Source organism: Brassica rapa, chromosome A08 (assembly GCF_000309985.2).
Source record: "Brassica rapa cultivar Chiifu-401-42 chromosome A08, CAAS_Brap_v3.01, whole genome shotgun sequence".
In the NCBI taxonomy this organism is placed as follows: domain Eukaryota; kingdom Viridiplantae; phylum Streptophyta; class Magnoliopsida; order Brassicales; family Brassicaceae; genus Brassica; species Brassica rapa.
In genome coordinates, this window is record NC_024802.2 from 272,142 (window position 1) to 406,400 (window position 134,259).

The 134,259-nt window shown below is 33.7% G+C and overlaps 15 protein-coding genes and 3 long non-coding RNA genes across 29 annotated transcripts in view; 11 read left to right on the forward strand and 7 right to left on the reverse strand.

Moving 5' to 3' along the window:
- LOC103832568 (chloride channel protein CLC-f) overlaps positions 1 to 477 on the forward strand; it is a 4,388-nt gene extending 3,911 nt beyond the window's left edge. For both annotated transcript variants that reach the window (XM_009108593.3, XM_009108595.3), the window contains exon 8: positions 96 to 477. In XM_009108593.3, the coding sequence (XP_009106841.1) occupies positions 96 to 177 (82 nt within the window). In that variant the 3' untranslated portion in view covers positions 178 to 477. The remainder of the gene's footprint in view (positions 1 to 95) is intronic.
- Positions 478 to 1,334: 857 nt separating this feature from the next.
- On the forward strand, positions 1,335 to 8,357 carry LOC103832569 (serine/threonine-protein kinase BRI1-like 1). 4 transcript variants are annotated; one of them, XM_033276339.1, is made up of 2 exons: positions 1,335 to 4,386; positions 4,474 to 8,357. In XM_033276339.1, exon 2 carries the CDS (start codon positions 4,596 to 4,598, stop codon positions 8,091 to 8,093), a length of 3,498 nt encoding a protein of 1,165 aa, XP_033132230.1. In that variant the 5' UTR covers positions 1,335 to 4,386; positions 4,474 to 4,595; the 3' UTR covers positions 8,094 to 8,357. The 4 variants fall into 4 exon arrangements, with proteins under 4 accessions (XP_033132230.1, XP_009106845.2, XP_009106844.2 ...); XM_009108597.3 differs by having other exon boundaries at positions 1,335 to 4,376; XM_009108596.3 differs by having other exon boundaries at positions 1,335 to 4,346.
- Positions 8,358 to 13,237: 4,880 nt separating this feature from the next.
- Positions 13,238 to 14,744, reverse strand: LOC117127321. The gene is made up of 2 exons (XR_004450256.1): positions 14,271 to 14,744; positions 13,238 to 13,914 (listed from the first exon to the last, which is right to left on the reverse strand). It is a non-coding gene; the product is annotated as an uncharacterized LOC117127321 (long non-coding RNA).
- An 11,292-nt stretch (positions 14,745 to 26,036) lies between these two features.
- On the reverse strand, positions 26,037 to 30,934 carry LOC117127426 (zinc finger BED domain-containing protein RICESLEEPER 2-like). Of its 2 annotated transcripts, XR_004450437.1 has the most exons (3): positions 26,706 to 30,934; positions 26,324 to 26,628; positions 26,037 to 26,243 (listed from the first exon to the last, which is right to left on the reverse strand). XR_004450437.1 is itself a non-coding variant. In XM_033277756.1 (2 exons), exons 1-2 carry the CDS (start codon positions 28,755 to 28,757, stop codon positions 26,413 to 26,415), a joined length of 2,268 nt encoding a protein of 755 aa, XP_033133647.1. In that variant the 5' UTR covers positions 28,758 to 30,934; the 3' UTR covers positions 26,037 to 26,412. The 2 variants fall into 2 exon arrangements, 1 of the variants encoding a protein (XP_033133647.1); XM_033277756.1 differs by having other exon boundaries at positions 26,037 to 26,628.
- Positions 30,935 to 35,792: 4,858 nt separating this feature from the next.
- On the reverse strand, positions 35,793 to 36,588 carry LOC117127335. The gene is made up of 2 exons (XR_004450284.1): positions 36,413 to 36,588; positions 35,793 to 36,064 (listed from the first exon to the last, which is right to left on the reverse strand). It is a non-coding gene; the product is annotated as an uncharacterized LOC117127335 (long non-coding RNA).
- Positions 36,589 to 38,473: 1,885 nt separating this feature from the next.
- LOC117127425 lies at positions 38,474 to 40,214 on the reverse strand. The gene is made up of 2 exons (XR_004450436.1): positions 39,992 to 40,214; positions 38,474 to 39,656 (listed from the first exon to the last, which is right to left on the reverse strand). It is a non-coding gene; the product is annotated as an uncharacterized LOC117127425 (long non-coding RNA).
- On the forward strand, positions 39,649 to 49,338 carry LOC103832571 (probable WRKY transcription factor 10). Of its 3 annotated transcripts, XM_009108605.2 has the most exons (6): positions 41,366 to 41,405; positions 41,785 to 42,190; positions 42,405 to 42,546; positions 43,310 to 43,562; positions 43,642 to 43,794; positions 43,970 to 49,338. In XM_009108605.2, the coding sequence occupies exons 2-6, from the start codon at positions 41,828 to 41,830 to the stop codon at positions 44,400 to 44,402; spliced, it is 1,344 nt and encodes a 447-aa protein (XP_009106853.1). In that variant the 5' UTR covers positions 41,366 to 41,405; positions 41,785 to 41,827; the 3' UTR covers positions 44,403 to 49,338. The 3 variants fall into 3 exon arrangements, with proteins under 3 accessions (XP_018509197.1, XP_009106850.1, XP_009106853.1); XM_018653681.2 differs by having other exon boundaries at positions 39,649 to 42,190; XM_009108602.2 differs by having other exon boundaries at positions 39,649 to 42,190; positions 42,417 to 42,546.
- Positions 49,339 to 49,635: 297 nt separating this feature from the next.
- Positions 49,636 to 80,153, forward strand: LOC103832572 (probable WRKY transcription factor 10). The gene is made up of 6 exons (XM_009108607.3): positions 49,636 to 54,035; positions 54,131 to 54,215; positions 54,372 to 54,556; positions 54,674 to 54,829; positions 54,958 to 59,809; positions 76,167 to 80,153. Exons 2-5 carry the CDS (start codon positions 54,174 to 54,176, stop codon positions 55,184 to 55,186), a joined length of 612 nt encoding a protein of 203 aa, XP_009106855.1. The 5' UTR covers positions 49,636 to 54,035; positions 54,131 to 54,173; the 3' UTR covers positions 55,187 to 59,809; positions 76,167 to 80,153.
- On the forward strand, positions 59,808 to 64,238 carry LOC117127323. Its single transcript, XM_033277366.1, has 3 exons — positions 59,808 to 62,827; positions 62,901 to 63,872; positions 63,968 to 64,238. Exons 1-3 carry the CDS (start codon positions 61,445 to 61,447, stop codon positions 64,034 to 64,036), a joined length of 2,424 nt encoding a protein of 807 aa, XP_033133257.1. The 5' UTR covers positions 59,808 to 61,444; the 3' UTR covers positions 64,037 to 64,238.
- On the reverse strand, positions 64,356 to 65,186 carry LOC117127324 (uncharacterized protein At1g43920, Chloroplastic-like). Its single transcript, XM_033277368.1, has 2 exons — positions 64,836 to 65,186; positions 64,356 to 64,747 (listed from the first exon to the last, which is right to left on the reverse strand). Exons 1-2 carry the CDS (start codon positions 64,947 to 64,949, stop codon positions 64,514 to 64,516), a joined length of 348 nt encoding a protein of 115 aa, XP_033133259.1. The 5' UTR covers positions 64,950 to 65,186; the 3' UTR covers positions 64,356 to 64,513.
- Positions 65,419 to 76,014, forward strand: LOC103832573 (probable WRKY transcription factor 10). Its single transcript, XM_033277367.1, has 4 exons — positions 65,419 to 73,159; positions 73,323 to 73,510; positions 73,581 to 73,742; positions 73,874 to 76,014. Exons 1-4 carry the CDS (start codon positions 73,118 to 73,120, stop codon positions 74,223 to 74,225), a joined length of 744 nt encoding a protein of 247 aa, XP_033133258.1. The 5' UTR covers positions 65,419 to 73,117; the 3' UTR covers positions 74,226 to 76,014.
- Positions 80,154 to 86,418: 6,265 nt separating the features above from the next.
- On the reverse strand, positions 86,419 to 92,670 carry LOC103832574 (L-ascorbate oxidase homolog). The gene is made up of 3 exons (XM_033276414.1): positions 89,378 to 92,670; positions 87,266 to 88,375; positions 86,419 to 87,161 (listed from the first exon to the last, which is right to left on the reverse strand). The coding sequence occupies exons 1-3, from the start codon at positions 89,629 to 89,631 to the stop codon at positions 86,858 to 86,860; spliced, it is 1,668 nt and encodes a 555-aa protein (XP_033132305.1). The 5' UTR covers positions 89,632 to 92,670; the 3' UTR covers positions 86,419 to 86,857.
- Positions 92,671 to 92,912: 242 nt separating this feature from the next.
- Positions 92,913 to 95,663, forward strand: LOC103832576 (L-ascorbate oxidase homolog). The gene is made up of 3 exons (XM_009108613.3): positions 92,913 to 93,282; positions 93,917 to 95,023; positions 95,227 to 95,663. Exons 1-3 carry the CDS (start codon positions 93,038 to 93,040, stop codon positions 95,522 to 95,524), a joined length of 1,650 nt encoding a protein of 549 aa, XP_009106861.1. The 5' UTR covers positions 92,913 to 93,037; the 3' UTR covers positions 95,525 to 95,663.
- Positions 95,664 to 95,902: 239 nt separating this feature from the next.
- LOC103832577 (kinesin-like protein KIN-14T) lies at positions 95,903 to 103,038 on the reverse strand. The gene is made up of 11 exons (XM_009108614.3): positions 99,612 to 103,038; positions 99,417 to 99,500; positions 99,167 to 99,322; positions 98,880 to 98,986; positions 98,615 to 98,793; positions 98,367 to 98,528; positions 98,069 to 98,284; positions 97,945 to 97,982; positions 97,457 to 97,584; positions 96,253 to 97,366; positions 95,903 to 96,181 (listed from the first exon to the last, which is right to left on the reverse strand). The coding sequence occupies exons 1-11, from the start codon at positions 99,808 to 99,810 to the stop codon at positions 96,063 to 96,065; spliced, it is 2,502 nt and encodes an 833-aa protein (XP_009106862.1). The 5' UTR covers positions 99,811 to 103,038; the 3' UTR covers positions 95,903 to 96,062.
- A 969-nt stretch (positions 103,039 to 104,007) lies between these two features.
- LOC103832578 (nuclear pore complex protein NUP214) lies at positions 104,008 to 112,901 on the forward strand. 2 transcript variants are annotated; one of them, XM_009108615.3, is made up of 18 exons: positions 104,008 to 104,447; positions 104,530 to 104,738; positions 105,232 to 105,400; positions 105,484 to 105,630; positions 105,931 to 106,052; positions 106,135 to 106,247; positions 106,709 to 106,848; positions 106,934 to 107,099; positions 107,185 to 108,148; positions 108,315 to 108,467; positions 108,625 to 108,682; positions 109,212 to 109,345; positions 109,433 to 109,557; positions 109,669 to 110,011; positions 110,118 to 110,301; positions 110,404 to 110,904; positions 111,000 to 112,523; positions 112,602 to 112,901. In XM_009108615.3, exons 1-18 carry the CDS (start codon positions 104,258 to 104,260, stop codon positions 112,724 to 112,726), a joined length of 5,367 nt encoding a protein of 1,788 aa, XP_009106863.2. In that variant the 5' UTR covers positions 104,008 to 104,257; the 3' UTR covers positions 112,727 to 112,901. The 2 variants fall into 2 exon arrangements, with proteins under 2 accessions (XP_009106863.2, XP_009106865.2); XM_009108617.3 differs by having other exon boundaries at positions 104,258 to 104,447; positions 111,006 to 112,523.
- Positions 112,902 to 113,196: 295 nt separating this feature from the next.
- LOC103832579 lies at positions 113,197 to 115,626 on the forward strand. Of its 2 annotated transcripts, none has more exons than XM_009108618.3 (4): positions 113,197 to 113,739; positions 113,804 to 113,999; positions 114,250 to 114,894; positions 115,017 to 115,626. In XM_009108618.3, exons 1-4 carry the CDS (start codon positions 113,576 to 113,578, stop codon positions 115,206 to 115,208), a joined length of 1,197 nt encoding a protein of 398 aa, XP_009106866.2. In that variant the 5' UTR covers positions 113,197 to 113,575; the 3' UTR covers positions 115,209 to 115,626. The 2 variants fall into 2 exon arrangements, with proteins under 2 accessions (XP_009106866.2, XP_009106867.2); XM_009108619.3 differs by having other exon boundaries at positions 113,843 to 113,999.
- A 1,512-nt stretch (positions 115,627 to 117,138) lies between these two features.
- Positions 117,139 to 119,360, forward strand: LOC103832580. Of its 2 annotated transcripts, none has more exons than XM_009108621.3 (5): positions 117,139 to 117,575; positions 117,662 to 117,855; positions 117,923 to 118,271; positions 118,736 to 118,831; positions 118,932 to 119,360. In XM_009108621.3, exons 1-5 carry the CDS (start codon positions 117,480 to 117,482, stop codon positions 118,977 to 118,979), a joined length of 783 nt encoding a protein of 260 aa, XP_009106869.1. In that variant the 5' UTR covers positions 117,139 to 117,479; the 3' UTR covers positions 118,980 to 119,360. The 2 variants fall into 2 exon arrangements, with proteins under 2 accessions (XP_009106869.1, XP_009106870.1); XM_009108622.3 differs by having other exon boundaries at positions 117,923 to 118,262.
- Positions 119,361 to 119,912: 552 nt separating this feature from the next.
- LOC103832581 (E3 ubiquitin-protein ligase SIRP1) lies at positions 119,913 to 121,551 on the forward strand. 2 transcript variants are annotated; one of them, XM_009108623.3, is made up of 2 exons: positions 119,913 to 120,102; positions 120,368 to 121,551. In XM_009108623.3, exon 2 carries the CDS (start codon positions 120,393 to 120,395, stop codon positions 121,329 to 121,331), a length of 939 nt encoding a protein of 312 aa, XP_009106871.1. In that variant the 5' UTR covers positions 119,913 to 120,102; positions 120,368 to 120,392; the 3' UTR covers positions 121,332 to 121,551. The 2 variants fall into 2 exon arrangements, with proteins under 2 accessions (XP_009106871.1, XP_033132307.1); XM_033276416.1 differs by having other exon boundaries at positions 119,913 to 120,100; positions 120,358 to 121,551.
- Positions 121,552 to 134,259: the final 12,708 nt, after the last annotated feature.

A 134,259-nucleotide genomic window follows, 5' to 3' on the forward strand; every position in this document is an offset into this window, starting at 1 on the left:
TTAACCTTCAAACACTCCATTGTCTGTTGGTGTTTGCGTGTGTTGATATATTTAATTCATAATCTTAAGCAAAACTAACTCCTTTTGTTACGCAGAGATGAGATGAGTCGTAGGAGATCGATCAACGAGCGGAGAAAAGATAAGTACGAGGAGGTTGGTGCGGCAAATGTGCATTGATATGGGTTTGTGCCAATCTGGTATAGTTTTTTTTTTTTTTTTTAATTTCTTATGTGCAATTGATTAGAACGGAGGAAAACATGATCGTAAAATAATACCTCTTTATTAGTTTTTTGAAATATTTTTCTCGCAAAAGTAACACTCTCTTATCATATACTCAAATAGAAAGCTAGTGTGTAACATACATACACCATTTGTTGGGTGAGAAAAATGTAATATCATTAGTTCTTAGCAAGCCTTGTGAATTGTGATACTTGGAATCGTAAATTCTATAAGTGACTGACACAATGAATTCTCTTATATGGTTTCTTCGTTTATTAAGGTTTATATAGCATTTATTTGACAAAAAAAGCATTTATTGACCTTTGCATTTCTTTCATAGAATTGCTTTTCTTTTTGCATGTATGTGATGTACAACTGTTAATTTAAGTTGTGAATTTAAAAAGGTTTTTTTTTACCTTGATGGATAAATCATATACAGAAGATCCAGAAAGATAACGCAATGACTGGTAATGGACCCTTGCGTTAATCATTTTCACTAAAAAGAGCTTTAATTTACAGTAAAATTTGGTAATAAAAAGAGACAAGACTAACAAATAGCTGACTAATTTGATTGGGAGTGTGATTGAATTTTCTGGTCATACATATATTGGTAAGTGGGTGACAAATGATTAATTTAAAACGCTTAACTTTTTCTTCACTATTATTAGGTCGGTCCTTAACGTCAAACAAAGAATGAATATGGTTTTTCAACATTCTGGTTGAGACCCACAATTAAAGTGCAAAAATAGTCTTAGCATCTTCCAATCTGTCAATTGAAAACAGCTTAGTATAAAAGTGTAACTAAAAATTCAATTTAATTTAAAATGATTTATTTCTCGAAAAATCATTTTCCATATGTGAACTTCTTTTTGCATTTGAAACTTGAAAGATGTCAAGAGACATGCATGCAACTATTCTTCAGTTTCCATTTAGCTAATCTTGATAATGATATGCTGGACCATTAAAATGTCCTTTTCCACCTTTTTCTATTTCTTCTTTTGCAAGCTATATATGGCCTAATGAGAATAAGAAAATAAATACATACCTAGTATAGTTTCGGCAAATAAGACGAATTTTTATATATCAAACTTGTAAGTGAACATTTTAAATTTTATTTTTAGATATATTTTGAAATTTATTGAGATGAAGATTAACAATTATTCACACAATTTATTTTAAATTATGCTTATTTGAATTAAAAATAAATATTCGTAAAGGTTAAAGTCGTAGATTTTGATGGTTTTCACCTTTTGCTAGAAAAGTAACAGTTTATATTTAATTAACTAAATTATCCGACTGATTTTTTTTCTTTTCAAAATTTTATATTTTATTCTAGTCCTTGAATAATTTAACATTACACTGTATAAAAATAAATATACTTAGTGGGCATGGGAGAATCTTTTAGAGTAGAAAGAGGTCATAAAATATGCGCTCGTGCGGTAGAGTATACTGACAAAATTGGTACACGGCCCAACCCTACGCCCACGCGCGTCGAAACCGTTTCCGACTTTTCATAAAACCCCTTCTTATTTTATTTAACTTACTATCTAACCTACTAATAATAAACTTACTTCCTAGGACCCTTGTCTTTTTCCTGCCCCATTTTTAAAATTAAAAATTCTCGACCCTATTCTCATTTACATCGGACATCACACAAGCTAAGTAGGTTTAAAATGATACTCTAGTTTTCCTATTTTCTATGTGTATAAACTATGTTATATGTTAACACTTCAAGAAATTTGTTTGTCTTTTCTCCGTAATCTCTAGCTCATTTTTACATGTAGATGGATGTCACGGGTTTTTGAAATTAATGTTCCTGTTTGTACATATATATATATATATATATGTATATGTGCTATGGACGAGTAAATAAATCTCATTTAACATAAGCATATATTAGACTTCATTATATAAGTTTGCTGTAAAAATATATATCTTAAACGTTAAATATTATTACACAATTTTTTTGACATCGACAAAACTCAATTATTAAGCAAAAAGAAAAAAACTCAATTTTTGCTAAATTTAATTTTTTTTTAAAGCAGTAAAATTAGATGGATCAAAAGTTTTTCAACTTGTTTTAGTTAATTAAAATAAATGTGTATAACTATAAAAAATATCTGTAAGGTAAGCCTGGGCATTCGGGTCTTCGGGCCGGATTCGGACGCATTCCTTTCAGGTTTGTGTCTTTCGGATCCCAAATATTTAGTTTTAATAGGTATTTAAAAATTTTCGGTTCGGGTTCGTATCGGTTCTTCTCGGGTCCGGATCGGTTCGGATCTATAACTAAAATACCATAAAATATCCGTAATTTTTCGGGTCTATATCAGATCCGGATATTTAGGATGTGAAAAGGACATGACATACCCAATTCCATCAAATTTAGCTGATATTTGTCATATATATCTATAATTTTACAAAATAACTTAAATGAAACTATTAATAATTAAAATAAAATATTTTAAACTCTAAATTTTACATTTTAAGCTTCATATTATTTAAAAAATGTTACGAAATAATAACAAATATTGTTAACAAAAGATATTTCAACTAAACCATAAAGTAATTTATATAAAATATAACACAAAATCATCATAGTATTAGATATACATATTTTTAAGTCGGGTATAAATTAGTTCTTATCGGGTCGGGTCTATTCAAGTCGGTTTTTTTGGGTCCGAGTCTATTCGGATCGGTTCCTTTCGATTCCGGTTCTTTCGAGTAAAAAAAATTTAAACCCAAAAAATACTTATAAATTTTCGATCCAGTTCCAAATCGAATATTTTTTGATTGGTTCCAATTCGGGTTTTTCGGATCCACGTTAAAATGCCTAGGCCTACTGCAAGGAAGTTTCTCTTAGTTATACTCACTGCACTTTGATACTCGAAAGACTAGCTAATACAGCTATATTTCATTATTATTATTATTTTTTGCTACGAACTATTTCATTATTTATAGATGCGGTTTAGGTAGAAACTGGATAAAATGCGACAGTTGCCAAAAGTTAAGCGGCAACTATATAAATAAAGACAATACGCGGGGCCGCTAACTAATATACAAAAGAAAACGAGGACCATAAACAAATTATAATAACCATACTACTTGTTAAATTCATTTGAATTAAAATAAGCTTAGTGCTTGGTGCCGTGTAGGGTTAGAAAGTTGCATAAATGCGTAGAAACATACGAAAAATAAGGGAAAAAGTAGGCCTTTATCGTAACAATCGTCAATCTTTTTAAAAAATCATATTTCTTTCTTTCTTTGAACTATATGTTAGAGCAGAGAGACAGCTATTTACTTACATGGGAACGAGAGACCTTATAATCATCTTTACATACGTGCCGGGTAATTCATCTAACCCCCAAAACAAGCAAGATTTAGACTAATAATACAATAATATTAATCATAAATTTCGCCGTGAAATTCGACCTTAACTAATTTGTGAAACATTATTTTCATGATTAAAGTAATACGAGATAATTGATGATTAGACAGAGATTATAAAGAGAAAATTAATCTTTAGTATCATGATTATGTTTTCTCTTCTTTTCTGGAGGATTATGTCTTCATTTTTTTCTGCTTTTTCTTTTCCTACTTTTTCTTCTTCCTTTATTTACCAATTTTTCTTATTATTATATTTTTGTTTGCAATTTTCCGGCAAAGAGAATATTATTTTTGAATTAATAAAAGAAATCCTTCATTTTTTTACAACAATTAGACCATTGGTATTTCTTTCCAAACAAGGACACCCATTAGCTCTTCATTTACGCAAGATCAAAAAGGAAAATTCTTTCTTCTTTTTTTTTCCTGGGAGAATTCTTGTTTTGTTCCTGAAAAATCACCTTTTTTTCTTTTCTTTCTCTCTTCTTGGTGAACTGGTCTTGCTAAAAAAGGTTTCCTCTCTATGTAAACACTTCTTCTCACTACGGAATCTTAAACCATCTGATTTTGGAAAGAGAGAAAAAAAATATCCAACTTTTGTTGTTTTCAGTCCGACCATCTCTGCAACATCGTACTTGAGAGCAGAAACACTATCTTAAAACAATTTCTCTTGTCTTCTTCACTAGTGATACTCTGTCTCTCTCTATTCTTCCAGTCACAGTCACAATCGTCTCTGTCAAACTTAGGTTATACTCTTTGTTTTCTTCTTGAACAAGGTTCATATATGTATATCAACTCTTTCTTGATTAAAAATTGTTTCTTTGCCGTTTTTTTCTTTCTAAAAGCTCACTTTGTTTTTTATTTTATTTTCAGATTCCAAGCTCTGGAGGAACTGAGTACAGTAAATGAATCAGAACAAGTCAGAAGAAGATCCTTACTCCTTTTGAGTATCATCAATCTCTATAAAGCCTCTGATCGAAACACTTGGTGTGGAAATGAAGCTCTTATCGTTAATCCTCTGTTTCTCCGCAACTCTTCTAGTGATGACCACTCATGGCAAAAGACTAATCAGCGACCAAGACAACTCCTACGAAACTGCTCTGTTAACGGCGTTCAAGCAAACCTCCGTCAAGTCCGATCCTAACAACATCCTCGGTAACTGGAAACACGTGTCGGGCCGTGGCTCGTGCTCCTGGCGAGGCGTTTCTTGCTCTGACTACGGTCGAGTCATCGGGTTGGACCTACGAAACGGCGGACTCACCGGTACCCTAAGCCTAGTTAACCTCACGGCGTTAACTAGTCTCGAGAATCTTTACCTACAAGGAAACGATTTCTCTTCTGGTTCTGTTTCCTCCTCCTCCGGCGACGGCTGTTATCTTCAGAATCTTGATTTGTCTTCGAACTCGTTATCCGATTATTCAATGGTTGACTACGTCTTCTCGACATGTACCAATCTCGTTTCCGTGAATTTCTCGAACAACAAGCTCACCGGAAAACTAGGCTCTCCTCCGTCGTCTAAAACCTTGACGACCGTTGATCTCTCCTACAACATCTTATCCGAAGACATCCCGGAGAGTTTCATCCCCGCGTCGCTGAAATACCTCGACCTAACTCACAACAACTTCTCCGGCGACTTCTCCGATCTCTCCTTCGGGTTCTGCGGCAACCTCACCTTCCTCAGCCTTTCGCAGAACAACATCTCCGGCGATCACTTCCCTCTTTCTCTAACCAACTGCAAACTCCTCGAGACGCTGAACATCTCCCGGAACAACCTCGCCGGAAAAATCCCCGGCGGCGGAGAGTACTGGGGAAGCTTCCAGAATCTGAAACACCTCTCCCTCGCTCACAACCGTTTCTCCGGCGAAATCCTGCCGGAGCTTTCTCGGCTCTGCAGAACGCTGGAGACTCTCGATCTCTCCGGAAACGCTCTCTCCGGCGAGCTTCCTCCGCCGTTCGCGGCCTGCGTCTCGCTACAGAGCCTTAACCTCGGAAACAACTTCCTCTCCGGCGAGTTCTTAACCACCGTCGTGAGTAAAATTCAGGGGATCGCGTATCTGTACGTGGCGTACAACAACATCTCAGGCTCTGTTCCGAGTTCGCTCACCAACTGCACAAACCTCCGTGTTCTTGATCTAAGCTCGAATGGCTTCACAGGGAACCTTCCCTCTGGTTTCTGCAGCTATTCACCGCTTCTTGAAAAGCTTCTCATCGCTAATAACTACCTCTCGGGAACAGTTCCTATGGAGCTCGGCAAGTGCAAGAGCTTGAAGACGATCGATCTCAGCTTCAACGCTCTCACGGGACCGATTCCGAATGAGGTATGGATGTTACCGAACCTCTCTGATTTGGTCATGTGGGCGAATAATCTCACCGGGAGAATCCCGGAAGGTGTTTGCGTCAAAGGAGGGAACTTGGAGACTCTCATCCTCAACAACAATCTCTTAACCGGTTCAATCCCTGACTCAATCTCCAAATGCACCAACATGATATGGATCTCTCTTTCAAGCAACCGGTTGACCGGAACCATCCCTACCGGAATCGGTTATCTCACCAAACTAGCAATCTTGCAGCTCGGGAACAACTCCTTGTCCGGGAGCGTCCCACCTCAGCTCGGGGACTGCAAGAGCCTAATCTGGCTCGATCTCAACAGCAACAATCTAACCGGGCCACTCCCTGGCGAGCTAGCTAGCCAGGCCGGGCTAGTAATGCCAGGGAGTGTTTCAGGTAAACAGTTTGCGTTTGTGAGGAACGAAGGCGGTACTGATTGCAGAGGTGCGGGAGGACTAGTTGAGTTTGAAGACATTCGTGCTGAACGGCTGGAGCGGTTTCCGATGGTTCATTCGTGTCCCGCGACGCGGATATACTCAGGCATGACAATGTATACTTTCTATGCAAACGGAAGCATGATCTACTTCGACGTCTCGTACAACTCTGTGTCCGGTTTTATACCTCCCAGTTATGGTAACATGGGGTACCTCCAGGTCTTGAATTTGGGACATAACCGGTTAACCGGAACCATACCGGACAGTCTTGGAGGACTGAAAGCTATTGGTGTTCTTGATCTCTCTCACAATGATCTTCAAGGGTACATCCCTGGGTCGCTCGGATCGCTTTCTTTCCTAAGCGATCTTGATGTCTCTAACAACAACCTCACCGGTCCGATTCCATTTGGTGGCCAGCTTACAACGTTCCCTGTCACAAGATACGCAAACAACTCCGGCCTCTGCGGCGTTCCTTTGCGTCCCTGCGGGTCTGCTCCTCGGCGGCCCGTTACAGCCCAAGTCCACCCCAAGAAGCAGACCGTTGCAACCGCTGTGATCGCTGGAATCGCGTTTTCCTTCATGTGTCTTGTGATGCTAGTCATGGCACTTTACAGGGCGTGGAAAGTTCAGAAGAAGGAACAGAAGAGGGAGAAGTTCATTGAGAGCCTTCCCACTTCTGGAAGTTGTAGCTGGAAGCTCTCTAGCGTCCCTGAGCCGCTTAGCATCAACGTTGCCACGTTCGAGAAGCCGCTGAGAAAACTCACTTTCGCGCATCTTCTTGAAGCCACAAACGGGTTTAGCGCAGAGACTATGATCGGTTCTGGCGGGTTCGGAGAAGTCTACAAGGCTCAGCTCAAAGACGGGTCAACGGTAGCAATCAAGAAGCTGATCCGAATCACGGGGCAAGGCGATAGAGAGTTCATGGCAGAGATGGAAACAATCGGTAAAATCAAACACAGAAACTTGGTTCCTCTTTTGGGATACTGCAAGATCGGTGAAGAGAGGCTTCTTGTCTATGAGTACATGAAATGGGGAAGCTTAGAAACTGTTCTTCACGAGGTATCAAGAAAAGGCGGCGTGTTTCTAAACTGGGCCGCGAGGAAGAAGATCGCGGTTGGAGCTGCAAGAGGTCTAGCGTTTCTGCATCATAGCTGCATTCCTCACATAATACACAGAGACATGAAGTCTAGCAACGTTCTTCTCGACGAAAACTTGGAAGCACGTGTCTCGGACTTCGGTATGGCGAGGCTGGTTAGCGCGCTAGACACACATCTGAGCGTGAGCACGCTGGCAGGTACGCCAGGGTACGTTCCGCCGGAGTATTACCAGAGTTTCAGGTGTACAGCTAAAGGGGATGTTTACAGCTACGGTGTGATACTTCTTGAGCTTCTCTCTGGTAAGAAACCGATCGATCCAGGGGAGTTTGGAGAAGACAATAACCTTGTCGGGTGGGCGAAACAGCTCTACAGAGAGAAAAGAGGAGTTGAGATTCTCGACCAGGAGCTTGTAACAGAGAAATCAGGAGACGTTGAGCTGTTTCACTACTTGAAGATCGCGTCTCAGTGTTTGGACGATCGACCGTTTAAGCGGCCAACAATGATACAAGTGATGGCCATGTTCAAAGAGCTTAAGGCTGATTCAGCAGAGGAAGATGATAGTCTTGATGAGTTTTCGCTTAAGGAAACTCCGTTGGTGGAAGAGTCACGAGAGATAAGGAGCCTTAAGATATAGAGGAATCAGATGCTATGTTCTAAATTTTGGTGTCAGTGTGTATATAACTGAACAAGCTCCAGCGAGAAGGTTAGATTGAGAAGAAGAAATTTATTCCAGCTGTTAAGCTTGTGATTTTCGCTTGGAGGCCTTTTTTCTGTTGTCATTGGTTAACTTGTTAAGCACGGTAAGAGAAGTACCTCATTATAAACTTTTGTAAGTTTCGATTTTGAAAAACGATTGGTGGATCTGTGGCGTGAAGTAATGGATCATTTTCTCATATAACTCGTTTAATATCGTTTATACCCTGATCTCGGAAAGTGATGAAATAAAAAACATGTAAAAAGAGTTGACTAAACTAACAAAGTGTCATTGTATTTTCCTTTGGATGTGTTTCTTTACACCCATGGTATGAACACACAATCTGAATTAGCAGCCGGAGAAAAACTCCACAGGGATGAAAATTGTATGTTTGATTAAAGCCAAGAAGGGTTCTTTGAGCTGGCGGTTGAGAGAACTCAAGAACGCTATTACTTACAAGGATGTAGAAATTCAATCATTACGACAAAGATTCCCCACGTCAGGTAGAAGTAAAAAATTAACCAGTTGGAACAAGGTCAAGGACAACATGGAAGTGTGAGCATTTCGCCAACTTCTAACTTTTCGTTTGCCACTACGCCGCATCAACAAGGAATATAGACATGAAGAGAACACCTGCAAGAACAAAGTCAAATGAGGTTAGGGCTGAAATTTGCAGACGTTGATGATAATCCGAGAACCAAGATTCCAACTATGGAAGACAAAGTTAGTGCAGATATTGAGGCGGTGTTGGAAGAAAATCTCGAGTTATGGAGAAGATTTTAGCTAGAATGCTGCGACCGTGGGCACAAAGGCCATAAACTTTTAAAGTAGTTTATTCTAAAGTAGTTTAACGAAAATCACTTTAAACTATCCAATTGATTGAAATCATCTAAAAATCTCATCAAAAATCAAATCACCTCAAACTTTAAAACTTTATATTGAATATACCCCCTCCTAAAGAGAGTTTTCCATCGTTAATGAGACTAACAAACAAACATTTGTGGCTTCGTTACTTCAACTCAGCCTCCAGTTTTTCTTCAATTTTGATATGTACATCTATATATCAGACAATGAGAATCATTGTTAGCAACGAGGAAAAACAAAATCATTGGCTTTTTCTTACCTTTATCTTCTCATATTGAGTAACCCTGTACTTGTAAAAACTCCTCAATTACTGCACAAAATCCGATGTAGAAGTTAGTATACATTTATGGTTAAGAAGGGAATGAGACAGAAGAATCTGGATTTTCACTTTCTTTCTAATGGAGACTTGTATCCTGTTATAGTCTCTTTTGGGATAAAGAGATACATTCTCGTTGTGGAAAATGTCAACTCGAGACAGAAAGCTTTATGCAAATTTTCCCCAGCAATCCTCATGTTATTGGATGTCAATTTGATCTAAAATTCAAAGCTTGTACCGGAGATTTCTTTCAAGAACTCCTGCAGAAAAGGGAACAGTTAAAACAAAGATACATTAAAACTACTTATGTGAGTAAAGAAACCATAAATACCTTGATAAAGCCCTTCTTTTCAACATTTCCAGGATTCTCATATACACCCGCATTGTCAAGACCATGACACATACCGTCTCATCATCTGTTTTTTGAACTACAACTTTGGTTTTGTATCTCCCCTTAACAAATTGAAATAACTCACAAGTAACGGTATCTAAGGCCATAGCTCCATTTATTGATGCGTCTACAAATACCTCTCTTACAGCGAGTCCTATTCCAGCTGAGATATGGTTTGCCTTATTCTCGATATATCCGGACAAAGCTCCTGGTCCGGATGGCTTTTCCGCATGCTTATTCCAGTCACATTGGGAAACAGTCGGCCCTGCGATATGTTTGGATATCCAGGCCTTCTTTAGAACCAGATCCCTGTGCTCGATCTCAAACACAACTAACATCTGCCTCATTCCCAAATTGGCCAGCCCCAAGCAAGTATCGGAGTACCAGATAGCTTTATGTAATGTCATTTATGTTACATGGAACCGGAAGCGGGTACGCGGAAGCGTTATAAAGAGGGTACGTGTTGGAATCATATATATATATACCAAAATTAATTTATTTGATAAAATAGTTATATATAATAGCTAGCATTAATATTATATGGTAACTAGATATGTATTATGCATAGTTGAAACTTGAAACTTTGAATGCGTGAGCTCTATAGGAGAAGACAAAAATGAGAACTATATTTGGTTTGATTGAAATCACTCTCTCACTTGGAATCCTTTTAATCTCTCTCTCATTGTATATATCTTTATAAAACCACTTGCCATCATCCTTGGATGAACTACCAATGCAATAGGATGGACTGGTCTTGCTGGTATCCTAGAAATCTATGGATACTCGCAAACTCTAGACTCATATCCATAATATACTTTCAGCCTAATTTCCAAAAAAAAAGTCCATGTAGTAACTTTTTCCAAATATTTGATTCTTTTCAATGTTTACATAATATGCACTCAACATTGTAAGTAAGTTGTTTGGCATAAATATAGTACATATGCATGAGTATGAAAATACACAAATGTTGCATTGAAACGAACAGAATGTACATAATATGTTCACACATGAACTCCTACAATCCCTCAGGCACTCCGAAGCCCGTATAAATTGCTCTATGGTAGTTAAAACTGACATGAACAAAGCTTACGACCGATTAGAATAGAAGTTCATCGAGGACCCAATCTTTGTAACAAGGATCATGACTTGTATAACCTCGGTCTCTTATTCATTCCTCATCTATGACTCAGTCCATGGAAAAGTAATCCCTTCCCCCGGAATTAGACAATGCGACCCTCTCTCACCGTGTATTTTCATACTATGAAGAGAAATCCTTTCCGGTCTTTGGCGGCAATCCCAACAAAATGGACATCTAACGGGTCTAAGAGCGGGGAGACATTCACCACATATCTATTGTTTGCCGATGACACTATGTTTTCTGTAAAAACAGACAGTGATAGTTTCCTAGCTTTTGCGGACATACTCCAAACGTACGAGGCAGCAACGGGCCAAAAACTTAATACAGCTAAATCATCTATCTCATTCTCAGCAAAAACACCACAGAGGACATGCCTTAGTGTTCATTATATCCTCGGTATTGCTAATGAAGGAGGAGTGAGAAAGTATTTGGGCTTGACAGAACACGTTGGAAGACGTAAAAAACTCTTCACAAGCATTGTTGATCGTATCAAACTAAAAGCAAACAGCTGGTCGTCGAAACGGCTCTTGAGTGGGGGTAAACTAGTAATGCTCAAGTCCGTCTGTACTGCTATCCCATCATACACTATGATTTGCTTTCAGCTTCCTATGAGTTTATGTAAGCGAATCCAATCGACTCTTACACGATTTTGGTGGGATACAAAATGAAAACGAAAGGAAGATGTCTTGGGTTTCATGGACCAAAATCATCAATCCTAAGGCGCTCTATTAGGCTTGGGTGTGAGAGACATACAAGCTTTTAACACCACACTCCTCGCTAAACAAGCTTGGAGAGTTGTAACTAAACCCGATTGCCTCCTATCCCGTGTCTTGAGAGGACGATACTGCATCAACGGCTCCTTCCTGAGAACCACTCCCACTGCATCTTCATCGCATGGTTGGAAAGGAGTACTGTTAGGAAGAGACCTTTTCCTCAAAGGTTTGGGAAAAGCCATTAGTAATGGAGAAACTACGAGTGTGTGGCGTGACCCTTGGTTAACTGCACTCAAACATCTTATTTCTATTATATTATTTGAGAAGTCAGTTTTCTACGTGTTGCGCTCACATCAATTATTACAGTAGTTAATTACAGGGTTAACCTTAATGAAATACATATATTATATTGTAATTGCCATTATTATTATTATTAAACTAATTTCCTTTTCTTTTATTTAAATTGGTTGACTAACCACTATAAAACCGTTATTCTCTAGAAAAGCGAAGACCACAAAGGTTCCAAACCTCTTTGACCTTCATCATGTGTTAGTGAAGGATGCAACTTTGCATTAAAATAGAATTTTCATTTTTCCGTAAATTCTCTATATACTGAAGCCTATGATTTTTAGTGTAGTTTTAAAATTTTTAAATATTTTCTACATTTGTATTAATGTATATTAAACTCTCTTTAATGGTACATGTGCATCGTTTAAATATTTTTGTCAATTAATTTAGTAGAACTGCATAATACTCTCTAAATTGGTTGACTAACCACTATAAAATCACTATTTTCTAGAAAAACAAAGACAACAAAAGTTCCAAACCTCTTTGACCTTCATCATATGTTAGTGAAAGATGCAACTATGCATTTAAATAGAATATTTTTTTTTTGAATTTTTCTCAAAATCGATGGGTTAACAAACCCTACGAAAATATTTAATTTTTTGGCAAATGCTCTATATACTGAAGCCTATGATTTTTGGTGTAGTTTTAAAAATTTTAAACACATTCAACATTTGTATTAATGTATATTAAAGTTTCTTTCATGGTACATGAGCATCGTTCAAATTTTATGTCAGTTTATTTAGTAAAACTTCATAATACTCCCTAAATTGGTTGACTAACCACTATAAAATTGCTATTCTATAGAAAAACGGAGACCACAAAGGTTCCAAACCTCTGTGACCTTCATCATATGTTAGTGAATGATTCAAATATGCATTAAAATAGAATTTTCATTTTTTTTTTATTTTTCTCAAAATCTATTTGATAACCCATACAAAAATATTTAATTATTCGGTAAATGCTCTATATACTGAAAGCCTATTATTTTTTTGTGCTGTTTTAAATTTCTAAACACATTATACATTTGTATTAATTTATATTAAACTCACTTTCATGGTACATGGTACATGGGCATCGTTTAATTTTTTTGTTAATTAATTTAGAAAAAGTTCATAATACTCCCTAAATTGGTTGACTAACCACTATAAAATTGCTATTATCTAGAAAAACGGAGACAAAAAAGGTTCCAAACCACTTTGACCTTCATCATATGTTAGTGAAGGATGCAACTATGCATTAAAATAGAATTTTCATTTTTTTTTTGAATTTTTCTGAAAATCTATGGGTTAACCCTACGAAAGTATTTATTTTTTCGGTAAATGCTCTATATACTGAAGCCTATGATCTTTACTGTTGTTTTAAAATTTCTAAACACATTCTACATTTGTATTAATGTATATTAAACTTTCTTTCATGGTACATGAGCATCTTTTAATTTTTTTGTTAATTAATCTATAAAACTTCATAATACTCCCTAAATTGGTTGACTAACCAATATAAAACCGCTATTCTCTAGAATAGCAGAGACCGCAAAGGTTCCAAACCTCTTTGACCTTCATCATATGTCAGTGAAGGATGCAACTATGCATTAAAATATAATTTTTTTTTTTTTTGATTTTTTCTCAAAATCTATTGGTTAACCCCTACAAAAATATTTAATTTTTCGGTAAATGCTCTATATACTGAAGCCTATAACATTTAGTGTTGTTTTAAAATTTCTAAACACATTCTACATTTGTGTTAATGTATATGAAACTCTCTTTCATGTTACATGGGCATCGTTTAATTTTTTTGTCAATTAATTTAGTAAAACTTCATAACACCCCCTAAATTGGTTGACTAACCACTATAAAATCGCTATTTATAGAAACCCGGAGACCACAAAGGTTCCAACCTCTTTGACCTTCATCATATGTCAGTGAATGATGCAACTATGCATTAAAATATAATTTTCGTTTTTTTTTTAATTTTTCTCAAAATCTATGGGTTAACTAACCCCTACGAAAATATTTAACGTTTCGGTAAATGCTCTATATATTGAAACCTATGATCTTTACAATTGTTTTAAAATTTATAAACACATTCTACATTTGTATTAATGTATATTAAACTTTTTTTCATGGTACATGAGAATTGTTTAAATTTTTTGTCAATTAATTTAGTAAAAGTTCATAATACTCTCTAAATTGGTTGACTACCACTATAAAACCGCTATTCTCTAGAAAAGCGGAGACCACAAATGTTCCAAACTTCTTTGACCTTCATCATACATTAGTGAAGGATGCAAATATACATTAAAATATAATTTTCTTTTTTTATGAATTTTTCTCAAAATCTATAGGTTAACCCCCTACGAAAATATTTAATTTTTCGTTAAATGCTCTATATATTTAAGCCTAAGATCTTTACTGTTGTTTTAAAATTTCTAAACACATTCTACATTTCTATTAATGTATATTAAACTTTCTTTCATGGTACATGGGAATCGTTTAAATTTTTTGTCAATTAATTTAGTAAACGTTCATAATACTCCCTAAATTGATTGACTACCACTATAAAACCGCTATTCACTAGAAAAGCGGAGACCACAAATGTTCCAAACCTATTTGACTTTCATCATATGTTAGTGAAGGATGCAACTATGCATTAAAATATAATTTTCATTTTTCTTTATTTTTTCTCAAAATCTATGGGTTAACCCCTACAAAAATATTTAATTTTTCGGTAAATGCTCTATATATTGAAGCCTATGATTTTTGGTGTAGTTTTTAAAATTTTAAACACATTGTACATTTGTATTAATGTATATTAAACTCTATTTAATGGTTCATGGGAATCGTTTAAATTTTTTGACAATTAATTTAGTAAAACTTCATAATACTCCCTAAATTGGTTGATTAACCAATATAAAATCGCTATTCCCTAAAAAAACGGAGACAACAAAGGTTCCAAACCTCTTTGACCTTCATCATATGTTAGTGAATGATGCAACTATGCATTAAAATAGAACTTTCCTTTTTTTGAATTTTTTTCAAAATCTATGGGTTAACAACCCCTACGAAAATATTAATTTTTTGGTAAATGCTCTATATATTGAAGCCTATGATTTTTCGTGCTGTTTTAAAGTTTCTAAGCACATTATACATTTGTATTAATTTATATTAAACTCTTTTTCATGGTACATGGGCGTCGTTTAAATTTTTTGTTAATTAATTTAGAAAAACTTCATAATACTCCCTAAATTAGTTGACTAACCACTATAAAATCGCTATTCCCTAGAAAAACAGAGACAACAAAGGTTCCAAACCTCGTTGACCTTCATAATATCTTAGTGAAGGATGCAACTATGCATTAAAATAGAATTTTCAATTTTTTGAATTTTTTTCAAAATTTATGGGTTAACCCCTACGAAAATGTTTAATTTTTCGGTAAATGCTCTATATACTGAAGCCTATGATTTTCCGTGCTGTTTTAAAATTTCTAAACACATTATACATTTGTATTAATTTATATTAAACTCTCTTTCATGGTGCATGGGCGTCATTTAATTTTTTTTTTAATTAATTTAGTAAAACTTCATAATACTCCCTAAATTGGTTGACTAACCACAATGGAATCGCTATTCTCTAGAAAAACGTCGACAACAAATGTCTCAAACCTCTTTGACCTTCATCATATGTTAGTGAATGATGCAATTATGCAATAAAATAGAATTTTTTTTTCTTTATTTTTTTTTCAAAATCTATGGGTTAACAACGCCTACGAAAATATTTAATTTTTTGGTAAATTCTCTATATACTGAAGCCTATGATCTTTACTGTTGTTTTAAAATTTCTAAACACATTCTACATTTGTATTAATGTAAATTAAACTCTCTTTAATGGTACATGAGCATCGTTTAAATTTTTTGTCAATTAATTTAGTAAAACTTCATAATGCTCCATAAATTGATTGACTAACCACTATAAAATCGTTATTCTAGAGAATAACAGAGACAACAATTCCAAACCTCTTTGACCTTTATCATTTGTTAGTGATGGATGCAACTATACATTAAAATAGAATTTTTATTTTTTTGAATTTTTCTCAAAATCTATAGGTTAACAACCCCTACGAAAATATTTAATTTTTCGGTAAATTCTCTATATACTGAACCCTATGATCTTTACTGTTGTTTTAAAATTTCTAAACACATTCTCCATTTGTATTAATGTAAATTAAACTCTCTTTAATGGTACATGGGCATCGTTTATTTTTTTTTCAATTAATTTAGTAAAACTTCATAATACTCCCTAAATTGGTTGACTAACCACTATAAAACCACTATGCTCTAGAAAAGCGGAGACCACAAAGGTTCCAAACCTCTTCGACCTTCATCATATTTTAGTGAATGATGAAACTATGCATTTTCTTTTTGTCATCAACAAACAGACTCATATAGATTCTGCGAACCAAACCGGTAACTCTGCATCCATGTGAACGACGAAAGACGATTGTTTTCTAGCACATCTTGCTAGACTATCCGCCTTTTGATTTTCCGTCCGGGTTACATGAATGATCTCTGAGCTAGTAAAACGTGTCTTCAGTAGCTTTATGTCATGCAGGTAACTCTCAAACGCCGGTCATTCCTCTGGTTCCGAAACCATCTTCACCAATTGAAAACAATCCGTAGCAAAAGTAACCTGAAACTGATGTAAATTCCTCATACATTCCATTGCCCATATCAAAGCTTCCATCTCTGCATGAAGAGGTGAAAGACATGCCCTAGTATTCCTTGCACCCATCAATCCCTGAAAGCCCTCGAGTATGCTATACCATCCTTGACCTGAATAAGGTTCTTTATCTTTCCAGGAACCATCTATAAAACACCAACGACCAACCCTCGGCTGCCGATTCAAAACCTCATCCTGTGGTGGAGCCTGCGTAGTCTTAATCACCTGGGCTTCAACCCAAAGTGTTGATTCAGTTTCTGCAAGCTTAAGTGTATCTCTTGGGTCAATATCCAAATTACTAAAGACCTTATTATTCCTTCCTTTCCAAATATACCATAGTATCCATGCAAAATGATGATCTTCCATCTTCGGGAGTACCCTCCAGAAAAGATGATCCATATTTGTAAATAGTGAACTTGTGGGAAAGTAGACTGGATTAGACGGTATCTTTGACAAAGCCCAAACTTGACGCGCAGGAGGACACTTAAAAAACACATGGTTTATTGATTCCTCCTCAGCTCCACATCTAATACAACAAATATCTCCCTTCATTCCTCTTGCTTGCAGATTCTTCTTAACAGCTATACATCCGGATACCATTTGCCATAAAAAATGTTTAAGCTTCGGGGGACATCTCACCTCCCAACAGAACGCTTTTAGAGTATCCACTGTGGGACCATAAAAAGCTGGTGGTTTTTCCGTATCCGGATAGACCCGTTCTAGCTGATATCCTGTTTTAACCGAATATTTTCTATTATTTGTGAAATACCATCCATTCCTATCCACCAATTGAGTCTTACTCAACGGAATACTATCAATAATTTGAGCGTCCTGGGGATCCACCAAATTCCGGATTACTTGCGACTTCCAAGTTCGTGAAATTGGATCTATCAAAGAGTCCACTGTGAGGTCCTGATAAGTGTCATGTTGATTTTTGTTTGCTGGTCTCGGGCGAGTGGTTGGGAGCCATGGATCACTCCATACAGAGATAGAGGACCCCGTTCCCACCTTTTTGATTAGTCCTTTGCTAACCAGAGATCTAGCAGATACAATACTCCTCCAACCGTACGACGGAGAGTATGAGCGGATCGGTTCTAGGAGTGAGCCATTCCTATAATACCGTCCTTTAAAAACTCTAGCAAAAAGAGTTGAAGGCTTCTCTATCAGCCTCCACAATTGCTTTCCAAGCATGGCCGTATTGAAATCCGTTATGTCCTTAAAGCCTAGACCTCCTTCGTCCTTGTTTGTACATACTTTGTCCCATGACTTCCAGTGCATACCCCTTGTATTTCCCCCTGGACTCCACCAAAATTTTGATACTGCACTCGTCAATTTCTTCACTGTTGCTTTTGGTAGCCGATAAACAGACATCACATGGTTAGGCAAAGCCGTGACTACTGATTTAATGATAACTTCCTTTCCACCTTTTGAGAAAAACTTAAATGTCCATCCATTCACCCTATTATTCAAACGGTCCAGGACAAAACCAAAAACCTGTATCTTGGATCCCCCAAGACTCTCAGGTAGACCCATATATGATCCCATCCCACCTAAATTATGTATCCCTAGGATGTCTCTCAATTCCTGTCTAGTGGACTCCTCGATCTTATGTCCAAATTGAATCGAAGATTTCTGAAAATTAATCAGTTGGCCCGAGACCACCTCATAATCCTTCAGGATCCTAAGAATAGTATGACATTCTTCCTTCTGTGCCTTGCAGAAAAAAAGACTATCATCTGCGAACAACATATGAGAGATTGAAGGACAAGCTCTTACCACCTTCATTCCTGTGAAATGATTTTCTCTTTTAGCCTTCTTGATCTCCCCCTCGTCTCTATCCTTTTCCCCTGAGCCACTCCTCTCGTGATGCTCCTTAGTCTGTCCTGAAGGGAACCTCAAATGACCTTCTTGTTCCCATGATCTTGATTCCTCTCGCCGGGCTCCTCTAGAACGTGAAGTGCCACCATCTCCTCTGTAATTGATTCCTCCGATCTCCATAAGAAAGGCCAGAACTATGGGTTGACAATCGTCAAAGATATTACCTTCCCTTCTCTGCGATACCATCTTGCGGAGGATCGAAATCGCAAGTAGATCTCCGAGGATCCCATAATTCCTTAACTTCTCCCTTATCCCCTTATCCCTTTTCAATCCAAACCATCTGAGAATTAAAGCGAATCTCCAAACCTCCAAGCCGAAACCCTCCCTATGAGAAAACGCATCACGAACCCCCAGATCACCGGGATCCCACCATCGCGAAACCATGAAATCCTATATCGCCATTTTCATCGCCTATCGCCATTTTTTCTTAGAAAGGAAACGAAGGTGTGAACTGTTGTGATGAAACTATGCATTAAAATAGAATTTTCATTTTTTTGATTTTTTTTCAAAATCTATGGGTTAACAACCCCTACGAAAATATTTATTTTTTTGGTAAATGCTCTATATATTGAAGCCTATGATTTTTCGTGCTGTTTTAAAGTTTCTAAACACATTATACATTTGTATTAATGTAAATTAAACTCTCTTTAATGGTACCTGGGCATCGTTTAAATTTTTTGTCAATTAATTTAGTAAAACTTCATAATACACCCAAAATTGGTTGACAAACCACTATAAAATCGCTATTTCTTGGAAAAAACGGAGACAACAAATGTTCCAAACCTCTTTGACCTTCATCATATGTTAGTGAAGGATGCAACTATGCATTAAAATAGAATTTCAATTTTTTGAATTTTTTTCAAAATCTATGGGTTAACCCCTACGAAAATATTTAACTTTTCGGTAAACTCTATATACTGAAGCCTATGATTTTTCGTGCTGTTTTAAAATTTCTAAACACATTATATTTTTTTATTAATTTATATTAAACTTTCTTTCATGGTACATGAGCATCGTTTAAATTTTTTGTCATTTAATTTAGTAAAACTTCATAATACTCCCTAAATTGGTTGACTAACCACAGTAAAATCGCTATTCTCTAGAAAAACGGAGACAAAAAAGGTTTCAAACGTCTTTCACCTTCATCATACGTTAGTGAAGGATGCAACTATGCATTAAAATATAATTTTCATTTTTTTGAATTTTTTTCAATATCAATGGGTTAACAACCCCTACGAACATATTTAATTTTTCGGTAAATGCTCTATATATTGAAGCCTATGATTTTTCGTGCTGTTTTAAAATTTCTAAAAACATTATACATTTGTATTAATTTATATTAAACTCTCTTTCATGGTACATGAGCGTCGTTTAAATTTTTTGTTAATTAATTTTGTAAAACTTCATAATACTCCCTAAATTAGTTGACTAACCACAATGAAATCGCTATTCTTTAGAAAAACGGAGACAACAAAGGTTCCAAACCTCTTTGACCTTCATCATATGTTAGTGAAGGATGCAACTATGCATTAAAATATAATTTTCATTTTTTTGAATTTTTTTCACAATCTATGGGTTAACAACCCCTACGAAAAAATATTTAATATTTCGGTAAATGCTCTATATACTGAAGCCTATGATTTTTCGTGCTATTTTAAAATTTCTAAACACATTATACACTTGTATTAATTTATATTAAACTCTGGATGGGCGTCGTTTAAATTTTTTGATAATTAATATAGTAAAACTTCATAATACTCCCTAAATTGGTTGACTAACCACAATGGAATCGCTATTCTTTAGAAAAACGGAGACAACAAAGGTCCCAAACCTCTTTGACCTTCATCATATGTTTGTGAAGGATGCAACTATGTAATAAAATATAATTTTCATTTCTTTGATTTTTTTTTCAAAATCTATGGGTTAACAACCCCTACAAAAATATTTATTTTTCGGTAAATCCTCTATATATTGAAGCCTATGATTTTTCGTGCTGTTTTAAAATTTCTAAACACATTATACATTTGTATTAATTTATATTAAACTCTCTTTCATGGTACATGAGCGTTGTTTAAATTTTTTGTTAATTAATTTAGTAAAACTTCATAATACTCCCTAAATTGGTTGACTAACCACAATGAAATCGCTATTCTCTACAAAAGCAGAGACCACAAAGGTTCCAAACTTCTTTGACCTTCATCATATGTTAGTGAAGGATGCACCTCTGCATTAAAATATGATTTTTATTTTTTGAAATTTTCTCAAAATATATGGGTTAACCCCGTATGAAAATATTTAATTTTTCGGTAAATTCTCTATATACTGAAGCATATGATCTTTACTGTTGGTTTAAAATTTCTAAACACATTCTACATTTGTATTAATGTAAATTAAACTCTCTTTAATGGTACATGGGCATCGTTTAATTTTTTTGATCAATTAATTTAGTAAAACTTCATAATACTCTCTAAATTGGTTGCTAACCACTATAAAATTGCAATTCCCTAGAAAAATGGAGACAACAAAGATTCCACACCTCTTTGACCTTCATTATATGTTAGTAAAAGATGAAACTATGCATTAAAATAGAATTTTCAATTTTCTGAATTTTTTTCAAAATCTATGGGTTAACACCTACGAAAATATTTAATTTTTCGGTAAATGCTCTATATACTGAAGCCTATGATTTTTCGTGCTGTTTTAAATTTCTAAACACATTATATATTTATATTAATTTATATTAAACTCTCTCTCATGGTACATGAGCGTCATTTAAATTTTTTGTTAATTAATTTTGTAAAACTTCATAATACTCCCTAAATTGGTTGACTAACCACAATGAAATCACTATTCTCTAGAAAAACGGAGACAACAAAGGTTCCAAACCTCTTTGACCTTCATCATATGTTAGTGAAGGATGCAACTATGCATTAAAATATAGTTTTCATTTTTTTGAATTTTTTTCACAATCTATGGGTTAACAACCCCTACGAAAATATTTAATATTTCGGTAAATGCTCTATATACTGAAGCCTATGATTTTTCGTGCTATTTTAAAATTTCTAAACACATTATACACTTGTATTAATTTATATTAAACTCTCTTTCATGGTGGATGGGCGTCGTTTAAATTTTTTGTTAATTAATTTAGTAAAACTTCATAATACTCCCTAAGTTGGTTGACTAACCACAATGGAATCGCTATTCTCTAGAAAAACGGAGACAACAAAGGTCCCAAACCTCTTTGACCTTCATCATATGTTTGTGAAGGATGCAACTATGCAATAAAATATAATTTTCATTTCTTTGATTTTTTTTTTCAAAATCTATGGGTTAACAACCCCTACAAAAATATTTATTTTTCGGTAAATGCTCTATATATTGAAGCCTATGATTTTCGTGCTGTTTTAAAATTTCTAAACACATTATACATTTGTATTAATTTATATTAAACTCTCTTTCATGGTACATGAGCGTTGTTTAAAATTTTTGTTAATTAATTTAGTAAAACTTCATAATACTCCCTAAATTGGTTGACTAACCACAATGAAATCGCTATTCTCTACAAAAGCGGAGACCACAAAGGTTCCAAACCTCTTTGACCTTCATCATATGTTAGTGAAGGATGCAACTCTGCATTAAAATAGAATTTTTATTTTTTGAAATTTTCTCAAAATATATGGGTTAACCCCGTATGAAAATATTTAATTTTTCGGTAAATTCTCTATATACTGAAGCCTATGATCTTTACTGTTGGTTTAAAATTTCTAAACACATTCTATATTTGTATTAATGTAAATTAAACTCTCTTTAATGGTACATGGGCATCGTTTAATTTTTTTGGTCAATTAATTTAGTAAAACTTCATAATACTCTCTAAATTGGTTGCTAACCACTATAAAATTGCAATTCCCTAGAAAAACGGAGACAACAAAGATTCCAAACCTCTTTGACCTTCATTATATGTTAGTAAAAGATGAAACTATGCATTAAAATAGAATTTTCAATTTTCTGAATTTTTTTCAAAATCTATGGGTTAACACCTACGAAAATATTTAATTTTTCGGTAAATGCTCTATATACTGAAGCCTATGATTTTTCGTGCTGTTTTAAATTTCTAAACACATTATATATTTGTATTAATTTATATTAAACTCTCTTTCATGATACATGGGCGTCGTTTAAATTTTTTGTTAATTAATTTAGTAAAACTTCAAAATACTCCCTAAATTGGTTGACTAACCACAATGAAATCGCTATTCTCTAGAAAAACGGAGACAACAAAGGTTCCAAACCTCTATAACCTTCATCATATGTTACTGAAGGATGCAACTATACTTTAAAATTGAATTTTCTTTTTATGATTTTTGTTTCAAAATCTATGAGTTAACCCCTATGAAAATATTTAATTTTTCGGTAAATGCTCTATATACTGAAGCCTATGATTTTCCTGGCTGTTTGAAAATTCCTAAATACATTCTACATCTTTATTAATGTATATTAAACTCTCTTTCATAGTATATTGGCGTCGTTTAAATTTTGTGTCAATTAATTTAGTAAAACTTCAAAATACTCTCTAAATTGGTTAACTAACCACTATAAAACCGCTATTCTCTATAAAAATGGAGTCAATAAAGGTTCCAAACCTCTTTGACCTTCATCATATTTTAGTGAACGATGCAAATATGCATTAAAATATAATTTTCATTTTTTTGAATTTTTCTCAAAATATATGGGTTAACCCCATACGAAAATATTTATTTCTTCGGTAAATGCTCTATATACTGAAGCCTATTATTTTTAGTGTAGTTTTAAAATTTTTAAACACATTCTACATTTGTATTAATGTATATTAAACTTTCTTTCATGGTACATGAGCATCGTTTAAATTTTTTGTTAATTAATTTAGTAAAACTTCATAATACTCCCTAAATTGGTTGATTAACCACTATAAAATCACTATTCCCTGGAAAAACAGAGACAACAAAGGTTTCAAACCTCTTTGACCTTCATCATATGTTAGTGAATGATCCAACTATGCATTAAAATATAATTTTTATTTTATTTGAATTTTTTTCAAAATCTATGGGTTAACACCTACGAAAATATTTAATATTTCGGTAAATGCTCTATATAATGAAGCCTATGATTTTTCGTGCTGTTTTAAAGTTTCTGAACACATTATACATTTGTATTAATTTATATTAAACTCTCTTTCATGGTACATGGGTATCGTTTAAATTTTTTGTTCATTAATTTAGTAAAACTTCATAATACTCCCTAAATTAGTTGACTAACCACAATGGAATCGCTATTCTCTAGAAAAACGGAGACAACAAAGGTCCCAAACCTCTTTGACCTTCATCATATGTTAGTAAAGGATGCAACTATGCAATAAAATAGAATTTTCATTTTTTTTGAATTTTTTTTCAAAATCTATGGGTTAACAACCCCCTACAAAAATATTTATTTTTCGGTAAATGCTCTATATATTGAAGCCTATGATTTTTCGTGCTGTTTTAAAATTTCTAAACAGATTATACATTTGTATTAATTTATATTAAACTCTCTTTCATGGTACATGAGCGTCGTTTAAATTTTTTGTTAATTAATTTAGTAAAACTTCATAATACTCCCTAAATTGGTTGACTAACCACAATGAAATCGCTATTCTCTACAAAAGCGGAGACCACAAAGGTTCCAAACCTCTTTGACCTTCATCATATGTTAGTAAAGGATGTAACTATGCATTAAAATAGAATTTTCAATTTTCTGAATTTTTTTCAAAATCTATGGGTTAACACCTACGAAAATATTTAATTTTTCGGTAAATGCTCTATATACTGAAGCCTATGATTTTTCGTGCTGTTTTAAAATTTCTAAACACATTATACATTTGTATTAATTTATATTAAACTCTCTTTCATGATACATGGGCGTCGTTTAAATTTTTTGTTAATTAATTTAGTAAAACTTCAAAATACTCCCTAAATTAGTTGACTAACCACAATGAAATCGCTATTCTCTAGAAAAACGGAGACAACAAAGGTTCCAAACCTCTTTGACCTTCATCATATGTTAGTGAAGGATGCAACTATGCATTAAAATAGAATTTTTAATTTTCTGAATTTATTTCAAAATCTATGGGTTAACACCTACGAAAATATTTAATTTTTCGGTAAATGCTCTATATACTGAAGCCTATGATTTTCCTTGCTGTTTTAAAATTCCTAAATACATTCTACATCTTTATTAATGTATATTAAACTCTCTTTCATGGTATATTGGCGTCGTTTAAATTTTGTGTCAATTAATTTAGTAAAACTTCAAAATACTCTCTAAATTGGTTAACTAACCAATTTAAAACCGCTATTCTCTAGAAAAATGGAGTCAATAAAGGTTCCAAACCTCTTTGACCTTCATCATATTTTAGTGAAGGATGCAAATATGCATTAAATAGAATTTTCATTTTTTTGAATTTTTCTCAAAATATATGGGTTAACCCCCTACGAAAATATTTATTTCTTCGGTAAATGCTCTATATACTGAAGCCTATTATTTTTAATGTAGTTTTAAAATTTTTAAACACATTCTACATTTGTATTAATGTATATTAAACTTTCTTTCATGGTACATGAGCATCGTTTAAATTTTTTGTTAATTAATTTAGTAAAACTTCATAATACTCCCTAAATTGGTTGATTAACCACTATAAAATCACTATTCCCTGGAAAAACGGAGACAACAAAGGTTTCAAACCTTTTTGACCTTCATCATATGTTAGTGAATGATCCAACTATGCATTAAAATAGAATTTTTATTTTATTTGAATTTTTTTCAAAATCTATGGGTTAACACCTACGAAAATATTTAATATTTCGGTAAATGCTCTATATACTGAAGCCTATGATTTTTCGTGCTGTTTTAAAGTTTCTGAACACATTATACATTTGTATTAATTTATATTAAACTCTCTTTCATGGTACATGGGCATCGTTTAAATTTTTTGTTCATTAATTTAGTAAAACTTCATAATACTCCTAAATTAGTTGACTAACCACAATGGAATCGCTATTCTCTAGAAAAACGGAGACAACAAAGGTCCCAAATAGTGATGTCAAACGGGTTGTTCCGTCCCGTCCCGGCCCGGACCGCTGCGGGTTTTTTCCTTTGCGGGTTAAGGCGGGTCAGGCCCGCGCGGGATGCGGTCTCCAAAAGGTCGGCCCAAGCCCGCCCCGCCGAAATGCACAAGCCTTTTCAGGTCGTCCCGCGGGCTGCGAACCTTCAGGTGCACCAATCGACTTCTAAGTGCTGTGTGCTGCTCCATAACACGTATTGACGCTGCATGCTGCTCCAGGAGACGAGGACGCTTCATGTACGTGTTAAAGCTGTACAATTTAGGCTTTTATACTACATATCTAACTTCATATTGTTCTTGTAGTCAATTTCAATTCATATCAGTTCTTGAAGTCATGTACACACAAACAAGCTCGACTTATAGTACATGTAGAAGCTGAGATGTGTAGTCTTAACAAATTTTAAATAAAGAAAAACACCAAATAGCAGTCAAAACAAAACCAAGCAAGTAAAACAAGATGTAGCAGATTGTAAAAAATAAAAACACCAAATCAAAATAACAATTCAAGCTTCCTCATCTTCATCTTCCCCATTGACAATTGACTGAAATGATGGCACTTTCTCTTCTTCACCATCACCATCGATTTCTTCATCTGTAAATATCAGAAATTTCATTTACTTAGGACTAAGGGATAATGATACTCTACAAGAAATAATAATGTGAATTAATTACCATGTGCATAAGATTCGTATCCCTTGATCCAATTTCTAGTGCATATCAAAGCTTGCACATTTTTTGGGAGAAGACGGCTCCTGTATTTGTTAAGAGGACTCTGAAGCCACTGTTGTGATTGGAATACTTAGCAGGTCACATGCCATTGCAGGCAAATCTCCATACCGATGGGCATTATCCTTCCACCAATCGAGGATGTCCAAGCTCTGAAAATTAGTAATGTCCAGAGGTGGTTCATCAAGATAAGCTTCTAGAGGTGTTTTTCCAGTCGCAACCCCACTGACTTTGCGAAATGCAAAGAAATCCTAAGAAGGTTATTTAGAAAAAAATTAGAAATGAAAAGAGAGATGAACAAAAGGTTTAAAAATTAATAAACACTCACACCGTAGTTCTCAAACAGTCCCATTGTCCCTGCTCCAGAAGCTTTTTGCGAAACAGTCTCTCGTGGCTCTGTAGACGGTGAGCTATTCTTGGATTTTTTGTCATACGACTCAAACAAAATACTAAGCTTCTCACGCAAGTTCTTTAGCTTTGCATCACGTGTACTCATGTCAAGCTTTTCCAAACAGCATTCGACAATGGAAAGCTTAAACCTTGGATCGAAGACTGCTGCCATTGCAAAAAGACCACTGACTTCATCCCAATATTTATCGAACTTCTCTTTCATCGGTGGCACCATGTATCTCACAATCTCATCTTCGCTTCCCTCATTGATCCGAAGCCAATTATGGATCTGGAAAACCTGATAGAAATACAAGTTTGAAGTAGGATAGTTCGAACCAGACATCAAGGTCGTGATTACAGCAAACGGACCCAAGAAATTGCAGATATTCTCAGCTCTTGTCCATTCCTCAGCAGTGGGAGCCATTTTGTAACCCTTCTTATCAAATGTCTCCAACTTGGCAAAGGCTCGACGGTACCTGATGGCTCTTTCAAGCATAAAGAAAGTGGAGTTCCATCTTGTCGGAACATCCAAGAGTAGACCCCCAGTTTCTACTACACCCGCAGCCTCAACGCATTTCTGGAACAAGTTTTCACGTGTTTCCGATGACAGTACATACTTAACACTCTCTCTTACTTTGTGCAAAGAGTCTCCAATTACCTTCAACCCATCTTGTACTATGAGGTTAAGAATGTGCGCTGCACATCTCACATGGAAAAACTCTCCTCCACACAGCAAAGCATCATCCAAATTCAGCTGTGACTTCACAATATCTTGCATCGAGTCATTACTGGTGGCATTGTCTAACGTCACCGAGAACACCTTCTTATGAACTCCCCACTCTTTTAGTGAATCAAGGAGCTGAATAGCAACATTCATACCAGTATGTGGTGGTGGTAGAGCACAAAACGTCAGGATCTTGCTATTCAACTTCCAATTCCGATCAATGTAATGTGCTGTCACACACATATATCCTTCCCGTTTCACTGATGTCCACAAGTCCGAGGTGAAAGAGACTCGTCCAGGAAGACTAGCCAATTCTCTCTTCAGCGTGTCTCTCTCACTTTCATATAAGCGATACACATCAGCTCTAGCTGTGTTTCGACATATGGTTTGGACATCAGCATTCAAATACTTCCATGTGTCTCTCACCTTTTCATACTCCACGTAGGAGTACGGTAGATCATGCTGGACTATTGTCTTAGCTACCAGTTGTCTGAACACAGCATGATCATACTTGCGAGACACAACTCTTCCATCGACATTGAGTTGCTGCTGCCTTCCTCCATTCCTTGGATACATTTTACATCTCATACGATGCCTTCTCAACCCACTGGTTCCATGCGAGTGGGACTGCCATGCATATTCCCTCTTGCAATGATTGCAAGCAGCTTTCTGCTTTCCATTGGGTTTTTGGACCACCGTAAAATCTTTCCACACATCTGATCGTTGCCTCTCTTCCCTTTCCTCTTCCCCGAGCTCAAGCTCATCAAGCCCTTCTTCATCCAGTTCATCCTCAAGCTCCGGTATCTCCTCTTCCATCTTCTTCTTCTTCTTCTTCTGAGACTGACTACCGGAGCCCTTAGACACGCCCTTGGTTCTTCTCCCTCCACGGATAACCGACTTCACAGGAACATACTTCTTCTGACTACACGCCTGCTTGGATGAGCCACTACCAATTTCTAGTGTGGATTGGACCATGGGTTTCTGCGAAGCAGTTCCAAAAGTGGTTGGTCTCCGAGGCTTTGTTGTTTGAGATGTTGGAGTGATCTCAACATCAGAGTCCTCTTCCGCATCAACCAAACTGATGAGCTTTCTTTTGCTGCTTTGCTTCTCTCTTGCGATAACTTCTTCATCACAGGGTTGACTACCGATCTCAGCAGCTGCACCAAGTCTAGCAATGAGTTGTTGAGTCTCAAAATCCAACGTAGCCGGTGGCGTGTAGTTAGTATCATACGTCAACTGATCGTCTGATTCGCCTCTTGATCCCATATCGTCTCTCAGGCTCTCAGCTCTCACGGTTTTTTTTTTTCGATAATTCTAAGTTTCTAACTAAGTTACGGCTTCGTGCCCTAAGGAAAGATACGTGGGTTAGTGGTCTTAGGGTTTTTTTATTTTTTTTTAAAACCCCAAATATTGCAATTAAATTTTATACTTAGAGTATGAAACTTTAAAATTGCTTGAGGACAAGCAGCTTAAACATTCCTATCAATTCTTCCTATTCCTAAGCAAGACAACGAGTTCTCCAATCAACTTAGCGAGCTCTAACTTCTAATCTACATCAGCTTCTTTTCACAATATCCTATTGCTAAGTGACTAACCTGAAGATAGTTTCACGGAATGAAAGGCTGGTCCATGACCTGAGGTCCTGCCTCCTCCTTGTTCACCAAGACTCCAACAGGTCGACAAAGAAAACAATCAAAACCAAAAGAGAGATCAGAGACAACTAAACATCAGAGACATGATTACATAACTTATGAACACGAGAAACATCAGATACACATAGAGAGTCTTGTCTTAACTTCGCAGCGGATTCAGCAGCGTAGCCAATGAACAATCACCCTTCATTCCTTTGAATGATTTTTCATTAGCTACGCAGCTAAAATCCGCTGAACTAGTCAAAACAAGTAATCTCTTCTATGACAACACTACTTATCAGTTAACAACGAGGAAGAAGGGAAGTGAATCATACCCTCAGAAGTCGCTTTGTAACTCGAACGGTCGCTTTGTAACTCTAACTCGAACCGGTAGTGAATCGAAGCAACCAACCAAAAAAAAAACATATCAGAGACTTGATGTTGATGTAAGATTAAGATTTAAGAACATGAGTACAAACTAAAGACTTACAATGCTTTTAGTTCTGAGTAGTATATGGTTTTCTTAAACAAGCAAGACAGCGGCTGGTTATAACAGGAAAGCAGGTGTGTGCTCAACACATATATTAAGTCAACACCATAACCAGCTATATCGTGTTGAGCCTACACCAGCTTTCACCGTCATAACCAGCCTCATCCTTGTTCACCTACAAAAATAAAAGAGATATCAGAAACTGAATCACTAAACTTCAAGCGAACCAGGACAGACAATTGAAACAACATGCAACAAGCAACCATATAATTTCAAGTTGTCTTAACTTCAATGCGGATCTTGCCCTGTAGCCAACGAACAATCAGTCTTCACTCTTTTGAATGATTTTTCATTAGCTACACGGCGAAGATCCGCAGAAGTCAGAACTATATAGTTGCAAGTAACAAACCGAATTTCTATTTCAAACAAGTAACAAAGCGAATCTCTATTTCAAACAAGTAAACAAAGCGAATCTCTATTTCAAACAACAACTATGAGCTTCGATCTTTTTCTTGAGGAAGGAGGAGTCTTAGAGAGTCTTACATATATTCGGATCTTGCATGCATCTTATGGAACTCGAACCGGTAGTGAATCGAAGCAGAGTGCCCACTTTACGTCTTCACCCACCTGAAAACGAGTAAAACTGTTAGAACTCCAAAAAAGAAAAAATATACAGTAACTACATAGATCTTTCTTTACCTGTGACATGCATGCGGTCGCCGTCGCTGAAGAAACCATCGCCGGTCTACGGTGGAAAAGGAGTTCGCGGAGAGTTCAAGTCAAGAATTTATCTCCCGAGACAGGAGTTTGATCTGTGAAGTTTAGAACCCGAGGTACGAGTACCGGAGCTTATCGCCGTCGCCGGAGCTCCATTTCTAACGGTGGTGACTCGTCTTCCTCTCTCTCAATCAGTCACTCTCTCTCTCTCTCTCTCTCTCTTATGTTCTAAAGGTGGCTGACGAAATGAGAAGAGAAGATGTTGCGGGACTTTAGGGTTACCGCGGGTTCGATTGGGCCATCCCGCATAAAGCCCATACCGCACAGTCCCTTTCCCGCGAGGCCCGCAACATTGCGGGATATCAAAACATGGGCCCAAACCCGCCCCGCCCCAAGCCTTAACGGGCCTGTCCCGCGGTCCAGGTTCTCGGTTGACATCACTAGTCCCAAACCTCTTTGACCTTCATCATATGTTAGTAAAGGATGCAACTATGCAATAAAATAAAATTTTCATTTTTTTTGAATTTTTTTTCAAAATCTATGGGTTAACAACCCCCTACAAAAATATTTATTTTTCGGTAAATGCTCTATATATTGAAGTCTATGATTTTTCGTGCTGTTTTAAAATTTCTAAACAGATTATACATTTGTATTAATTTATATTAAACTCTCTTTCATGGTACATGGGCATCGTTTAATTTTTTTGTCAATTAATTTAGTAAAACTTCATAATACTCTCTAAATTGGTTGCTAACCACTATAAAATTGCAATTCCTTAAAAAAACGGAGACAACAAAGATTCCAAACCTTTTTGACCTTCATCATATGTTAGAGAAGGATGCAACTATGCATTAAAATAGAATTTTCAATTTTCTGAATTTGTTTCAAAATCTATGGGTTAACACCTACGAAATTTTTTAATTTTTCGGTAAATGCTCTATATACTGAAGCCTATGATTTTTCGTGCTGTTTTAAAATTTCTAAACACATTATACATTTGTATTAATTTATATTAAACTCTCTTTCATGATACATGGGCGTCGTTTAAATTTTTTGTTAATTAATTTAGTAAATCTTCAAAATACTCCCTAAATTAGTTGACTAACCACAATGAAATCGCTATTCTCTAGAAAAACGGAGACAACAAAGGTTCCAAACCTCTTTGACCTTCATCATATGTTAGTGAAGGATGCAACTATGCATTAAAATAGAATTTTCAATTTTCTGAATTTGTTTCAAAATCTATGGGTTAACACCTACGAAAATATTTAATTTTCGGTAAATGCTCTATACACTGAAGCCTATGATTTTTCGTGCTGTTTTAAAATTTCTAAACACATTATACATTTGTATTAATTTATATTAAACTCTCTTTCATGATACATAGGCGTCGTTTAAATTTTTTGTTAATTAATTTAGTAAAACTTCAAAATATTCCCTAAATTGGTTGACTAACCACAATGAAATCGTTATTCTCTAGAAAAACGGAGACAACAAAGGATCCAAACCTCTATAAACTTCATCATATGTTACTGAAGGATGCAACTATGCTTTAAAATTGAATTTTCTTTTTATGAATTTTTTTTTCAAAATCTATGAGTTAACCCCTATGAAAATATTTAATTTTTCGGTAAATGCTCTATATACTGAAGCCTATGATTTTTCGTGTTGTTTTAAAATTCGTAAACACATTCTACATCTTAATTAATGTATATTAAACTCTCTTTCATGGTGCATTATCATCGTTTAAATTTTGTTTCAATTAATTTAGTAAAATTCAAAATACTCTCTAAATTGGTTAACTAACCACTATAAAACCGCTATTCTCTAGAAAAATGGAGTCAATAAAGGTTCCAAACCTCTTTGACCTTCATCATATGTTAGTGAAGGATGCAAATATGCATTAAAATAGAATTTTCTTTTTTTTGAATTTTTCTCAAAGTATATGGGTTAACCCCCTACGAAAATATTTATTTTTTCGGTAAATGCTCTATATACTGAAGCCTATGATTTTTAGTGTAGTTTTAAAAATTTTAAACACATTCTACATTTGTATTAATGTATATTAAACTTTCTTTCATGGTACATGAGCATCGTTTTAATTTTTTGTTAATTAATTTAGTAAAACTTCATAATACTCCCTAAATTGGTTGATTAACCACTATAAAATCGCTATTCCCTAGAAAAACGGAGACAACAAAGGTTTCAAATTTCTTTGACCTTCATCATATGTTAGTGAATAATGCAACTATTTATTAAAATAGAATTTTTATTTTTTTAATTTTTTTTCAAATTCTATGGGTTAACAATCCATACGAAAATATTTATTTTTTCGGTAAATGCTCTATATATTGAAGCCTATGATTTTTCGTGCTGTTTTAAAGTTGCTAAACACATTATACATTTATATTAATTTATATTAAACTCTATTTCATGGTATATGGGCGTCGTTTAAATTTTTTGTTCATTAATTTAGTAAAACTTCATAATACTCCCTAAATTGGTTGACTAACCACAATGAAATCGCTATTCTCTAGAAAAACGGAGACAACAAAGGTTTCAAACCTTGTTGACCTTCATCATACGTTAGTGAAGGATGCAACTATGCATTAAAATAGAATGTTTCATTTTTTGAATTTTTTTCACAATCTATGGGTTAACAACCCCTACGAAAATATTTAATATTTCGGTAAATGCTCTATATACTGAAGCCTATAATTTTTCTTGCTATTTTAAATTTTCTAAACACATTATACATTTGTATTAATTTATATTAAACTCTCTTTCATGGTGGATGGGCGTCGTTTAAATTTTTTGTTAATTAATTTAGTAAAACTTCAAAATATTCCCTAAATTGGTTGACTAACCACAATGAAATCGTTATTCTCTAGAAAAACGGAGACAACAAATGATCCAAACCTCTATAACCTTTATCATATGTTACTGAAGGATGCAACTATGCTTTAAAATTTAATTTTCTTTTTATGATTTTTTTTTTCAAAATCTATGAGTTAACCCCTATGAAAATATTTAATTTTTCGGTAAATGCTCTATATACTGAAGCCTATGATTTTTCGTGATGTTTTAAAATTCCTAAACACATTCTACATCTTTATTAATGTATATTAAACTCTCTTTCATGGTACATTGGCGTCGTTTAAATTTTGTGTCAATTAATTTAGTAAAACTTCAAAATACTCTCTAAATTAGTTAACTAACCACTATAAAACCGCTATTCTCTAGAAAAATGGAGTCAATAAAGGTTCCAAACCTCTTTTACCTTCATAATATGTTAGTGAAGTATGCAAATATGCTTTAAAATAGAATTTTCGTTTTTTTTGAATTTTTTTCAAAATATATGGGTTAACCCCCTACGAAAATATTTATTTCTTCGGTAAATGCTCTATATACTGAAGCCTATGATTTTTAGTGTAGTTTTAAAAAATTTAAACACATTCTACATTTGTATTAATGTATATTAAACTTTCTTTCATGCTACATGAGCATCGTTTAAATTTTTTGTTAATTAAGTTAGTAAAACTTGATAATACTCCCTAAATTGGTTGATTAACCACTACAAAATCGCTATTCCCTAGAAAAACAGAGATAACAAAGGTTTCAAACCTCTTTGACCTTCATCATATGTTAGTGAATGATGCAACTATGCATTAAAATAGAATTTTTATTTTTTTGAATTTTTTTCAAAATCTATGGGTTAACAACCCCTACGAAAATATTTTTCTTTTCGGTAAATGCTCTATATATTGAAGCCTATGATTTTTCGTGCTGTTTTAAAGTTTCTAAACACATTATACATTTGTATTAATTTACATTAAACTCTCTTTCATGGTACATGGGCGTCGTTTAAATTTTTTGTTAATTAATTTAGTAAATTTTCATAATACTCCCTAAATTGGTTGACTAACCACTATAAAATCGCTATTCCCTAGAAAAACGGAGACAACAAAGGTTCCAAACCTCTTTGACCTTCATAATATGTTAGTGAAGGATGCAACTATGCATTAGAATATAATTTTCAATTTTTTGAATATTTTTCAGAATCTATGGGTTAACGCCTACGAAAATGTTTAATTTTTCGGTAAATGCTCTATATACTGAAGCCTATGATTTTTCTTGCTATTTTAAAATTTCTAAACACATTATACATTTGTATTTATTTATATTAAACTCTCTTTCATGGTGGATTGGCGTCGTTTAAATTTTTTGTTAGTTAATTTAGTATAACTTCATAATACTCCCTAAATTGATTGACTAACCACAATGGAATCGCTATTCTCTAGAAAAACGAAGACAACAAAGGTCCCAAACCACTTTGACCTTCATCATATGTTAGTGAAGGATGCAACTATGCAATAAAATAGAATTTTCATTTTTTTAAATTTTTTTTTCAAAATCTATGGGTTAACAACCCTACAAAAATATTTATTTTTTGGTAAATGCTTTATATATTGAAGCCTATGATTTTTCGTGCTGTTTTAAAATTTCTAAACACATTATACAGTTGTATTAATTTATATTAAACTCTCTTTCATGGTAAGTGAGCGTCGTTTAATTTTTTTTGTTAATTAATTTAGTAAAACGTCATAATACTCCCTAAATTGGTTGACTAACCACAATGATATCGCTATTCTCTAGAAAAGCAGAGACCACAAAGGTTCCAAACCTCTTTGACCTTCATCATATGTTAGTGAAGGATGCAACTCTGCATTAAAATAAAATTTTCATTTTTTTGAATTTTTCTCAAAATATATGGGTTAACTCCCTTCGAAAATATTTAATTTTTCGGTAAATTCTCTATATGCTGAATCTTATGATCTTTACTGTTGGTTTAAAATTTCTAAACAAATTCTACATTTGTATTAATGTAAATTAAACTCTCTTTAATGGTACATGCGCATCGTTTAATTTTTTTGTCAATTAATTTAGTAAAACTTCATAATACTCTTTAAATTGGTTGTTAACCACTATAAAATTCCAATTCCCTAGAAAAACGGAGACAACAAAGGTTCCAAACCTCTTTGACCTTCATCATATGTTAGTGAAGGATGAAACTAGGCATTAAAATAGAATTTTCAATATTCTGAATTTTTTTCAAATCTATGGGTTAACACCTACGAAAATATTTAATATTTCGGTAAATGCTCTATATACTGAAGCTTATGATTTTTCGTGCTTTTTGAAAATTTCTAAACACATTATACATTTGTATTAATTTATATTAAACTTTTTTTCATGGTACATGGGCGTCGTTTAAATTTTTTGTTAATTAATTTAGTAAAACTTCAAAATACTCCCTAAAGTGGTTGACTAACCACAATGAAATCGCTATTCTCTAGAAAACGGAGACAACAAAGGTTCCAAACCTCTATGACCTTCATCATATGTTACTGAAGGATGCAACTTTGCTTTAAAATAGAATTTTTTTTTTTGATTTTTTTTTTCAAAATCTATGTGTTAACCCCTATGAAAATATTTAAGTTTTCGGTAAATGCTCTATATACTGAAGCCTATGATTTTTCGTGCTGTTTTAAAATTCCTAAACACATTCTACATTTTTATTAATGTATATTAAACTCTCTTTCATGGTACATGGGCGTCGTTTAAATTTTTTGTTCATTAATTTAGTAAAACTTCATAATACTCCCGAAATTTGTTGACTAACCACAATGGAATCGCTATTCTCTAGAAAAACGGAGACAACAAAAGTCCCAAACCTCGTTGACCTTCATCATATGTTAGTGAAGGATGAAACTATGCATTCAAATAAAATTTTCATTTTTTGAAAATTGTCACAATCTATTAACAACCCCTACGAAAATATTTAATTTTTCGGTAAATGCTCTATATATTGAAGCCTGTGATTTTTCGTGCTGTTTTAAAATATCTAAACACATTATATATTTGTATTAATTTACATTAAACTCTCTTTCATGGTAGATGAGCGTCGTTTAAATTTTTTGTTAATTAATTTAGTAAAACTTTATAATACTTCCTAAATTGGTTGACTAACCACTATAAAATCGCTATTCCCTAGAAAAACGGAGACAACAAAGGTTCTAAACCTCTTTGACCTTCATAATATGTTAGTGAAGGATGCAACTATGCATTAAAATAGAATTTTCAATTTTTTGAATTTTTTTCAGAATCTATGGTTAACCCCTACGAAAATGTTTAATTTTTCGGTAAATGCTCTATATACTGAAGCCTATGATTTTTCGTGCTATTTTAAAATTTCTAAACACATTTTACATTTGCATTAATTTACATTAAACTCTCTTTCATGGTACATGGGCATAGTTTAAACTTTTTGTCAATTAATTTAGTAAAACTTCATAACACTCCCTAAATTGGTTGACTAACCACTATAAAATCGTTATTCTCTAGAAAAACGTAGACCACAAAGGTTCCAACCTCTTTGACCTTCATCATATGTTATGTATTAAAATATGTATTAAAATAGAATTTTCTTTTTTTTGAAATTTTCTCAAAATCTAGGGATATACCCTACGAAAATATTGAATTTTTCGGTAAATGCTCTATATACTGAAGCCTATGATCTTTACTTTTGTTTTAAAATTTCTAAACACGTTCCACATTTGTATTAATGTATATTAAACTCTCTTTCATGGTCCATGGGCATAGTTTTATTTTTTTGTCAATTAATTTAGTAAAACTTCATAATACTCCCTAAATTTAAGTTTCCTTTTTATCTCTATTTTAACAATATATATATGATAAAAGTATTTACTATATTTAAAACGTAAATATATTTTTAAATGTAAGTATGTTTTCATTAAAAGGAAAATTTACAATAATTCAAAAAAAAAGAAATTCTTATATTTTTGTTAAATTATATTCTGTGCATTTTCATACACATAGTGATCCAAATTAATAAAAATAAAATTAAAAAAATTAATATTATTTGAGAACTCAAATTTTTACATTAAGTTCACTTTAATTCTTGCAATGTTTAATTATAGAAGTACATTTAATAAATAAATATATTATATGAAATTTCCATTATTAAAAATAACTGATTTGCTTTTCGTTTTCTTTTAAAAAATATTTTTTTTAATTTATATTTGTAACAAAATACATGTATGATAAAAAAAAAGACAAAATTTACTAGAAACGTAAAATGTTTTTTAAATAAAAGTGTTTTCCATTACAATAGAGGAAAACACACAGATAAAAATTATACATAATTATTAAATATCTACTTCATAACTATATTAAATTTCTTCAACCAAATATATGAAAATATGAATATTCAACCAAATCCGAATTCTTTGATTTTGGTTTCATAATATTTGTGCATTTTCATACGTAAAAATAATATAATGATTTGGATTGATAAATTTTAAAAGCAAAGAATTTAATTATTTTAAAAAATATTTGTATGCCTGTGTGAAATTTTAAAATATTATCAGTTAATTTCATTTATAAATCTCCAAATCGATAACTTAAATGAAATTTTAACCAGTTATTATGAGTTAGTTCGTTTGAAAATTATAAAAGTGCATGATATTCCAAAAGCTTATCATTAACATTCATTTATATAACTACGAGACAATCACCATTTTTGGTTTTCTTTTTGAAGCACACCATTTTTGTTTATATACATTTTCTATTTGTTTTCCCAAATTACATATAACAAATTATATATAATTTTACGAAAATATATTTACAAATATTAGACACATAACTATATGGAGCAAACACAATTAATTTAAAAAAATACCCAATTGAGGACAAAAGTTATGATTTAGTTCAGAAGAATAAATATAATATAATATAATATATCTAAATGATAACGAAACCGACTATATATGTCACCTAAAATTACATGTATAACTAAAATGATATTATGTAACGTAATATTTAATTATGTACATAAATTATAAATAAATTTAAAATTTATAAGTAAATAAATTATTATAATTTATTTACGTAAATATTTAAGTCCGTGCATATGTACGGGAAAATCACATAATAGTAACGTATCAATAAGTGATTTGTAAAAAAATTGCTTATTTATGAATTTTGTATGAAAATATGTATGTTATTGATCTTATAAGCATATACACCAGTGATGAAAAAGCCTCAGCTTTCTCTCTCTACGAAAAATTCACAATTCATAGATAACAATTCAAATTAGTTCAGTTTTTTTGGTATATTGGATTTATTTATCTTTTAATCATAATTTATTTTGTTTTTGAATAAATTACAATCCTAGTATTTTCTAAATATATTTTATAATAATTTGTATAATTTTAATATATGTTATTTATGAAAAAAAACTAAAAGTAATAATGTTATTAGAGTTGCATGTTAAAAACCCATACACATATTTAAATATTCATAAAATAGTTACAATGTTTTGCTTTCATTTTTAGAAAATTTAAAATAGTTTATAATTTATATGTATGAAAATCATATAGATTTTCTTTATAAACCTTATATTGTTATCTTACTTTAACATATATTTTTCGTATAAGAATTCAAAATGAATTGCAACAATTCCTCTAAATTGAGCTAACTATTTTTCTTAGTTTTGCTTATTTATGAATTTTGTATGAAAATATGTATGTTATTGATATTATAAGCTTATACAACTGTGATGAAAATTCCTCAGCTTTCTCTCTCTTCAAAAAAAATTCACATTTCATAGATAAAAATTCAAATTATTTCAGTTTTTTTTTGTATATTGGATTGTATTTATCTTTCAATCTTATTTTTTTCGTTCTGAATAAATTACAATCATAGTATTTTCTAAATATATTTTTATAATAGTTTGTATACTTTTAATGTATGTTGTTTCATAAAAAAAACTAAAAAACTAATGTTATTAGAGTTGCATTAGCCAATATAATCAGTAGTATTGTAAAAACCCATACACAAATTTAAATTGACAAAAAATAGTTAAATCACAATGTTTAGCTTTCACTTTTTAGAAAATTTTAAATATTTTATAATTTATATGTATGAAAATTATATAGATTTTCTTTATAAACATTATATTGTTATCTTACTTTAACATATATTTTTGTTATAAAAATTCATATTGAATTGAAACAATTCCTATAAATTGAACTATCTCTTTTTCTTAGTTTAATTAGGCCAAAATATGCATAATTTTGTTCTTTTCATTCAATTTGGTTCTTCTTTACATTTCTAAGTATATATTTATAAAAATCTATATTAATTTTTAAGTATATATTTGTAAACATTAATGTGAGTTTTTTTGTAAACCACTTGACAATATGATAACATGAAAAAATAATATGTTTAACTTTATATATATACCTTGTCTACAAAATATAGAATATATTCCTGAGTCCTAAATTCCTAATACTTACTTAGTTTGTGGGTGATGGTATAATCTATAACTCTGACTACATTTGCCTTTAAATTTTTTTATGTATTTATCATATTCCTCGGTCAACATTGTCTATATATGTTATTGATTCTTAAGTAAAAAAATATAATAATATATAGAAATAATAATTCTTAAAGATATTTCCACACTTGTGGTTAACCACTAAAACATACAAATATTTTGAAACCGAACCAAAAATTAACCAAAATGTTTTGGTTTACAAGGTCAAGATCAAGCGGTCGAAATATGATCAAATATATACCTTGTCTACAAAATATAGAATATATTCCTGAGTCCTAAATTCCTAATACTTACTTAGTTTGTGGGTGATGCTATAATCTATAACTCTGACTACATTTGCCTTTAAATTTTTTATGTATTTATCATATTCCTCGGTCAACATTGTCTATATATGTTATTGACTCTTAAGTAAAAAAATATAATAATATATAGAAATAATAATTCCTAAAGATATTTCCACACTTGTGGTTAACCACTAAAACATACAAATATTTTGGAACCGAACCAAAAATTAACCAAAATGTTTTGGTTTACAAGGTCAAGATCAAACGGTCGAAATATGATTACTTTTTGTTATCGCTTCTTGAGAAATTAACCATTCGATCAAAAACTAACTAAAATATATATGACTTAGAATTTTTTCCTTATAAAAATTTTTGTTTTTAACTATTAAAAATATAAAACTGTCGTGATACGCAAATTAGTATAGTCTGGTATATACCATCTACTAATTTGATATTTCAGTTACAGTAAATTTATTATAAACTATAATTTAGTATTGTGGGAGACGGATTTGACATCTTTTAACTTGTCTTAACTGAAATTAACAAATTGAAAACAAGAAAAATTTCTAGAATAAATGAAACCCACAAAGTAAGCAAAATCTATTGAAAATTAATAAACCTACGTGCAACTAAATAAAAATAAATAAATAAATTCAAAAAAGCCTCGGCGGTATTATTCAATCAATGATTTAAAATCAATTGTCAAGTATTTCAATCAATTAAACTTTATTTAAACGTTATTTTTAGTTAATGAATTCTAAAACCTTTGCAGTATAATTTGGATTTAGATTTGAATTCTAAAATTTTTGCAGTATAAATTATAAAAAAAAATTATTGTCTAAATGGATCGTCTAATAGATGAATTCACTATTTTATGAAAATCGTCGAATTTAGATTTAGTTAACGATAAAAATCTCTAAAATATTTTAATCATTAACTAAAATATTTATTATATAGTAAAATATAAACACAGTTGTGTTAAAAGAAATTATTTTAAGCATCATTATATTTAAATTAGTAAAATATAATATAATATAATATACTTAATTTATATTTAACAAAAATAATATTCTTAATTCTCTTGATATATTTTCAAATACAGGAAAACCCGGATCTTATTTTTTCATTAGTTTTTGTTATAGTTTTGATAAAACCGAACCGATGTATACACCTCTCATAAAATAAGAAAGAAAGAAAGAAAAAAAATAGAAATCTCTTTAGACATTTTGGATGAAGAAAGTTTGACCATATAAATTGTTACCAAAATAAAATTGTTGAATTTTACTATAAGAACACCAACTCTCTCCTATGCAGCACCACACATATGTTCCTTTTCATCATAATTTTCAGCTAGCTTTCTCTGAAGAAAAGGTTTCTTCTTTACATCTATATGTTTTTTTCTGTCAAACTTTAATTTATATTGATTGAAGAGAGGATACTAGATCACTGTACAAAGGGTTAAAAAACCATGCAGGTGGATACAATTTCGAAGTATGATAAATAAGATTTGGAGGACCTACTTTAGCTACTAAATGGGCTGGTTCACGTTCTTCTTCTAGTATAGTTAAACAAACAATTTTTTAATTTTTGACTCCAGACATAAATATCTTTATGTTTTCGATTACAACATTCCAGCATGATCTATTAACAATTTTGTCTCCTTAAAAAATGGTTGATCTTTACATCTATATGTAACTAAGTAAACTATATATTCAATAATGAGTGATTGTGTGTGTTCTTTTTGTTTTAGGTTGTGTGTGTTTCTTGACATCTCAGGGTTTTCTCCCACAAAAATGAGTGATTGGAGTGGAAACTCCATAGAAATTTGGAATCCCCCCAAAATGAGTGATTGCGATGGAATAGTACGAGCGATGCTGGAGCAAACCGACAATGGTCTTAATTCGATCAGCCAGATCTTCCCTAAAACCAACTTATCCACTAATCATCAGTCCGAACAAAGATCTAGTCTCGGCGAAAGAGTATCTTCAAGAATACGATTTAATGTTCCACCGCTCGAGACAGAGAACATCATGAGTCCATTTGCTGTTTCTAGAAGCCAGACTAATGTCCCTTCTCCTCTCATCGCAGTCTCTCCAGGATTTAGCCCATCTGCACTGTTGCAGTCTCCAAAAAAGTTCTCAAATTCTTTTTCACAGGTAAATAACAATGCCATATATATAATCATATCAGAAATAGTTTAATGAATATATACTTGAACAAATACTTTGGAATGTAATTCAGTATATTATTTTTAATACGATTAGGTCTTAAAAATATAAAAAGTAGATGTTATATATCGGCAAACATAGAATCTACCACTTTGTTTTTTTGTTCACCTATGATATTTATCATACTTAAAAAATGTTTTAGCATATCATTCAGTCTCGAGTCGCCAATGACGGGCCTCCGGAGATGGTGGAAAGTTCTGGTGGCGACTATGCAACCACGACGATATTCAACAACGATGTTCCCCATCAACCGATGAACTTTGATCATATGCCTCATCACGAAGGTTATAGAGTTTCTTGTTCTCATGTTTCGCTCCCATTTTCTCGTTTTTTCTAGGGGTTGGAAAAAAACTCGAACCAAACCCCCAAACAGATCAAAAGTTTATGTTTCAACCATTTGATGCAAGATTTTATCAACCCAAATAGTTCGATTTGGTTTGGTTTTAAAATCAAACCAAACGAAAACACAAAGTGATTTTTAATTAGATTAATTTAATATACTAATAATATTAAGATTTAATATATTTAACTGTTTAACCTATACAATTAAACATAATTTTATATATTTTAATATAGAATAAACACAAATAAAAGTAAAATAAAAGAATATGAATCTCATACATCAACATTAAACCCGAAAAATACTAATGATATTTATTTTAGGTTTGAAGATAATAATATAAAATTATTGAATTGTATTTTTTATATTTTTATTGTAATGCTTGGCTTTACATTTAAATATGAAGAAAATAATGATTTAGTGTCAAATGATGATTTGTTTATGTTTTTATAAATTATATTTTTATAATTGAACTAGAACAAAACTAAAAAATAACCTCGATTGAACTGAACAAACATAATAAAACCAAATTAAACCGAACCGAACACAAACCAACCAAACTAATTTAGGTTGACTCTGGTTATAGTTTTCTTAGACCCTAATAAACCAAACCGAACCGAACCCCAACCGAACCCATAACTAAACAGAAATGCCCACCCTACTTTTTTTTTCTTATATTTATCAGTTCTTTTCTACATGTGAAACAGGCTTTTATGATATTCCAACCGAACAGTCTATTTATGTCCCATCTCATGAATCTCATGCTGATCTCATTGGTGCACCGTTAGTCACTTCTTTTGAATCTGATGAAGTTGCCAATGAAACCGATATCATGAACATCATCTCCCTCGACAGCGAAGACGAGGACGAAGATTACAAGGAGGACGAAGAATACAAGGAAGACGAAAATGTAGATGAAGAAGATGACAGTGTTGATGAGCTTCCACCTCGAAAGAGAAGGTCCCGAGTTAACTAAGAATACAACTAAACTAGCATTTTAACCAAATTAACCTGAATTACACAATTAATTCTCTTGCAGGAAATATGAGGTATCAGACATGTTCGGAGCCAAAAGAACAAGAAAGGACGAAAGGGTTATACTTCGGATGGAATGCGAAGAAGACAATCCTGACGATGGTTATCAGTGGAGAAAATACGGTCGGAAAATTGTCAATGGGAATTCAAATCCGAGGTCATCATCTTTTTCACATATATATGATATGTGGTGCATTTGTGGAAAACTCTTTCAGCATGAGAATTGTTCACTCCAAAATTAGTTCGGCATTTGGAAAAACATAGATATTCGATGCTAACTAAACACACACACATATATATATATTTGATTATGGTATAAATGGTTTTCACAGGAGTTACTACAAATGCACATACGGTGGGTGCAATGTGAAGAAACATGTGGAGAGAGGAGCAGATGATGTGAAGTTACTGGTAGTCACATACGATGGGAAGCACAATCACCCAATACCAACTGGACGCAGTAGCAATAGATCCGGTCCAAGAAACCGTTCCGGCTTTTCAGTGTCTCAAACCCCTCGGTTAGGCAGGCTTCCTTCTTCCTCTTCGGCCTGTCAGTATTGCTATTCTTCTTTGGAGCCACACCCTGATATGGCATTGCTCTATATGACTGGACTCTCTAAGCTGCAGAGTTTTCCGGTTAACCATAATCATGGTTTTATGTACCGGCATGATGAACCGATTATTGATCGTGTGATACCCGACGGTACAGAGGTGTACAATGGGATGAAGGATCGACTATTGCCTAACTTTGGTTTCAACTTTTAGATTGCAAACTTTAACATAAAAATAATAAAAAGATGCAAACCCTTTTTTATATCCTTATCAGATATACAATCATGTAGAAGATATACAAAATCTTGTGTTCATCCCCTTTCATTATGATTTTTACTGCATATTACTCTTTGAGTTGATCTATTAATTTAACAGTTGGAAATGGTTATTCCAGATAAGCTTGTATATTGAACATGAACTATTATATCATAGCATATATATTGTTATGGGTATAAGTTTAAATAATTTTTTTCTTATGTACATTAAAACATTTATAAATTAATACCCGATTAATTAATAAATAAGCTAAATTAATTTAAAAAAAAAAACAAAATTGGTCATGAATTGAGCCAGTTCAAAATATAACACAAATCGATAAGATAATAAAATTATAATTTTCAAAAATCTTTTGTAAATATATAGTCCTATTAAAATCATGAATTGATAATTTTTATATATAAAGTTTATATAAGTACAAACAAAACATCATATTATGTGTTTTATATTAACAATGGAGTTCATCTTTATTTTTCTCTTAACACTTCAAAAGTATTCAGATAATATTAGTAAAATTATATCTATAACCACATGTAATTCTATGAAACATATTTTGTATACACTAAATAATATAATAAGACAATATAAAAGTAGAATTTCTAAAATTTAATTAATGTATATAAGGTAAAACTAATGTTTTATTTTATAAAAATAGAAAATTCTAAAAATGATTTTTTTTTAAATTAAGAAATTTAGAAATTAATAAAATATCACAATCTCAAACAATATTAATTTATAGAAAATTTTGTCCAATTTCTCTTATTTATATGATTTTCCGCTAACTTACTATCTTTTTTTCTTGTAAAAACATATTTTAACCGCTGACAAAAAACCATATGTTAACAGTTAACCGATACTCATTAAATTAAACTAGAAGTTTAGAAAAATTTTTGAAGCTAGAAGCATTTGCAAGTGAAGTTTCTCATCCTTTTTTTTTAATAATACAATAATTTAAAAAAATTAGAAAGCGGGAGTGAAAAGGTAGAAAAATGAAGAATATTTTATTGTATATATATATATATATATATATATGTATATAAACTCTCTTACATTACGAGAGACTCATAAACATGTCTCAACTTGCAATTGATTTTATTTATTTTATATTTAAGTTTATTTACTTAACAAAACTAGATTATTATTAGTGATGCTTTAAGTCTACTCTTAAATTTTTATTATACAATAGTTTCTCCTATGCATTAAACTCCAAAATATTATACCTACATATAGTTCTTTTTTTTATGAGCATGTGATATTTAGATCATCGTAACATGATGTTAGAACGTCCAACTAATCATATGAAATCAATGTTTTTGTTTTTAAAGAAATCAATTTTTTTTAAGAAATCAATTTTTTTTGGGAGAAAGAATCAATGTCTTTTTGACAAGAATTTTGGCAAATCCATCAGATATAAAGATATGAGCCAATGTGCAAAAAATTGTTCTCCTGGAAAATCACCAGGGAAAAAGAATCTAATAGGGGGTTAATGGGAGAAAAAATTGTGTAAAATTTTGAATTTTTAAAGTTTTATGTATTAAGAAAATATGTATAGGCTGACTTACAAAATTTGATCATAACTTTTCTAGATTGCTACTTCATGAATTTATATTATTTTTTTCAATCATTTACTTTGTTATTAAATATATGGCTGAAAAATTTCTTTGGATGATCCTAACAAGTTTTTTTAATCACAAATATAAAATATTTCAAAAAAATATAAAAAACAAATTCCAAAGTTTATAATTTGAAAACTCTATAATTGTTTTTATTGAATGATAAAAACAATAAAATATAATTATACATTCAAAAGGTAATTATATAAAATGTATTTAATTATGATTTTAGACATATAATTTGGAATGAAGGTGCAAAAGACATTTGGCAAGAATGATTATTTTGTTTTTTAGACTTTTCTGTCACATAGAGTTTATAAATCTTATGGATACACATGATATTTTGAAAGTTATGTGTTATGAGTAAAAATGATTTTGATTAACAAAAGATTTTAATCGATTTTCAAAATTCTCTAACTAATAACGAGCGATTTTATTAAGATTGTTAAAATGAATGAGTCAATACTATATAATCTCAAAATTTCCTTAAGTCGGTGAAAATCCATTTGCCAATAACCCCTAAGCTTTATCAAAGAACAAATATCCAAAATACATTCCTAAATCGTAATACTTATCTTGTACGTGGCTGTGGGCTTTGTCAATGTTCTCTTTTTTTCTTTTTTTTTTTTGTGTGGCCAATGGTCTAATCGTTACATATGTGTATATATGGCTATATTTTTGCATTTGCCATATTCTTTGATTTTATTTTATTTTGCATTTGCCATAGTCTTTGGTCAACATTTTTGTTCCAGTTTCCACATTTGTGTTGACCACAAAAAATACAATTATTTTGGAAGATTAACCAAAAATTAACCAGAATATTTTTGGTTTACAAAGTCATGACCAAATTGGTGTAAGATTATTATGTCTATATATGCGGACAAAACACATAGTTTTAGTAAACATAAATCAACGTGGTGTTAGCTAAATACAGTAAAAACTCTATAAATTAATAATTTTAGAATTATGATAATTTATTTATTTATAAAATTCTTAATTTTAAAAAAAAATTCATTTTCTAGATTTATAGTTTTGGAATATTTCTTTAAAGGCTAACAGTATTTTATTTCACAATATCATATATATTATTTAAACTTTAAAATTTTGAATTTTTTTAAATTATATTATTTGATATATTTTATGTATGTTAAATATGTATGATAACATTTATGTTTTATATGTAATTAGATAAAGTGACACCAAAATATTGAAAATGAAAATTAAAATTAGAGATTAATTCTTTTTTAATACAAACAAACAATAAAATGCTTTATTTATAGGGAGAATTTGCTGAATATTCATAAGAGGCAAAAGAATAAAGAATATGTCCATACTACAGTAATTCAGGACGGATTGGACAATTTGCACATAAATTTGACTGAAATCTCCCTTCAGACGCGTGTGCATAATATCGACACTCTAAAGCTAAAATTGTCATACTATACTACATATCATATAGTATAGGCACATAAATGGTTTAATCAGTTACAAGGTTGAGTTTCATCATTTACGTAACTATACTCTACATGTTTACGACATAGTTTAGAATACTTGACAAAAACATAAATTATGTTATGCCCACAATGCTTTACAAATTTGGGGGAGAGGATCAAAAATAGTGGTAACATACATAGCAACCGTATTAGGAATCAAGTTTACAAAAAACAGGCATGTTCACCAAAGAAGAGAACATATATGCACGCATGTCCATGTATGGAAAAAGGTTGGCGTATAACTATACTATATTCAATATAGTATGGTAACATCAGATTTGAGTGTTTTTATCCAAACAAGCTGAACAAAATTGAACAAAGGGGAAATCAACAACTAGTTTACTACGGGCGTTAGTTTGGGTTAAATGCGGAGTCTTCAACTGCATACGTCCTAACTGCAGCTTCAAATGCGTTTTCCGTGTGACTATACTTTTTAGTGCTCTCATATAGTATATGAGATAAAAGTTTTACTCTGAACTTTTATCAGAAAGTATGTTTCTCGTCGTTTTGCCTTTAACCCCGTTTAACCAGATCTGAGAACTAAACGGTGGTTTCGATTTCAGATAACACACAAACAAATTGGATTGCTTAGACACTGATGACATGTCCACTACAACTATTAATTCAAAAGACACGGTGAGAAAAGGTTAAGAGATCACAAGTAGTGGCAACGGTGGTAGAAGAGAAAACGGTAGAGATTGTCTCAACAATGGTGGAAGAGGTGATGGTGGTGAAGGATCATATAATCCACAACGGCGGTAGTGGAAGAAAAAACAGTGGAGATGATGACAAAAAAGATGGAAGCGCGGATAGTGTAGAAGAATGAAATAATTGGCAACGGCGATTGTGGTGATGTTACAAACAGAGGTGATTAAAGCGGAAGAAAGTGAAATGATCAAAGATAAAATAGAAAAAATTATAAACAGAGAGAAGAAAAATATAGGTGGTGCGTGCGTGTGGTATCAAGTGTAAAGTTGCAATTAATACAGAATATACACAGAATATCATAGCCAAAGTAGTGTTATGAATATAAACTTTATTTCGATTTTTCTTATGTATATGTGCTGCAATTCCCTTATTTATAATATATATGGTCATTATTAATTATGATTTTAATGTGACCATGTATTTAGTTAATATTTTTTAAAATATTATTATCTTATCGAATTATGTCATATTTTATACTGGTCCAACTTAAGATCAGAAATATTTATTAACTTATAGTGTTTATTAATTTAACGAGTATTAGTTTATAGAGTATTATATAATGTAAAAATAGTTAATCTTTAATTAAAAAAACTGCATATTCTAAAACTGATTTAAATGTACGCATAACCTAGGCTAATTCTTACAAATTAACTATTAATAAAATAATATTATGGTGATATACTATCTAGCTTAATCTGTTATATCTATACTATTATTTAAGAATTGATTTTTTTGATTTGTCAACTTCTCTATGATTTTAGATATCTTATATATTAAAACAGAAGTCACAACCTTGATTCATGTGTGATTTTTTTTAAGATAGACCTAATAGACATATTCCTAGAAAGTCATATTATATTTAATTTCTAATCTTATCATTTAAATTTTGGGTATAACAGAAACGTTTATTGGGCTATCAATAATTGGATTTAAACAATAAATGATTCATTGCATTTATAGATAGTATAAATTAAACAGATATAATTTAATGTTGTAATACTATAGCTCCATATGTTAATTATTTAAATATTTGTTGATGTTAACTTTTAAAATTATAAAGCTTTTTAAATAGCAAAAATCATATTATCTAAGAAAGATTAATCTTTACTACCTTAAACCAATGAAAAAAAACTATATTGTTTATTTTAAAAACTAAACAAAAACTCAATATTTAATTATTTACTCGATAATATAAATCTATGATGCGAAAAATTTAATTTCTTAAAAACTTTCTAAATTTGTGAAATGTTACAATATATTTGAATATGACAATAAAACAATATTTTACTAGTCTTTATATATATAGTTATGATTTTAATAATGAAATAATAATCCGAAAATATATATATAGAAGAAGATACAAATACATGTGAAAGTTTGAAACAATCTATTCAATGAAAAAAATATACCGTAAACTTATTATGTCTTAAAAATTGATAGACACATATATATTATAATATATACCAATTTAGAATTGAAAACAAAATATTTATATAAAAATAAATGAAAGCAAAAACTGACGCGGTTGCGCGGATCGAGATCTAATTTTTGTTTATTTTTCAATTTTTTCTGGAGGAGAATATTTTCGCATTCGAACCCTCTTGTTAAACATTATAGTGGTCTATATCGTTTATACCCTTAATGAAAAAAATCTATAAATTAACTATAAAATAAAAACAAATCTCTCACGTTAAAAGTTATAGTGGTTAATATTGTATACCCTTAATAAATAAAAAATATAAGTTAGCTATGAAATAAAAATGAATCTAAATTATTGTGATTCGATAAGTGATTAAAATTAATAATAATAATTATTATCTAAAATCTAAAGATAATTCCTCTAAATATATTCTGTTGTTATGGATATGTAAGTACTCAAACAGAAAACCCATCTATGATGTTACACTATCTTAGGATATACCAGCTCTACTATCTTAAAGATGTTCATCCTCTATTTTAGTACATATTTATGTCATCATAAATTATAATAACAATCATAACAATTTCTCTCTATATTTTCTGATTTTCTTGATTTGTCATATTATCCATGATTTTAAGATAACTAATTAGTTTGATTAATAATATTATTTCAAATTTTATTTTAATATTTATATTTATCATGATATTTTAGATAATTAATAAACTGATATACATATAGATAAACATATATATATAATTTAATATATATACTTATCTCTATATTTAGAAAATTTAATTAATAAATAGATAGTAACAATAGAGATTAACAAGTTGGACAGATAATTCATAATTACGTATATCTTATATTGAGTTTATAATTTTATGACTAGTATTATAGCCACTTTCTCTGATTCTAATTGAAAATATTGATTTCAACACAAATTAATACAATATTAAAGTGAAGATTAAAGGTGAAACAACATTGAAAATAAATGTCATAAAATGTAAATTGTATACTTATGTTCAATATTTATATATATTTAGAAAATTAAGCAATCATATTCATATCCTAAAATAATTTAGTTGTATTTGTACATCACGAACATCAAATTATATTTTGATCCGTAAAATCACAAATGTTGTAAAAAGAAAATATCTAAAACCAAAATAGTAAATATTATATAAAAGACAAAATTAAAATATTAAAAAAAATATTAAAGCATGAAAAACTAGTATAAACCATCAAATATATTAAACTTTTTAAAAATACTAAACATGATATAAATATAATCTAAGAAATACAAAGATAATGTTCTATAATTTATTTATTTTTTTGCCTTTGTCTCACTGTTTTTAAAATCTAAATTATAGTGAATATATATGTTTATTAGGTGTTTTTATTTGTTGATGTTTTATGAGTTGTGATTGTTTATAATCTTTTCAATGCCATTTAATTTGTAGTCCACGAAAACAATAAGTGTTTAATTTCAAATCCAAGTTTCCTAATTTGATAATACTACAGAAAAGGTTTTCATCGTAAATGTACATGCCATAAATATAACTATGAAAAAAAGCATAATTTAATACATTGATTACCAATATGAGTATTAAAATTTTATAATTTATATTTATTAATTTAAATTTAGTGTTTAATTTAATAATTAATATATATATATATATAAACAATAAAATTAAAAATTATTTGAATATATATATATATATATATATATATTATTCTGCACAAGGCGCATGCCATCAACTAGTTAGTTATATAAACCTGTTTAATGTTCCAGTTAAGTTGATATTTATTGTAAACCCAATATTTCAACAATTTATCCTAAATAGTTTTTAAAAACTAATTATTTTGCTGTCAAAAAAAAAACTAATTATTTTATTTATTGTATAGGAGAGCATAAACAAAAACATAGACATGATCATATTCAACCTTCCTCTTTACATGATTTCCAGACTTCAGGTCAGACTTTCCCAGAAAAAAATGCATGATTATTTTCTCTCTTTTTTATTTTAGAACCAATATGTTATACTCCTACCATATATAATCTATTAAAATAATCTATTAAAACTGAAGTACAAATAAAAAATTGTCCTTACTTCATCTTAGTATTTACAACATTTGCCACTGATATTATCTCTACAACTTAACTAATTATATTGTTAGGCTTTCATGCCATTTTACAAAACCGAATAACAAGGCCATTAAGATTTGATTACACAATAATTTCATTTGTATTTCTATTTATCAAACCATAAATGGGTTTGATCTTTCGTGGCACTACAATCTCAGTTATGCATAAACTGGGTTATATATATTAGTAAACCAATATTGTTTAATCAAGTGCCAACATCTAAATTGAATTAACATTAAAAACCAGCACTATTGCATAACCTCGAAATTTAATTAACGAGAACATAAGTAAACCGGAATGTCGAGCAGTGCAAGTATCATACTGATCTCAATATATGCATAAATTGATTTATATATTAATAAACCAATATTGTTTAATCAAGTTCCAACATCTAACTGAATTAACAATAAAATCTAGAACTATAGCATAACTGTAGTAATTTTAATGTACTAGAACATCATTAAACCAGAATATATGTGTAACATGAATAAGATAAAATTTAAATTCATTTGGTTAAGTATATAATAATTGTAAATAAATATGTTTCGAAATTTATCTTTTACAAACAGAAAAATAAATGACTATAGATTTCCTAACGATTTAGTTGGACAAAGCATTAAAACAAGAATATCAGATTTTCTATCGATATGCTAAAATTAAAACGTTTGAGAGTCCTAAACTCATTGACTATCTTAACAGAACAAGTCCCTAAATTAAAGCTACATATTAATAACAATAATATACGACATCCGTTTCAAAATGTTATATATTTTAGATTTTTCACACATTTTAATAAAACATTTTTTTCTTAATTTTAAGTCAATAAAAATCTAATAAGTACAATTATTTGTTTAAAAAATTTACTATTAATTAGTAAAACATGGATTAAAAATGTAAAAAATAGATCTTTTTGAAACAGTTTTCTTTCTCTAGAATATGTAACTTTATGAAATGGAGGGAGTATAAACTTGCTAATCACACTTTACAATTAATTTTCCAATACAGTTTAATGAATAAAACCATATTAATATTTATTCTAATTGGTTTTATACTTATATATACAAACCTAATGATGTGAACAAACATCCAATAACTAATGTAAATTACCACTTCAATTTTTAATCAACATAGAATACACTATTATCAAGATCACAAATTATTCACACATATACAAATTTATAACAAATTGCTAAACAATAATAAATATTTGACATTACAAACCAAAAAACACCCGTGCGGATGCACGGGTCAAAGTCTAGTTAATCAATAAAACTATATCTTTGATTTACTTCTCTTGCTTTATTTATTTACTTCATGTTTTTGTAGTATGACGAACAACCATATCTTTAATCTTATAAAATCATTGTTAAATGTTATTAACCATTTATAAAAGTATTAAAATATTTATAAACATGTATAAATCAGTTATAGAATTCATAAAGTAATGTATAAGAATTTAGAAACTATTCTAAAGGCTTATAAAAGAGTTTTAAATAATGCATAAGTGATAATAAATATTTTAAAACATTTAATCACATTTAGAAATAAACCCACTCAACTAAAGATAAATCACAAAATAACCACTCAACTAAAAATTCGACGATAGAACTTCTCAACTTTAATTCTGTTAATTTCTGGCATCACCCGTCTTAAATTCCATGACGGAGGGTGACATATATTAACATAATTAAAATTGAGGATTTCTTCGTTGAATATTTTTTAGTTGAGTTTTTTTTTACGTTCTATTTTTAGTTGAAGGGGTTTTATTACTAAAAGTTCTATTAAACAAAATAATTTTAAACATCATTATATACTTAAGTTAGTCAAATATAATCTAATTTACTTAATTTAATTATTTTTAAGGATAAAATTTTCTTATTTGTCTTGAAATATATAAAATAGAGGAAAAGAAAATTTTGGTTAGCTTTTCGGTATTGTTTTGATAAAACCAAACCAAAATATATACACTGCTCATAAATATCAAAAAGGAAAGAAATCTAATTAAAAATCTTTTAATATATTCCTGACACTTGATGATAGAAAGTTTGACCATATCAATTGTTTCCAAAGTAAAATGGTTTGAGTTTTACTATAAAAATACCAACTTTCTCGTATACAATACACATTTCTTCTCTAATCATCATCCTCATATTCTTTGATTCGGTTAGCTTAGCTTCCTCTAAATAAAAGGTTTTTCCTTTTCATTTATAAATAAACTCTTTATTACAGATATTCTGTTTCTGACGATCTATTTGTTTGTGTGTACGTGTCTCATTACATTTCAGAGTTTTCTCCCCAACAAAAATAAGCGATTCTAAAGAAAAATTCATGGAGATGACGTCCTACTCGGCTTCACAATTGATTTTCAGCGTAGAATACAAACTTTACATATGATTATGAATGATAAAACTATACTTTGTTAGATCTTAGGCCTCAGTGTTCTTTCCAGGAGGAAAAGAAAAACAAATGAAAAATCCCAATCCTAAACCCTAACAGTTTATTTTCTTTGGTTACTTCTTTTTCCAGATTGCCCCTCCTTCTCCAGATGCCATTATCGGGCCTCCAGAGATGGTGGAAAGTTCCGGTGGCAATCATGCAACAATGATGATATCCAACAACGGTCTTCCTCATCAGCAGATGGACGTTGATCAGGCTCCTGAAGATCACAACATTATTGATCTAAACGTCGTTCCTTCATCTCCAAAAACAAGGTCCCAAGTTAACATCGTATAATCAACTATAGAATAATAAACTCCGTGACAAAAAAAAAAGACTAATAAACTCAACATCTTGATTAAATTAACCTAAATTACACAATTCTATCACAGGGAAGATGAGGTATCAAACATTATTGGAACCTTAAGAACGGGCAGATACAATGAAGGGGTCATAATTCAAATGGAAAGTGAAGAAAACAATCTTGACGATGGTTATAGCTGGAAAAAATATGGTCAGAGACTCATCATGGGGAACCAAAATACGAGGTTGTATAATATTTGTGTCAACAAGAGGCTTGCTTACTCTGAAATTAGTCTCACGCTTTGGGCAAAACCTAGATATTCGATGCTTAGTCTAAATATGTATATTTTTATTTTGGAAATGGTTTTCACAGGAGTTACTACAAATGCACATTTGCTGGGTGCGATGTGAAGAAGCATGTGGAGAGAAGAGCAGACAATGTGAAGTTATTGGTGATTACATACTATGGGAATCATGAGCACGATGCACCAGTTCAACGCAGAAAGTGTTACTCTCTAAAGAAGAGGTCAGGTTCTTCAATGTTTCAAGATGCTAGCAATCGAACCCCTCGTGTCAACAGCTCAGAAGGGGAAACAGTTTGATTGTATCAATCATATAGTCATATTATACTTCATTAATAGATTCGTATGTAACATGCCTGATTATATCCATCTTCCTTGATGTCAAGCCATTAAGTATTTGGGATTAGCTATGATATTTTTCTTTACAAGAAGTGTGTGAAGCCTTAAGTTTCAAGCCTTTGACTTGCTTTCCGAATAAGCGAGAAAGTGTGAAATTGAATTGGGTTTAATATTCTTTTTATGCTTTGCAGTACTTAGTTATATTTTACTTGCCAGAAACTCTCAAATTTCTATGGTTACAGCCACTACTTGAGTCTGACTAACAGATTCAAAGTCGCTAGATATAACTCAAATACATTTAATGTTTTTTTTCGTTTCTTATCTATCAAGACATTAATTGTCTATACATATAATGGATCATATTTTTAAAGAAAAGGAATCATTTTGAAGAAAGTTTTTTGTTGTTGATTTCTAGACATATATATATATATATATATATAGTGTTTCTTTCCATGTGTCTCTATTTTTATATATTGTATTAGTCTAATAGGTTTGATCTGTATTACATTTGAATTCCTTGTATTATAACCAGAGCCAGCATGAGCTCATTGGGTTGAAACATTTTAATGAGACTCTATCATATTTAACAGTCCCAAATTGTTGCAAAACATTATATTTGTATATTAGTTTGTAGAAATAATGAATTAACATGATATATATGAAAAATGTTTTTTTCTAATTTAAAAATTTATAATTATTAAAATTTATTTAAACTATTCCATGCATAAAATTTATTAATATTTAAAATTAAAGATTCAAAGTTGAATTTTGTCTTCTTATTTTTTTTTTGTTTAGATATAATTTGGATGGGACCCTATATTTCCATGACCGTTTTTTTGTCTTCTTATTTTGTTTTGGTTAGGTATAATTTGGAGGAGACCCCATATTTTCATGCCCAGGCTCTGTTTATTACTTAACTTTTAATGAACCCATATTACAAACAATTTTTGTGAAGAAAGGAAAATCAATGCGGCAGTGAAATAAAAGATTGTTAGGGGAAAGGCTAGTGGGTGAATTACAGTTTTTTCGTGGTCATAGGCTCCAGTTTCTCGTCAAATGGCTTATTGGCGAGATAGCCATATTTGGGTGCTAAATTAAGGAACTAACAATAATTTTTATATAATGCATTGTCAGGTTTTTTGGCTTCATTCCACCCGGTTATACCCCTTCAAGTTATTGGTTGCCGGTTCCATATTATAAAGTAAATGACATGGTAGTTTTGTGTCGCATAGTAACAATCACATATTTTACGGAGCGTGTGGGGCACCTGTATTCAAAGCATATATGTGCATTGTAGGGTGAGTACATGTTGAAAACGTATATTACATGGAAAGTTCTATTCCATATACTATATACAATGTTATTTGTTACGATTTGCATAGTACATCCATGACTAAATTACATAAAATAAAAATCTAATGGAGATTGGTACGAGAACACTTGACAATTAAATATAAACCCTCATCCATTGCAACCCAAATCTTTCAGAAATTAAACTCACCTTCCAGAATACCCTTCTATTTTGGATAATTAAGTGATGACAATGTTAACTTACTCATAATATATGTGCGGGTGAGTAAACGTTGAAAACATATATTACATGGGAAGTTCTATTCCATATACTACATACTATGTTATTTGCTATGATTTGCATAGTATATCCATGATTGATTTACATAAAATAGAAATCTAATGAAGGATTGGTACGAGAACACTTGACACTAAACAGTAAACCCAAGTTAGGGAAATATAAACCCTCATCCATTGCAATCCAAATTTTTCATAAATTAAACCCACCTTCCACAATACCATTTTATTCTGGATAATTAAATGATGCTACTGTTAACTTACTCATAATATGTGCGTTATAGGGTGAGTAAACATTTAAAATGTATATTACATGATAAGTGCTATTCCATATAATTCATACTATGTTATTTGCTACTAAATGTTTTAAATCCAGACTTGATTTACATAAAATAGAAATCTAATGGGGGGATAGGTAAGAGAGCACTTGACACTAAACACTAAACCCAAGTTAGGGAAATATAAACCTTCATCCATTGCAACCCAAATCTTTCAGAAATTAAATCCACCTTCCGCAATATCCTTCTACTTTGGATAAATTAAATGATGCCAATGTTAACTTACACATATTATATGTGTGTTATAGGGTGAGTAAACAGTTAAAACATATATTACATGATAAATGCTATTTCATATAATACATACTATGTTATTTGCTACTATGCCCCTTTTGCTACTAAATGTTTTAAATCCATAATTGATTTACAACAAAGATTGAAATAGTTGTTAATCCTTTTCTTGCCAATGGGTTCAAAGCTTGTCTCAAACAATCTACTTGGAAGGCCTAACTCATCCATGCCAAACCTGAAAAATTAAAGTAAGAACGGCAAACAGTGAGGACGGTGGAAGCTATAATATAGAATATAGAAAAGAATTATCACTCAAACAGATTTAAGTATAGATACGAATGGAAAATCACAAGATATAAAACTACAATTCCATGTAAAGTAGAATAATTTGAACTTAAAATTTTATTTTATTCCACACAATAATCAATATTTCTACACTATCTAATATGTATCGCTGATACAAAAAAAAACCAATTCAAGCTTAAGAAAGAATAAGCACAACCGAGTATAAATTGTAGAGCTCAATATACCTAACAGATCTGACATTCACCGTCAAGAAGGCTGTATATTTAACAGTTATAGGGGTTAACAAGTATAAGGCAGTGCTATTCCACACGAGAAATTAAATGCTTAAGTTGTGTAATTCAAAAGACTGACAGATTAAACAGAACGAGCAAAACATAAACATAAATCAAAATGACCAACTCAATAAATACATTGCAAACAAGGGAAGGTCAGCCAAGCAAAGCAGAATATCAAGTGATACTATCCCAAGTGGAATAGTCGGGTTTGTGAAGTTGGAGAGGAAAGGTATGTTACCAACCGCCGGTGAAATACTAACGCGGAAGACGATTGACAAGGGAATACGAAGGAGATGGAAAAGCTTTTGATTGCATGCGGATGCAATGCGTTGGAGCAAATCGGCCCCGGAGACCTTTCGACTTAAGAAAATTATCAAAGGAAATTAAAAAGGAAAGATGTGAAGTAGGGTAAGACACAATTTACTTTTGTGCGGTTAATAATTAATAATTTTAATTTATTTTTTTTGTCGGTTGCGCCGGTTATACGAAGGGATATTACAGTATTAATATGTATATTTAACGGCGTGTCTATGACTGTTAGGGGAAATGGCTAGTGGGTGAATTACAGGTTTTTTCGTGGTCATAGACCCCAATTTTTCATGAAGAGTATTTAGGCTCCGTTCCATATAACAAAAAATCGTATTTAAGTAAATATCCCTTTACTGTTTTTGGCGATGTTGACAATTTGATAATTCTTTTCTACCTTTCACCCATGTTCCCTTCTCTCTTTCCTATCTACTTAAAATCTCCAGAAACATTTTCACTTCTATTTCTACTGACTTCATCTGCACATTTTTCAACCATAAACAAGTTTAATCCATTGTTGCCCCTTGTTCACTCTCCTCGTTATTGTCATTGTCTCCTAGACCTCCTTGAAAACCACATATGAAAACGACATTATCCTGATTGAAACAGTTGTCAAGCCTCGCCATACCAATAACGTTTGTGGCGAGGCTCAGCGTTAATATTTCACCGCCGTGTTGTCAACTACATATGCTCCGTTCAACACATCATTATGTTCTAGCGAGTATGTCTCTTTAGACGAGATCATATGTAACTGCTCCGGTCGTTTATTCAAAATTAATCATGAAATGATATGGAAGATTTTACATGGTCTTATTGATAAACATATAATTAGAGAAAGAATGGTTTTTTTCCTGAGATTAAGACGAGGACATGAATCTCACATATTTCAACTGCGAGTAGTTGTAGCTATCATGTAACATTCTGGCTTGTCATTAACTGATAAATATATGGTTAGTTGCTATAGATTAGGTGTTATGAGGTGATACATGTTTTGTTATCTGTTAAGAACTGTGGTTGATGTTAATTGATAAATGGTTGGTTAAATGATACAAAGTATCATGTTTGATTAGCTGTTACAAAGCATGTTGCCGCTTTTTTAAAATGCTGGTAAAATGTTAAAAGTAGTTTTCGATAGTTGATACATGATTTATTAGATGCTGAAATAAATTAACATGATAATTTAATCATTACCTATTTAACTTCTACATTCTTGATGTTAACAATACGTAAACTATTATGTTTCGTCTAAATACTCCTAACTTATATGAGTATTTATTACTATATATATGTATGCAATTGATTCTTTTATAATTTACATGTAAATATAGGTCGCTAACAAAACATGCAGTATATGTTAATATAAATTGATACATTCGTTGGGAGCATACCTACGGATTGAGAAATTACCCACTAACAATTCATATCACACGTTACGGTAAAGTAGCAAATTTGGTTAACATACTAGTAATTTACACCCAAATTATTGAACGTATTGTGATTCTCTCTCCTTGAAACTAGCAACAGATTGTTAATTCTATAAGGTCCAGTAATTAATCGCAATCGATAATTCATCCAATCCAATGATTTTCAATTTCAGGAGCAAATAAGAATTTTTTTTTTTGACAAAATGTGAATTCATTTCATAGAAATGGCATTAAGATACAAGAAAGACTTGAATCTAAAGCTGCTAAGACTTAGCAATGAGCTATCTAAGAACCCCCCCCCCCCCCCCCCCCCCCCCCCAAAAGATTCTTAAACACAAGGTTAGGTCTGAGGGAAAATCTATTGGTACGCTTCAGATTGCTCTTCCATAAATATGGCTCTCTGAGAGATTTGCAGGAGGCATGTCTTTCTTTGGGTCAATGATTTATGACATACAAGGTGTCCAGCGTCGGCGGAATTATTGTGATGGTGAAAACAAATTGAAAAGGAGCAAAGAAGAGAAAAAGATCATACGAAAATGAAGAATATACTATCACGCGTTCAATAAATAAAAAGATAAAATGATTTGTCTGTCACTTTTGCTACAAAGAATGTGAATTTCCAGTTATAATTTCCTAATTTTAGCTAAAGTTAGGTATATTGAGTCAATTGACCCATTAAAGAATACACATATAATTTATGTTCATTTCATTAGTTGAAAACCAAGGTCAAACTAAATACGATTAACCTAAATCCATTCTATTAAAAGTACTTTGATGAAACTAGAATTTACCTAACATATAATTTTAAATTTTATAGACATTCATTAAGGATAACGTTCTAAATTAATTTTAAATGAATTAGTTTAAAAATTAACTAAATCATAATACTTTTCTATTTCCTTTTAGTTTAGTTATAAATATATATTTTCAATTCCGTTCAAAAGAAGAAATAAGAAACAAACATTAATTTTACTGTGATTTAAAATCAATATCATTGAAATTATATTAATTCTTTGATATTATTAAGTTTAATAATGTCAAATCAATTTCAAATTAATTTACTCATAATATATTTTTAAAATATAAATTTATATTATTTTTTATTATATTTAAATATGTTGAGGTAAATATATTTTAATAAATAATTCATTAATTTCATAATTAGTAATATAATACAATTATATATAAATATTAATTCGGTTTAAATTGATAAAAATTCTATAAAATCTATAATCCTAGTCTATTTTAACGAACAATAAATATTGTAAAATAAATATTTCAAAATCAGATTAAATTGATAGTTTAACCTATGTTATTTTTATTAGTATGAAATTAATTTCAGCTATTCCAATAAATAAATAAAATATCATGTACTGTCAGAATGCATTAAACTTGTCAACTAAATATGAAAATATAATTGTTAACATATCTTAAATCTTTACATCTATAGTGGGAAAATTGACTTTTAAATCCTCAACTTTCAAAAATAAGCCAAAAAAACCTTCAACTCCAAAATAGGCCATTTTAAACATGAACTCTTGGTCAAACACGAAAAAATCATCAACTATCGTTGACCATGCCTAATTAAACCTTTAATTAATGGTCCGTTAAATAATGGTTAACAGACGTTTAGTCACTAAACGTCGTCGTTTTGTCTAAACTAAAAAACCCTAATCTAATCGAGCAAAAGCCCCAATTCATCAACATCAAATCCCTAGTTTCTCAATTCATTTCTTTGCTAAGAGGGAAAAGATGGGTCCGAAGATGAGACGTAGCAACAAGAAAAAAGGTTCGAGTAGAGTTGAAAAAGAGGTTCAAACCGAGCAGACAGTAGTTGAAACTGTTGCAGAAAGAAACGATGGAGGAAGTGGAGAAAGAGAAGCGGGTAAAGAAGGAGAAGCGGGTCAACAAGGAGAAGCGGGTGGAGAAGGAGAAGTGGGTAACGAAGGAGAAGCGGGTGAACAAGGAGAAGCGGGTGGAGAAGGAGAAGTGGGCAACGAAGGAGAAGCGGGTGAACAAGGAGAAGCGGGTGGAGAAGGAGAAGACGATGGAGAAGATGATTGTGAAGCTATTGTCGATGATGATGAGGATGAGCTAGAAGAGGACGAGGTCAATGGAATCAGAGTCGATGAAGAAGATTGTGAAGATTTAGGAGTTCACTTTGGAGATGTTGCTAGAGAACCAGAGGAAGATATTGATGCAGACAGCGGCGACGACATCTGGGATGAAGATACCATTCCCGATCCATTATCATCTGACGACGACGAAGAAGCTGTGATTCGTAAGGAGACGCGTGCCAATACAGTCGACAGTGAAGAGCTCTTGTTCCTGGGAAAGACGTTCAACTGTGCTGCTGATTTCAAGGTTGCATTGCTAAGGTACTCTCTACGGACTAGGTATGACATTAAACTCTACAAGTCAAATGCAAAGCAGCTTGGTGCAAAATGTTCAGACAAAGAGACAGAGTGTCCATGGAGAGTGTATTGTTCTTATGAGAGGAGGAAGCACAAAATGCAGATTAAAGTCTACATCAATGAGCATATATGTCTGAGATCGGGCTACTCTAAGATGTTAAAAAGATCATCAATTGCGTCAATCTTCGAAGATAGATTGAGGATAAACCCGAAGTTCACTAAGAAGGAAATGGTTGCTGAGATAAAGAGAGAGTTCAATTTAATTGTCACTGAGGAGCAATGCGCGAAAGCCAAGTCAAAACTCTACCGAGAAAGGAAAGCTGGTCATGAATTACACTTCTCGCGCATATGGGATTATAAGGCAGAGCTGATGAGATCGAACCCATATTCTACTGTGGTGATTGAGACTATTCCAGGGGCTACTCCAACAAGCAAACAGCGATTTGATCGCATGTATGTTTGTTTTACATCACAAAGAGAAACTTGGGTTGAAAGTTGTAGGCCTATCATCGGGTTAGATGGTGCATTCTTGAAGTGGGATATCAAAGGCCATCTACTAGCTGCTGTTGGAAGAGATGGAGATAATAGGATAGTACCAATCGCATGGGCTGTGGTTGAGATTGAGAATAATATCAATTGGGAATGGTTTGTGAAGCTCATCAAAGCTGATTTGGGACTGGAAAGTGGTGCTAAGATCACAATAATCTCGGACAAGCAAAAGGTATGCCGTAGCTCATGACAACAACTTTTTCCCTTCAACAACCTTCTAAAATTGTGTATTGGCGTTCTTGTAGGGACTGGTGAATGCTGTGAAAGAAGAGCTTCCAGATGCTGAACATAGAATGTGTGCAAGACACATTTTAGCCAACTGGAAGAGAGATAGCAAAGATCCACAACTAGAGATTCTATTTTGGAGAATAGCACGCAGCTACACCGAAGGAGATTACAAGGACAATCTGAAAGCCCTTAGGGATTTTAGTCCAGGTGCGTATGATTCTCTACTTAGAACAAACCCTGAAGCATGGTCTAGGGCTTACTTTAGAATAGGATCATGTTGTAATGACAACCTCAACAACCTTAGTGAGTCTTTCAATAAGACCATAAAGGAAGCCAGAAAGAAACCGTTGCTTGAGTTATTAGACGACATAAGGAGACAGTGTATGGTTCGTAATGCCAAAAGAGCTTTGGTAGCTTCACGGTTGAAGACAAGATTCACTAAGAGAGCACATAAGGAAATAGAAGCTACTAAAGAAAAGGCAAAGGATTGCAGAAGGTTTACAGCTTGTGGAGATCTTCATGAGATTGTAGAATCTGATATTGCATACACGGTGGATATGCAAGCTAGAACTTGCGGCTGTATAAAGTGGCAGTTGACAGGCATACCGTGTATCCATGCCTCATGTGTTATCATGGCGAAGAAGCTAAGCTTTGGTGACTTTGTGTCTAACTATTACACAGCGAACATGTGGCGGTTAACCTATTCTCGTGGTATTAGACCTGTTCAAGGTATGAAATTATGGCCTAGACTTAATAGGTTACCTGTCTTACCACCGCCCTATAGATTAGGAAACCGAGGTCGACCAAGCAACTATGAGAGAAAGAAAGGCCAAAATGAATCTTCTTCATCAACAAAGTTATCTCGAGATAGGCGTGTGATCACCTGTTCTAACTGCCATGAAGAAAACCACAACAAAGCTACATGCACAAATTCCACTGTTGAGCCACCACCAAAAAGGCCAAGAGGACGACCAAGAATTCATTTTCAGGTACGGTTACACCTTAACAAATCACTTTTCATATTGTTCAAGTTAGCATACAAGTTAGCATATTAAGACATCTTTGTTTTTTTTTTATTCTTTAGGGAGAAACATCGGAAGGGCTGTCTCAAGGACCATCACAAGAGATTCCTCAAGGATCACAAATAGGATGAAGTGTTTTCGGCTGTCTTATGGAATGCTTTGTCTCAGATGTCTCAGTTTTATGTTTTCTGTTTGCGGTTTTCTTGTGTTTTGGATGCTCTGTTTCGGAAATGTGTGTCTTATATTTGGATGATGTGTCTTGTATCTTGGATGCTTTTTGGATGCTTTGTTCTGTGTTTCAGGATGCTTTATCTATGTTAAAGATGTTTAAGATGGTCTTGTATCTTGGATGATTGTATTTAAGATGGTTTCAGGTTGTAACAAATCAAAAATGTATGCACAAATATCTGATTCATTTAGACATAAGAACACAATGTCATACCAAATCTCTTACCATAATGTCATACATTATCAAAGAAGACAGTCATAACAAGGCAAGTCTCTTACCACAAAGACAATACATAAGCATCATACATCATCATACATTATCAGAGAAGACAATCATAAACAAATCTCTTACCACAAAGACAATGACAATCATAATATGATCAGTAAAGCACATACACAACAAACGCTGCACTGACAAAGAGAGAATACACCATAAGAGTTTTGATCATCACTTTGTTCTTCTGAATTTCGACTTTGTTGTTCAAAGCAACTTCCATCAAATCTTCAATATCAGCCTTCATCTTTGCAATTTCGATTTCATGGACTGCTACTTTAGGCAATACATCTTCAACCTCTTCAAGTACAGCTTCTTCCACCCATTTGAACAAGTGATCCTTTAAATTGAAGAAAATCAAAGGCACATTACACATACTGCTCACAATACATAAAATCGAAGTCACCTTACTCATAAAGCCACATTACCTCTCCTCTGGTTTCACAACGGTAGAAGGGACGTCCTGGATTCTCTTGGGTGCCTGATGTGAACGTCCTTATCTCTCCTCCACATCCACAATTCGAAGGAATCCCACGGTTCATGATGCTAGGAAGAGATGAAGAAAGAGATGAGATAGAGAACGAGAGAGCTTTGTGTGAAGAAACTAGGGATTTGATGTTGATGAATTGGGGCTTTTGCTCGATTAGATTAGGGTTTTTTAGTTTAGACAAAACGACGACGTTTAGTGACTAAACGTCTGTTAACCATTATTTAACGGACCATTAATTAAAGGTTTAATTAGGCATGGTCAACGATAGTTGATGATTTTTTCGTGTTTGACCAAGAGTTCGTGTTTAAAATGGCCTATTTTGGAGTTGAAGGTTTTTTTGGCTTATTTTTGAAAGTTGAGGATTTAAAAGTCAATTTTCCCCATCTATAGTTATAGTAGGTGACTTTTATGTGCTCATAGACATGTTTAAATATCAACAAAGTAAATATCAAAAAAATTGGATAATATTTCATTTTTCATTTTTAATCTTCTCATAATTTATATGTATGGTTTGTTATAACAATATTATGTTACTTTAATTAGACATGTGATTTTGGATATATAATGTCTATTTAGTTTGATTATTACTTGAGTATATTGAATTGTATTTACTTCTATGAATTCTACCATGATAATTTTCTTATTAATAGATTAAAATTTTAATTAATATTTTTACAGTATTTAGTTTAGTTGGTGTCTTCGATTTAAATATATTTTTGTAATTATTTTGAGAATCAAACGAAATGAAAAACAAACTAAGGATGAATATAAGGATGATTTTCCTTCAAGTCAAGCCATTAAGTATTTGGGATTAGCTATGATTTTCTTCTTTACAAGAAGTGTGCGAAACCTTAAGTTTCAAGCCATTGAATTGCTGAGGCATTGATCCGAATAAGCGAGAAACTGTGAAATTGAATTGGGTTTAATATTTTTTTTTTCTTTTGAAAAAAGGCATTCTATTTAAATTGGAGAAAGAAATGAAAAGAGTCACAGCCTGCCAGCAATGTGTTTATAGGCCCATATTACAAACCCATATGAATAAAACATAATTGAAACCCAACTGATTAGTGAGATAATGCCCAAGTTTGGGAAGGCCCAAGCACTTGTAGAGAGAATTCTCGACTTTACGAGTTCCAGACGGAGAAAACAGAGGAGAGGATGCTGGACCTCCTCTATTTTTAATTAAAAAATAAATTAAAAATAAATAGAAATTAAGAAGAAAAGACTATAAAATCTAAGGACTTGATATATTTACTAACTTATGTCATTACTATCCTATTTAGATCCGACCCAGACCTAGACCCAAACCCAAAAACCTATCCAACTTTAACCCTAATCTTCTTCTTCTTTCTTCTCTTTTCTTCTCCATTAATATTTTTTCACCTTGAAGCAAAATCAAAAAAATTCTTCAACCATCCACCAAATTTCTCTTTCTTATCCCAAATCGATCAACCCCGAATCATATTTAATCAATTTTATCTTATCTAGAAGCAAATTTCATGTTATACGTACGAGATTCAAAATATAAAAAATACGCAGAGTATTACTAATACAACTAGTACAACTTCAACTAATATAACTAGTACAACTCAAATTAGTATAACTAGTATAACTATCACGAGTATAACTAGTATAAATAGATTGAGTATAACCTTTATAATTGATACAACTTCGCAATTAATAAGGTGATTTTTAATTTTTTTTGTTTTCGGAGTATGAAGATGACAGAAACGATGATCATGTATAACCTATAAGATATGTTCGTCTAATATTCCCCGTCATGTTTGTATCAAATACATGAATATGTTATTTTAATAGTATTCTATTTGGATAGTGATTTGTTTATAAGTTGTACCAGTTATACGAGTTGTACTATTTTTGAAAAAAAATCGCCTTTTTTTTGCTCTCAAAGCCAAAAAAATAGATGCGGAACCAGAAAAGTATTCAGCCATGGTTCCAAAAAAAACGAGTTACCTGGAAAAAAAAAGGAGGGAGCATCGGCGATGAGTAAGAGTGACTGACTCACTGGCGATTAACAAAAAAAAAGGACTCCACTGTGAGGAAGAGGGATGCCACAATGAAGAAGAAAGATGCAATGATGAAGAAGAGAGATGCAACAAAGAAGAATGAAGTTGTCGCGAAGAAGAGTGAAGTCGTGACAAATAAAATAGATGCAATTTTGTCATCATATACCATTTACGATATTTGTTTGTTTATTTCATATGTAAAACATGATTTAGTAGCCGTGTTAATTATATTAGCTACATATTATACATAAATTATAACATTTATGCACATTTAAAACAATACTAAGTAAAATAACAAGTAGTTGTACCAGTTTTCTAGTTATACCGACTATACACAGTTGTACTAGTTTTTGAGTTGTACTAGTTTGTGCATAGTTGTACATTGGCAGTGAAATCGAAAAATATTAGTTGTACCACATAATAAATACATTTACCTTAGTTGTACCGCTTATTTATCTTTACATGTCTTTGCCCGGTTACAATAAAATCATCCATTTCGTCAAAATACATTTCACGAATGTTTTTGAAAAATTAAGTGGATAAACAAGTTAACAAACCTTAAACTTATAAGGTAGATCATGTAAATTTATGGAGTTGTGTAATAGTTTTCAAAAAAAAAATTCAAAACCTCAAATAAATTAAGAGAAACTTCTGAGTACATACCAATTAGGATATTTGATTGTTTTTCTTATATGAAATACCAAATTGGTTGTCATTTTCTGAAATGTGAAAGTTATACTAGTTGTACCAGTAATACTCATATATATATACTAGTTGTACCAGTAATATATATATGTCTAGTTTTAGAGATTGTGCCAATATTTTACATCATATATTGGTAAAAATATGTTCGATGTTTGTTTATCATAATAATATGACGGATCAACGAGCTATTTCCCCACATGAACTATCGCATAGCATCAGATGTCTCTCAGACTATTGCCTCATTTTATATATCCCCTAAAAAATAGTTTGAGATTGATTTCTCCACAAATGTTGGTTTAGGAAAAAATTGGTATAATCACCGGTACAGACCATCAAACCGTAAAATAAAACCGAAAAACCAGTTTTGAACTCAACACTTGACCAAGTTTTACCCGACCCATTAAACCCTCTTTTAAAATCTCCAATGGTACACGTGAAGAACCCTAAAATTATTTTTTTTAAAAAAATTTGATTGTTTGAATCTTCATCGATCAGAAATGGTGATGTATGGGTCGTCAAATTCTGCGTACAGAGCTTTGAGTGGTCACTTTCCGAGTTCTCGTCTGGTCAGAATCAATGAGCCAAGGTGGTGAAATGAAAAAGCTTGAAAAATTGAAATTACAAGTGTTATATCATAGTTTATGATATGGGTCTATTATATTTGGATAAAACCCACAAGATTTAGTTAAGAAAGCTGTGAAATCGTGAAAAGAGAGTGAAAGTTGGGACATTTAGGATCTGCAAATCGCATAGGGTAGAAGACGAGGACAAAATCGTCATTTATATTCATTTAATTAAAATCAAAACTTCATAAAGTGCGATAGAACTAGCTCGAACTCGTGACCTGTAGTGCTAATTTAAAATGCAACAACCACCAACCTATGGATCTTCATTACAGTTTACCATATGTAATATATATAACAGCCAAGAAACACATCCTCGTTATAAGGCTTCATCTCCTCGGCTCAGCTTCTCTGCAACTAATATCATCTCCACGAAAAATATATAATCTCTAGGCCTTTAGTCTTCGTTCTTCAACTTCAGTCTTCTCTACCAAATTTCACTTTTGCTTTCATCTTCGTATTGAAACACTCAGATTTTTTTTACCTAGATTTCTATTTGGGGTTAATTGTCGGGTGTGGGTTTCGGGTTAACAAATTTTCGGGTGTGGGTTATTGGTTATTGGTTTAAGAGATATAATCGGATCCTAATCGGGTCTTACATGGTTTATAATCGGTTAAATAATGTTTTCGGTTTAGTTTTTATATAGTAAACCAAAATAATTAATTTGTATGGGTTTATAAGTTTGGAACTTTAAATTCAAGGGGAAATAAGTATTTAACTTTTGTTTCATGGAGAATTAAATTTGAAACTTTTTTCTCGGGGATATAGAGGACAATGCAATAGTTTGGGAGACATCTGATGCTATATGATAGTTCTCGTGGGGAAATAGCTTGTTTTCCCTAATATGACTAATATAGTTAACAAACCTTAAAAATATAAAGTGTATAATGTAGTAATTTAACAACAATTGAAAAATTTTAAATAAAATAGAAGATGTTTTTCATCATTTACAAATTAGGATATTTGCTTGTTTATTTATGTGTAAAAATAAATTATTAGTCGTGTCTAATAACTATTTATTATATATAAATTATAATATTTATATACCAGTTATACAATTTCTTAATAATGTTTAGTTGTACAAGTAATATTAGTTATACTCAGTCAAATGAAAGAATGACATAAAAAATATGTGTGGTTGTGAATTGTTTACATGGTTTAGATTAAAAAAAAAAGAAGAGAGAAGGAAAGATAAATGTAAATTTGATGGTCAAGATTAAAACAAAGGGATAAGATCTGATGGCTAAGGTTGAACCATCATTAATAGCAAAATGGTCATTTACACAGCCATTGTCCTATGTAGATTCATTTAGGTGGTTGGAGATTTTTTTTCATCTATTTGTCCCATTTCAGATTAAAGTCCAGGAGGAGAGGCGAGGGGAGGTGATGATCGTCTCAGGGGGCTTGAAAATTTGTCTATGCAATCTGTCGTTCCGCTCAGACCAAATCATGTAAAATTGCTGAAGATCGGTGATGGTTCGGTCCCAGGAGGCATTCGGCGTCGTTCTGCTTCGTCGTGCTATGGTCGACCAGATCCGCCAAGAGTAGCTGCGTTGTTGCAGAGAAGTCAGGAGGGATCAGTAGGCAATCCCCAGCTCAGCAATCGATCTCGGGTGGGACACCGATCTAAGAGCAGGAGCCATGTCAGAAAGCTGTGCTTAGGGATACCTTGTCGCAGCCAAACGATGTTGAACCAAGGAACAGTCGGATTGTGGGGCTTTAGTGATCTTCTTCTTGATTTAGCGTAACAGAGGAGATGAAGCCTTGTAGGAGTACTTGTGCCTCTGATCTTGCCGGTGGGAGGATCCAATAACCATCAACAAACAGGTCTGAGACGGTGGCATGTCTTGGGATTCCTAATCTCGAGTGCGGTTGGAGATGAAGGAAGTCTGCCATGTTACCATGGGGGGACCAGTTATCACTCCAAAAACGAGTGCGTCTTCCATTCCCTTAATCGAAGTAAGCGCTTGACAAGCCATGAATGGTTGTTTGATTCTTTTATTGTCCAGAAATTGGAGCGATCACCAGATAGGATTTCCTCAACAAACCAAGCAATTTTTGGGTTTAATATTCTTGTTATGCTTTGCAGTACTTAGTTATAGTTTCCTTGCCAGAAACTCTCAAATTTCTATGGTTACAGCCACTACTTGAGTCTGAGGCATTCTCCTCACTAACAGATTCAAAGTCGCTGCATATAACTCAAATACATTGAATGTTTTTCGTTTCTTATCTATCAAGACATTAATTTTATATATATAATGGAGCATATTCTTAAATAAAATGAATCATTTCGAAGAAAGTTTTTTGTTGTTGATTTCTTGGCATATATATATAGTGTGTTTCTTTCCATGTGTCTCTATTTGTATATTGTATTAGTCTAATAGGTTTGATCTATATTATCTTTGAATTCCTTGTATTATAACCAGAGGCAGAATGAACCCATTGGATTGAAACATTTTATGAGACTCTATCATATTTAACTGTTCGAAATTGTTACAAAACATTACATTTATATATTAATTTGTAGAAATAATGAATTAACATGATATATATGACAAAATATTTTTTAATTTGAAAAAAATATAATTATTAAAATTTATTTAAACTATTCAATAGATAAAATTTAGTAATATATAAAATTAAAAAATTCAAAGTTAAATATATTTGTGTCTTCCAATTTTGTTTTGTTTAGGTATAATTTGGATGGGACCCCATATTTTCATGCCTGGACTCTATTTATTACTTAATTTTTAATGAACCCATATTACAAACAACTTTTGTGAAGAAAGGAAGATCAATGCGGCCGTGCAAGAAAAGAAGAGTATTTAGGTCCACATAACAAAAAAAAAACCATAATGAAGTAAATATCCTTTCACTAGTTTTGGCGCTGTTGACAATTTGATAATCTTTTTCTATCTAACTATTTTTCACCCACGTTCTCCTTCTCTTTCCTTATATTTCTAGTGACTTAATCTGCACATTTTTTAACCGTAAACAAGTTTAATCCGCTGTTGGCCCTTGTCCCCTGTCCTCGTTATTGTCACTGTCTCCTATACCTTCTTGAAAACCGCAGATAAAAACGACATTACACTGATTGAAACAGTCGTCAACCATCGCCATACCATGGATAACGTTCGTGGCGAGGTTCAGCGTTAATGTTTCACTGCCGTGTTGTCAGCTACATATTCTCCGTTCAATACATCATATGGTTCTAGCGAGTATGTCTCTCTAGACGAGATCATTATGTAACTGCTCCCGTCGTTTCTTCAAAATTGATCATGATATGATATGGAGGATTTTAAAGTGATTCATGGTGTGTAACAGAGAGATCTTTGATTCACAAGTTGGTAAAAGCACATGGTTTTATGGATAAGCCTATAGTTATAGAAAGAATGGGTTCTTCTTGAGATCAAGACGACGACCTGATTAATTTTGACCATATTGTACGTATTTTATGTATGTTAAATATGTATGGCTTATCCATAAGCACACAAATGTTATCATACATATTTAACATACATAAAATACAGACGACTACCCTCAATTGAAATGTATTTTATGTATGTTAAAATACATAAAGAATTTTTTTTTTATTTGTATTAATTCAAAATAAATTTATCTCTAATTTCATTTTTTATTTTCAATATTTTGGTGTCACTTTATCTAATTACATATAAGCACACAAATGTTATCATACATATTTAACATACATAAAATACATACAAATACATAAAGCACATGGTCTTATGGATAAGCCTATAGTTATAGAAATAATGGGTTCTTCTAATTACATATAAGCACACAAATTCTTTATTTATAATTTATATTTAATGGTAATTATTAATTTATGCTTTTAATGAGATCATATATTTAATTGATATTTTTCTCAATATTATTATTATCTTATTATCATATTATTTTATCGAATTATATCATATTTTATATTGTTTCATCTTAAGACCGGAAATTTGTTAATTTATAGAGTTTACTGTATATTGTATAAATAGTTAATCTTTACTTAAAAAACTGCATAATCTAAAACTGATTTAATTGTAAGCATAACCTAGACTATTTTTTTAAGATAATATATTAATAACTAATATTATTACGATATTCTATCTAGCTTAATCTGTTATATTAGTTATATAAACTAGTTTAATGCTCCAGTTACGATGATATTTATTGTAAACCCAATATTTCAATAATTTGTCCTAAAGATTTATTTTTATAATTAATTATTTTCTTTATTATATAGCAGAACATAAAACATAAATACAAACATAAACATGATCATATTCAAAACGAAATTCTAAACATCATTATATACTTAAGTTAGTCTTCAAAAAATAAACTTAAGTTAGTCAAATATAATCTAATTTACTTAGTTTAATTATTTTTAAGGATAAAAGTTTCTTATTTGTCTTAATACATATAAAATAGAGGAAAAGAAAATTGAATTTTGTATAGTTTGGTTAGCTTTTTGGTATTGTTTTGATAAAACCAAACCAAAATATATACACTGCTCATAAATATCAAAAAGGAAAGAAATATAATTAAAAACCTTTTAAAGTATTGCTGACACTTGATGATAGAAAGTTTGACCATATCAATTGTTTCCAAAGTAAAATGGTTTGAGTTTTATTATAAGAATACCAACTTTCTCGTATACAATACACATTTCTTCTCTTATCATCTTCCTCATATTCTTGATTCGGGCTAGCTAAAAGGTTTTCATTTTCATTTATAAATAAACTCTTTATTACAGATATTCTGTTTCTGACGATCTATTTGTTTGTGTGTACGTGTCTCATTACAGTTCAGAGTTTTCTTCCCAACAAAAATAAGTGATTCTAAAGAAAACTTCATGGAGATGACGTCCTTCTCGGCTTCACAATTGATTTTCACCGTAGAATACAAAATTTACATATGATTATGAATGATAAAACTATACTTTGTTAGATCTTAGGCCTGAGTGTTCTTTCCAGGATGAAAAGAAAAACAAATGAAAAATCCCAATCCCAATCTTAAACCCTAACTGTTTTATATTCTTTGGTTACTTCGTTTTCCAGATTGCCCCTCCTTCTCCAGATGCCATTATCGGGCCTCCAGAGATGGTGGAAAGTTCCGGTGGCGATCATGCAACAATGATGATATCCAACAACGGTCTTCCTCATCAGCGGATGGACGTTGATCAGGCTCCTGAAGATCACAACATTATTGATGTTCTAAACGTCGAACCTTCATCTCCAAAAAGAAGGTCCCAAGTTAACATCGTATAATCAACTATAGAATAATAAATTAACCTAAATTACACAATTCTCTCGCAGGGGAAATGAGGTATCATTATCAAACATGATTATAGCCTCAAGAACGGGCAGATACGATGAAAGGGTCATAATTCAAATGAAAAGTGAAGAAAACAATCTTGACGATGGTTATAGCTGGAAAAACTATGGTCAGAAACTCATCAGGGGGAACCCAAATGTGAGGTTGTATAATATTTGTTTCAACAAGAGGCTTGCTTACTCTGAAACTAGTCTCACGCTTTGGGCAAAACCTAGATATTCGATGCTTAATCTAAATATGTATATTTTTATTTTGGTATAAATGGTTTTCACAGGAGGTACTACAAATGCACATTCAGTGGGTGCGACGTGAAGAAGCATGTGGAGAGAAGAGCAGACAATGCGAAGTCATTGGTGATTACATACTATGGGAATCATGAGCACGATGCACCAGTTCAACGCAGAAAGAGTTACTCTCTAAAGAAGCGGTCAGGTTCTTCAATGTTTCAAGATGCTAGCAATCGAACCCCTCGATTAGGCAGGCCACCTTTTTCCTCTTCGGCCTTTCAGGTTTTCCCTCCTTCGTTGGAACCACACCTTGGTATGACACAGATCAATATGAATGGACTCTCTAAACTGCCGAGTTTACCAGCCAACCAGATGGTACATAGGTATACATGGGGATAAGGGATCGTCTATTTCTTAACCTTTGTGTCAACCTTTAGATAGTAAAACCTTAACCAAAAAAATGATGTAAACCCTTTTTATATCCTTAGTGATATACAATAATGTACAAGATATAAAGTCTTGTAGTCATCCCTTTCATCATGGTTTTTAATGCATATTATCTTTAAGTTGACCTGTTTAATTTCAAACAGTCAGAGATGGTTAATCCAGATAAACAAATAATAATTTCTCTTTCTATGGGCTTTCTTTACGTGTTTTGTAGATTTTTTTCTTCAAAAAAGTCCTTCATGCCTTCGTGTAATTCACTGTTTCGTTAAATTATGTGTATGGTTAAAACAAAATTGGTCTAAAATGTGTATGGTTAAGTTAAAGTTTGAACCGATTGTAGATAGGTCTATGATTTGCCTTTCAGGTGAAAAGAGCACAAACCGGGTTCAAGCAGGTTGTCTAGTTTCTATTTAAACCGATCATTGGTGACTCGGTTCAGTCGGCAAGGTTAAGGCTAAATCGTGTCAACAGGTCAGAAGGGGAAAAAATTGATTGTATCAATCATATAGTCATATTATACTTCATTAATAGAGTCGTATGTAACATGCCTGATTATATCCATCTTCCTTCAAGTCAAGCCTTTACGTATTTAGGATTAGCTATGATTTTCTTCTATACAAGAAATGTGTGAAGCCTTAAGTTTCAAGCCACTGAGTTGCTGAGGCATTGATCCGAATAAGCGAGAAAGTGTGAAATTGAATTGGGTTTAATATTCTTGTTATGCTTTGCAGTACTTAGTTATATTTTCCTTGCCAGAAACTCTCAAATTTCAATGGTTACAGCCACTACTTGATCGAGTCTGAGGCATTCTCCTCACTGACAGATTCAAAGTCGCTGGATATAACTCAAATACATTTAATGGTTTTTTTCGTTTCTTATCTATCAAGACATTAATTGTCTATATATATAATGGATCATGTTCATAAAGATAATGAATCATTTTGAAGAAAGTTTTTTGTTGTTGATTTCTTGGCATATATATAGTGTTTCTTTCTATGTGTCTCTATTTGTACATTGTATTAGTCTAATAGGTTTGATCTGTATTACATTTGAATTCCTTGTATTATAACCAGAGCCAGTATGAACTCATTGGGTTGAAACATTTCAATGAGACTATCATATTTAACAGTCCCAAATTGTTGCAAAACATTATATTTATATATTAATTTGTAGAAATAATGAGCTCTGTTTATTACTTAACTTTTAATGAACCCATATTACAAACAACTTTTGTGAAAAAAGGAAACTCAATGAGGGCAGTGAAATAAAAAAAAGAGTTTAGGTTCCATATAACAAAAAAAACATAATTAGGTATTATGAGCTGTTACATTTCAATTGCGAGTAGTTGTTGCTATCATGTAACATTTTAGCTTGTCATTAACTGATAAATATATGGTTGGTTGCTATAAATTAGGTATTATGAGCTGTTACATGTTTTGTTATATGTTAAGAACTGTGGTTGATGCTAATTGGTAAATGGTTGGTTAGATGATACAAAGTATTGGTTGATACATGTTTGATTAGCTATTACAAATCATGTTTCCGCTTTTTTAAATGCTGGTAAAAAGTTAAAAATAGTTCTCGATAGTTGATACATTATTCAATCATTATCTATTTAGCTTCTACATTCTTGACGGTTAACAATGATCATATTATACGTAAACTATTATGCTATTGATTCTTCTATGATTTACATGTAAATATAGGTCGCTAACAAAGATGTAGTATATGCTAATATAAACTGATACATTCGTTTGGACCATACCTTCGGATAAACAAATTACCCACTAACAATTTATATCACACTTTATGATAAATTTTAGCGTTCAACGAATTTGGTTAACATACTAGTAATGTACACCCAAATTATTGAACTTATTGTGATTCTCTCAGGTCCAGTAATTAATCGCAATCGATCCAATCCAATGATTTTCAATTTCAGGAGCATATAAGAAGATTCATAATTGAGGGAAAATCTGTTGGTGCGCTTCAGATTGATCTTCCATAACTCTGAGAGCTTTGCAGGAGGCATGTCTTTCTTTGGGCCAATGATTTATGACATACATGGTGTCCAGCGTCGGGGTAATTATAATGATGGTGAAAACAAATTAACAAGGAGCAAAGAAGAGAGAAAAGATCGTACGAAGAAGAAGAATATACTCTTACGTGTTCAATCAAAAAAAAAAAGAAGATAAAATGGTTTGTCTGTCATTTTTGCTACAGAGAATCTGAATTTCCAGTTATAAGGGTAGTTTCCTAATTTTAGCTTAAGTTAGGTATATTGAGCCAATTGACTCATTAAAGAATACACATATAATTTAGGCTCTTTTCATTAGTTGAAAATCAAGGACAAGCTAAATACGATTAACCTAAATATATTCTATTAAAAGTACTTTGATGAAACTACAATTTACCTAACGTATAATTTAAATTTATATCATTGGAAATTTTAGATTTTATAGACATTCATTAAGGATAACATTCTAAAAATTAATTTCAAATGAATTAGTTTAAAAATTAAAATCAAAATATTTTTATATCTTTTTAGTTTAGTTATAAATATATGTTTTCAATTCCGTTAAAAAGAAGAAATATGAAACAAGCATTAATTTTACTGTGATTTACAATAAATATCATTGGAAATATTTGAATTCTAAGATATTATTAAGTTTAATAATGTCAAATTAACTTACTCATGTTTATATTTTTTAAATATAAATGTATAATAGTTTTTATTATATTTAAATATGGTGAGGTAAATGTATTTTAATAAATAATTCATTAATTTCATAATTAGTAATAGAATACGTCTATATATGAATATTAATTCGGTTTAAATTGATAAAAAAATCTATAAACTCTATAATCCTAGTCTATTTTATTAACGAAGAATAAATATTTTAAAATAAATATTACAAAACCATATTAAATTGATAGTTTAACCTATGTTATTTTTATTAGTATGAAATTAATTTTATCTAATCCAGTAAATAAATAAAAAATCAAGTACTGTCAGAATGCAATGAACTTGTCAACTAAATATAAAAATACAATTGTTAACATATCTTAAATCTCTACATCTATAGTTATAGTAGGTGATCTTTTAAGTGATATTCACATGTATAAATATTAACAAAGTAAATATCAGAAATATTGGATAATATTTTATTTTTCATTTTTAATATTTTCATAATTTATATGTATGGTTTGTTATATCAATATTATGTTACTTTAATTAGACATATGATTTTAGATATATAATTTCTAGTCAGTTTGATTATTATTTGAGTATATTGAATTGCATTTACTTATATAAATTCAAGCATGATAATTTTCTTATTAATAGATTAAAATTTTTAATTAATATTGTTATTAGCATTTAGCTTAGTTGGTGTCTACGATTTAAATATATTTTAGTAATTATTTTGAGAATCAAGCGAAATGAAAGACAAACTAAGGTTGAATATAAGTATGAGTTTTGAAAACTCCTGAATATATAAATTTTACAAAAGAACTAAAATTTTATAATTGGTTGATATGTTTATTTTCATATATTAATATTATTATTATTCATTTTTAGTTTATATGTATAATAATAAATTAAATATTACTATAAATAATAATAATATCTTGTAATTTTAATTATGTTTTCAATTTTGGATGAAGAATAGATTACTCTGTTATTCATTTTGTGGGTATATTAAGTTGAGAATTTGTCTAAAATATCACTTCCTTGTACCATATTTCATTTTACTTTAACCAATTTTCCCAAAAAAAATTTAATGAGAAAAATATCATTCTACCCCTGACTAATTAAACCTAAACTACACTCTTCTTTCCCACGATTTCTTAAAATCCCAGATCCAAATTTAATGTGATCAGATCCGGCGCTAAAGAGTCTCCGGCACTGAAGAGTCTCCGGCGCTGACGAGTTCTCCGGCCAGATCCGACGACGCTGACGAGTTCTCCAGCCAGATCCGACGACGCTGGCGAGTTCTCCATCCAGATCCAACGATGCTGGCGAGTTCTCCGGCCAGATCTGACGACACTGATGATCTCACGAACAAGACAATCTCTGTGACAAAGCTAGCAATGGTGACCGGAAAATAGATGGTGGTTTTCGTCTCTTTGTTTAATTTAGCTTGATTTCTCAAAAGCGATCAGTTTCTGGGAAGGGAGACGAGATTTTCTCATGAATTTTGTAAATCTAAAATTTATAAAACCTTATCAATATTTATCTATGAAGAACATAGTGCTTTTGTAGCCAGGAATAATAAAGTTTTCAGTAATTTGGATATGGATCCCATGGATACGCTTAAACTGGCAGAAACAGAGTCGACATTATGGGCTGAAGCACAAGTCTTAAATGTTCAGGGAACAGCTCCACAAATAAATACGACATTACCATCAATTCCTGGAAGATGGTGTTTTACGGATGGTTCTTGGAAAGAAGGTTCTAACTTCTCAGGACAAGGTTGACTCAGTACTTTGGTAGGGTTTGATGGATTGATGGGGGCAAGGAATGTTCGGGCTAGTCTATCGCCTCTTCATGCGGAGATGGAGGCGTTATTATGGGCAATGGAACGTATGAAGAATTTACGTCAATTTCAGGTTACGTTTGCAACGGATTGTTCTCAATTGGTGAAAATGGTTTCGGAACCAGAGGAGTGGCCAGCTTTTGCAAGTTATTTGGAAGACATCAAGACCCTGAAAGAGTTCTTCACCCGATCAGAGATTCTCTATGTACCACGGACGCAAAACTCAAAGGCGGATAGTCTAGCTCGCAGTGCTAGGAAGCAACCGTCTTTTGTTGTTCACATGGATGCAGATCACTCGGTTTGGTTTACAGAGTCAATATGAGTCTGTATAGTTGATGACAAAAAAAAAAACATAGTGCTTTTGTTATTATCGCTTTTGATATATGTTGTTGATCCTTCGTGTTTTGAGTATTTTGTGTTGAATATCCTTCCTTAATCGCTATATTTCTTATAATCAGGTATAGAGTTTAACATTTATTTAATTCATGAGAAAATACTAATTGCACCATGATTACTTCTTATGTTGGTTGATTTTGATTAGAAAGGTATGCTGTGAGCTTTTGGATTTAATAAATGATGTGGAGAATATGCGTGGTGATATGCATATCAAGTACCTACATTCTTGAGGTAATGCAAAGCCACTAGTTGTAGTTTGACTAACAAGGTTTAGTATGTGTAGTATATGAGGTGGACGGTTATTATTTTGGTAGTGTAACATTCTGTTTTACTACTTTATGAAATTCATGTCTTTTATCTATTGTTTTGTGTATAATATATGAAGAAGCAATGGAGATGGATCATGGGTTTGTTGAGCCACAGAAGTATATTTCTTCTTGTTTTAGACACGTTCGTCAATGGCCTTTAATATTAAATGTATTATAAGAGTTATATTTTGCTCTGCTTCAAAGCCATCTCACTGAACTCTTCAGGCACGGATTCTACCAAGTCTGAACCGTAGCTCATGTATTTGAAGAAGACCAAGAAATCAATGGGCCAAAGATAAATAGTTTATAAATTATTATAAATGTTAACTATTTTGCTAAATAATTTATAAACCGTTATAAATAAATTTATAAATCTTATCTATTTTGTAAATTCTTGTAAGCCTTGTAAAATGATTTATGAACGGTTTATAAACTCATTTTAGTTTGATAAGGGTTATAAACTGATTTATAAACCCTTAACAAACTTTTTATAATCCCTTTATAAACTCTTCAAAACTCTTTATAAACCCTTAAAAATCCATTACAAGCCCTTATAATTTAGAAGAATGTTTTTTACAAATCCTTATATGAACAAACTAAACCATTAATGTCTTAAAATGAACTCTCAAACAAGCAAAGGACAAACGAAACACATAGATGGATATGAAGTGTATTAGGTTGGTGTTGAATGCTGTCAGATTTTGTGCAATCACTCATATGACCAGAAGGATTACATAAAGGGGAGCAAAGAATAATGTCCATGTAGATGTTCATCTCTAACTGGTTCTTTTATATATAAATTTTTTTTATAAATGTTTTATAAATTCTTATAAATTATTTACATACCTTTATAAACCCTTCAAAATTATTTTATCAACTCTTATAAATTGTTTAATAAGTCTATCTAAATATTTAAATGGTTTATAGACTCGTACAAATAATTTATAAACCTTTATAAATAGCTTATAAACTTTACAAATTGTTTTATAAACTTTTATAAATGATTTATAAACTCTTATTTGCTCTTCAGCTTTCTTTTTTCTTCATTTTATCATCTTTCATGTGTTATTTCCATATATCTTTTTTTTTTTTTTTTTTTTTTTTTGAATTATACAGAGGTATCCTGGCCTCACAGAAGTGATCCAGACTAGTCACGTGTTGCCACATGTCGATCCTCTGTCCCTGGCGATGCCGAAATGTTAATTCCCCAGTGGCCGGGATTCGAATCCAGGTGGCGGTACTCACAGCTGTAAGCCCTTTACCACTAGAGCTAGAAGCCCCGGTTCATATATCATATATGTTGCAAAAAGTAAATCCACAAATCCTTGTTCCCATTAGCTTTTCTTCATTTTATATCCTTGTTGAACAAATTGTACAACACTGTCAAAATCCATGTCATCAAGATCAGGATGTGTAGGGGTTACCAAATGTTTGTATTCATCAGGAAATCCAAACATTGTATTAACCACAAGATGTAACAAAGAATAAACAACGTTTTATAAGTCTCTACAAATCTCTAATTTATAAATTTATAAGCCCTTATAAAACTACATTTATAATCTTTTATAAAACGCTTCACATTATTGACCAAGACACCGATTGGATAATCATTTTTGGATTGTCTAGTGGTTCTGTTCCAACTTCATAAATCCTCAAAGGCAATCTAAAAGATGTGCAAAATTCATTGCTATCTAACTACAAGACGAATTAAAAAGATGATGTTAACTTTTAATCATGGTCTACAGATACCTTATCCAAGCATAATGTTCATGTATTTTGGTAACTGTCTTTCAAATAATATAGAATAAAACAGCACAAGACTTCTCGAGTTGACACGTTTATGTGTTGTTTTATAGACATATACGATGAAATCTTGTTTAAAAAGTTCTTTTATAAAACCTTGTAAATGGTTGAGTTGTATTATCAACAATATCCTAAACCCCAGATTTATAACGGTTATAATTTCCTAATATGCAGTGTTCACTATCGGAAAATCTCTCTCTTAGCTGAACCATTCATATGACAAGTCCAAATCAACTGTATTCTATTTGTTGATAACAGAAGGAAGAAAACCCTAAAATTACTTGAAACCTAGATTTATAAAGGGTTTTAAGTTGTCAAAACTCAATGTTCACTATCGAAGTTGTTTCTCTTAGATCCACATGTTCAAATGAGAAGTCTAAAGCAACCTTGTTTGTTTTTTTGATAAGAAAATAACAAAATCAAAAAATTACTTGAAACAAACAAAAAATACAGAAATTTGAGACATACGAATTTGTGAATCTTGAACATGAATCGACATTTTGAAGTTTTTGAATCGTGATTCTCTGTAATCCGCTTTTGTCGCCAGCTGCGTGAGAGAGAGAGATGGCAGATCTGGACAGAAACTCGCAGGAAAGGAGATAGATAGAGAGAGATGAGTTGAAAATAAGGTAAGGGCAGTATAGTCTCATATTTTTTAATTAATCCCACATTTTTTTTGGGATAAGGTAAGGGATGAGTTAATTAATCCCATATATATTTTTTTTGCAGGGTCAAGTATCCGCATAAGATTTTTTTTGCCATCCAAAAAGTATTTTAAAGTCATTTCTTAATTTTCCCTCGCTGAATAAAAATAAGATTAAGAAGACAGTGTTTTCAGTAGTTTATGAACCTAATCTATGCTTTGTGGATGTATATTTAGACTTTTATTTTGACATCAAATGAAATATTACTAATTCACTCCAATAGCCTAGCTACATGAGCCAGCCAAACAGGAGTCTCAACAAAAGTAATCGAGAAACAATCAGACCCAGCCCTAGCTGCTTTCACAAGACCGTCGGCTCATTGGTTCTTACCACGCGGTAGATACGAGAAAGAGAAATGCACAAAGCCTCTTGAGATTATCAGGATATCTTCAATAGTTTCTGCCATAGCTGGCCATTCTTCTAAGCTTTGTATCAATTTTATGAGCTGGGCGCAGTCCGTTTCAAAATGCACCGAGACATGACCCTCTTCTAACATCTTCTTCATAGCCCAAGATAGTCCTTCCGCTTCAGCCTGCAATGGAGATGTGAGATTAGGACAGTTCTTCATTCCCACAAGAATTTTCTTTTCTCCATCCATCAGTATAAATCCCATGCCCGACTTTTGTCCTTCATGAACCCACGATGCATCTACTTGGCATCGGAATCCAGTCCTTTCCTGCCTCAGGCTAGGGGCGCTCTCCTCTTCTAGCCATTCCAGAATAGTTTCATCCTCAATAGGAGGGATGATCTGCGCCACTTTCCAACTATTCGCCTCAGCCAATGCAAGTTGAAGCGTATCTAGTGGAGAGAGGTCAACTCCATTAAAGAGCTTGTTGTTGCGTCCCTTCCATATATACCACAGAATCCAAGGGAAGGGTTCTAATGTTTCCTTTGGAACACCTTGTTCTTTTGCTCTCCACAGGAGGTGGTCAATGTTTGTAAATAAAGTACTACACGGGAATACGCCCGGAAGAGTAGGAATGTCAGATAAGGCCCAGCATTGCAATGTGTGTGTGTGGGTGGGGGGTGGCATTCAAATAATATATGGTTCATCGTCTCTTCCTCTGCTCCACATTGGAGACAAGATCTATCTGTTGCACAATGTCAGATCGCAGAGTCTGCTCGCTTCTGTGACAAAGCCGGATAACGATTGCCATAAAAAGTGATTTATCTTCCTTGATGTGTTTAATTTCCAGACCTCTTTCTTCAGGTGTGTAACACTAGGCTATGCAACCTGTGCCTCCCCTAGTGCTCTCCATCGTTCATTAGTCACTTCATATCCAGCTCTCACTGTATATGCTCCAGATTTTGTAAAGCTCCAAGTATATCCATCTTTTCTACCTAGGCGGCTAGGCTTCATTTTGACAATCTTTGTTACGTCATCTGCCCTCACCAGTTCTCTAAGGAGTGGTTCATTCCAAGTTTTGGATTCATAATCTATCAAATGATGGACTTCAGGTCGACATCGAACATTTCTCCAACTGGTAAAGCCGGCCTTGCTCTCACATCTGGGATCCAACAGTCCTCCCAGACCTTCGTGTGTTCCCCTGTCCCTATCGTACGTTGCAGGCCTTCTTCCAGAACAGACCGAGCTGTCCATAAGCTACTCCATCCACCATCAGGTTCGAATGACGATAGTACCCGCCTTTCAAGACTCTTGCCAAGAGCGAGACTGGATAAATCAGTAGCCACCATACCTGTTTAGCTAATAAGGCTAGGTTAAAGTCTCGAGAGTCTCTGAATCCCAGGCCTCCCTGTTCCTGCGGTATGCAAATCTTGTCCCATGCGACCCAATGGGAGACCTCTATTGTTAGCTTTAGCACTCCATCAGAATCTCGAGATGGCTCCAATCATTTTTTTATGGGTCTCCTGCGTCAGTAAGTAGCAAGACATTGTAAAATTTGGGACTGCTTGCGCTACTGATTTGATTTGAACTTCCTTGCCACCTTTAGAGAGATGCCTCGCTTCCCAAGTATTAACTCTCAAGTTTAGCATATTTTGAACATACGCGAACACTTGCTTTTTAGAGCCACTAATCTTCTCTGGCATACCAAGATACATGCCCATTCCTCCGTCTTTACTAATTCCAGTTAACCTTTTCAGGTTTTGTTTAGTGGACGCTATGACCTCAGAACCGAACATAACTGAAGATTTTTCTTTATTCAGTTGTTGTCCTGAGGCGTAACCATAGACATCAATAATTCTCATTAACTCCTGGCACTGATTAGGCTCCGCTTTACAAAAGAAAAGGCTATCATCAGCGAAGAGTAAATGAGAGACCGCCGGGCTTGCTCTAGCAATCTTTAAGCACGTGATCTTCTGTAAGCTTTCTGCTTCCCGAATCTGCAAGATCAAGACTTCAGTACACAGAATAAATAAGAATGGCAATAGAGGATCGCCCTGCCGGAGTCCCCGGGAAGGTATAATTTTGCCTTTTGCATCTCCATTAATAAGAACTTGATACGAGACCGCCGAGACGCAACTCATAATCACATGGATCCATTTCTGGTCGAACCCATTCTCTCCATTGCAGCTTTGAGGAAGCCCCATTCCACTCTATTATATGTCTTACTCATGTCCGTCTTGATAGCTATGTATTTTGATTTACAGCTCTCGTTTGTCCTTAAGGCATGAAACATCTCCTGAGCTACTAGAATGTTATATGTTATCAGCCGTCGAGCCACAAAGGCTGATTGAGTTTCAGATATCAGTTCAGGTAGAATTTTCTTCAGGCAACTCGATAAGATCTTCGATATGATCTTGTAACTGACATTACATAGGCTGATTGGACGAAACTCAGCCATAGTAACCAGTCTATCTGTCTTAGGTATCAAGCAGATGTTCGTCTGGTTAATTCTCTCATCAAACTCTCCAGTCTCAAAGAATTCGTTTACGATACTGCTGACATCCTCGCCTACCATCTTCCAGAACCGCTGGTAGAAGAGACTGGTCATCCCATTGGGGCCTGGTGCTCGATCAGGGTTTATAGGGAAAACATCGTCCCTGATTTCAGTATCTGAGACCGGAGCAGTCACCGCTGCGTTCATTTCTCCTGTCACTTTCTCGGCAATACACCGGATACTCTCTTCATACGAAGAGGGGTTCGAAGTTTCAAAAAGATTACTGAAATACTCGACTGCGACTTGCTCGATTTCATCTTCTGTTTCCACCAATTGCCCCATTGAGTTCTTGAGCTTTATGATTCGGTTTCGAGCTCGGCGTTTCTTAGTTTTGGCATGAAAGTATTTGGTATTCCTATTGCCCTCTTTCAGCCATATGGCGCGGCTCTTCTGTCTCCAGTAAATCTCTTCTTCTCTGTATGCCGCACATAGCTGCCATTTCATCTCCAGTTCTTCTTCGCTCGTCATGGAATCATCGTTTTGAGATTGATCTATCTTCGCTTTCAGTAGCTCAATCAGTTTTAGATTGTTAGATGGGTTGTTGCGTTTCCAGTATGAGATCGCCTTCCTGCATCTATATAATTTCTCCACCAAGTCAGTATGATGATTACGACTTTCATTTCTCCCACATCCTTCTCGAACCGTCTCAGCGAACCCCTTGTTTCCCAAACCACCGTTTATCAAATCTAAAGTTACGTCGTGGTCTGGACACTCTTGATTTTATACGAGCCAATACTGGCCGACGATCTGAGCCCCACCTCAATAAGTACTCCACATCAGTATGGGAAAAAATATTGTCAATCTTCGTTGCCGACTGCTCTGTCTAATCGACACTGGATACGTCCATTCGTCCTCCTCCCTGCCCATGACATAGCATACCCCTTGTAGGGAAACTCAATCATTCCGCAGTTGGCCAACATTGTCTTAAACGTGATAAAAGAGGATTCTGATTCCGGCCTCCCTTCTTCTCAACATTACTTGTTATTTCATATTTAGACTTTTGTTTAGTTTGCATTAAATAAAGGTGTAGTTTCTCTTTAGATGTGTCAATCATCAAAGCCTAAATGCTTCTCTGCTCCTTTTATTCAAAGCATACAATGACATTCACAAGCTATTTTCCATATAACAATTTATACCACTGTTTTCCAAACGATGAGATCTTACCAAACTATTAATAAGTGACATTTGTAAGCTCAATTTAAAGATTGGTCACTATGATTCAGATGGTAACGAAGCTGAGTAGAGAATGATTAATGTGACTGGATGTAAGAATCTAATTTACAATCGATTCTGTTTCTAATTAATATTCAAACACCATATATATTATAACTATAGGAAACTTTATACATGAGTTTGTATATATACAAATATTTTACGGATTAAAGTTAGTTATTTTATTCAAATATTTTATTTTAAAATTATTGTTTTGAAATATACTTGAATCTTACATAATTGTAGATGTAAATTTGTAGTTTGTTTCAAATTTTATTATTTACAAAATCAATCTCAAAATATATTTGAAATCTATAATTAAGTATTCAGCTTATGTTCAAAAATTTAAGATTGAAAAGCTACTTTTAACATCTATAACAAAACTGAAAATGACACTTCACTATGTTATCAAAATTTTAAAGTAGCAAAATCTAGTGATTATTTTTGTAGATGAGAATGTAAGTCATATTTATTATCTACTACATTTTTTAGAAGTATATGACAGATATGAGATTTATGGATAATATATATTTAATTTTTTTACTAAAAAATTAAAATAATGAACTAAATTAAAATATGAGACGTTGAAATAAAATAATTTTTCAATTAGACGTCAAACTCAAATGTTAAAATTCAAATGATTACTATTTTTTCAATTTATAAATAATTTTTAACCGAAAAGTTATCCCGATCAAAATCTAGTAGAAGTGTTAAAGAACAAAATTAGGCTCCAGCATAAGGGTTAATCTTAGGTTTGTCCTTGACAAGGCCACATTGGAGGCTTGACTCCGGCATGTTGTATTCGTCCCGGAGGGATTTTTCCGGTGACAAGACGCTTGCGTAGAGTTGCTGTCCCAAGTATCGTCTCTCAGAGTTCTCTGACCTAATGTTCCACATTCCACAATTGTCAAATGTGAGCAAGATTGCAGCCCAACACTTGGGGTACACTTGGACTGTGTGTCTGCTCACTGCATCTAGAAGGTTGTAGTTCTTCCTCTTCTCTGGTGTCCATGTCCCTGGCTCAACCCTTTTTATACAATAAAATAAAATGAATTTAGAAGTTTATTTGTAGTGAAAGAAAAGAGATGTAAAGTTCAAAAAAAAAAAGAAAAAAGATAAAGAGTAACTCACGCTACAGCGAAGAAGGAGTAGCCATCTAAATGCCAAGACTGGACGCTCTTTTCATGGTTCTCAAACACGACTTCAATGAAGGTGCGGTGAGTGATGTTAAGAACATTGGGTTCGATCTTGATGTTCTTGATCTGATCCGAGGTTGGGTTGTCGGAAATAATGTCGTATTTGAAAACCTTATCAGCAACACCAAAGTACTCAGCGAGCTTCAAGGGGGTCTCGGGGTCTGTATGCGAGACTCCACTCAACGCGTACCTAAGCTTACCATCGATCTTTCCCTGAGTGTTCACGAGCTTAATGGTGCGAGTGATGTTAATCTTTCCGTAATGGTAAGAGCCCTGTGGGTTAGGTCTAGCTGCGCTGGCTGTCAAGTTCCACCTGAAAGAGCGGAACTGGTTCAAAGACCAAGCCCAACCAACGGGGGCCGCAGGTAGCTGAGGAGAGGCAAGACCTTTGCCTCCCTCGTAGCGGAGGAGCCCTGTTGTAGCCAAAGCCTTCTTCAAGAATCTTGTGGAAGCCACCATGTAGTAATCTTTAGGTTCTTGGTTTGCCGTGACAATCACACCGAAGCATTGACCCACGTGGACGTCAAGCGAGTCATAATCGTTCTGGAGAACATGTGAGCCTTCCATCTCAACAAGCTTCATCTTGTGGTTCTGAATCCTAAAGTTAAGAGATGTCTTGAGACCCACGTTACAGATCCGGACTCTGTAGGTTTTCCCTTGCTTTAAGGTGAAAAGAGGCTGGTCGGACCCATCGCCTTTTCCGGCCTTACCATTGATGAGAATGCCATCTGGACGGCCAATAGTACGGCCACTATCTAGGAACTTCTTGAGCTGGGTGTGGCTTTTGGTGTACCAATCGTTGATAAGGACAGTGTAGTCATCTTCAGGGTCAGCATACGGTACCGGGATTAGGAGACGGCTGTTCACACGGAGGCCACCAAAGGCACCCGCAGCACGATGCATAGCCGTTGTTGGGTAGTAGAAATAGCTACCGATCTGATCCTTCGGCTGGAAATGGTATGTGAAGTTCTTACCCGGTGGGATTGGACACATTGTTCCAGCCGTTCCATCTTGCCATGAGTTCTTCCTATGCTGGATTCCATTCCTATTTACAAATTTCCCAAATAAAAAACTAATTAGAAGTTTGGTAGCATTGGAAACAAACTAAACTAAAAAAAGGTTGGTAATGAATATTATACATTTTTGTACATTTTAAAAACTTAATTCTTCGTTTTTATTCTTATCCATCAAAAAACTTGATTCTACTTTTTTTATCATGCTTACCCATTGTATATCATGGGCATGTTAAACATGTAACACCAATATAGGAATATTTTTTCAATGAATTTCTATATACTAAAAATGATATTTTAAATATATATAAAATGAATTTTCCGTGTAAATATAGAAGAAATATCAATTTTATTTTAGAACTTGATTCATGTATAATAAAATTTATAATCAAATACAGAGATTGGAAATGTCATAATTAGAACTTGATTGATAGATGTTTTGTAGCTTCAGTTTCTGTTGGAAATATAAGAGCAGCATTATCTCTGAAATCGACTTGAGGATTTTTAAAAGAAAACAAATATTTGTCTAATTAAAAAAAACGCATCAATTGCGTGCGGTCACATGTTGGTGAGGTCCGTGAACAGTGCAAAAAACTCACCACAATCAGTTCTTATTTCATGATTTTGGGGACTGGTTTTTATGGTTTAGTGGGATCCACACGTTGCTTTTTTGAAGAAAAAAAAAACCTTTTCTAGAAACCCCAATAAGTCGTGGGTTTTGTGCTTTAGTTGTAGATTTTATTGTTGTATAATTATATTGATAGCTTTCAAAGCATTAAATGTAACACCAAACGGTCACTGATTTACTTTATTTATGATGATTTTTGAGAAAAATCATATTTGATTATTCATCTAACACTCGATATTTTACGGTTTGACTATTCATCTGATATACAGGTAAACTCATTAAATTTTTAAATTTCCTAATAGCGAAATAATCAAAGCGAATTATCCAAGTGTACATCCATCCCTATCTAGTGGTAATATATAGTAAGGGGCAGGTAAAGATGACGGTCTATTATGAATAAACGTACCAAGTAATGAGGAAAGGCTTGTCCAGGTTGTTGAATACATTAACGATGACGTTGTTGTTAGAAGTTGAGTTGAGGTTAGGACCAGGGAATTGACCGTTAATGAGAATGACTTGTTGTGGAACACCGAGAGGAGATGCGGATCCATACGTTACGTTCCACACGTGGTGAAAGTAAGGATCCTCCGCTTGGACCATCACGACTGTCACCGTCGCGACGCATAGGCACACGGCCAATATTTTAACCCCTACCTTCATTAATAATAAACTTTGTTAATCAATAAAGTTTGTGATTTTTTTTGTTTTTGAACTAAACGAATAAGTTTTTTTTAATTGTGTTGAGGGGTTGAATTTCGTTTTTCTTTCAATTGTTTAATGAAGTTTTTATAGTTTAATCGAATACAGTTTCCTTGTTTTTTCTAGTTTCTTTAGGTCCTCTCATTACGCTTTTCCTGTCGTCCATATTAGGAATGTTCAGTTTTGACCTCTACGACTCCACTATTTTGAGTTTACCTTTTCTTGAATTTGTTTCTTCCCGAATTATTTTTGAGATTTTTGCTAATTTTAGAGAATATTTCTAAGTCCGTTCTCGTACAGGGCATAATGATGTCTCATATGACTAAACTTTGTTTCTCATATGGATCAATTTGTTTGTGTTTATGATGACATATTTTGGATATAATTCAATTAGGCCTGTCTGAAATAGTTATGCAAATTTGGTCAAAAAAACAAATTTTGGTTTTTAATGTGAGAATAACCAAACAACGAATTAGAGATCAAATGATCCAATGGAATGGGTGGTACCAACAAAACAGACCCGGGTTTGAGCTCAAGCTGGTCAAGGGCATTGCGGCCTTTCATTTTATGAGGCTTACTTCAGTCCTTCGTTAGATGAGTGGTAATTTAGAATCTTTTAAATAGAGATGGAGGATTAGAGTCTGGCGTTTGTATTATTTTCATCCATATATATATATATATCTATTGATGCCAAAAAAAAATTATATATAGATCTATTACATCATTTCAATATATTAAAATGGTTTATCTTTTCTTTAGTTTGTGGTTTTGTAAAACTAGGACCCTGCTGTAACATTCCGACCGTGGCTAATGACCTCACGTCCGTTCACTCGATTCGTGGGTCAATTTCGTGCCACGAGCAGAGCGTTAAACTTTTGGAAGTTCGAAAGTCATGTATACTGATCATGCAATCACCACATGATCGTTCTCGAACTTTGACCTCACACACACACGATGTGCAAATCACTTCCCGATAGGTCACCTATCATTTCACTACTCTAAATCAAGTACATTTAATCATGGAGTTTTAAACGAATGTGTGAGATAAAAGATAAGTGCACTTTTAATGACGACAAATCAATTCTTTTAAATTTTTACATATACCACAAACTAAGATGTTATACTTGGCAACAATAATTAGGTTGATCAAATGATGCAGACCAAACAAAACAAAACCTTTGGCTGTAGCAATGATGGTCTGTAGTTGTATGATTTTTTGTAATTATCTAAAAATAAAACATCTTTAATAAATTCTTGCTATTTAATCTAAACTACTTTTGATATAAAATTAAAATTGAATATCACATAAAACTATAAATTTATAATATTATATTAATTTTATAACATATTTTCATGTGATATAATTATGATTTAGATAATACAATTATAAAAATATTATAAGCTAGATTAACATACATATAGGATTTATATGCACAAATTAAAATATATTTGATTGTATCATTTAAATAAATAAAAAAATCTAAGTAAAATGATACTTTAGAAAACTGTTTATCTACATACACATAATGAAAATAAAATTAGTTGGGCTGTGGAGAATATTTATTGGCTGGTTGTTGTAGAGGGATTATTCATCTTCTTAGAACTGACTAAACTCAGATTCATCTTCTTAGAACTAACTAAACTCAGAGAGAACATTTATATGAAAAAACATTTTTAAAATAACTAACCATCGAGTTTATTCATCTTCTTAGAACTGACTAAACTCAGATTCAACATTGTTCAGTTTTTTTTTTTTTTTTTTTTTTTTTAACAGGAGGTTCAAAGGTGACCCGTAATCCGCACGTGGTTTCCGTTTGCCCAAAGGCCCGTAATCCGCACATGGTTTCCGATTGCCAACCATCTAATCCCCCTGGCCCGGAACCAGCCGGCACTAATACCCATTACCCAAGGACCCGGCACCAACACCGCGATAACTTTAAACTTGGGGAGGGCGTAAAGCATTCCGTGGCCACAGGGGATATTCGAACCCAGGTCCATATTGGTGTGTTAACTACCTCAAGACCACTAGCCCACCACCCTGTGGTTAACATTGTTCAGTTTATGTGATGTGTTTTTGTTTTTGCTTGCTACCGTTATCCACACATAACCAATCACACGATTTACTTATTATCACATATTTGGAATCTTCAAAATTGTATTTTCAGTACAAAATAAATGTTTCGACGAACTACAGTAACTCATTTAATTTTGTCTCAAAAAAGAATACGAGATATTATTTTTGTAAAACCCATTTTAGACGGTGAAGCTGCGGTCCATAATGCATGACTACAAAACACAATATTGCACTACAAGGAAATAAAGCTTGTACACGAGAAACCGTCTAGGAATTAAAGTACTCGATCACAGAATTTGAATGCCACAAATAATTCCAAACTAGTATATGTTTTTGGTATTTCAGCGCTAAGTCCTCACAAATCTATCAAAATTAATATAATACATTGCCTTAACAAAGAATCCGGTGTTTCATGGGAGAAGCAAGCACATACACAGGAGGTATCACTCAGAGAGTGCGTAGAGAATGGACAGATTGAAGTAGAGTATGTTCAAGGTGATAAACAGAAAGCCGATATCTTGACAAAAGCTCTAGGAAGAATTAGATTCAAAGAAATGAGAGACTACATTGGAGTGAAAGAAAACTTCAAGCTTAAAGGGGAGAATGTTGGATAAACTTGAAGTTACTTAGGCTACAAGTAATAGATATCCTAATGAGTTTAGGAAATATTATGTTGTGTTTATCCTAATGAGTTTAGGAAATATTGTGTTGTGTTTATCTTAATGAGTTTAGGATAACTAAAGTGTTATATAAAGAGATATCAACTTGTAATATAACTTAAAAGTTTATGAGTTTGAGGTTTTGAGATAGTTTCCTCAAGAGTGATTAATAAGAAGTGTTCTTATTCGAGTTACTATATTTGTGTTCTTGATTACTGAGAACTATAAAATTTTACAGGTAACATTTTATTGACGTGTAACAAAACATGTTAAAGACACTTGGCAAAAAAACGTCGTTAAGGATATTTCCAATATTAGAATACGATCTTAGTTGTTATGATTCATAGTTCTGGTACCTTGAAAACCAAAACGAAAAAGATAGAGAAAAAAGTTTGTTGCATCACCACATTCACATATAGAAAATCGAATTAGAGATGGAGCGTAAAATATGGCAACAATACCTTGCAAAATAAGTTATGTTTCCCCTGCATAAATACTTCGAATCACCCAAACAACAAGAGGATTCATCCACAGCAAAACTTGCTTTTGAGGGGGAATCAATAAAAGTATTTTTTTTTCTTTTATTTTTTGTAGGAAAGGGTTAGTTATACGTAACACAGAAATATTTAATAATATGGAGGGGAGGTTATTGACGGTGTTGGTCTGCCTTGTCTCTACGGTGGCGATAGTGAACGCAGGCGATCCTTACTTCTTCTATACATGGAACGTGACTTATGGAACAGCCTCACCTCTCGGCGTTCCCCAAAAGGTGATTCTCATCAACGGTCAGTTTCCTGGTCCTAACCTAAACTCAACCTCTAACAACAACGTCGTCGTCAATGTCTTCAACAACCTCGACGAGCCTTTCCTCTTGACCTGGTAACTTAACTATATCGTCTCTATTCTCTGTTAGATTATGGTCTTAGTAGATCTTAATAGGGTTAGCCCTACGGTTTTCTCTTTTCGGTTTATTCGTTCTCGGTTAGTTCGGTTTAGCCACAATCTCACCAAATTGAACCCAGAAGAATTCGGTTTGTATTGTTTTAGAAGGTTTTGGTTTTTAATTTTATTAATAATAACTGATTTTGGGTTTCGATTTAATTTTGGTTTAAGTTTAAAAAAAAAACTCAGCTATTTTTTGTTATTTTTGGTTAAATCAGTTATTTTTATAAGTTTGGTTATTTTGGATAATTTGGTTATTTTTTAAAAAAAAATGCAGTACTCTATTTTCTTTAAAAACCAACTAACTGATATATTTTCTTTGAAACCCAACTAACTGAGTGCCAAATCGAAAGTTAAGTATTTTCAAATCCTAACTATACCAAACTCAAAATCAGAATCGAACCGAAACCAAATTTTTTTATTATGTTCGGTTCAACTCTGCAAGGCTAATTAGGGTTGCTGTGAGAGAATACCTTGTCCGATCTGTCCAGCTTTAAGGCAAAACAAGTCTGTTCTTTGACTGACTCCTATCCTATGTAATATGAGTACTAATGGTGGAACGTGTTTGCAGGAGTGGGATCCAGCACAGGAAGAATTGCTGGCAAGATGGTGTGGCTGGGACTTCATGTCCCATCCCAGCAGGACAGAACTTTACTTACCATTTCCAACCTAAGGACCAGATCGGTTCCTACTTCTATTACCCGACCACTTCTCTCCACCGTTTTGCTGGTGGGTTTGGTGGTCTCCGTGTCAACAGTCGTCTCCTTATTCCCGTTCCTTACGCTGACCCTGAGGATGATTACACTGTCCTTATCAATGACTGGTACACAAGTGGCCACACCGCTCTCAAGAACTTCCTTGACAGTGGACGCACCCTTGGATTGCCTAACGGTGTTCTGATCAATGGAAAGTCCGGAAAGGTTGGTGGAAAGAACGAGCCTTTGTTCACGATGAAGCCAGGAAAGACATACAAGTACAGGCTATGCAATGTTGGATTCAAGTCTACTCTCAACTTCAGGATCCAGAACCACAAGATGAAGCTTGTGGAGATGGAAGGCTCTCATGTCCTTCAAAACGACTATGACTCACTTGATGTCCATGTTGGCCAGTGCTTTTCAGTTCTTGTCACTGCTAACCAGGAAGCTAAGGACTACTACATGGTTGCATCCACTAGGTTCTTGAAAAAGGAATTAAGCACGGTTGGTGTGATCCGGTACGCAGGAAGCAACGTCCAGGCCTCAGCAGAGCTTCCCAAGACTCCTGTTGGTTGGGCTTGGTCTTTGAACCAGTTCAGATCTTTCAGATGGAACCTCACCTCTAATGCTGCAAGGCCTAACCCGCAGGGATCATACCATTATGGAAAGATCAACATCACACGTAGCATCAAGCTTGTCAACACTAAGAGCTTTGTGGACGGTAAAGTTAGGTATGGCTTTAACGGTGTATCACACGTTGACACCGAGACTCCTTTGAAGCTGGCTGAGTACTTCCAGATGGCAGAGAAGGTGTTCAAGTACGACGTCATCAAGGACGAGCCTGCAGCACAAATCACCGCATTGACCGTGCAGCCTAACGTGCTCAACATCACTTTCCGTACCTTTGTAGAGATCATTTTCGAGAACCATGAGAAGAGCATGGAATCATTCCATTTGGATGGTTACTCCTTCTTCGCAGTCGCGTAAGCATCTTCTGATCCCTTATCTTTATCTATCTATCCTGACAATTGTGTCTAAGGTTCCCGGTTCGAATGACCGATAGGACAAAATTAATATTACATGATGTGATTTCGGACCTAGGGGATTACGGGCTTTGGTCCTGAACCTCCTGGTTTCCAAAAAGGAAAACCTCTAACTTTGTGATACTACATGGGAGCTTTTTTAGATCTGAGCCAGGGAGGTGGACACCTGAAAAGAGAAAGAACTACAACTTGCTGGATGCGGTTAGCAGACACACAGTCCAAGTTTACCCCAAGTCTTGGTCAGCTATCCTATTGACATTCGACAACGCCGGTATGTGGAACATCAGGTCTGAGAACTTGGAGAGGAGATACCTTGGACAACAATTGTATGTGAGTGTTCTCTCACCGGAGAAATCGCTAAGAGACGAGTACAACATCCCCCTCAACACTAACCTCTGTGGCATCGTCAAGGGCTTGCCATTGCCTGCAAGATACACTTAAGTTAAAGTAACTACTCCACAAGTGGGGTGTACTATTAATTTTCTAATTAACCCTTTTCCTAATTTTTAATGTGTGTAATTTGTAAACTACCAGTTCTACTTGTTTTCATATATTATCATTAACCACAAAGTTTTGCTTCCTCATTGCGACTAAAATGCATAAGAATCGCAAGCAGCTGCATGTAATCAAAGATGTAAAGTTCAAAAGATACATAAGAATACAATGAGGCTTGGGTTGAAACAAAACATAAGTATAGCAAATGAGAAGTGGCCACCACTTCTTGATCATAATGCCTAGATTCCAACAATATCAATCTGAAACAGAGAGTTTGATCTAATAGATCATCCAAAAAAAAGGACAAGACAACTAGATTACACATCATGAATACCGCTGATGCTTCAATTGATTCCATAATAGTTTTTTTTATGAATATAAACTTACTCTAGTACAAGGAGACAATCTTTTTCTCTAAGAAGACAAAAAACCTTTTGCCATTACCCCAAAAAAAAGACATGTCTTCAAATCATTACACATAACTTTACTGCGTTAACCCGTTGAAGAAGTCACTACCATAGCTCACATCAATAAGCCCTACTCCAACAAGTGTACGGTAGCATAATGCCTCAAGTTCTTGCATAAACGTATGAGCGCCTCTTCCTGCAACCAAACACGGAATCTCAGAAAGACAAAAAAAACAAAGACACAAAACATGGATCCAAATAGTTTACCTCTCTCGACCAAGATTCCTTGCGGCCTAAGTAATGGTGGAGCTACATCCTCCACAAACGCCAATCCTTTCTGAGAATTAGGTAAGGGCTGCTTGAGTTCTAATAGCAATCCTGAGGCATGTGAATCTTGCTCCCTATTCGCGCTTCGAGCGACTCCAAACCATGCATCGTCGATGTGTTGGCTAAGTCCATCGTATCGGAAACTTGGAAGATGATGAAGAGATGCATAGTCTTCCTCGTTAGGGTTTGGGTATATGGACAGTATCTGATCCTCTGTTTCGGCAGAGCACATATACTCCAGCTCAAACACATCTTTAAGCAACAGTGGATGTTTAATCCCTGCCTTGGACTCTTCTATGTCTTCCGAAGTTTGATCACCGTTAGATGACCTTCCCAAAGATATGTTTTTGTTTAGTCTGCGTGGTTTCTTGTCAAGCACGCAACTTCTATTTTCGGATTGCGAACGAAGCCAACTGTTAATTCTTGAAAACTCTGTTTTTCGGTTGACATTTTTCTCAAAGATACCAATCTTGGAACAAGCTTTTCTCGCAGATCCTTGCCCCGTCTGTTGCACTTCTGTCTTGTGCTCAGACACGACCAACTTGATATCGCATTCAGATATGTCCTGACTATAAACTGTTGCCGCATCATCCGCTCTATTCTGACTCATAGCGCAAGTGGACTTTGAAACACTCCTCTCTGATGAGTCACACAGAGAATCATATACGTTCTTCATCATAGGAAGACACACAGACTCAGATCGGACATGGGCCATTGAGTTCCTTCTTGACTTGGAACCTGGACCACTGGAGATTGGGCTAAAATCTGCACCTGATAATCTTCGGTTGCTGCTAGCTGTTGGTCTCATGAAGCTACAAAAAACATCTGAAGCACGTCTTGATTTGTTTCTCCTTAATTTTGGAGTAACTTGAATCTCTTCTCTTATCTCATCCACTTCTTCTGCTTCTTCAGTAACATGAGGCTTACCAGAGAGTTTCTCTAATGTCTCGTTTAGATATCTGATCTCTTTTAACGTTGCCTCGCGATCTTTCTCGATCGTTTCCAACGTCTTCTGCAGATTCATCATCACAGTCTCCTTTTTCTCTTGTTTTTCCTACGCGTCAAATGAATATTTAACCCATCAGAAAGCGTAACACACTCTAAAGTAAGTTAACGTGTTATGCAAGTTATTGAATTCCATTACCTTTGATTCCTCCTGACCTAAATGAACGTTCTTTGCCCTCGTTGCGAAATCTAAAGAGCATATGGTTTCACACAGATCATCTTCTTTCCGGCCGATATGAACAAGCATCAGTGTCTTAGAGTCTTGCCCTGAAAAATCACGAACCACTCTTCAATAACATAACACAACATTTGAGTTAAGATCAAGAATAGACCTGGTCAGATTAACCGAGAATTGAAAACCGAACCAAAACACCGAGCAACAAATAGGTACCGATATATCTAAACAATAGTTTATATATTAAATAATATTAGCTATGATTAGTTTTTAAAATAACCAAGTATCTTAAAGTCTTGTTAATAAATCGGACTTATCCAAAAAATGAATTACCTAAATATTGTTTATCCAAATTATCCAAAATTATCAGAAATACTGGAACCGTATTTTTCTAAATAGTGTAGGAAAACTGAAACACCCAATCCAAACACTTTTTGGAAGATTTTAGTTACCGAGAGAGTCTTTCAGAACTTGTGTGAGCTTGCTGTTCCTGAATCACAGAACAAGACAAAACTCAAATGTGTCAGAGATTGAGACCTAAAGGGTTACCAAAAAAAAAGAAACTGATAGGTTTACCTGTAAGGAATGTGAGCGTTCTTGCGTTGAAGAGAGTTGATGACATCTCCGAGAGCAGATAAAGAGAGATTAATGGCTTTGCCTTCATCAAAACGGCGGCCAGTTGCTTTAGTTTTCAACACGCGCTCGCTTCCTCCAAGATCAACTAGCCAAATCTTGTTTCTTACACGCCGTCTCTCAGTAGCTCCAGCACAAGTAATCGATACACGGATCATACTGTTTCATAAGTCAATATCAAAGAACATGATGTAACACAAGTTTAAAGAAAAAAAAAGATATCGAGTGTTTAGTTTCTTACCAGTGTGATCTGCTGGATGCAGAGTTAGAGTTAGTGAAGGCAGTTGCTCTGTTTCTACAACCTAATTTGTATAACTTGAAGACTTCATCAAAGTCCTTCACTTTACGAGTCACTAAGTTCTCTATACCTATCTCTCCCTTTGGGTTTGTGTGAATAAGAAGACTGAAACAGAGAAACATAACTCATTGAGTTAATATAGTCCAAATCATATCTATCATTGACGGTTATCTGCACATGTTATTATTGACCTTGGAGGTATGGGACCAATGGGTTTAGTTCCTTGAGAGACAAGCAAGTCTCTGAGATTCCCCATGTAAATCTCAAGCATACTAAACTTGATTACAAACTTATGATTGCTTTCCTCGACTTGTTTGAACAATCCCTTGATTGCTCGGGGAACGATACCTGGTGATTCTGGAAGACCCTCCTGAAACAATATTATATATCAACTTAAAGAGATTCAAGAAACAAGAAATGAAATCGAAGAGAGATGTTTAGGTTAATCCTTCTTACCATTGTAAAAGTTTTTCCAGTACCAGTTTGTCCATATGCAAAAATGCAAGCGTTGTAGCCATCCATAACCGATTTGATTACCGGTTCAATCTCTAAGAAGACATCATCTGACAAAATTTGAATACTATCATAAACAACACTTTCATGTATGTGTGTAATCAGTCTTAGGCCGTTAGAGTGGACATATCCAGGTGAAACATTATTCTATAGCCTAAAATGTAAGGACGAGTCCTAAAGAAAATAACGTCATAATGGAAATTTCTCAAAAGAAAATCAAAGCTACATACCTTGTGATGAATCAGGTTGGAAAACTCTGTCGAAGTTGTAGGTTTTCCTCTTGCTTTCTGTTAACTTGATGAAAACGTTTCTTGTATCCGAAGCAACCGGCGCTCTCATGTTTTTGGAGTCTAAGGGTTTGACTCGACAAAACACACGAATGTTCCCTGACCAATATTTAAAATTGAAACCGATGAAACTAGACTCTTAAATTGAAAACTTACGTTAACGAATCGTAGTTTTTTTTAATAGATGACTAACCTTTAAGGTCCAAAAACTCGTTAAGAATCTGTCTTCTTCGTTTGTTCTGATCATTTACTTGAACTGTTAGGGTAGAGAGTTGATCTGTAACAAAAAAAAAAAAACAGAGGAAACAGAGCAAGACCCATAAGTAACAGAACTAAATAAATAAATAACAATTGAAGTTTAACGGTTGAGATGCGTTGCATGTAGTACTTCTAATGCTCTGTTCTTCAATGAAAGCAGAATCGTCCTCTTCCTTTGACGTTGAAGATATCTCAGAAGAAGAAGAGACGTTCTTGGCGATGTTGCTGACAGATTTAACCCAAGATGAAGTCAAATGAGATCTTAAACCGATCAATGAATGGACTGTCTCAGGCAAATTCTGAACCCGTTTCGACCTTGTCCTCTCCATTGAACCAAACCTTGATCTTGAATAGAAAAGAGATTCTGATATCACTGAGCTTTTGCTTTTAGAGGGAAAGAAACTTGGAGAGAATGTTTTTCATGATAATCTTGGTAGAGAGATATTTGTAGCACTAGTCAATATTATACCAACTGGTAATTAATAATCTAAATTAACTATTTTTAGAAGGAATTAATTACTATTTGCCCCCTTTTTAACTTTAACATTAGTGGCGAAAATGTTGATACTTAGAACGTCACTGGTCAAACTTTAAACTAACAGGTTTAAAAGTTGTAGATGACTTCATCCACATTATCAATATTTACAGATTTTGTTTTTGACAAAGTTCAATATTTACAGATTTTTTTGCTTTTTTTTTCCAAAACAATTAACTTGGACCTAAATTTAGAGGTTACGTTTACTTTTATATAAACTTAATATGTTAGTCCAAAATCTATAAATTACCAAATGGAAAGTATGACTAATAATAACCAAACTTACTGATTTAATTTTTTAAAATTTCCTTCTATACTTTACCATTAAAATATATTGTTAATGAAAGTACATAATATTAGTGTATATTTATTTTGCATTAACTATTCGTTTTAAATAAGATGTGCTATTAAAACCAATACTGGTTATTAGCATGTCTTATTGTTTTCATATGCTAATCATTTTAATAAATATACTATAAATAACAAATATTAATTATTACTATCTATTATAATTCAATAAAATTTATTAGTAAAACACATCATACAGTTACTAATTCAATTTATAAAATATATGGACAAACGAAATTCATGGGGACTTATCTCAGATGCATGACAAGTAGGGGTGTTCAATCTGGTAATTAAAACCAAACAAATTAAAACCAAACAGAAACGAAATAGAGAAAGTGGTCTGGATTTGGTAGTACCGAATATACCGAATGGATGTCATTTTTAAGAAACCGCGGTATATAGAATGATCAAACCAAAAAATGAATAAAACCGATCAATTAAAATATAGAGGTAATTATATGTAAACTATATAATATAATTAATGATATATACATAATAAATTTTATTGATACGTTTCTCATACTTCAAATGTTGATTTTAAAATTATCTTAAGTTAAAAGTTATTTTTTATTTTACCAAATTCACAAAATCAAGTTTTTCTGCCAAAATCGCAAAATCACAAAATCAAGATTTCCTGCCAAAATCGCAAAATCAAGTTTATGACTATAATCACAAAATCGAGTTTCCGCAAAAATCACAAAATCGAATTTTACCGCAAAAATTGAATTTTTCCCATCAAAATCACAAAATCAAGTTTTTCCACTAAAATTTCAAAATCGAGGTTTCTCGCTTAAATCGTTAAAACTAAATTTTTCCACCTAATCGAGGGTTTGGCCAAAACCACAATATAAATTTTCCGCCAAAACGATAAAGAAAAAAATCTTTTCGCAAAATATTATTTTCCCATAAAGCCACAAAAAAAGTATTCCGACCAAAATCTCAGAATCTTGTTTTTTTCTCCAAAATCGCAAAAAAAAAAACATGTTATGATATTTTGAATATTTAAACAACCTTTCTAGCAAATTTGTGTTGTATCAGATTCTATTATATGGTCTTCAATGGACCCCATGGGCAACCCATGTTAACATTGGCATTAGTGGATTTAGTTTTTAATGAACATAGTCATTCTTTGTCCACAAACAAGAAATTTCTTGCACAAATGGATATGCATAAATCAACGTGGGATAACCCAATTGACAGCTCTAACTAAATTAATAAACACGATAAACTATTAAATTTATTTAATTTTAAAGTGGATTAACGAAATGTATGACACAATTTAATAAAATAATAAGATGATAATTTTGAAAAATCTTAAGTAAATATATGATCCTAATATAAATATAAATTAATGAATATAAAATTTATCTAAATATAACAAAAATATTTTATTTTTATTCACAGTGAAGTCTATTTTTAATTTTATACACTTCAAAAAATTTGATGTAGTCATTTAACATATAAAAACATCTATGTTTAAGGTACGTATATTTTATACACATAATAATCGAATAAAACAATATGAAAATTGTATATGAAAATTTAATCACTGTATACTTTATTTTTTTTCTTACATAAAACACATTTCAAGATATACATATCTAAAAACAAAATTTTGTAAATAATAAATTTATAAATCAACAAAATATTATAATCCAAACATTACTAATTTACCCTTATGAGGTAATGTCTGGTCAATTACCACCAAGACATCTTCCTTATTTATCCGAGGAACCAAAAGTACAAGTAGTAGTTAAGTGTCCGGAAGAAATGGAGAATATGTTGTTAATTCTCAGTTTCCACCTATTAAGAACTGAAACTGTATCAAACAGTTAGCTAATCAACAATAAAGTAAGAGGATTTTATTTTACCAAAAAAAAAAAAGTAAGAGGATTTTTGAAATAGGAGATTACGTCTTCCTTAAATTACAATCATGTAGGCAGAATTCAGGGGTGACTCAAACATTACAGAAAATTGATCCTAAGTACTAGGGAGCTTACAAGATACTGGAAAACATAGTAATATCGTGTATAAGTTGCTGCAACTTCTTCAAATTCACAAATACATCATATTTTTCATGTAGCACAATCTAAAAGGCTGGTGGATGAGGTAACCACCACCAATCAACTTCCTTCCATTGTCTATAAACACTGAAAAAAGTGCCAACATATTGTATGGGAAGACATATGGTACATAGGAGAAGACAAGCAACGAGAATAATTTTGGTGAAATATTTGAATCAGTTAGAAGAAACAATAATATAAGAATACTTGTTTGATTGCATAGAAACAATTTCACAACTTTTTCAGCAGTGAAAGCATAAAGACATGTGACATAATGAGCAAGGAGCTAAATTCTTACAACTGCTAACAAAAACATAAGGAGAACGCCATATGGTGGAAAAATATTGTACGTCGACTATCGATTGTCAGAGAAGAAATATAGTATAAATAATAGATCATTTTCATTAATCATTCATAATATTTTCATGTAACAGTTCCTACTATAAATACAATACAAAACTCATATTTCTCTTAAATTCATTGCGTTTGAAGATCATTCTCTATCTGAGATCTTATACACGTGAGTTTTGATTATGTTTTACAGAACAATGAATTGATCACGGGAAATATGAATGTTTACAAGACACTGAAAAATGTGTACGGTGATCGATTTTACCACTAAGACTAGGTAGTAGTCCGCCTTGCGCGAAAAGAGATTCTTAATTTTGTTTTTTTTAAGAAAAGAAAACATTAGTTCTGTCTGATATGTTATCAGTTCGGTTTTACGTTTTTTTTTTATTTTTAGTCGCCAAAAATATAAATACCATTCTAAATCCATATTTATTTGGTTTTGTTCTGTAAACAAAGTGAAGTTTTTCGTTTTTTTTGGTGATAAACCCAAAAATATTATTATTTGTTTGGTTTCATGTTATATAAATTTTAAAATATTTTGATGTCGAACCAATGGTTTCATTTTACAATTTCTAAACGAACGCAAAATAAAATTAAATCGAAATAAAAGTTGAAAAAGGACTTCTAATATTATTTGTGTTGTTTGTACAAACAATATTGGTGACATTTGAAGATTGTGTATTTTATATAAGATAATCAAATATTATTTGTGTTATTTGAACTTTCATATATGTTAGACATCATATAAAAAGTTGTATATTTATACTCATAGAAATTTGTTTTTATTGAGTTTGAAAATATAAATGTTCTTAATAGTAGTTTTTATATAATTTATATTTAATATTTATTTTTATTTTATTCAATTTTATTCCCTAAATAAAATATAATTTATAAAATAAAATAATTTGCATGCATGAATAAGCAGCCTCACATAAAAAAACTCCAAAAATGTATAAAATCAACAAAATTTTGCACGTAAGATCATAAACTATGACACAAACAAAAACTATGCCCTTTTGTCGAGAACTTAATTTCTTAGCAGACATAAGCTAAGTTTGTATAATATCAAAATACGTAGGATCATGAGTCTAAAATGACTTGGTCAATGAAAATATGTGATTTATTTGTGTTTGATTGAAAAGTTAGTAATTAAAATGAGATACTTGTTTTTTTTTTTTTGAACACAGAGGCACTTAAAATGAGACTTCTTTGGGCTTGGAGATTATTTTGGCATTTTTTGTTCGAGTTTAGTGGGAAAGAACCAGCCCGTCGGATTAATTTCACACAGATGATTAAAACGACAACGTTTTGCTAATTGTCAGGTGAGTCCCGTTGACATAACGCGACCCGGCCCAATATAAGTAAACTAACCCTGCTGAAACTATCATCGACTCACCGGACCACCAATAATCACCGGCGGTAGTCAGATTCTCACTCTCGCCCTGGTTTCAAACAGCTTGAGGAGCTTTTGGAAAGAAGATGGGAAAATTTGAGATAATAGAAGAGGTGGAAGGAGATCGCGTCGGAACTACAGATTACTACTTCGACAGAATCGGCGAACCTCTCTCAATCAAGGAAGAAGACGCTCAGTACGATCTCGAAAACCCTCCGTCGCAGCCCCTCGCTATCTCCGAACGCCGCGGCTTAGTTTTCATCGCACATTCCTCCGGTTAGTATTCACAAATGCGCGACGATGTTACAGCTTTTGTTGCTCCGTTGTGTGTGTGACCGTTATTTTGTGTGGAAATTAGGGTTTCTCGTCGGAAGGACTAAGGATGTGATTGCTGCTTCCAAGAACAGTAACGGGAAAGGAAGTAGGGTTTGTATCCAGGAGATAGCTCTTGTGGATGTTCCTGTTGGAGACGTTCGTATACTGTCTCTCTCAGCTGATGATTCGATTCTCGCGGCCTCTGTCGATGCTGAGATTCACTTCTTCTCTGTGGATTCTCTTCTTAACAAGGTACTATGGCTCTCTGAAGCCTTTAAGTCTTTGTGTGGTTTAAGGTGTTAGATGATCACTCTCTTGTTCATGCTTAGTTAAAGTCCTTTTTTGATTAATGTTATGCCTGTTTTTTTTCTCTTGGGAATGGCTTTTGAAACCACACAACTAGAAGTAGCACACAAGCTAGATAGTTTCATTGTCTGTAACTCTTTAGTCTTTGTAGCACACAACTAGAAGGTATATGGCTCTGAAGCCTTTTAGTCTTTGTGGCATAGTGTTTGCCTGTAAGCTTGGTTTCTTGTGTTATAAGATCATCTCTTATTCATGTGATTTTTGCTTAATCTAACTTCTACTTCATTCCACATGCTAATGCTAGTTAGCACCCCTTTTTGACTAATATTATGCTGGTTCTGTATGCCACAACTTGGATAGTTTTGTCTATGACCATTTGCTAGGATTTAGAATCTATGTTGATTGGTAGTTTACTCACTTTATTTGTCTTTTGGTGCAGGATGCAAAGCCTTCTTTTTCTTATTCACCTGACGATTCAGGCTTTGTTAAGGATTTTCGGTGGACAAGGAAAGATAAACATTCCTATCTTGTTCTTTCAAGCAATGGGAAGCTCTTTCATGGAACTGATAGTGCACCCCCTAAACATGTTATGGATGGTGTTGACGCCGGTTTGTTTCGTTTCTTTAGTTTCTCCTTTGGAAACACAATAAACAATGTTATTGGTAGTTATGGAGTTTATACATCTTTTCAGTTGAATGGAGTTCAAAAGGAAGCTATATTGCTGTGGCTCAAGATAATAGCCTGCGTATTTTGTCGTCAAAGTTTAACGAGAAGCGTTGCATAGCACTATCATTTGACTCATGGATTGGTGACTCTGATGAAGACTGTGTTGTGAAAGGTATGTTGCACGTTTTGGTCTTCTTATTTCCTCAGTATTTTCCGTTTTTGTTCAATTGGCATAGTTGTTGTATGGTATATGAGTATCGACTGAGTCGTACTCTACTCCTATGCATACAATATGATCCTGTTGGAAGTTCTTGTTTATTGGTATCTCCCATCTAAATCTTGGTTACGTCCTTCTTGTGATTGTATTGAAATCCCTCATTCTATGCACACTGCCATTGAAAAGGTTTCATAGATGGCTCTGAATTCAAACCCTCTCAATGACTGACTGTTTACCAACAATTCTCTGTAACAGTTGATTCTATCAAATGGGTACGCCAGAACTGTATTCTGCTCGGATGCTTTCAGCTGATTGATGGCATGGAAGAAAATTACCTCGTTCAGGTTATCAGGAGTCCAGACGGGAAGATTACTGATGTGAGTAACCAATTACTTGAGATGGAATGAAACTACATATATACTTATCTGGTTTGTGATTTTTTGAGCTTCTTCTTTTCAGGGTTCGTCTAATTTGGTTGCTTTATCATTCTCTGATTTGTTTCCATGTTCAATGGATGATCTTGTTCCGGTTGGTGTTGGACCTCATTTACTCTTTAGCTACGTAGACCAATGGTATTTTATGCTAACTTTGCCTCTCTTTTTATTTTGTTTTCCTTTACCTTCTCATAATTATTGGAATTTTCCTGCCCTCTGCAAACCATATGTTAATCTTTCGCACTCTAGATGGAACATATGGTCTTAAGAATTTTTTTTTTTCCATACGTAACCAAATTGGAAAGCTGTAAATTACCAAGAAGGTTCGCGAATGATAGTGTTTTTCTCAAATTGAACTAACTGTGATACTTGATACACGCTTCTACCATTTTCTAGAAGTAGATTTGAGCTCATTTACTCAATACTATACAAGTTCTTGTGATAATTTACCATTTTCGTCCGGTAACGTAATAAAGTTAGTCTAGTTATTCCTGAAATTTCCTCTTATCACAATAAGAAACATGGACAAAGTAACTTACCACTATTTTCAAGGGTTGAAGATTGTATATTATTGCTAACTTCTCTTTATTTTCATACAGCAAACTGGCAATCACAGCAAACAGGAAGAGCATAGATGAGCATATTGTTTTACTTAATTGGTCACCTGGTGATGATGAAAGTGCAGTTTCCGTTGTTGACATTGACCGAGAGACCTTTTTGCCAAGGATTGGGCTCCAAGGTATGCAGTCTAGATCGCTGTATTGTATTTGTGCTTTTTCGTACTGTTACGCGTTTGATATAAGAATGTCATTCTTTTTTTCCAGAAAATGGAGACGACAACATGATCATGGGACTCTGTGTCGATATGGTTTCTGTTGAGGGGACCGTTAATGTCCGTTCCGGAGGTGATGAACTGAAAGAACTCCCTCCATTTTGTGTTCTCGCATGCCTCACTTTGGAAGGAAAGCTGGTCATGTATAATGTTGCTAGGTGGGCTTTATCTCTCATATGGTTATAAGTTTCTCATTGTCCATGATAACATTACAGGAGACATTAAAACTGTGTTACTCTACAGTGTTTCAGGACTCCCAGATTCATCTGATGTTGATTTGGCTTCTTCTTCTGATATAGAAGATGCTTATGCCCCTTCAGTTGGAGATGATCTTCCTGGACAATCTTCGGAAGAGTCTGAACAACAACGAAAATTTAATTTTTCGGTACAAAATGAACAGAAACACCTTAACTCAGAGAATTCAGTTTCTCTGTTGCCTACCGAACAAAGGTTCCCAAAGGAAGAAATTTCTAAGAAGGAAACTGAGTCTGTAAAAAGTTCAGTGTCTGGGGACAACAACGTGAAACAAGAACCCCATGCTGGAAAATTATTACAAGCCGCAGATGGTCAACAAAGCATGATTCCTCGGCAGTTCGGAACAAGTTTTGTTCAACCTCCTTCGTCCGTAGGATTTGAAACCAAAAAATTTGCAGGATTCGGTCATATCTTCCCTGTTCCTGATAAACCTCAGAAAGATATATCGGAGCAGTCTAAGTCTATGAATTTTCAGACCAGTTTTGGGTCAAAGAGTACACCAGGTTTATTTGCATTTTCCGGCCCGCAGAACGCTAGTGTTACGCCACCACAAAATACACCAGCGCAGCTATGGTCAAGTGGGAAAGGCGTCTCACCTCCAAGTTTTGGCTCCGGTCTGTTTCCATCAGTGAAAGATACTCAGCAAAAGCAACCTGAACAGACCGGAACTGGTTATGTGAATCCTCCTACGTGCATCAGAGAGAAGCCTGTACAAGCTATTGAGACTACTAGAGCATCAGCGTTGAGCATTCTAACTCCTCCGCTAGGCCAAAGTCAGGACGCTGATGAAGGGGTAGAAAAAATCGATCCCCTACCGTCTATCCGTGCCTCTCAGCTGTCACTACAAGTGAAATCTTCCTTCGAAAAGTCCTCTAATCATCAGCAGCACAAAACTCCGCTCAATGCTGGACCTCTGAGACTTGAGCATGCCATGTCAAAGCAACCCAGTAATGTAAACTTTTCTCACTATTCTTTTCTGTAAGATCTTATTCATGTTATTATGTATGTTAGGAAAGAGTATTCCGAACTCTTATGCTTTCACATTCATGCTGTGCTCTAGTATTTATCTTACTGAAGTTATATCATTGACCTACCTCTTTATTTCTTTCTTGTGCCAGATAAATGAGATGGCCAGAGAAATGGATGCCCTTTTACAGTCCATTGAAGGACCAGGTGGTTTCAAGGATTCTTGCACCTCATTACTTACAGGTCATATTGAAGAATTGGAGCAAGGACTTGAAATTCTTGCTGGCAAGTGCCAAACGTGCAAGGTGCATTTAAAAGCTCATGTATTTGGTTATTGCTTCGTCTTAACTTGCTCCTCGTTTGATATTTGACCAAACCAGCCTCATCAAGTATACAAATACTGTCATTGATCCTGGTCCTTTCTCTGTGTATTATTAACTAATTTATTTTGGTGGTCTTCAGAGCATAACTCACGAACAGCAAGGAGAGATCCAACATCTTCTGGACAAAACAATTCAAGGTGATCTATTTATTTTATCATCCCAGTATGTAGCACGAAAGTATTGTTAGCAGGTAGATTTGTTTTGTTTTCTTCTAAGCGCAACCAGTAATACCTAGAAAGGATTGACGAAAGAGGCAAGTTTAACTCTTATTCCATCACATCTCTCTAGACTTCAAATCTGAACTTAAATCGAGATGTTGAGAAGAGGGGTAAAAACCCGGATAGATAAACCTACTTTTATATAGGTATGTATCCTTTTACTGGGATACGTGGTGATAACTGATAAGTACAGTATTCTCACATCTGATATTTGGATGTGATGGTGTGAAATAGCGTGAAGTTCTAGGATGATATTAGTATAAGCTTGCGTTATGAATTTGGGTTCTGCATTTTTCATATTTGCTCTCGAAGTTCCTATGCTACAGTTTTCCTGTTCTTTGATCACTGGATATATTTAATACTGTTTCATATCTTCCACTGCAATCTAGGCTGCAAATCATCAGGTTGTTATTTTGTGTCTTATTATTCCTTCATTTGGGGATTTCAGTTTTGGCAAAAAAGTTATACATGGAAGGCATGTATAAGCAAACTTCTGATGACCAGTATTGGCAACTTTGGAACCGCCGGAGGCTGAATCCTGAGCTTGAAGCCAAACGGCAGCATATTGTGAAACTAAACAAGGTTGTTTATGAGTTGCTATATCTCACTCAACTGGCTATTACTGCTTTAAGCTCGTTTTGTTATTTATCTTCTACTTTTCTCATTCAGGATTTGACTCATCAACTGATTGAACTAGAGAGATACTTTAATCGGCTTGAACTGGATCGCTACCAAGATGATGGAGGACTTCCTCTGTCCCGAAGAGGTGTGCCAAATAGGTCTGCTCCTTCAAGGTATATTTTGTGGTTGTGAAATCTTATAAAAAGAACTTCGCAATAAATTGTTGAAGTTGACCATAATCTCCCCTTTCCACCACTGAAAAATTGGGTTGATTATTTCTGCAGACGTGTGCAATCCCTTCATAGCCTTCATAACACAATGAGTTCCCAATTGGCAGCTGCTGAGCAACTCTCTGACTGTCTCTCAAAACAAATGACCTTTTTGAAAATTGATTCACCTGTCAAAAAGAATGTGAAGCAGGAGTTGTTTGAGACAATCGGGATCCCTTATGATGCTTCATTCAACTCGCCAGATGCTGTAAAAGCCAACAATGCATCGTCAGCTAAAAACCTATTACTCTCTTCGATTCCTGCAAGTATAAATGCACAGTCAAAACAACGCCAGTCATCTGGTACGAAAAGTTCCGACCCTGAAACTGCCAGGAGGAGGAGAGAATCATTAGACAGGGTAATTGTGGGAGAAACCTTTGATTCAGTACTAGATGAAATAAATATATGCACTTTCTATTACGGTGTACCTCACGGTTTGCTCTACTTTATGACCTGTTTTGCAGAACTGGGCTGCTTTTGAGCCTCCGAAAACAACTGTTAAAAGGATGCTTCTGCAGGAGCAACAGAAGTCGGGTACGAACCAACAGATTGTGTCGAGTGAGAGATTACGGCCTAAGGTTGATACACAAGAGCAATCACTGCTTCGCCTGAAGGATCATGCATCACCTGTAGTCTCCTCCAATAAGGGTGAGCTTAGATTTAATGTGTAGTGCATTAATTTGATCTTGAAAAATGTTCTTGTGTTTCATTTGTATGCGTTATCTTTGACTATGTTATCACTATGTGCAGGAATAATGAAGTCATTCCAACAAAACACATCTGAAGCTCAATCAACCCCGTTCAAATCAACGCGAGCTATGCCACAATCTAACAGTCCCTTTAACCACTCTTCAGCATCTGCATCAAAGCCAAGTTTCAATTGGTCTGGAAATAAGTCGAACAGTATAGCTTCTTATGCTGAGGAATCTGCTCCGTCGCAGAGTAAGGATACAAAGACACCGACGGTATTTGAACAGACAGAAAAGAAGGCTGGAGGATTTAAACTTCCTGAAGGCAAGGCAAATATGTTCCCTGATAGATCTGCTGGAAGTGTGCAGCGGCCTACTGGTGCACCTGTGCAATCACAGTTTAGTTTCAATACCAATAGCAGTATGCCTGGTAATAGATTAACTTTTCCTGCTGCAACGGTATCAGCTTCTTCTTCACCTTTGTCTAGCACGTCACTTGATTCCGTTTCCACCTTACCTACACCGTCATCACGTTCATTGCCAACCTCTACGAAAGATTCAGGTATAAATTCTTTGTCTTCTGTCTATTTCGTTTGATTAACATAATATTCAACTATCCTAACTGTAATATTTGGTCAATGACATTGTTATCGTCAGTTTCAGCTCCAACATCTATTCCCATCAGCTTGGCATCAGTCCCACAAACACTTTCAGTCGCACCGACATCTACAGTTTCAGCTACGGGGATCAGTGTTCCATTTGGTAAATCGTTGACCAGTGCCAGTTTAGATCTCAATCAAGCAGCTACGTCAACACCATCTCCATCACCTGGCCCTACAGCTGGTTTCTCTTTTAAGTTACCAGCTTCTTCTCCATCATCCCCTGAAATTGTCTCATCTTCAACAGGCCAATCATCGGTTGTTCCACCATCTTCGACAGCATCACAAGTGTCAACTAGTCTGGTCTCAGCAACCAGTTCCCCAACAGACAGCAATCGTTTGTTTTCATCAACCTCTTCATCTTTAACTCCCCCTATTACTTCTACCGCTCCTGGCGCGTTTAAGTTTCCTCAAGTTTCTACCCCGTCGTCTGCTGTGTCCACTGCAGAGCCAGTCTCAGAACCTAAAAAACTAGAGACTCAAAGTTCCTCAATTCTAAGTACGGGAAGTACTGCAGAGCCTGTAGCAAAGGCAGCAACATCACAGACTGAGCTGCTGCCGGTGAAAAGTGAAATTTCGACCTCAGAGACTACAGTAACAGCCCCTGTCAGTACATCTGGGTTCCTTTCTGGATTTTCATCCGCAACACAGTCTAGTCCTGTAATTATGGCGCCTCCTTCATTCAGTTGGCCTGGTAGTTCTCAGCCGCAACAGCCATCGCCAACACCTGTCTCTTTCCCTACATCCTTTTCAACTTCAGCAAGTCCATTGGGTGAGAAAAAAGACACTGTAGATACACAGGAAGATGAAATGGACGAAGAAGCTCCAGAGGCTAGCCCTGCGGCTGAACTTAGTATGAGTGGTTTTGGAGGTTTTGGGCTTGGGTCAATTCCAAACCCGGCTGCTCCCAAATCAAATCCATTTGGTGGTTCCTTTGGTAATGCTACAACAGCAACAAGTAATCCGTTCAATATGACAGTCCCCAGTGGCGAGCTATTCCGACCTGCATCATTCAGTTTTCAAAATCCTCAACCATCTCAACGGACAGGATTTGGCGGGTTTTCTACAACGCCTTCTCAAACTCCCACTCAGGGCGGATTTGGCCAACCGTCGCAGGTTGGCGTAGGACAGCAAGCTCTAGGATCGGTACTGGGTTCATTTGGGCAGTCGAGGCAGATTGGTGCTGGTCTCCCAGGAGCTACGTTTGGTTCTCCTACCGGATTTGGTGGCTCTAGCCCAGGAAGCGGCCTCCCAAATGCACCAGCATCTGGTGGTTTTGCAGCTGCTGGCTCCAGTGCTACTGGTGGCTTTGCCGCCATGGCTTCAACTGGTAGGGGATTCGCAGGTGCTTCTTCCAGTCCAACTGGTGGATTCGCTGGCTTAGCCTCAGGTAGTGGTGGTTTCGGCGGTGCTGCTCCAGGAGGAGGGGCTGGTGGTGGATTTGGTGGAGTTGGTTCAGGCTCGGGAGGGTTTGGAAGCTTTGCTCCTCCCAATAGTGGAGGTTTTGCTGGAGCATCAGGAGGTATATACATATAACATCTTAAACATGCACAGTCATGCTCTTATTACATCTGTGGACCATTGTCTTTCTTTTCAACAGGTGGTGGTTTTGGGGGTTTCGGTGGCCAAGGGCAAGGCGGTGGTGGTGGGTTCTCAGGGTTTGGTGGGAACACGGGAGGAGCAGGAGGAAAGCCATCGGAACTCTTCACACAGATGAGAAAATGAGAGGAAAGATATATTATATGTTAAAATGAGTATGGCATGCGAGCAAAGTCTCTGATTCACTTTAGATCTAATCTGGTAGCTATTATATCGAGTTTGTATGTTCATCTACATTAATGAAAACGTTTGTTTGTGTACTCAATTTCTTAGTTATGTGAGCGGACCCTTGCAGACTAAACTCCCACGTGGCTCATGCCTTTGATCACAGGCTAATAGCTTACATACAAGTGCGCTTTTTCATCATTGTGAAAAAACGATTTTGGCTTCTTTATTGTTTTTATAACATCATAACATAGATATATATTCTTATTTAATCTAGTAACTGATATATACATATAAAGAATATATCACATGTTGCAAAAACGATAAAATGATTTTGAATTGGGGGAGTTGTGTAAACAAACTGAGGGAAAAATGAAGGGGAGAGGGAGAGGGAGAGAGAGAGAGAGAGAGAGAGAGAGAGAGAGAGAGAGAGAGAGAGAGAGGCGTTATTCCAGGAAACATTTATTCCAGTGTGTCCCCTTGGTTATAATTTAATTTAATTTAGGGTTAAAGAGATATTTAGTTTTCTCCGAAAATATATATGTTCCTGTTTTGCTCTTTGTTCGATTCGATTCGATTCGATGTGATCCCGCGCCAACAAAGACTCTTCTTCTTCTTCTTCTTCTTCTTCTACTCGTGAAAATTCGAGAGAGAGACGAGAAATAGAGATATCCAGAAGAGCCGCATTTGAAATCACTTTTGAGGGTCTTTACTGCTTCTGCTTCTGCTTCTGGGTCTCCTCCGATTCCGACAAAAGTTGAGAATTTTTAATCGAATCTTAGGTTTTGTCCCCAGAAGAATTTGTGGGGGATGAATTTGGGGGAATTGAACAATAATAAGGTGTGGGAGATTAAAGCCCTGAAGAAGAAAGCGAGGGAAGATGAGGCGAGGAAGATTCTGGAGAAAGTGGCGAATCAGGTTCAGCCTATTATGACTCGACGCAAATGGCGTGTCAAGCTTCTCTCCGAATTCTGGTAAAAGGCATCTCTTTCCTCTTTTAATCATCTGATGTTCTTGTTGTTGATTTCGAAATTGCAGCCCAACGAATCCAAGGCTTTTGGGGGTGAATGTAAATAGGGGCGTTCAAGTGAAACTGAGGCTTCGGAGGGTAAACAACGATGGAGATTTCTTGTCCTATCACGAGATCCTTGACACTATGCTCCACGAGCTTTGCCACAATGCTCATGGTCCTCACAATGCTAGTTTTTATAAGCTTTGGGATGAACTTCGAAAGGTCCTTTCCTTTGCTTAATCTCATGTTTGATGTTTTTTTTTTGTAATGGTAGGATGTTCTCTTTGTTGAATTCTAGTATCATTGTTCTAAGCCCATGGTAGCTGCACCACTCTGCCTTATTTGTGATAAAATCAAATTGGTGGAATTGTGATTCTTATGTAGGGGATAGTCATATGCCTTTTTTGAAAGGAAAATGACAATTAGATTTTACTTGCTGCTGCTGCATTACTAATTTTGTCCATTGTCTCAGGAATGTGAGGAGTTGATGTCAAAGGGTATCACAGGGTCAGGCCAAGGCTTTGATGTTCCTGGCAAGCGCTTGGGTGGGTTTTCTCGTCAGCCTACCCTCTCTTCTCTTCGTGCAACAGCAGCTAAAGCAGCTGAAAAGAGAGTGCGTGCGGGTAATTTGTTACCCTCAGGACCTCAACGCCTTGGTGGTGATAGCAGCATTATGTCAGATCTTACCCCAATCCAGGCTGCTGCAATGGCTGCTGAAAGGCGCTTCCTTGATGACATCTGGTGTGGTTCCCAATCCGCAGAGGCTTTAGAAGACCAAGAGAATTATAGTGACGCATGTGCGGAACCTGTTGTTTCGGTAAGGTCAGCAAAAAGAAGCAGTAGCTGCTCAAATGCTACCAGTTCATCATGCCCTCCATCTTCCTGGGGATCAGATGTCATTGATTTAACAGAGGAAGAAGCTTCTGAAAGTAGTAGATGTAGTAAAAGAAGTTGCAACCCAGCTGGTGATCAAGGTCCTTCGTCTTCCTCCAAAGATGAACCAATATCTGGTGTTATGAAATCATCAGAAACTTCACCATCCACCAGTTGCAATGAAAATCAAGGCAGAGAAGAAACTGCAATGTGGGAGTGTGCAGAATGCACCTTATTGAACCCGGTGAGTGAGTCTTGTAAATAATATTATTCCTCTGAGATTGTTTGTTTTTTCGAATTGAAAATTGAAGCTTCCTGCTATCTATTCCGTAGAATTTATTTACTGTCTTGTTTATTCTGGAGCAGTTGTTGGCTCCGATATGCGAGCTATGCACTGCGGCAAAGCCAAAGGAAAGAGAGATGAAGCACAAAGTCTGGTCATGCAAGTTCTGCACTCTTGAAAACGAGGTGAATCTGGAGAAATGCGAGGCTTGTGGTCAGTGGAGATACTCGTATGGACAACCATTGTCGACTCGTGCTCCTAATGTCGGCACTTGAGGGAGTTCCTAGTGTTCTGCATGGACTAAAATTCCTGTCTTCGCCATATCTTTTTTGGCAACGAGCGATGACATGCTTCTCCATGTTATGTAAACCGAATACCAAATTTTTTGTGGCTGCTAGGATTAGACCTTTTTAACTCCATTTGGTACAAAAGAATATTTCTATTTGAAGCAAAACACAAAACAAAACTCAATGGCAATACAGGTAGGTGGTTCTCAGAGGCTTTGGTGGCAACATGGGAGAGCAGGAATGCCATCGGCGCCCTTCACACAGATGAGAAAATGAGACAAGTAACTATGCTAAAATGAGTATTGCCATGCGAGCAAAGTCTCTGATCTTCATTTAGAAATAATCATTTGTCTAGCTCTATGGAGTTTGTATGTTATCTATATTAACGAAGGTTTGTTTGTGTACTCAATTTCTTTTAATTAAAAGGTAGTTATCTGTCAGCGGGTGGCTTAAGTTCGCCCTAGAAAAGCTCTCTGTCCCGATTTTCGAGGCCGCGCCGCAACCGTTCCTCCTCGACGCCGGTCGTGCCCCTGGCCGCCGGCGTTGGGTCCTCTGCTCAGCCTGCTTCTCTTCACCGCTCTCTGCTCTTTCCATCGTCATCTCCAACTTCAATTCTCGTGTCTTCGTCGTCTCTTACGCAATGGTTTCCACGAATCGCTTCACCGTCGCCGTCTCTCATCCTCCGCTCGTCACCGCTCATCCTCTCGTCATCTCTCATCCTCTCAAAGTGAACAGGAGCACCGGATCTAGAACCACCAGATCTGCTCATTTTCTCGGAACCGTGAAGTCTCCGCTTGGTGTACAGCCAGAGCCTCCTCTCCTCCATCACGTCTCTTCACCATCTCAACCTTTTGAACCCCTGGTCATATATTCCCTCAGACAGCTTCATCCCAACAGATCTCTTGACGTGAGCTTTCAAAGTTTTGTAATGGGCTTGCGGTTTAGCTCAGGTCTCGATGAGAGCTATGGATTCCAATACGGTAATATTGGAGTTCACTTTCTCAGTTTGATCTCAGTTCGCATCCTCTCATGGAATATCGTCAAGAGCATCGCCCCACCTCCGCCGTCTCGCCTCGTCACTCCATTCCCTTCCGAGATCTGCTGCTACTCCACCGCTAGCTTCACTCATCCGTCGCATCTCAACGCCGATACAGCTTATGGACTCTCCGACATATGTTTTTGGCTGGGCCTAGCCCATTTATTGGTTTGTGAAGGGCTTTTACTAAAGTCCACTCATTCATGGCCCACAAAGAACTTCCCTATGTCGGATGTTATAAAATTGAGACATCGCTCCTCATCTGAAGCATCATGCCGGTCTACGGTTTGTCGTCTCGTCTCGTACAGGGTTCACCTAGCCCCAAGCTGTGACGTTGTACAGGGTTCACCTAGCCCAAGTTTCATGAGTATTAGATTCAAATCTAGGCAAAGGAGGCCTTTCTCTATGGCTTTTAGCTATGTTTCTGGAGTCACTCACCTGTTCTTGCCGCCTATCAGTCCTTATCTTCGACAAAGTTCCATTGAGAACTCGGGACGAGCTCAGCCTCCACTGTTCCAAGACAATTATTTTTTAGTTGAAGCAAAGGAGAGTGTGTCATCACCAGTGTTTGTGTCTGCCAACCGTTTCAAAACCCTCTCAATAGGGCCCCTCATCGTCGGTTTCATATCCCGACTTCAGTATGTTCTTGGAACATCAGTTTCAGGGTCTCAAGTGAAGCATCTTTATGGGTATTTTCACCCCTTTAACACCTCTATCACTCATATTGTTGTAGTAATTTTCGTTTATCGTTTGGCCGTCGAGTTTACCTCCGGTTGTAGTTGTTTAATCTTTTTGAATATTTAAGTTTAATATAAGAGTTTCCGTGACAAAAAAAAAAAAAGTTATATGTCAGCGGACCCTTGCTGACTGAACTCTCACGTGGCTCATGCCTTTGATCATGGCTTATACTACATACAACTGCGCTTTTTCATCATTGTGAAAGCCGATTTGACTTCGTTAATCCAGTGTGTCTTTGATTTTTATTTTTATTTTTATTTTTCACTTTTGAAGAAAATTTTAATCTCCTGGCTGGGAGAAGATACTTTCACCTGTTTTGATCTTCTTCGATTCGATGTGATCCCTCCAACACAAAGCTCTCGCGAAAATCCTCCACCGTCGATTCTCCTCTCTCCCTCTCCGTTGATCTGCGGTTGTCTCGCCGGAACATTACGATATCAGAAGCTTGGTAGATATTTATTTTTATGAAGGGACGAGATTGATTGATGATGCTTTGTGGTTCTCTGCGAGATCGAATACAGCCTTGGCTTCGCGACTACGTTAAGCTCCAATCTCTCGCCGTCTTCCTCATTTACATCCAGGTCACCCCTCTCTCCTCTCTCTTCGTGGTTGATTCGAATCTGTGTTCGAGTCTAGGGTTCATCGATTCGTGATTGTTTTTTTCCAGATTGGCTGCGCCCTAATCGGATCACTAGGAGCATTATACAACGGCGTCTTACTGATCAACTTAGCGATTGCGTTATTCGCGCTTGTGGCAATCGAAAGCAACAGCCAAAGCCTCGGCCGCACCTACGCCGTTCTCCTCTTCTGCGCTCTTCTCCTCGATATCTCGTGGTTCATCCTCTTCACCGAAGAGATTTGGTAATAATCCCTCTTTCGAATCAATCTTAACTAACATTGACAATAATAACATTCGATTTTATTGCAGGAGCATATCGGTGGAGACGTATGGAACCTTGTACATATTCTCAGTGAGGCTGACCATGGCCATGGAGATGATTGGCTTCTTTGTGAGGCTCTCTTCCTCTCTCTTGTGGTTTCAGATTTACAGGCTGGGAGCTTCTATTGTCGACACTTCTTCTTCGCTTCCCCGTGAAACGGATTCTGATTTGCGGAACAGCTTCTTGAATCCACCGACTCCTGCTATAATAGACAGGCAGTGTTCAGGTGCTGCTGAAGAGATCTTGGGTGGTTCTATCTACGACCCTGCCTACTACACCTCTCTTTTTGAAGACGCAGAGGCCCAATCCAATTTGAATTCACCAAAGGTAACACAGGTAGGTGACTCTTGTTTATCTACTCTCTTTTTAGTCATCCATGTAGAAAGAGTTTCTTGATTATTGTTCTCAACGGTTTTAGCTGTAGTGGATGCATTGAAATATAATAAGACTGAGTTGATTAAGCTATATGATTCTTCAATGCTTTGTCAGCTGAAACTTCCCATTATCTATTACTATGTAGTGTGTGTTATGTTAGTATCATAAGTTATCATTACTAAGCACTATGTAGTGTGTGTTATGTAGTGGATGCAATGCTTTGTACCGAGTCTGGGATCAATTAAGCTATAATATGATTCTTCTTGTCCTTCTATGGTCGATGCAAAGAACAAGAGCGTTTAGTAGTGAATGATAACTTAGGATACTAACATAACACAGTCTACATAGTAATTAATAATGGCAAGTTTCAGCTGATAGAATTGAAGAAGTCACTCAGTCAATCCAAGTTTTTCATCCTTCTGTAGGTGAATCATTATTCAGCTGAGTACAATGGATCACCATCTGCTGCAGAAGCCTCCCGGATTAAGTCCCCCGGATCCAGATCATTGCATGCAATTGATGTTAGTCTCTCCATTAATTTCAACATTTTTCCATGTTTGTTTATGTGGCCTTTACTTGTCTCGTATATCACAATATAATAAGACTTTTATTTCTTTGTAGGAAGAGAAAGGGTTGAAGCAACAGGTGATATCTTCATCATCACTATGAGCAAACTCCATTCAAGAACGGTGGTGCTGTTTTAGCATCTAAACAAAGAAGTGCCTGCTTCGCATTAGCTGAGGTTAGAGGATTCGAAGACATGAGATAATCTCCATGTTATTTATAAAGGATAAGAAGATTATATACCACCTCCCAGAAGATGAGACTCTACATGTAGACGACAAGTAAGCATAGTTCCTACCTGCTTTTTTCATTATTTATTTTGTATGGAAATATTTATTTTTGGGGGTGGGGGTGTCTGTGGTTAGAATTAGAGTCAGAAAGTGTACTTTGATGCATCATATTGATTCTCCGGGTTTTTTCTTTTGTGTAAATGGAGATACATTTGTTTTGGTTGCAATGGATAGAGAGTATGATGATTCTGACATTGAGATGTCTCGTCCATGTGTGTTTGATATGAATCGTAAAGTAGATGATCTTGAGATTCCAAAAATATTGATAAACCAGCATCAGTCTGGTGGGTCGCACATGAGCATGAAGAAGAAGATTGTGGTTGCATGTTGCAGAGATGGTATGAAAGAATGTTGGGAGATGATCAGGTTTAGACATGGTTTTCATAACTGGAGTTTGCTCTCCGACTTGAAACTAGAACCACCCATTGTTCGAGTTTCTACAACAAACTCTAAAACTTATTGGAACATCTGAAACACTGAAGTCTTCTTGTGTCCATCCGAATTCGCAACGTTGGCAAAGTGTAATGCTCTTGATAAATAAATAAACGTGTAAGCCCATCTACAATAACTATATCAAAAAAATAAAGCCCACGAGAAAGTCGTGCGGATTGAAGCCAATAAAAAATAAACCCAAAATACACATGAGTTTATTGCAGTCATCTTTATATGAAAAGTCATCTAATCAAATCAGTCAGCTGATCTAATTAGATTAAATTAATTGGAAAGTCCACTCTGATTTAATCAGTCAGCTTATTAAAGACCCCCACACAGGGAGAAATCCAAGAAGAAGGATCTGGAACCTATCGGCCTTGTCCTCCTTTCCTCTCTCTCTATCTATATAATCCCACAAAAACCTAAACCCTTTCTTTGGGTTTTATTAGCTTTAAAAAGCAGAGATTCCATCTGCTCTTGACGAAGAAGATTCCAAGGGTTCTTAGGTGCTTACTTTCTGTCATTTATCGCTCTCTCTCGCATGATTTGTTCCATAGTTTTATGCTTTATTGGACTCATTGCCACGCAGATTCTTCATCTCTTCGTTGAAAAATGGTTTTTTTTCATGGAGACTTGTTCTAGGGTTTGATGCTGCTCCTTCTTCGTTCATGAAAATATCTAAAGCTGACGATTGATGTTAGATTCGTCTTGTAACGAGATTCACTATTTTGGTTGAAGGCTGAGAGTGTTTGTTTTGGCTATTATGAACAGGAGGAATCAATCAATCAATCAAACCATGGAAGAAGAAGAAGCAGGTGCAGTTGCAGTTGCATACTGGTGCCACATGTGTTCTCGAACTGTGGATCCACTAATGGAAGCTGAGATCAAATGCCCCTTTTGTGCTAGTGGCTTTGTCGAAGAGGTGGCCGAGGAACATGATGATGATCACAGAGCAAACAACAGTTCTCTCTTGGCTCCCATCTTGATGCAAGTCATCAATGAATCTTCCCTCCTCACAAGCAACCAAAGTGTTGATGAAGATGCTCAAACCGAATCTGGAAACGATGTGGATTCTCAGCTCCAAGAGATTCTCAGGAGGAGAAGGGCAAGACGTTCCGTTTCCGTTATGCAGTTACTTGATGGTGATGGTGATGGTGACAGAGAGAGAGGAAGCTTGATCGTGGTCTCTGGTGCTTCTTTGAGTGAGTATTTCATCGGTCCTGGCTTCGAAGCCCTGCTTCAGCGTTTAACAGATAACGATCCCAACAGATACGGAACACCTCCTGCTCAAAAAGAAGCTGTTGAGGCTTTGGCTAGCGTCAAAATCCAGGAGCCTACTCTGCAGTGTTCGGTTTGTTTGGATGAATTTGAGATTGGGGTGGAAGCCAAAGAGATGCCTTGTGAGCACAAGTTTCACGGCGAATGCTTGCTCCCGTGGCTCGAGCTTCATAGTTCCTGTCCGGTTTGTAGGTACGAGTTACCTTCGGACGAGACAAAGACGGAGACTGCAAGAACACAACCAAATGGTGACGGTGGTGGAAGTGAGTCTTCTTCTTTTGCAAGCATCCAAGAAGGAAGTGAGAATAGCGATGGAAGTCACCACCCTGAGGAGGAGGAGGAAGAGGACAGCGATGATGATGGTGATGATGGGGTTGAATTCTCAATCCCGTGGCTGCTTAGCAGCTTGTTCTCGTCATCCCAAGACAGCAGCAATCCATCGAGTGGTACACACTGAAAACAAAAACAACGAAAGCTTTTGATATGGTCATGTAGCCACTTAACCTGTTTTGCTTTTATTGTCTGTACATAAGCTTCCCAGATTTGGTTGAATGCTCTCTAGCTACCACCCTTTGGTAAACAAAAGTCTATGAGTTTGTGTTTAGTCCCCAAACTTTATGGTTGGTTTACTTATAACGCTTCATTAGATCTCCTTGCCTATGCGCCTGAAGAGCTTACATTATACTACCTCTCTCCGATTGATCTTACCTCAAAGAAGGCAAGATTTATATGAATTTGTCAGGCTTTATCTTTGATCACTTTGATTCTTCCCTTATTCGCTGTGTTCGGCACAACTATTTGCTAAACCTTGCCGAGTAAGTGATCGTCTTTAACTTGAGAGTGATTAAAGTTATAACTCGATACTTTAAAAACAAGTAAAAGAATTAGCGGTTGAAGCTAATATTTTTTTTTCACACTACATTCATTCCATTAAAAACCAAAGGAGATACATTGTTGGAATACCTTGATAAAAGATTCTAAATCTTCAAAGCCAAAGCTCCATAACAGGCTTGGAACATGGGTTTAAATCTAATAATATGGCCATTTGTTTAGCAGTGCAACAAGTTTGGAACATGGGTGTAAAGTCCACTTGTATCTTTTTAATATAATGCAAAATAATTAATAACACGCTTGTTTTTTATTTGTTGATCCAAAACTGATTTACAAACTACCATTATTTCTGTTTCGAATTATAACAATTGAATTTTTGTGTTTTTATCTTTAAAAAATATGGTATTTGTTCGAAATAGATTTATTTCTTTTTTTTTTTATTGACGTCAAAAGTCCATTCTATTACTCAAACTTGAGGTGGTCTGGGTAACCAAACCGGAATAGAACAACCAACAAAATGTAACTCCCTATAGAAAGATCTAGCAGTCTTAGCCAAAAAATCAGCAATCTGATTGTGCGTCCGTGGAACGTGAGTGATGTTGAATTCCAGGAAACATATCTGTAGCATCTCTATCCTCTCCAATTCCGTCGAAAAGCTTGGCCACGCCTGAGGATCCTTTACCATTGCAATTAACTCCTTACAGTCTATCCCAAAGCTCTGGCAGGTCGAATGTTGCAGCATATTCTCCATCGCCCACCGCAGTGCTTCTACTTTCGAGTGTAAGGCTGATTCGCGTCGGGGGAAGTTTCTTGTCCCCATAAGTTGAGTGTTCCCAGAACCATCCATCCATGCCCATCCGCTTCCACTAAAGACGGCAGAAGACGTCCAAGATCCATCTAACAAGCAAATATTTCCCAAACTTACGACTTGGGGTTCCTCATTTATATATCTTGTGCCACCGCGTGTACCACTTCATTAGCATCAAACCAGGCTTGGCATTCACTCTCTGCATGTCTAACTAGTTCCAAAGGATCTCTATCTATTCCTCTGAAGAGTTTTTCATTCCTGGCCTTCCAAATGTACCATATTATCCAGGGATAAGGATCCCTATCTTGCTCTGGCCCAATGATACTATTTTCCTCCAGAATAGATAATCCATATTCGTGTAGACGCTCGAAACCGGGAAAATATTTGGGCATGTCGGAGTTGCTGATAAAGCCCACACTTGAAGAGCTGGTGGGCATTCAAAGATTGCATGTGTGACGGTCTCCTCCACTTCTCCACATCTTGGGCAATAATTGTCACACCTCATATTACGTCTAATTAAGTTCCTCGTAACTGCCACATGACCAGTTAACAACTGCCATATAAGATGGCATATCTTCGTAGGAGCCTTCAATTTCCACGCAAAAGCTTGGAGCTTTGTAATACTTGGCTCCAAAACTTCCTCTTCCTCCGTTAAATTTAATAAATTCTGAGCCACCCAATATCCCGATTTGACCGTGTATTGGCCATTCCTTGTAAAGTTCCAGCAGAAAGTATCACGACGGTGAGTTGAGCTTATGGCCAAACTCCTTATAAGAGGTATATCCTCAGGATGAATATAGCTTTCCAATAGTCTCACATCCCAATCTTTCGATCCCTGATCAATAAGATCGCTTACTCTCATATTAGGATGCATCACTGGCGCTATGGGGGCAGCTGGCCGTGCGGGATTCGATGGAATCCATGGATCCTCCCATACCTTAACTTCATAACCTGAATGTATCTTCTGTCTAATGCCCAATAATAGCAACTTCCTTGCAGCAGAAATGCTAGTCCACACATAGGATGAGCTGCTAACAGCGTTTACTCTCAATGGAGAACTCAATCTATAATATCTTCCCCGTAAGACTCGAGCGACCAGAGAATCAGGGAACTGTACAAGTCTCCATAGTTGTTTAGCCAGAAGAGCTAGATTAAACTCATGGATAATTCGGAAGCCAATTCCACCCTTCTCTCTTGGTAGACAGACTTTTCCCTATTTGCCCAGTGTATCCCTCTTTTTGGTGGATTCGAGCTCCACCAGAACTGAGCGATGGCACTGGCTAAATTTTCGCATATCTCCAAAGGGAGCAGGAACGTCGACATGACGTATGTCGGAAGAGCGAGCAGAATGGATTTAATCAGCACTTCCTTTCCACCTTTTGAGAGCCATCTACCTGTCCATCCATTCACTCTGTACATCAGCTTATCTTTCAGGAATGCAAAAAGTTTGCATTTAGATCCGCTTATATCTTCGGATATGCCTAAGTATGTTCCCATTCCTCTTTCATTCTGTATCCCAAGTGCATCTTTAATCTCTTGTCTAGTAGTATATTATAGATATTCTTAAAGAACAGTGTGTGATCATTACCGAAATGCAGTAATGACATGAATTGTCGATTTTAAACTGAAAATAGTTTTTTTTCTTGTCATATTATTAACAATATACTGTACTAATATTGATCGTTAGAAACAAAATTGATTTTCCCGATGTGAATTAGTGTGTGTTAAGAAATAGTACTAGTACCATTGAATTCCACACACATCCAATTGCGTTACAGCCGTTCACAAGTATGGTTAGTCCTATTGGGATGTACCTAACAAGTATTAATATATTAAGTCTTAAAGGACAAGAAAAAAGGGGAAATGAATCAAATATGCTCCTATGAATAAGATAGCCTAGCCAAGAATTACCAAGGTGGCTCTATCATTTTGCCCGTCTCCATACTGAAACCCAAGAATGGCGTCATCATCATGGGGAAACAGGAATCTTGTAAGTGGAGAGAGTTTGATCGAAAGATATCCTTCTTCACTTGCATCTGTTCCATCCTATAAGCACGACTATTTACAAAGTGAGTAGAAGCAAAACTAAACAAGAAAGCAACTTTATCGATTACACTTACCAAACTTAAAACGGGATCAAGCATGTTTACATTTTTGGTCCCTAAAAATTTTTGTTTCATACGAATGATGGTATTCGTAATAACCTCCTCACCGCGACGAGAATCATATGTGAGCTTGATTACATCACTCGCCTGTTGGCAATAAACTTGAAGATAACTTAGAGTGCAAGCTTGATTAAACCTAATTGAGTTATGATTAGGAAATATATTTTGTCTAGGAGTTATCTAGATAAGTTAAATGTGTTTAGGAAATATTAGTATCTATATAAGTAGATGCAAACTTGTTGCATAAACTTATGAGTTTCAGAGATTGTGTTTGAGTGCTTGAGTTTTGAGTAATTTTCTCAAGTTAATAAAGAGAGTGATTATTTATTGTGTGATAACCTTAATCTCATCGCCTTCTTCACTCTTGAGTGCACAGAAAAGTGCATTTCAATTACCCGGTTTGAGCCCATCAAAGAATGAAGGAATTGACCTTTGAACATTGTCAACTGAGAACATGATAAGTTCATTCTTCTCCCTAAATTAGTTGACTAACCACTATAAAATCGCAATTCTCTAGAAAAACGGAGACGACAAAAGTTCCAAACCTCTTTGACGTTCATCATATGATAGTGAAGGATGTAACTATGCATTAAAATAGAATTTTCATTTTTTTTTTGAATTGTTTTCAAAATCTATGGGTTAAACCCTACACAAATATTTAATTTTTCGGTAAATGCTCTATATACTGAAGCTTATGATTTTTAGTGTAGTTTTAAAAATTTTAAACACATTCTACACTTATATTAATGTATAGTAAACTCTCTTTAATGGTACATGAGCATCGTTTATATTTTTTGTCAATTAATTTACTAAAACTTCATAATACTCTCTAAATTGGTTGACTAACCGATATAAAATCGCTATTCCCCAGAAAAACGTGACAACAAAGGTTCCAAACCTCTTTGACCTTCATCATATGTTAGTGAAGGATGCAACTATGCATTAAAATAGAATTTTCATTTTTTTGAATTTTTCTCAAAATCTATGGGTTAACCCCTACGAAAATATTTAATATTTCGGTAATTGCTCTATATACTGAAGCCTATGATTTTTTGTGTTGTTTTGAAAATTTTAAACACATTCTAAATTTTTCTTAATGTATATTAAACTCTATTTAATGGTACATGGGCATCGTTTAAATTTTTTGTCAATTAATTTTGTAAAACTTCATAGTACTCCCTAAATTAGTTGACTAACAAATATAAAATCGCAATTCTCTAGAAAAACGGAGACGACAAAGGTTCCAAACCTCTTTGACGTTCATCATATGTTAGTGAAGGATGTAACTACACATTAAAATAGAATATTCATTTTTTTTGAATTTTTCTCAAAATCTATGGGTTAACCCCTACGAAAATATTTATTTTTTCGTTAAATGCTCTATATACCGAAGCCTATGATTTTTCGTGTTGTTTTAAAATTTCTAAAATGTATATTAAACTCTCTTTAATTGTTTATGGGCATCAATTAAATTTTTTGTCAATTAATTTAGTAAAACTTCATAATACTCTCTAAATTAGTTGACTAACCACTAAAAAATCGCTATTCCTTAGAAAAACGGAGACAACAAAAGTTCAAATCTCTTTGACCTTCATCATATATTAGTGAAGGATGCAACTATGCATTAAAATAGAATTTTCATTTTTTTTTAATTTTTCTCAAAATCTATAGGTTAACCCTACGAAAATATTTAATTTTTCGGTAAATTCTCTATATACTGAAGCCTATGATTTTTCGTGTTGTTTTAAAATTTCTAAACACATTCTACATTTGTGTTAATGTATATTAAACTCTCTTTAGTAGTACATGGGCATCGTTTAAATTTTTTGTCAATTAATTTTGTAAAACTTCATAGTACTCCCTAAATTAGTTGACTAACCACTATAAAATCGCAATTCTCTAGAAAAACGGAGACGACAAAAGTTCCAAACCTCTTTGACGTTCATCATATGTTAGTGAAGGATGTAACTATGCAGTAAAATAGAATTTTCATTTTTTTGAATTGTTCTCAAAATCTATGGGTTAACCCCTTCAAAAATATTTAATTTTTCGGTAAATGCTCTATATACTAAAGCCTATGATTTTTAGTGTAGTTTTAAATTTTTTAAACACATTCTACATTTGTATTAATGTATATTAAACTCTCTTTAAAGGTACATGGGCATCGTTTAAATATTTTGCCAATTAATTTAGTAGAATTTCATAATACTCTCTAAATTGGTTGACTAACCACTATGAAATCGTTATTCCCTAGAAAAACGGAGACAACAATGGTTCCAAACCTCTTTGACCGTCATCATATGTTAGTGAAAGATGCAACTATGCATTAAAATAGAATTTTCATTTTTTTGAATTTTTTTCAAAATCTATGGGTTAACCCCTACGAAAATATTTAATATTTTGGTAATTGCTCTATATACTGAAGCCTATGATTTTTTCGTGTTGTTTTAAAACTTTTAAACACATTCTAAATTTGTGTTAATGTATATTAAACTCTCTTTAATGGTACATGAGCATCGTTTAAATTTTTTGTCAATTAATTTTGTAAAACTTCATAGTACTCCCTAAATTAGTTGACTAACCACTATAAAATCGCAATTCTCTAGAAAAACGGAGACGACAAAGGTTCCAAACCTCTTTGACGTTCATCATATGTTAGTGAAGGATGTAACTATGCATTAAAATATAATTTTCATTTTTTTTAATTGTTTTCAAAATCTATGGGTAAATGCTCTATATAATGAAGCCTATGATTTTTAATGTAGTTTTAAAATTTTTAAACACATTCTACACTTTTATTAATGTATATTAAACGCTCTTTAATAGTACATGGGCATCATTTATATTTTTTTGTCAATTAATTTACTAAAACTTCATAATACTCTCTAAATTGGTTGACTAGCCACTATAAAATCGCTATTCCCAAGAAAAACATAGACAACAAAGGTTCCAAACCTCTTTGATCTTCATCATATGTTAGTGAAGATGCAACTATGCATTAAAATAGAATTTTCATTTTTTTTTGAATTTTTCTCTAAATCTATGGGTTAACCCCTACGAAAATATTTAATTTTTCGTTAAATGCTCTATGTACTGAAGCATATGATTTTTCGTGTTGTTTTAAAATTTCTAAAATGTATATTAAACTCTCTTTAATTGTTTATGGGCATCGATTAAATTTTTTGTCAATTAATTTAGTAAAACTTTATAATACTCTCTAAATTGGCTGACTAACCACTAAAAAATCGCTATTCCTTAGAAAAACCGAGACAACAAAGGTTCCAAACCTCTTTGACCTTCATCATATGTTAGTGAAGAATGCAACTATGCATTAAAATAGAATTTTCATTTTTTTGAATTTTTCTCAAAATCTATGGGTTAACCCTACGAAAATATTTAATTTTTCGTTAAATGCTCTATGTACTGAAGCCTATGATTTTTCGTGTTGTTTTAAAATTTCTAAACACATTCTACATTTGTGTTAATTTATATTAAACTCTCTTTAATTGTACATGGGCATCGTTTAATTTTTTTGTCAATTAATTTAGGAAAACTTCATAGTACTCCCTAAATTGGTTGACTAACCACAATAAAATAGCAATTCTCTAGAAAAACGGAGACGACAAAGGTTCTAAACCTCTTTGACGTTCATCATATGTTAGTGAAGGATGTAGCTATGCATTGAAATAGGATTTTTATTTTTTTGAATTTTTCTCAAAATCTATGAGTTAACCACTACGAAAATATTTACTTTTTCGGTAAATGCTCTATATACTGAACCCTATGATTTTTAGTGTAGTTTTAAATTTTTTAAACACATTCTACATTTTTATTAATGTATATTAAACTCTCTTTAAGGGTACATGGGCATCGTTTAAAATTTTTGTCAATTAAATTTTTAAAACTTCATAGTACTCCCTAAATTAGTTGACTAACAACTATAAAATCGCAATTCTTTAGAAAAACGGAGACGACAAAGGTTCCAAACCTCTTTGACGGTCATCATATGTTAGTGAAGGATGTAACTATGCATTAAAATAGAATTTTCATTTTTGTTTGAATTTTTCTCTAAATCTATGGGTTAACCCCCTATGAAAATACTTAAAATAGAATATTCATTTTTAGTGTAGTTTTAAATTTTTTAAACACATTCTACATTTTTATTAATGTATATTAAACTCTCTTTAAGGGTACATGGGCATCGTTTAAAATTTTTGTCAATTAAATTTTTAAAACTTCATAGTACTCCCTAAATTAGTTGACTAATCACTAAAAAACCGCTATTCGTTAGAAAAACGGAGACAACAAAGGTTCCAAACCTCTTTGACATTCATCATATGTTAGTGAAGGATGCAACTATGCATTAAAATAGAATTTTCATTTTTTTGAATTTTTCTCAAAATCTATGCGTTAACCCTACGAAAATATTTAATTTTTTGGTAAATTCTCTATATACTGAAGCCTATGATTTTTCGTGTTGTTTTAAAATTTCTAAACACATTCTACATTTGGGTTAATGTATATTAAACTCTCTTTAATGGTACATGGGTATCGTTTAAAATTTTTGTCAATTAATTTTGTAAAACTTCATAGTACTCCCTAAATTAGTTGACTAACCACTATAAAATCGCAATTCTCTAGAAAAACGGAGACGACAAAGGTTCCAAACCTCTTTGACGTTCATCATATGTTAGTGAAGGATGTAACTATGCATTAAAATAGAATTTTCATTTTTGTTTGAATTTTTCTCTAAATCTATGGGTTAACCCCCTATGAAAATACTTAATTTTTCGGTAAATGCTCTATATACTGAAGCCTATGATTTTTAGTGAGTTTTAAAATTTTTAAACACATTCTACACTTTTATTAATGTATATTAAACTCTCTTTAATGGTACATGGTCATCGTTTATATTTTTTGTCAATTAAATTACTAAAACTTCATAATACTTTCTAAATTGGTTGACTAACCACTATAAAATCGCTATTTCCTAGAAAAACGGAGACAACAAAGGTTCCAAACCTCTTTGACCTTCATCATATGTTAGTGAAGGATGCAACTATGCATTAAAATAGAATTTTCATTTTTTTTGAATTTTTCTCAAAATCTATGGGTTACCCCTACGAAAATATTTAATATTTCGGTAATTGCTCTATATACAGAAGCCTATGATTTTTCGTGTTGTTTTAAAATTTCTAAACACATTCTACATTTGTGTCAATTTATATTAAACTCTCTTTAATTGTACATGGGCGTCGTTTAATTTTTGTTTGTCAATTAATTTAGGAAAAGTTCATAGTACTCCCTAAATTGGTTGACTAACCACTATAAAATCACAATTCTCTAGAAAAACGGAGACGACAGAGGTTCCAAACCTCTTTGACTTTCATCATATGTTAGTGAAGGATGTAACTATGCATTGAAATAGGATTTTCATTTTTTTGAATTTTTCTCAAAATCTATGAGTTAACCCCTACGAAAATATTTACTTTTTCGGTAAATGCTCTATATACTGAAGCCTATGATTTTTTGTATATTTTTAAATTTTTTTAACACATTCTACATTTTTATTAATTTATATTAAACTCTCTTTAATGGTACATGGGCATCGTTTAAAATTTTTGTCTATTAATTTAGTAGAATTTCATAATACTCACTAAATTGGTTGACTAACCACTATGAAATCGCTATTCCCTAGAAAAACGGAGACAATAACTCTTTGACCTTCATCATATATTAGTGAAGGATGCAATTATGCATTATAATAAAATTTTCATTTTTTTTGATTTTTTCTCAAAATTTATGGGTTAACCCCTACGAAAATATTTAATATTTCGTTAATTGCTCTATATACTGAAGCCTATGATTTTACGTGTTTTTTGAAAATTTTAAACACATTCTAAATTTTTGTTTATGTATATTAAACTCTCTTTAATGGTACATGGACATCGTTTAAATTTTTTGTTAATTAATTTTGAAAAACTTCATAATACTCCCTAAATTAGTTGACTAACCACTATAAAATTGCAATTCTCTAGAAAAACGGAGATGACAAAGGTTCCAAACCTTTTTGACGTTCATCATATGTTAGTGAAGGATGTAACTATGCATTAAAATAGAATTTTCATTTTTTTGAATTTTTCTCAAAATCTATGGGTTAACCCCTTCGAAAATATTTAATTTTCCGTTAAATGCTCTATATACTGAAGCCTATGATTTTTCGTGTTGTTTTAAAAATTTTAAACACATTCTACATTTGTGTTAATGTATATTAAACTCTCTTTAATGGTACATGGACATCGTTTAAATTTTTTGTTAATTAATTTTGTAAAACTTCATAATACTCCCTAAATTAGTTGGCTAACCACTATAAAATTGCAATTCTCTAGAAAAACGGAGACGACAAAGGTTCCAAACCTTTTTGACGTTCATCATATGTTAGTGAAGGATGTAACTATGCATTAAAATAGAATTTTCATTTTTTTTTAATTTTTCTCAAAATCTATGGGTTAACCCGTACGAAAATATTTAATTTTCTGTTAAATGCTCAATATACTGAAGCCTAATATTTTTCGTGTTGTTTTAAAAATAAACACATTCTACATTTGTGTTAATGTATATTAAACTCTCTTTAATGGTACATGGACATCGTTTAAATTTTTTGTTAATTAATTTTGTAAAACTTCATAATACTCCCTAAATTAGTTGACTAACCACTATAAAATTGCAATTCTCTAGAAAAACGGAGACGACAAAGGTTCCAAACCTTTTTGACGTTCATCATATGTTAGTGAAGGATATAACTATGCATTAAAATAGAATTTTCATTTTTTTTGAATTTTTCTCAAAATCTATGTGTTAACCCCTACAAAAATATTTAATTTTTCGGTAAATGCTCTATATACGGAAGCCTATGATTTTTAGTGTAGTTTTAAAAGTTTTAAACACATTCTACACTTTTATTAATGTATATTAAACTCTCTTTAATGGTACATGGTCATCGTTTATATTTTTTGTCAATTAATTTACTAAAACTTCATAATACTCTCAAAATTGGTTTACTAACCACTATAAAATCGCTATTCCCCAGAAAAACGGAGACAACAAAGGTTCCAAACCTCTTTGACCTTCATCATATGTTAGTGAAGGATGCAACTATGCATTAAAATAGAATTTTCGTTTTTTTTGAATTTTTCTCAAAATCTATGGGTTAACCCCTACGAAAATATTTAATATTTCGGTAATTGCTCTATATACAGAAGCCTATGATTTTTCGTGTTGTTTTAAAATTTCTAAACACATTCTACATTTGTGTTAATTTATATTAAACTCTCTTTAATTGTACATGGGCGTCGTTTAATTTTTTTTGTCAATTAATTTAAGAAAACTTCATAGTACTTCCTAAAATGGTTGACTAACCACTATAAAATTGCAATTCTCTAGAAAAACGGAGACAACAAAGGTTCCAAACCTCTTTGACGTTCATCATATGTTAGTGAAAGATGTAACTATGCATTGAAATAGAATTTTCATTTTTTTGAATTTTTCTCAAAATCTATGAGTTAACCCCCTACGAAAATATTTACTTTTTCGGTAAATGCTCTATATACTAAAGCCTATGATTTTTAGTATAGTTTTAAATTTTTTAAACACATTCTACATTTTTATTAATGTATATTAAACTCTCTTTAATGGTACATGGGAATCGTTTAAATTTTTTGTCAATTACTTTAGTAGAATTTCATAATTCTCTAAATTGGTTGACAAACCACTATGAAATCGCTATTCCCTAGAAAAACGGAGACAATAACTCTTTGACCTTCATCATATGTTAGTGAAGGATGCAACTATGCATTAAAATAAAATTTTCATTTTTTTGAATTTTACTCAAAATCTATGGGTTAACCCCTACGAAAATATTTAATATTTCGGTAATTGCTCTATATACTGAAGCCTATGATTTTACGTGTTTTTTTGAAAATTTTAAACACATTAATGTATAATAAAATCTCTTTAATGGTACATGGACATCGTTTAAATTTTTTGTCAATTAATTTTGTAAAACTTCATAGTACTCCCTAAATTAGTTGAGTAACCACTATAAAATCGCAATTCTCTAGAAAAACGGAGACGACAAAGTTCCAAACCTCTTTGACCTTCATCATATGTTAGTGAAGGATGTAACTATGCATTAAAATAGAATTTTCATTTTTTTTGAATTTTTCTCAAAATCTATGGGTTAACCCCTACGAAAAATATTTAATTTTCCGTAAATGCTCTATATACTGAAGCCTATGATTTTTCGTGTTGTTTTAAAATTTTTAAACACATTCTAAATTGTATTAATGTATATTAAACTCTCTTTAATGGTACATGGACATCGTTTAAATTTTTGTCAATTAATTTTGTAAAACTTCATAATACTCCCTAAATTAGTTGACTAACCACTATAAAATGGCAATTCTCTAGAAAAACGGAGACGACAAAGGTTCCAAACCTCTTTGACGTTCATCATATGTTAGTGAAGGATGTCAACTATGCATTAAAATAGAATTTTCATTTTTTTTTTTGAATTCTCAAAATCTATGGGTTAACCCCTACAAAAATATTTAATTTTTCGGTAAATGCTCTATATACTGAAGCCTATGATTTTTAGTGTAGTTTTAAAATTTTTAAACACATTCTACACTTTTATTAATGTATATTAAACTCTCTTTAATGGTACATGGTCATCGTTTATATTTTTTGTCAATTAATTTACTAAAACTTCATAATACTCTCTAAATTGGTTGACTAACCACTATAAAATCGCTATTCCCCAGAAAAACGGAGACAACAAAGGTTCCAAACCTCTTTGACCTTCATCATATGTTAGTGAAGGATGCAACTATGCATTAAAATAGAATTTTCATTTTTTTTGAATTTTTCTCAAAATCTATGGGTTAACCCCTACGAAAATATTTAATATTTCAGTAATTGCTCTATATACTGAAGCCTATGATTTTTCGTGTTGTTTTGAAATTTTTAAACCCATTCTAAATTTGTGTTAATGTATATTAAACTCTCTTTAATGGTACATGGGCATCGTTTAATTTTTTTGTCAATTAATTTTGTAAAACTTCATAGTACTCCCTAAATTAGTTGACTAACAACTATAAAATCGCAATTCTCTAGAAAGCGGAGACGACAAAGGTTCCAAACCTCTTTGACGTTCATCATATATTAGTGAAGGATGTAACTACGCATTAAAATAGAATATTATTTTTTTGATTTTTTCTCAAAATCTATGGGTTAAATGCTCTATATACTGAAGCCTATGATTTTTCGTGTTGTTTTAAAATTTCTAAAATGTATATTAAACTCTCTTTAATTGTTTATGGGTATCGATTAAATTTTTTGTCAATTAATTTAGTAAAACTTCATAATACTCTCTAAATTGGTTGACTAACCACTAAAAAATCGCTATTCCTTAGAAAAACGGAGACAACAAAGGTTCCAAACCTCTTTGACCTTCATCATATGTTAGTGAAGGATGCAACTATGCACTAAAAATAGAATTTTCATTTTTTTGAATTTTTCTC

Coding starts and splice junctions, on each gene's coding strand:
- LOC103832569 (XM_033276339.1), top strand. CDS start 4,596: ATGAAGCTCTTATCGTTAATCCTCTGTTTCTCCGCAACTCTTCTAGTG.
- LOC117127426 (XM_033277756.1), bottom strand. CDS start 28,757: ATGGGATCAAGAGGCGAATCAGACGATCAGTTGACGTATGATACTAAC. Junction 26,629..26,705: donor GACTGTTTGAGAACTACGGT/GTGAGTGTTTAT, acceptor TAACCTTCTTAG/GATTTCTTTGCATTTCGCAA.
- LOC103832571 (XM_018653681.2), top strand. CDS start 41,753: ATGAGTGATTGTGTGTGTTCTTTTTGTTTTAGGTTGTGTGTGTTTCTT. Junction 42,191..42,404: donor TCTCAAATTCTTTTTCACAG/GTAAATAACAAT, acceptor AAAATGTTTTAG/CATATCATTCAGTCTCGAGT. Junction 43,795..43,969: donor AATGGGAATTCAAATCCGAG/GTCATCATCTTT, acceptor TGGTTTTCACAG/GAGTTACTACAAATGCACAT.
- LOC103832572 (XM_009108607.3), top strand. CDS start 54,174: ATGGAGATGACGTCCTACTCGGCTTCACAATTGATTTTCAGC. Junction 54,216..54,371: donor CTTCACAATTGATTTTCAGC/GTAGAATACAAA, acceptor TTCTTTTTCCAG/ATTGCCCCTCCTTCTCCAGA. Junction 54,830..54,957: donor ATGGGGAACCAAAATACGAG/GTTGTATAATAT, acceptor TGGTTTTCACAG/GAGTTACTACAAATGCACAT.
- LOC117127323 (XM_033277366.1), top strand. CDS start 61,445: ATGGGTCCGAAGATGAGACGTAGCAACAAGAAAAAAGGTTCGAGTAGA. Junction 62,828..62,900: donor TAATCTCGGACAAGCAAAAG/GTATGCCGTAGC, acceptor GCGTTCTTGTAG/GGACTGGTGAATGCTGTGAA. Junction 63,873..63,967: donor GACCAAGAATTCATTTTCAG/GTACGGTTACAC, acceptor TTTATTCTTTAG/GGAGAAACATCGGAAGGGCT.
- LOC117127324 (XM_033277368.1), bottom strand. CDS start 64,949: ATGAACCGTGGGATTCCTTCGAATTGTGGATGTGGAGGAGAGATAAGG. Junction 64,748..64,835: donor GTTGTGAAACCAGAGGAGAG/GTAATGTGGCTT, acceptor TTCAATTTAAAG/GATCACTTGTTCAAATGGGT.
- LOC103832573 (XM_033277367.1), top strand. CDS start 73,118: ATGGAGATGACGTCCTTCTCGGCTTCACAATTGATTTTCACC. Junction 73,160..73,322: donor CTTCACAATTGATTTTCACC/GTAGAATACAAA, acceptor TTCGTTTTCCAG/ATTGCCCCTCCTTCTCCAGA. Junction 73,511..73,580: donor CCTTCATCTCCAAAAAGAAG/GTCCCAAGTTAA, acceptor ATTCTCTCGCAG/GGGAAATGAGGTATCATTAT.
- LOC103832574 (XM_033276414.1), bottom strand. CDS start 89,631: ATGAAGGTAGGGGTTAAAATATTGGCCGTGTGCCTATGCGTCGCGACG. Junction 88,376..89,377: donor AAGCCTTTCCTCATTACTTG/GTACGTTTATTC, acceptor ATTTGTAAATAG/GAATGGAATCCAGCATAGGA. Junction 87,162..87,265: donor TACTCCTTCTTCGCTGTAGC/GTGAGTTACTCT, acceptor TTGTATAAAAAG/GGTTGAGCCAGGGACATGGA.
- LOC103832576 (XM_009108613.3), top strand. CDS start 93,038: ATGGAGGGGAGGTTATTGACGGTGTTGGTCTGCCTTGTCTCTACGGTG. Junction 93,283..93,916: donor GAGCCTTTCCTCTTGACCTG/GTAACTTAACTA, acceptor ACGTGTTTGCAG/GAGTGGGATCCAGCACAGGA. Junction 95,024..95,226: donor TACTCCTTCTTCGCAGTCGC/GTAAGCATCTTC, acceptor GAGCTTTTTTAG/ATCTGAGCCAGGGAGGTGGA.
- LOC103832577 (XM_009108614.3), bottom strand. CDS start 99,810: ATGGAGAGGACAAGGTCGAAACGGGTTCAGAATTTGCCTGAGACAGTC. Junction 99,501..99,611: donor TGAAGAACAGAGCATTAGAA/GTACTACATGCA, acceptor TTTTTGTTACAG/ATCAACTCTCTACCCTAACA. Junction 98,794..98,879: donor CTGGAAAAACTTTTACAATG/GTAAGAAGGATT, acceptor ATATTGTTTCAG/GAGGGTCTTCCAGAATCACC.
- LOC103832578 (XM_009108615.3), top strand. CDS start 104,258: ATGGGAAAATTTGAGATAATAGAAGAGGTGGAAGGAGATCGCGTCGGA. Junction 109,558..109,668: donor AATAGGTCTGCTCCTTCAAG/GTATATTTTGTG, acceptor TTATTTCTGCAG/ACGTGTGCAATCCCTTCATA. Junction 110,302..110,403: donor TGTAGTCTCCTCCAATAAGG/GTGAGCTTAGAT, acceptor CACTATGTGCAG/GAATAATGAAGTCATTCCAA.
- LOC103832579 (XM_009108618.3), top strand. CDS start 113,576: ATGAATTTGGGGGAATTGAACAATAATAAGGTGTGGGAGATTAAAGCC. Junction 113,740..113,803: donor AAGCTTCTCTCCGAATTCTG/GTAAAAGGCATC, acceptor TCGAAATTGCAG/CCCAACGAATCCAAGGCTTT. Junction 114,000..114,249: donor TTTGGGATGAACTTCGAAAG/GTCCTTTCCTTT, acceptor CCATTGTCTCAG/GAATGTGAGGAGTTGATGTC.
- LOC103832580 (XM_009108621.3), top strand. CDS start 117,480: ATGATGCTTTGTGGTTCTCTGCGAGATCGAATACAGCCTTGGCTTCGC. Junction 117,576..117,661: donor TCTTCCTCATTTACATCCAG/GTCACCCCTCTC, acceptor GTTTTTTTCCAG/ATTGGCTGCGCCCTAATCGG. Junction 117,856..117,922: donor CTCTTCACCGAAGAGATTTG/GTAATAATCCCT, acceptor ATTTTATTGCAG/GAGCATATCGGTGGAGACGT.
- LOC103832581 (XM_033276416.1), top strand. CDS start 120,360: ATGAACAGGAGGAATCAATCAATCAATCAAACCATGGAAGAAGAAGAA.